Source organism: Quercus robur, chromosome 5, assembly GCF_932294415.1.
Source record: "Quercus robur chromosome 5, dhQueRobu3.1, whole genome shotgun sequence".
NCBI classification, from domain to species: domain Eukaryota; kingdom Viridiplantae; phylum Streptophyta; class Magnoliopsida; order Fagales; family Fagaceae; genus Quercus; species Quercus robur.
Genome location: NC_065538.1, coordinates 22,912,556 through 23,027,240, shown reverse-complemented (window position 1 = coordinate 23,027,240; position 114,685 = coordinate 22,912,556). Strand labels below are relative to the sequence as shown.

The 114,685-nt window shown below is 33.4% G+C and overlaps 3 protein-coding genes and 1 long non-coding RNA gene across 5 annotated transcripts; 2 read left to right on the top strand and 2 right to left on the bottom strand.

Annotated features, from left to right (window-relative positions):
* The first annotated feature begins 29,814 nt into the window (after positions 1-29,814).
* On the top strand, positions 29,815-30,627 carry LOC126727989 (uncharacterized). Its single transcript, XM_050433882.1, has one exon. It carries the CDS (start codon positions 29,815-29,817, stop codon positions 30,625-30,627), a length of 813 nt encoding a protein of 270 aa, XP_050289839.1.
* Positions 30,628-35,532: 4,905 nt separating this feature from the next.
* Positions 35,533-112,296, bottom strand: LOC126725536 (coatomer subunit beta'-1-like). 2 transcript variants are annotated; one of them, XM_050430309.1, is made up of 10 exons: positions 38,601-38,737; positions 38,226-38,255; positions 38,056-38,117; positions 37,844-37,898; positions 37,603-37,639; positions 37,145-37,468; positions 36,916-37,049; positions 36,606-36,754; positions 36,287-36,355; positions 35,533-35,969 (listed from the first exon to the last, which is right to left on the bottom strand). In XM_050430309.1, the coding sequence occupies exons 6-10, from the start codon at positions 37,284-37,286 to the stop codon at positions 35,915-35,917; spliced, it is 549 nt and encodes a 182-aa protein (XP_050286266.1). In that variant the 5' UTR covers positions 37,287-37,468; positions 37,603-37,639; positions 37,844-37,898; positions 38,056-38,117; positions 38,226-38,255; positions 38,601-38,737; the 3' UTR covers positions 35,533-35,914. The 2 variants fall into 2 exon arrangements, with proteins under 2 accessions (XP_050286266.1, XP_050286267.1); XM_050430310.1 differs by lacking the exons at positions 37,145-37,468; positions 37,603-37,639; positions 37,844-37,898; ... (1 more) ...; positions 38,226-38,255; positions 38,601-38,737 and adding an exon at positions 112,185-112,296 and having other exon boundaries at positions 36,916-37,047.
* Positions 63,297-63,716, top strand: LOC126725538 (putative lipid-binding protein AIR1). The gene is made up of 2 exons (XM_050430312.1): positions 63,297-63,375; positions 63,454-63,716. The coding sequence occupies exons 1-2, from the start codon at positions 63,297-63,299 to the stop codon at positions 63,714-63,716; spliced, it is 342 nt and encodes a 113-aa protein (XP_050286269.1).
* Positions 110,984-112,083, bottom strand: LOC126725539 (uncharacterized). Its single transcript, XR_007655489.1, has 4 exons — positions 111,959-112,083; positions 111,697-111,845; positions 111,369-111,437; positions 110,984-111,114 (listed from the first exon to the last, which is right to left on the bottom strand). It is a non-coding gene; the product is annotated as an uncharacterized LOC126725539 (long non-coding RNA).
* Positions 112,297-114,685: the final 2,389 nt, after the last annotated feature.

Here is a 114,685-nt window from a genome sequence, read left to right as displayed (position 1 = left end):
AACTTCAAAAAATCAAAGATTAGTGATGCATAAGAGTCCAAAATTAGTATCTTATTTCCAACCTTTCTAGAAAGAAAAGGGAGATAGAGAGCCACATTGGGTAGAATAAAATATGCTAATATTGATATATTTGTTTAAATAGCGTTTTTGGGGTATAAAATAGTTACAATTATAAACCTTATCACCATGGGGCAAGGCAGACTGGGTCTAAAAAGTCTAAACACATCCCCACCCTGCCCCATGGTATAGGGCTAAAATCTCACCAATTCCCACCCCACCACTTTTGCGAGGCAGGTTATGCGAGACGAGGCAAAATTGTCAACTCTAAGTTGCTCTCTCTTTCTCATTGTTTGAATTAGGATTCTTTGCTAGTCATGGACAAAACAAGACAAGCCCATATATGGGCTTTGCATCATGGGTTGGATTATGGTGAACGTGCACCTAACAATTATTAGGGTATGGATGCTCTTAGGGTATTTGTTAATGGACTATTTTTGGAAACTTTTAACACCACATTAATGGGAAACATTAAAGGCTATTAAAAAAGTCATTTTTTTTTTCTTATCCCATAAAGAATTTCTAAAAATATTTCACAAGCCAATACCCTTTATTCCCTCGTACTTTTATAAAACTTCCCTTTATTTAGTTGTTACAGTTTTAGAAGTTTTTATTTTGGCAGATTATATAATTCCCTTTGTTGATTTGTGAGTGGTTTCAAATTATTCTCTCCATCCCATTTTGTTAGGAATGTTTAGAAAATCTAACATTTTTCTCCAAAACAATATCCAACATTTTAAGCAAACATTATTTACAGCACTGATTTTTAACATAAAGGTGTACAAATTTTCAAAATGAATTAGAGACATAACAATATGGGACAAGGGTGTACATCACAAACTCTTAAAAAGTTTTAGATAAAACACTAACATTAGTTAAATTGTCTCTTCAGCAAGATAATGTTAACGAAGTACTTATTTGGGCATTAAAAAACTTGTCATATAAATATAAATATAAATTTGTATTTTATTTTAAAAAAAAAAATCACCAAAAGATTAAAGCTAAAAATTTATTTATCAATTAGATTTTTCCAATTATTTTGTGAACTTTTTTTGTTGTGCCAAATTGTTATTTGAAAGCATTTTGCTCAAGATAAGTTATAATTACAATTTCGATGGATTTCCACTACTTTTTGTTAATAATGACGCACTCATAACTTGTGAGTTTTAGTTAGCACTACTGGTAAAGTCTCTTGTAGTTGAACAAGAGATTTGAGGTTCAATCCCTATCTACACCAAAAATTAATTAGTGTTATTGTCCGATAATAAAAAGCTCTCATTAGAAGCGGACGTCATAAATTGAAAGCTCTCTAAAAAAAAAAAAAAACAATAAATAACACACTCATGACTAGATAAATTGAAACATTTTTAAAAGTTTATGGTTGAACTCAAACCTTTTAAAATCTTAGATTTAATCAACATCAAATTAAAGGAGAAATTGTTAAAATGTTGTGATATAACATTTTTTTTTTTTGCTCTCAAATAGAATACTATTCTAACCTAATCTAGGTGTATATGTATGTGAAACTCCTTCTTAGAGATTTAAACTTTGGTCTTTGCCCCCCACACCCACAAGTAAGAGTGATATTGGGTGGGGTTGAGTCGGGTTCATTGTGACCTGCAACCCAACCCAATAGAAATTGGGTTTTCCTAGCTGAAACTCGACCCAACCCGAAAATTTGGGTTGGTTTTAGGGGTTGGACAGCTTTTTTTTTTTTTTTTTTTTTGACAAGTTGGACAAATTTTTATAGTCAACCCGGAAAAATTACTTACTCTATTTCTCAGACTTACCATTTAAAAGTTGTCATGGTTTTATTATTATTTTTAAACGTCCATGTTGGAAGGATCTCCACTTTTTATGATGACAAATATTAATGTCTTTTTCTTTATCAAGTTAATGTATGTATGTGTTTAGGCAATGTTTTTTTTGAAATTATTTTTCTAATTTAGTGATTGACATTGATGTGAAAAATTATATTCAATAATTTATTTATTGTCATATAGGGTTAATGGTCATGATTTCTTGATTTGGCAGCAATCTTTTACAATTTTTTTTTCCTTGTGTACATCTTGACCCGATTCTCATTGAATGAGAAAATAAATTTTACCATTTTTGTTTACATCAGCACTAGGGCTTAGTTTGGAAATATATTTTCCAATAAGAAATAAGATCCTTGGTATAATTTGGATCGAAATAAAAACTTTTTTAAGCAATAATTTGACTTTCACTATGGAAAATATTATTATTAGAGTTATTCCTTTTTTGTAAAGTCCAATTATTTTATCATCATTTTAACCTTCATTTGGACGGAAAGTATTTTCACTATAAGTATCATTTAGGAAATTATGCTACAATAAACCAAATTATGCTAAAAATTATATTTGGAAATATAGCAAGAAAAGATCATTACTATTTAAATAAAAGCAATACATAAAAAACAATCTTTGGCATTAAAACATATAGATTTGAATACCACGATATTTTAGCAGAAATAAATACAGTTCCATAACTTTCAAACTTGATGATGGTAAATCAGGAGAAATTATTAGATCCACCAGGAGGACTGGGTTTGGGGTTGGACAGTTTTTTATTTTTTTTATTTTTTTTGACAAGTTGGACAAATTTTTATACTCATCCCGGAAAAATTACTTACTCTATTTCTCAGACTTACCATTTAAAAGTTGTCATGGTTTTATTATTATTTTTAATCGTCCATTTTGGAAGGATCTCCACTTTTTATGATGATAAATATTAATGTTTTTTTCTTTATCAAGTTAATGTATGTGTTTAGGCAATGTTTTTTTTTTGAAATTATTTTTCTAATCTAGTGATTGACATTGATGTGAAAAATTAAATTCAATAATTTATTTATTGTCATATAGGCTTAATGGTCATGATTTCTTGATTTGGCAGCAAACTTTTACAATTTTTTTTTTCCTTGTGTACATCTTGACCCGATTCTCATCGAATGAGAAAATAAATTTTACCATTTTTGTTTACATTAGCACTAGGGCTTAGTTTGGAAATATATTTTCCAATAATAAATAAGATCCTTGGTATAATTTGGATCGAAATAAAAATATTTTTAAGCAATAATTTGACTTTCACTATGGAAAATATTATTATTAGAGTTATTCCTTTTTTGTAAAGTCCAATTATTTTATCATCATTCTAACCTTCATTTGGATGGAAAATATTTTCACTATAAGTATCATTTAGGAATTTATGCTACAATAAACCCAATTATGCTAAAAATTATATTTGGAAATATAGCAAGAAAAGATCATTACTATTTAAATAAAAGTAATACATAAAAAACAATCTTTGGCATTAAAACATATAGATTTGAATACCACGATATTTTAGTAGAAATAAATACAGTTCCATAACTTTCAAACTTGGATGGAAAATATTTTCACTATAAGTATCATTTAGGAATTTATGCTACAATAAACCCAATTATGCTAAAAATTATATTTGGAAATATAGCAAGAAAAGATCATTACTATTTAAATAAAAGTAATACATAAAAAACAATCTTTGGCATTAAAACATATAGATTTGAATACCACGATATTTTAGTAGAAATAAATACAGTTCCATAACTTTCAAACTTGATGATGGTAAATCAGGAGAAATTATTAGATCCACCAGGAGGACTGCTAATGTGGTCCTCCCAATCAATGAGATAATGCCATTTATACATATGTGTAAGTGAACTTCCCAATCAGCACAATGAATTAAAAATTAAAATTACTAGGTCATGTCACATTTGCATAAATAAGAGCATTTTATTGGTTGAGAGGTTAGGGAGGACTTCGTCAACAATCCTTCTAGTAGACCTAATATTTTGTCGTAAATTAGACATTATATATGTCCATTTTTTTAGTTGAATACTCCAATACTTATTTGATAAAAATGTTTTATTCAATTCTAAGATTTTACAATACAATTCAAAGGGTACATGACATAATTCAAATAACTCACTCAAAGTACATTCATCACAAACAAATTTTACTGGAAATGGAGCGGAGTGTTATTAAGTAATTCAAGGTAGAAAAGATACAAATCTTTTCTGGGAAGGAAAAAAAAATGACGAACATATATAATTTGACTTTCTGTAGATCTTTGACCAAAAATCAGCAGTCTCCCACTTTTTCTGCATATGAAATAGAAACATATGTTAGATTAATATCACGAAAATAAACTAAAAAACATAACGAATGTTTCAATGCATTTGTGTAGGTTTTAATAATTAAGTATAAATATAAATATTAGAATTCAAATTAAAATCTTTATATTTGTCTGAATAGTCATTTTCATCCATAAAATTTATTCTTTTATCATTTTAGTCCTTAATATTCACGTTCATTCTTGAAATTTTCTTACTAAAAATGACAAATAAGGTAAATTTTAGAAACTAAAATAACAATTTATCCAAATTTAAAGAGTGTAAATTAAGTTTAACTTAAATATAAATAAATTGGGTGAATTGATGTTCTTTTAAGGGGGAAAATGAACGGGAGATTAGAGCATTTTGAATGCTAAATGTGGAATATGTATGTGTAGCAATTTAAAAGTATTAACGATTACATACCAGTGCTCAAGTTTTTGAATGCCACGAAGATGCACAGTCGAGTCATGTAAATCCTTTGTCCGTGGCGGTTTCTCACATTTTTTCAAACAATTATCAACACAAACTGACCTAAGTTTTCTAACTAAAAGACACTTTAACTCACATTTAAAATCGCAAGTGAAGTCTGCTTGCACTTCCGTCGCTGAAAGCAAAACCAGAACCATAAGCATTAGCCCAACCATTTTAAAAGCAGTTCCTTCCATGGTTAACACCCTTTCTTCCTTTCTTGAAATTTGATGTTACAAAAATTTAAAGCAAACTCAAGCCTTGACCTCGCTAGCACTGGACGTTTGAACTATATATAGTGCCTTGTTTTGTTCATAAAAAGAAATGTTATTTATAGGAAATGCCTTGTAGTAGGTGTGAGAAGATATTATTTGATTCATAAAAAGAAATGTTATTTATAGAAAATGCCTTGTAGTAGGTGTGAGGAGATATTATTTGATTCAATTCTAGATTCCTTTACAATATATGCAGTACAAGGTGTAAGAAGGATTTATTAGCTTCCCAATTCATGTATGATATATTTTTTTTTTTTTATAGAGATAACTATAATATGCTGCTAACCCCACAGCTCGAACCTTTTCCCTTCAAGACAACCAAGCACTTTGTGCATGGGGAGGTGTCAATTCAGCTACAAAACCTTTAGCTCATATACGATATGATTTTACATAAAAGTTGCTATTTTGAAGATGTAAAGTAATATATTTTGAGTCCTAATTTTTAGAAGGAAGATGATATTAAACATTTCTTTACTAAAATGTTTAGAGAACTAGTGCTATATTCAAAATAATTTCACAACATTTTTACAATAAATTCTAAATAGTAAATTATTATTGTTCTAATTTGAATCCACAAAGGGTGGCAGCGGTGTGGACTTTCCTCATGCATCAAATATGGAAACTACGGAAGTTAGGGAGGATTTACCGCAGCCTAGTGATATTTCTAATGCACCAAATCATGAGGTAAATGATTACGATCCAAATTTATTTCCTTACCATACTAGTCTTCAAGATTTTGAAACTCAAATCCAGGAAATAGACACTGAGCTTGGAAAATTTGACCACCAACACTCTGAGCTGATTACCAAGACAGCCAACATCCCACCTATCTCGGCCTTTCCAGAGAAAGAGTTGGAGATTTCCTTGAATGCACGTGAAGCCACTCCTCAAGATCTCATCCCTCACGTGACAAACTTTAATGACCCTCCCTCTTCAGAGCGCATGACTTTACGAAAGTGGAAAAGGTTGGCACCTGATATTCCCATGCAGAATGACCCATTATCTCTCAATACAGTTGCTAAGCGTGGTAGAGATGAAGAGGAAGAAACTCAGCCCGAGTTACCTACAAAAAAGCATCAGGTTTCAAGGGAGGATGCACACAATTAATCATTGGTGGAGGCTGTACAGCAGCCCCGCCGTCTACAATGAGTCTACTAGTGTGGAACTGTCGCGGGTTTGGAAACTTACGTATAGGAAAGGAGCTTGAAGTGTTGATTCGAGCCAAAGATCCCTCCGTCGTGTTCTTAGCCGAAACATGGGCAGATAAAGCTAGGCGAAAAGAAATTCAGCGGAATATTAATTTTGAGAACCTATTTTTTGTGGAGAGAAATACCAGAGGAGGTGGTTTAGCCCTTTATTGGAAGAATTCTCTTGATCTACATGTTGAGTCTTCTTCCAAGAATCATATAGACTCCATCATCAATAAGGGAAGGGATGAGGCTTGGAGGTTCACTAGTTTTTACAGTGAACCAGCCACGCATGGAAGGAGTGAAGCACGGAATCGTCTTTGACTATTAAATAGTAGTTTTCAGCTTCCTTGGCTTTGTGCTGGGGATTTCAATGAATTGACCTGTATGTTGGAAAAGATGGGAGGTAGCAATAGAAGCCAATCTCAAATGCAACTCTTCAGAGATGTCATCGATGGATGTGGGTTCACTAACCTCAGGTTTGTTGGCTCTCATTTCACTTGGAGTAAGCATTTTGCTGATGGACATTCCATATGGGAACGATTGGATCGTGGGCTTTCTAACCATGAGTGGTTCTTAAAGTTTTTGGGTACAAAGGTCCATCATCTCCACTCTGATTCATCTGATCATAGTCCATTATGGATCACACCCGAAGGCTTAGAAATCTCTTCATTTGCAAAGCCTTTTAGATTTGAAGAAATGTGGCTTTCAGATCGCGGTTGTTCTGATATTGTGGAGGCAGTATGGTGCTCAAGGGATGAGATGGCTGATCCGGCAATGAAGGTTACTCATAAAATTAAAAAAATGTGGAAAAGAGCTAACTCAGTGGAATCAGACCCACTTTGGGAATGTGAGACAAGAGCTGACCAGGAAAAGAAAAGAACTTGTTGAAGCTGAAAAGGTTGCCATGCGGATTGGGAGTAATGGGAGAGTCCATTGCCTTAAACAGAAGATTGCTACGTTGGTTGACAAAGAAAATAGATTATGGTTTCAAAGATCCAAGGTTTTATGGGCAAAGTTTGGAGATAGAAACTCCAAATTTTACCACTGCCACGCCTCACAAAGAAAAAGGAAGAATTTGATCCATAAAATCTGAGACAACCATGGTGATTGGATATCAGATAAGGACAAAATAGTTGATGCTTTAGTGCATTACTACAAAGACTTATTCACGTCAGCCAACACATTGCCTTGTGATTCAGCCACAAATACCATTCCGAAGGTTATTAATGCCGAAATGAATTCCAAACTTTCCACAGCTTTCTCAGAATGGGAAGTGAAGCAGGCTATGAAGCAGATGACTCCTCTTAAGGCACCAGGTCCTGATGGTATGTCTCGTCTATTTTTACAGCATTATTGGGATTTAATTGGTGATGATGTCTCCCATTCTTTTCTCCTTTTTTTAAACACTGCATCTTTTCCTGAAAATCTTAATCATACTTTTATCATCCTCATTCCAAAAAAGAAGAATTCGGAATTTGCATCTGATTTTAGACCCATTAGTTTGTGTAATGTATTTTACAAAATTTTCTCAAAAGTCCTAGCAAATAGACTTAAGAGAATTTTACCTAATATTATTTTTGAACATCAGAGTACTTTTAACAAAAGCCATCTTATTTATGATAATATTTTGGTAGCTTTTGAGTCTCTTCATAGCATGCAGAAACATAAGGGGAAAGAGGATTTTACGGCCATAAAACTCAACATAAGCAAGGCTTATAACAGAGTGAAGTGGCACTATCTTGAATCAATCATGGTGAAGATGGCGTTCTTAGATCATTGGGTCAAATTGCTCATGCTATGTGTCAAAATTGTTTCTTACTCGATCCTTGTTAATGACAAACCAAAAGGCATGATCACTCCTACTAGAATCATTCATCAGGGTGACCCTCTTTCTCCCTTTCTTTTTTTGCTTTGCACGGAAGGTCTTCATGGGCTTATTACTCAGGCCACAACATAGGGAGATATTAAGGGTTATTCTCTTTGCAGAAATGGCCTAAGACTCACTTATCTTTTATTTGCAGACAATAGCCTCTTATTTTGCAGGGCCACTATCCGGGAATGTCAAAAAATTCTGGATATCCTAGAGGTGTATGGGAGTTGCTTAGGCCAATAGATTAACCGGAACAAAACAACAGTCTTTTTCAGTAAAGCCACGAGTAAGGATACTTGGAATCGCATAAAGATAGCTTTGGTTGTTCCGGAAATTATTCAACATGAGAAATATTTGGGACTGTCCTCTCTTGTGGGAAGAAATAAGAAAGCCAGTTTTAGCTATATCAAGGAATGGGTTTGGAAGAAAATTCAAGGGTGGAAGGAAAAGTTTTTGTCACAGGCAAGAAGAGAAATTTTAATTAAGGCGGTGGTTCAAGCAATCCCAACATACACAATGAGTTGTTTCAAACTCCCATTGGGTCTTTGCTTAGAAATTGAAAGTCTTATCCAGAGATTTTGGTGGGGTCAGAATAGAGAGCGGAGGAAGATTCATTGGGTCAAATGGGATACTCTTTGCCAATCCAAGAATGAAGGCGATATGGGTTTCAAAGATCTAGCAAATTTTAATGATGCTTTATTGGCCAGCATGGCTTATTACTCAGGCCTAGAAGTTACTGCACAAGAAAAATTATCTGTTTTATAAAGTGTTCAAACCGAAGTTCTTTTCGGATTATTCTATACTGGAGGCCACAAATTCTATGTCTGGCTCATATGCATGGAGAAGCATACTTCAGGGAAGGGATGTTCTCTTGAGAGGAGCAAGATGGAGGCTTGGCTGTGGAGAGTCTATCAGCATTTGGGATGATGCCTGGCTGCCATCTCTAGATTATCCTAGAATCAAATCATAGGTTGTACCGGGTTTTGAAGAAGCCAAGGTCTTGGAGCTTATCAACCCGGTAACTAGAAGGTGGGATACAAACTTCTTATGTGGCTTATTTCATCCCACTGAGGTTGACCTTATTCTTAGTATCTCACTGAGTCCATTTCCCGTAGAGGATAAGGTTATGTGGCCTTTTAACTTCTCAGGTGTCTACTCAGTGAAATCTGGCTTAAGGTTCCTAGCTAATGAAGCCATCCTCTCAACTTCGCAGGCCAACCAGCACCAACATAAAGATATTTGGAAAAGAATTTGGAGTCAACCTGGTCCAAATAAAGTTCGGAACTTCCTTCGGTGTGCATATCGCAATGCGATACCAGTCAAATGGAACTTATGGAAGAGGAAAATCCTTACGGATGATGTATGTGAGCACTGCCTTTTAGCCCTTGAGACAACGTGCCATGCTTTATGGGAGTGGTCGAAAATATTTGAAGTATGGGAAACCATGCTGGGGTGTGAGTTTTGGTAAGTGCGTAGCTTCTCTTCGTTTCAGGAATTGATGGACTTTGGTTTTTCGGAGGATAAAAATGTGGAGGTGATGGTCATGGTGATGTGGACACTGTGGTACCGTAGGAATCAGATCAGAACGAGGCACTTGGATTTCCCCATTTCTCAAGTGCTACCTCAAGCTTCACAAGCTTTGTCTAACTTTAAACAGCACAATATTTCGCTCCCATCGCAGCAGGGTGTCTTTGGGCAGTCACGGGTTTGGTCTCACTGGTCTCCACCTCCCACAGATTATTTCAAAGTTAATTTTGATGGGGCCACATTTCCTGAGATGGGCAAGGTTGGGCTGGGTGTTGTAATCCGAAACTGCCAAGGGAATGTTATGGCTTCTCTCTCGGAACAAGCCCCAATTCCTTTCTCTCTCGATATTGTTGAAGCTATGGCTGCTGCTAGGGTGATTTCATTTGCTCAGGAGCTTGGTATTCGACCTTTCATCCTTGAGGGAGACTCGGAAGCAGTGATCAAAACCTTCATGGCTGCAGAAGACTCTCTTTCTTCATTCAACCACATCATCTCTTTGGCTAAATCCACCTTAGTTACCAACAAGTGTATTTCTTTTTCTCATACTTATAGAAGTGGTAATAAGGTTGCTCATAACCTAGCTAGATATGTTAGACATATTAGAGGTTTGATTGTTTGGATGCAGGAGGCTCCTCCCCACCTTTACTCTATTCTTTTCGCTGATTCTGGCTAATAATATTAAATTGTCTTCCTTCTAAAAAAAAAAAAATATTTGAATCCACAACACTTAAATTACATTTTTGTCCACCCATAACAATCAATAATAATCTACCACTTAGAGTTTGTTGTAAAAGTATAAAAATTTTGTAGACGTAATACTTCTCTTAATAATTTAGTTCAAAAAATATAATGCTCATATGTTCTTAGAGGTTAGACTTTCTTAAAGTTGTCTATTTTATCAGATTAGATAATATACCACATGATGCAATGTAACTTTGCAAATTTTTTAATAAATAATTTTTATGTCTTGCTAGACTTATTTATAATACTCATTTTGTTGTATAATATTTATGTTTTTTTCAAAATATTTCTGAAGTCTTTGAAAATCATTCTTCTTAATTCATATTTTATATTAAAAAAATTGTCATAGAATTGGTTTCTGAATATTATGTAGAATTGTTGTACTAATCAAGATTTCTAAGGTTATACTCTGTCAAGTTTTTTGACATTTCTAGGAGAATAAAATATTATACGGAGTAATATTTTTATGCTTTATTTTTAAAATTAATTAAATGATTTTGAAATCTATAAATTAAAATTCGAAGCATAAAATACTTTCATATTTAAAAAAATTACACTTCCTCAACTACTCCATTTTTTCTACCCGAGCCTCAAATCTCAAACACCCATTTCATTATCTTAACAAAAGAAAATCATTTTCAAGTACCGCCAAATAGACTAAATGTGATAAATAAATAATAATAAAAATTTGCTAAAAACAATTCCATTTATCAAGATTTAATTACCATTTAAAAGTTGTCATGGTTTTATTATTATTTTTAAACGTCCATGTTGGAAGGATCTCCACTTTTTATGATGATAAGTATTAATGTCTTTTTCTTTATCAAGTTAATGTATGTATGTGTTTAGGCAATGTTTTTTTGAAATTATTTTTCTAATTTAGTGATTGACATTAATGTGAAAAATTAAATTCAATAATTTATTTATTGTCATGTAGACTTAATGGTCATGATTTCATGATTAGGCAACAAACTTTTACAGTTTTTTTCCCTTGTGTACATCTTGACCCAATTCTTATTGAATGGGAAAATAAATTTTACCATTTTTGTTTACATCAGCACTAGGGCTTAGTTTGGAAATATATTTTCCAATAATAAATAAGATCCTTGGTATAATTTGGATCGAAATAAAAACTTTTTTAAACAACAATTTGGCTTTCACTATGGAAAATATTATTATTAGAGTTATTCATTTTTTGTAAAGTCCAATTATTTTATCGTCATTCTAGCCTTCATTTGGATAGAAAGTATTTTCACTATTAGTATCATTTAGGAAATTATGCTATAGTAAACCAAATTATGCTAAAAATTATATTTGGAAATATAGCAAGAAAAGATCATTACTATTTAAATAAAAGCAATACATAAAAAACAATCTTTGGCATTAAAACATATAGATTTGAATACCACGATATTTTAGCAGAAATAAATACAGTTCCCTAACTTTCAAACTTGATGATGGCAAATCAGGCATTATAGATGTCCATTTTTTTAGTTGAATACTCCGATACTTATTTGATACAAATGTTTTATTCAATTCTAAGATTTTACAATACAATTCAAATGGTACATGACATAATTCAAATAACTCACTCAAAGTACATTCATCACAAACAAATTTTACTGGAAAGGGAGCGGAGGGTTATTAAGTAATTCAAGGTAGAAAAGATACAATTCTTTTCTGGGAAGGGAAAAAAAAAAAAAAAAACACAATAATGATGAACATATATAATTTGACTTTCTGTAGATCTTTGACCAAAAATTAGTGAAGTCTCCCACTTTTTCTGCATATGAAATAGAAACATATGGTAGATTAATATCACGAAAATAAACTTAAAAACATAACGAATGTTTCAATGCATTTGAGTAGGTTTTAATAATTAAGTATAAATATAAATATTAGAATTCAAATTAAAATCTTTATATTTGTCTGAATAGTTATTTTCATCAATAAAATTTATTCTTTTATCATTTTAGTCCTTAATATTCACGTTCATTCTTGAAATTTTCTTACTAAAAATGACAAATAAGGTAAATTTTAGAAACTAAAATAACAATTTATCCAAATTTAAAGAGTGTAAATTAAGTTTAACTTAAATATAAATAAATTGGGTGAATTGATGTTCTTTTAAGGGGGAAAAGGAACGGGGGATTAGAGAATTTTGAATGCTAAATGTGGAATATGTATGTGTAGCAATTTAAAAGTATTAACGATTACATACCAGTGCTCAAGTTTGAATGCCACGAAGACGCACAGTCGAGTCATGTAGATCCTTTGTCTGTGGCGGTTTCTCACATTTTTTCAAACAATTATCAACACAAACTGACCTAAGTTTTCTAACTAAAAGACACTTTAATTTACATTTAAAATCGCAAGCGAAGTCGGCTTGCACTTCCGTCGCTAAAAGCAAAACCAGAACCATAAGCATTAGCCCAACCCTTTTAAAAGCAGTTCCTTCCATGGTTGACACCCTTTCTTCCTTTCTTGAAATTTGATGTTAATTACAAAAATTTGAAGCAAACTCAGGCCTTGACCTCTCTAGCACTGGACGTTTGAAGTATATATAGCGCTTTATTTTGTTCATAGAAGGAAATATAGGAAATGCATTGTAGTAGGTGTGAGGAGATATTATTTTGTTCAATTCAAGATTCCTTTACTAAAATGTAGGACAAGGTGTAAAAAGGAAGGGTAAACTGCGTATTTGGTCCCTATCCTATACACCATGTTTCAATTTGGTCCATAACATTTTAATTGTGTCAATTTGGTCCTTAACATTTTAGTACCGTGTCAATTTAGTCCTTACTGTTAATTTTTGGATGAAAATTGATGACACGTCTGATGGCTAAAATAAAAAATTAGCTTTTATTGATATGACAATACAATAAAATTTTATTTTAGTCATTTGACATGTCATCAATTTTCATCCAAGATATAACAACATGGACTAAATTGACACGACACTAAAAGGTTAGGGACCAAATTGACACAATTAAAAAATTAAGGATCAAATTGAAATATGTTGTAAAGGATAGAGACTAAATATGTAGTTTATCCAAAAAGGAATTATTAGCTTCCCAATTCTAAAAATTATTAGGTACTCCTGGAGTACCATAAATGCGTACTCCCCTCTCTCACATGAATGGTGGGTCCTATCATGAATTTAATTAGTGGGACCCACCATTCATGTGAGAGGAGAGAGTATGCATTTATGATACTCCGGGAGTACATAATAATTTTCCTCCCAATTCATGTACGATATGATGTATTGTAAAAGTTGTTATTTTGAAGATGTGAAGTTCTATGTTTTGAGTCCTAATTTTTAGAAGGAAGATGATATTAAACATTCCTTTCCTAAAATGTTTAGAGAACTATCCAATATGAGAGGTGCTATGTCCACAACATTTTTACAACAAATCATAAGTGGTTAATTGTTATTGATTCAAATTTGAACTTGACACTAAGATTATTTTTTTACTCCAACAATAACAACCAGTAACAACCTGCCATTTAGGATTTGTTGTAAAAGTGTTGTGAAAATGTTGTGGACATATTATTTCTCATTCAAAATATTTACACAACATTTTTACAATAAATCCTAAGTGATAAATTATTATTGTTTTAATTTGAATTCACAACACTTAAATTACAATTTTTTTTCCCATTCATAACACCTAATAATAATTTACTACTTAGAATTTGTTGTAAAAGTATAAAAATTTTGTGGACGTAATACTTCTTTTAATAATTTAGTTTAAAAAATAGAATACTCAGATATTGTTAGAGGTTAGACTTTCTCAAAGTTGTCTATTTTATCAAATTAAATAATATACTGCGCAATGCAATGTATACTTTGCAAATTTTTTTAAATAATTTTTTTCCTTTTTAGACTTATTTATAATACTCATTTTGTTGTATAATATTTATATTTTTTCAAAATATTTCTAAATGCTTTGCAAATCATTCTTCTTAAGTTTCATATTTTATTTAAAAAATTGTCATAGAATCGGTTTCTAAATATTATGTAGAATTGTTGTACTAATCTAGATTTCTAAGGTTATAATCTGTCAAGTTTTTTGACATTTCTAGGAGACTAAAATATTATAATATTTTTATACTTTGTTTTTTTAAACTAATAAAATGATTTTGAAATCTATAAATGAAAATTCAAAGCATAAAATATTTTCATATTCTAAAATTACACTTCCTCAACTACTCCATTTTCACTACCAAATACCGAGCCTCAGATTTCAAACATCCATTTCATTATCTTAACAAAAGAAAAAATATCATTTGCAAGTACCGGAAAATAGATCAAATGTGATAAAACAAAGAAAAATTGTCTAAAAACACTTCCATTTATCAAGATTTAATTGCCTTTAGTTAGACTTCCACATCCCAAAAAAAAAAAAAAAAAAATGAAAAACATTTTAAAATCATAATTTTCTTTTGGTCTTATCGTCATGGCTCGTATTGATACCAAACTAAATAGTAGTTAAAAAACAACTAATCTCATCTATATTCAATTTGAAGGTTTCTTTCTATCTCTTTAGTTCTAAAACAAAATACATTTATGGCTTTCTCACACCAAAATCCCAAAACCTAAAGTCAATCACAACTTTTACAAAACTCATAACGTCTAACCTCAATATCAAAACCAAAAATCATTGTCACTAAATAAAAAATGCAAGGGCCTTCTTCCTTGATTATAGCCAACTCATACGAGTAAAGATCAAGCGGGATGACAATGTTGGAGTTAGCTAGATGCCATAAAAGGTAAATGGAATCTTTTTTGGTTTGGTATATTCGAGATGAGATGACATGAAAGGCCATAAGCAGGTATATATAAAGGAGTAAGAGTACGTTTGGTACACTGAATAGAGATTATGACAGGAATTGTAATCTGTATTACTAGGAATAAAATGTGTTGTAATGTAATAACTAAACCTATTCATTAGTTTGGTTGTGAGTTATAACATTATAATGAAACTTAACATTTATTTTAGGAAATATCTTACTCATACAATTATATTTCCTTAAAAATTGTTATTTTTAAATTTAAGAGAGATATGTGTTATTTTTTATAGTTGTTAGATGTATATGGAAAGTTTGTTTATTTGGAAATATATTAAGTTTTGAAATTATTGCACTTATTAAGGAATAGCTAATACAACATTTTAAAGAAGAATCGTTATTCCTCATTTTGAAGTATAGCTATTTATAAGGGATGACTATTCCTTGTAATAAAAACATAATCAAATTAACGAAAACTAAACGATAGGAATAACTATTACATTACAGCGCTTATTATAGTCTATTGAACATGCCCTAAAAGTGCGAAATTTGAAAAGAGTGAATAAAATGACTTTTTTTTTTTGCATGTGTGTGTGTGTGAGAGGGAAAGTTTTGGAACATTGATCTAAATGAAACAAATAGTCCTTATTTTTTAATTGAAAAAGTTTAGAAATGTTGAATCAAGGAAACAAAGAGTTTTATGAAGAATCTTTAATCTTTAATTAGAAAAATCTTGAAATATTGAACTAAAGAACCAAAAGGTCCTTTTTTTTTTTTTTTTTTTTTTTTTAATTTGTTATCATCTTTGATGTGGCTTAAGAGTATTTTAATTTTCTTCTTAAAGAATGCATCACAAGGTAAAACCTCTTAGTCTTCTACATGATGTCTATACTTATTTATTTCTTTATATTTATATTTATATTTATTAACTGATTGATTGATTTGGAGGCATTGGTCCCGTTGTCTCCAAATATCCATAAAAAAAAATTTGTACATAATGTACAATGTCCAGCTTCACAACAAATATAATTTTTTGCTTAAAAGTTATACATGTACAAGTCAAAGTAGAATCTAACAAATAAATAATAAAAAGTTAATCAAAATGATTTTACCACCAAGTATGTTCTAGTGCAGACTGACACAAATATTTTGCTCAAGGCCAGATACATTGTCAACTCAATCTCTTTCCAAGTCTCTTTACATGTGAATAGAAAGGGCATGCACTTCTCATAGCAAACGTTAAGATCAAGTCGGACAATAATGTTGAAGTTAAGGTATTCGCCAAAGAAGCACATTTCTTTCTTTTTTATTTTTTATTTTTTATTTTTATAAAAAATTATATAATAACCGAAGATAGGAGATTTGAATCCTGAATGTCATGAGCATACTAGGAGGTGTTAATCAACCAATAGCAATTAGTGTATGCAGTTTACCTCTTTTAATGGAGGTTGGATACGCCACAAAAAATAAAATAAAATAAAAACTTAGATTTTTTTGTAGTGATTCTATACTTGCATTTTATTTTTTCTAAGAACAAGCTCGTTGATTGATTAAATGTTATACATTGATGACACTTTTTGTCGCGTTTGTTTGCATGTGTAGGTGGAAAATAAATTGAAAGATAATGCTTCTAAATTAAATTGAAGAGCAAATTCATGTAATTTGAGCAGTTTTTCCTGGAAAATTTCTAATAATAGCATTGCTCATAAGGTTCCTATCATGTTTCCACTAACAAATATTCCATCAGCTTATAATGTGATTATTTTTTTCACTTGCAGATGTTAGGACTTATTTAAGTAAAGGAAAATATTTATTTGAATGAATTTATTAATTTCAACATCTGTACTATTGACTATTCCTCTCTGAGGACATAGTTAGATACTTGCCATTGAAGTTTATTTTATTGGAGACTACATAGTGATGATAATCATACTAGAACATACATGACACTAGAAGTCTAGAAGTGATCCTTTGTGGCTGTCATTTCAGAACATATAATCATAATAGAATTAATGCCAATTGTAATTCTTCCTTCTAGTCTTCCTCTTCATCTCGAAGATGCATTGACTTATTCCTTCTAGTCATGAGCATACTAGGAGGTGTTAATCAACCAATAGCAATTAGTGTATGCAGTTTACCTCTTTTAATGGAGGTTTTGGATACGCCACAAAAAATAAAATAAAATAAAAACTTAGATTTTTTTGTAGTGATTCTATACTTGCATTTTATTTTTTCTAAGAACAAGCTCGTTAATTGATTAAATGTTATACATTGATGACACTTTTTGTCGCGTTTGTTTGCATGTGTAGGTGGAAAATAAATTGAAAGATAATGCTTCTAAATTAAATTGAAGAGCAAATTCATGTAATTTGAGCAGTTTTTCCTGGAAAATTTCTAATAATAGCATTGCTCATAAGGTTCCTATCATGTTTCCACTAACAAATCTTCCATCAGCTTATAATGTGATTATTTTTTTCACTTGCAGATGTTAGGACTTATTTAAGTAAAGGAAAATATTTATTTGAATGAATTTATTAATTTCAACATCTGTACTATTGACTATTCCTCTCTGAGGACATAGTTAGATACTTGCCATTGAAGTTTATTTTATTGGAGACTACATAGTGATGATAATCCTACTAGAACATACATGACACTAGAAGTCTAGAAGTGATCCTTTGTGGCTGTCATTTCAGAACATATAATCATAATAGAATTAATGCCAATTGTAATTCTTCCTTCTAGTCTTCCTCTTCATCTCGAAGATGCATTGACTTATTCCTTCTAGTTTTCTGACTTTTTTGCTCCCCTTATGTTAAAGACATTTTAGAAGCCTTGGCTTTAGGAACTCTTTTATTTTTATTTTTTTTTAAGTCAAATATTTTAGATCTCAAAGATGTGAAAATTTCTTTGATTTCTAAAGTATTCTTCCATTGCAGTGTACGCTCATGCAATTAGGTATTTAATTTTGTTCTTGTGTTTATTTTTCTTTTCTCTTAATTGATATGTTGTGTTGTTCATTCGATGGTTTTTGTTAATATATGTTTGATTTAATTATGATCTTGTTCACAATTCATATATGCCCTGTTTGTATGCTTAGTTGGAATTGTCTTTAACATGTGTGTGATTTAATTCTTCTTTAATTTCAAAATCTGCAATTACTTAGAAATTTTTTTATAAAAAAAACAAATCTGTATTTTCACTAAATATAGATCTGAAAATTTTTTCTGAAAATTTTTCTAGTAAAAAACAGATTTGTATTTTCACTAAATACAGTTGAAAATTTTTTTCTGAAACTTTTTCTGAACAAAAACAAATTTGTATTTTCATTAAATATAAATCCGAAAATTTTTCTGGTACAAAACAGATCTGTATTTTCATTAAATACAGATTTTAATTTTTCAAATGTACAAAACAGATCTATATTTTCATTAAATACAGATCTAAAATTTTTTCTAAAATAGTTTTCTTCTTAAATAAAAAACTGCAGATTTTGAATTTTCAAAGCGTGAATTAATAGTCAGGTTAAAGTTTTTATTTATTTTTTTATGTCATTCCATAAATATGTGATGCATGCATAATAGATTTGAATTATGAATATGAATCCTCCTTTAAAAATCCCATTTTTTATTCCTTACAAAACAAATTTGATTTTTATTAACCAAATCCCATTTTTTATTCCTTACAAAACATATCTAATTTTTATTAACCAAATCCCATTTTTTATCCCTTACCAAATAGATTTGACTTTCATTAACCAATTCCCATTTTTTTATCCTTTACAAAACAGATCTAATTTTCATTAACCGAATCTCATTTTTTTATTACTTACAAAACATATCTGATTTTCATTAACCAAGTCCATTTTTTTATCCATTACAAAACAGATCGGATTTTCATTAACCAAATCCCTTTTTTTTTCTTTTTTCTTTTTTTTTTTCTTTTTTTTTTAAATTCCTTACAAAATAGAGCTAATTTTTCTTAGAGAAGAGGGCATATTCATAAGACAAATTTGTTAAATTAATTTTGTCAAGTAAATGTTTGTTACATGTGTTATAACATATCATTCAATGTCATACAAAAGGCTATATAATGGTCATTAGAGTCTAGAAGACCAGACTCTATCTGGGTAGAATGGGTGCCTAATACATTCTCATTCCGTAACCTAGCCCCCAAACTTAGATTTTTGGATAAGTAGACTAGTGTTTTGTCTTTTGTTTTGGTAGATTGTGACTAGGATAAAAGCTTTGTAATGTTTACATAGATTGTATTAGGACCAAAGCCTTGTAGAGTTATTCTACCAAGATGTAATTGTATGATCATTTAATGAATGTGAGGTATTTTGGACATACAGCTGTATTTTATTTTTTTGTATAAAAAATAAGTGGCCACTCCACACAATTACCCAAAAGAAAGGTGTCGTAAGAGCCCAAATCTCTTTTTGAGAGCACCCTTGTGGTCTCTCACAATGATATTAGGCGTATTAGGATGTATTGATTTTACAATGAGTTTAAGTAAAAAATCTGATGTGGCATATCCTTATTGGCTAGTGTAAACCAACTTTGGTTTACACCTTGTCCTTATTAAATTTAATCTCTCTCTCTCTCTCTCTCTCTCTCTCTCTCTATATATATATATATATATATATATATCTTCAGATATTGATGAGTGCGCAGAACCAAATCTCAATTTGTGTTTGAAGAACAATACACTCTGCCATACTATTGGGAGTTACTATTGTTATGGTAGTAATACTTCAATTTTTTTTTTTTTGGGTTCACTATGCTCTTAACAGGTATGTCTTTCTCTTATCTAAATTATAATTTGGTAATTGTATCAATTTAAATAATTACTTATCATTAAAAAATAATATTATTTTGCAAAATTTACCCCCTAAATATCAGCTATAGATATTAAATTGATCCCAAAGGTTCCTTATCTACTATTTCTCTTAAATTGGTATATGTTTACCATTATATAACAAAATATGCTTAGCAATTTATAGAAAATATAAATAAAAATATATTTAATAATTTATTAATAAACGTATCCCACTACACCCACACCCTACTTTTTCAAAAATTGCTAAGTCATCACACCACACCCGCACCCGAACCCGAATCCGCACCCGTGCTTTCAAACTTGTAGTATTAATAATGAGACTGTCATGCAACAATTTCAAAAAAAGAAAACTCGTAGAATGAAATTGTAAGATTTTGTGTATTTGCGTGTTTTTTTTTTGTCAATACATGAAATTATCTTTTTATTAGATTTTGTATAATTTAAGTTTCATAATAACTGCGCTAGAAAAAATTCTTGGAGCCGCCACTAAGTTGATGACAACATTTTGAGCATATAAGATGCTCATGAGTTCTCTCTGTGTTGATTGTCCAGCAGATGATTGTAAAAAAAAAAAAAAAAAAAAAGAAATTAAAAAAATTTTAAAAAAGAATGTTTGATGCATGTTAGCAAGAACACTTACCCAATTTCATATTTAGTATCATAGGTTGATAATGTTTTGATGAGAATTGTCCATGTCATTGATAATGTTTAGATGATAACATGACGGAAATTTCGTAAAAATGTAGATCCAATATCATTGTCCTGGCGTTTTGTCTTCTTCAGTTTCTATTTTTTCTTCTTTCTTGTTATAAAAATGCTAGTCTAGGCTTGGACATACATACTACTTCACATTCACATTCATCATCGCAGAAGAGAGAGAGAGAGAGAGATGGTGGTGCAAATGGTCTTTCAGCTAATTTTGTTATTGGTGTCAATTACCACATTCGTAAATGCAGTGAGTTTAGCAAAGCCTTTATGTCAAGCATGCTATGGGAATATTAGGGCTTGTTTGGTTTAAAAAAATGGTCACTCATCACTCATCACTCAATTTTCGTCACTTATCACTCATCACTCATCACCCATCACTCATCACTTAAAATACCCCAATTTCTTACACCCGACCGTTTGGCACATATTTTCAATTTCCCCTCATTCAATTTTTTTTTTTACTTTTTGGGGACCCATGCCTGAGCACTTGTCATAAATTCGGTTAACCTACCCGCCTCACCCTCACTCTCTTCATTTCATTTTCTTCCCCTTCAGTACCAACAGATGTTCATTTCAAAACCCACAAATACCCAAACCTCCAAACCGGCTAGGACTCAGCCCAGCCGTCAGAGACGCCGCCCAAAAGCTCTGGAGATACCACCAAAATCCAACATAGAATCCGCTCATCCTCCTTCCTGAAGATCTCGCCGACCGTCGTGCTCGTCATGAGCCTCTGCTTCATCGGCTTCGTCACTGCGCTCCACGTCTTCAGTAAGCTCTACCGCCGATCTGCCGCCGCCGCCGCTTAATTTTCTGCCCTCGGTTTCGGATTCGGAGCTCTTTGATCGCTGTTCTAGATTGACACTGATCTTCGGTTCTTTGACTCGGTAACTGAACGCTTCGTTTTCCTTTTCCCTTTTTTTTGTTGGTTCTGTAAATTTTTGTCGGTGCTGTACTTTCTTCATTTTTGTTAATTTCGGATTCTTCGGGTTTTATTTTTTTCTTTTTCCCGAACCCACTGGCCTCTGTAAGTTACAGTTTTAATTTTCATAATTTTTTACATGTGGGTTAGAAAGATTTCCAATCTGGGTTGTGTGCATATGGGTTTTTGGAATCTGGGTTCTTGGCCTATTGTGGGGTTGGTTTTTTTGGTTTTTATTTTTTAAGGTTTTGTAAAATAAAATTTAGGGAGCGGTGGACTGGTGGTGGGTGAAGTCATCGGCGGCTTCTTCAGCTTCTTCACCTTCAAAAAATTTTGATCTTGCCAAGGAGATACAGAGAACTCTGCAAATCCGGTGGAGGGTAGTCTTTGGTCGCTGGGTTTCATTCTTCACAGTTGTTGGGTTTTTGAAGAAATGTTGGTTTGTTGCTGGGAGAAGGAGAAAGGGGAAAGAGAGAAAGAGAAAGTCGTTGGTGTTGAGGTCTTGATGTAGACATGTCCCTGACGCGGGTCCCACAAAGGGGCCATAATCTCAGCAATATTACAAACTTGCCACTGAGTAACGGAAAATGAGTTATGAAAACAGGTGAAATGTGTTTTCATTTTTGGTCTTCATCACTCAGTTTTTTGAGTGATAGAATCACCAAAACAGGATGACCAAACATGAGTAATGGTGTCCAAACAAAATGTTTTCCGTGGGTCCCACAATTTTTGGATGATGAGTGATGAAAACAGGATCATATCACTCAAAACTCACTCTTCCAAACAACCCCTTAGCATTCCGTACCCTTCAAGAATAGGAGCTGATTCAGGGCCGGCCCTTCCACTAGGCCAATTAGGCCATTGCCTAAGGCCCCTAAGTGGAAAGGGACCCCCAAATTTTGAAAACGATGGAGTAGTAGAAAAAAATAAAAAATAAAAAATATAGTTTTAGATGAAATTCTAAAAAATCTGATACATCTTTGTGACCAAAGAACACAAAATCTGGAACATCTTTATAAACATTGGTCCCCCAAAACATTCTTTAATCTAAACAAATCCAAAAATATAATCCTTAACCTCTAGACAAATCAAAAATCAACAAGATAAAATGCAAATCTGATCTAAAAAATTACCCACAAAACAATCTTAAATAAAAAATAAAAATAAAAAATCTCAAATTTTCTCTCTCTCACTCTTGCTCTCCGCCTCTCTCTTTCAACTAGATGATGATAGTTTGTAAAAATACTGTCTTAAACTTGAATCTTTTCTCAAACACGATGTTATTATAATATTGATGGTTTAGATTTATTTTTAGAGTTAAAAGTTTTAAAATAAATTTTACAAATAAAAGAATATTTTCCAATTGACATACTAAATTATATAAAAAGGTTAGATTCATTTCCAAATATATGTATTGCTTATAGAATTTTACTAACAATACCTATTACAGTTGCTTCTACAGAAATGAGTTTTTTAAAATTGAAATTAATAAAATGATATCTAAAATCAACAATGTCTCAAGAAAGATTAAGTAGATTATCTATACTATCGATTAAAAATGAGATGTTAGAAGAACTTAAGTATAAAAATTTAATTAGTCAATTTGCATCTCAAAAGGCAAGAAAAATATATTTTAAATGAAATATATTATAATATAAAAATATTAAATAAATATTAATTTAATTAATACATAAATATAAAAAAGACCCCATTTTAATTCTCGCCTAAGGCCCTAAAATGTCTGAGGTCGGCCTTGAGTTGATTACTACCATAATGATTGGTTTGTAGTATCTTGCAATGAAAATTTCTCCTCTCCCAAGCCTTTTTTGAGGTTCAACCTAGAGGTGCTGGAGATTTCATTACAAGGCATAGTTTGTGTCAAACATCCCATATTTTCAAACTGTGCTAATAGCATTACAAAGACCACAGAAATTGTGGGGACAAAATGGCCTTATGCCCTTTTCACCCAAACTAATTAGGAAAATGCCCCTCTTTTGTAACTCAATTTTCTCAAAATCGAGTTAAAAAAAAAAAAAATTCTGGAGCCCTATAATGACGTTTTTAAGGACCTATAGTGACGTTTTAAAGACTTATAGTGACGTTTTGTAACTGATCTAATTGCCTATAACTCGATTTCATGGAGTTCGAGTTACAAAACGCCATTATAGGTCCTTAAAAACGTCACTATAGGTCTTTAAAAAGGTCACTATAGAGCTTAACTTGATTTTGAGAAAGTCGAGTTTCATAGTGACGTTTTAAAAATTTATAGTGACGTTTTGTAACTCGATCTCTATGAAATCGAGTTATCGGAAATTTTATTGCCTATAACTCGATTTCATGGAGCTTGAGTTACAAAACGCCACTATAGGTCCTTAAAAACGTCATTATAGAGCTTAACTTGATTTTGAGAAAGTTGAGTTTCAAAAGAGGGGCATTTCCCTAATTAGTTTGGGAGAGGGGAATAAGGCTATATAATTTGAGTGAAAAGGGCATAAGGCAATTTTGTCCGAAATTGTGGACTTAGCAGGAACCCCTTTTATTTTCTCCCAACCCCACAACAGATTTATTGCCATAGGTTGCAATATCTTTGCCTCAATGAAGTCCCTAGATGGCTATTATATTGCTGCGTGCATATCTTTCTGTGAGGAACATGTACCTTTTACTAATTATGTACTCACATGGTTGCTATGGCATCAAATGCTGCCAAACTCCGATCCCTCGATATCTCGGGGTATTCAATGCAACTATAATGCCAACATATTTAACCAAGTATTCAATGCAACTATAGAGCCCATAATTAACCAAGAATGCAAGTATGCATTTTTAGCGGAACAAAATTGGTTTGAGGCTCACGTAACAAACCCAATTGAACTTGTAGTCCAAAATATATCCTACGTCCCTGTTGTATTGGAATGGGGGATTGATATAGCATTTTACGTACATATGATAATTAGAGCTTGGTCATATAACGACTCAACCGATATTTGTGCACCGCATTTACTTCTGAGGGTAGCTTAACTTTTACGTGTTCATGCAAAGACAGCTACGAAGGAAATCCCTTTCTTTTACAAGCATGTCAAGGTAAACCTCTTGCAGTGTATTTATTTATTTATTTATTTTGGGTGAAATAGTTCTATGAATTTTATTATTATCCCTTATTTCACAGGCTAGCTTCATATAGCGTGGTCAAATTAGTTTTGGGACTGAATTTCATCAACTTCGTTGAATTTCAATTGAAATGGCCAAAAAATTTCATATACAGGTTATTAATTATGTTTACCTAATTCTTCGTTCCATCTTGTTTAAAATCTTGGTCTTTGTGTTTTGGTGTGGTATGAATTTATTATACTATTACTTTTCTTTTTAATTTAAATAAGATACATAATTTATTAAATAGATCATGCGGCTAAATTTCACATTGATAGTTTTATACCATCAATCGCTATATAATGAGTTGGAAAATTTTCCCTCCAAAATGATTTGGAGATAAACTCTCCACAAAATTTAGTTTGACAATTCCTCAAGTGTTTGGGCCGCTTTTCTTTTCTTCCACATACTTTATAATTATCAATTATATTAAAGTGTCAAATAAAATATTTGGTAGAAAGTGGACCCGTAGAATTATAAGCACTTGAATCATCTCTCATAAACTTGATCAAGTTATTTTACCAAGACATTTTTTTTTTTTGGAGGGGATTTTTATGTCTATATTAGAACATTAGTATCGGTGGTGTAAAAGCCATATTGCTATTTTAGTATTTTTAGCACCACCAATACTAAAAAGCATGTTGCAATGGTGGAGGGAAAGCCAAAAATATTTGACTTTGAGTTATGGTGTACAATCAAAGATGGCTGTGCATTGTAGCTAAAAAGGTATAAAAAAATATTTTATTAAAATTTATAATATATATTGTGTTGGTGGTGGTGACTATTGCTTATTGTAGTAGATATGTAATTTTATTGTGTTGTTTACAAGGTTGTCAAAATTGGGATTCTACGTAGGATCGTGAGAGGTAGGTGGGATCATACATATTTTCATATTTAAAGCAAAAAATACATTAATAATAATTTTGTATGATGAATAATCACGTAAGTTATGAATTTATCCATAAAAAACAAAGATTTGCATTAAATGATGTAATTTGCATATCATACATCGATACGTCTATACCAACAAAACAAATATATTTACGTTTTGACCCAACGTATCTAAAAAGTTCAATAAATGTTTAATTAGCAACCAAATACTAAAATATTTATCAACAATATGGAATTCCAAGTTCCAAGTTCCAAGTTTAAAATCCAAAATAATTTATCAAATGTAAACTAGCTAACTAAAATATGAAATCCAAAAACAAGATTAATATTAAGGTGAAGTGAACATTTAATTATTCTTATTATAGGGTTCCTATGACCACTGTCCTAATCATCATCAATCATTTTATCATTTATGTAGACATTGTATATTTGTATACTAGAGTTGCAAAAGAGATCAAGATACAATTTCACACTCAGCTATTCAAGTTATATCACTCAACAACAATTACAGAGTATGCTCAAAAAAATCAATCAATCAATATGCAAATACAAGCATACTAATAAAATTATATATAAGAAAAACATTTTAGTAATATTATAACACAAATTAGTATATTGATCAAACAAATTTAACAACATTATAGCTTAAAATGTAGCAAAGCCAATAAAAATTATTCATTTGGAAATGATGAAGCATTCCTTCATTTTGATTACAAGTGAACTAAAAACTAGAAAACACTTGCTTAGGTTAACATAATTTTATAAAAAAAAAAAAAAAAAAAATCCATACCATCATAACATATAAAAATAAAAACTCTTAAAACTTCATCAAAACCAAAAATTTATCCCTTAAAAAAAAACCCAAAAACCAAAAACTGATGTTTTAGTATGATCGGTAGAGTCAGTAGGATCCCATACGATCCTACATACAATCTTACAACTTTTACGATTCTAGTGCGATTCTAAACGTTATGGTGAGGTGGGATCATAAAATCGTACAATTCTACAATCCAAATTGCGGTTTTGACAACTATGGTTGTTTAGATTATTTAATTGTGTTGAAAACTAAAATAAAACTACTGATATTAGGTGCTTTGGAAAGTGAGAAAGTAAAATAAATAAAGTAGTTTTTTGTGGTGCCAAATAACTAAATTTATGGCTCCACCAATACAAACCGGGCCGGGACAAGCCGAAAAAGAAAAAAAAAATTGCTCTAGGTATCATTTCTGCCCTAGCTAAGCTGGAGCATTCCCAAAAAAAATTTTAAAAATAGTAAAATAATTTTAATAAAAATAGTAAACAATATTTTATTAAATTTATATTATTTTGTTGTTTTAGAGGTGGTGGTTGTTGTTTATTGTAGTAGATATATAATTTTATTATATTGTTTATATAATTTTATAATTTTATTGTATTGTTTTGTGAAGTGAGGTTTAAAACATCCACACTAGTGGAGCCATAAATTTAGCTATTTGGCACCACAAAAACTACTTTATCTATTTTACATTCACATTTTACAAAACATCCAACATGAGTGGTTTTATTTTAACTTTCAACACAATAAAATAATAAAAACAACACAATAAAATAATATATCTATTACAATAAACAACAATCACAACTACCACTACTTGTCAACCATCACTTCAGACAGCCCACAACCACCTCCACCAGCACAACCAACCCAATCATAGCCACCCATTACCGTAACCACAACTTGCCTACCACAACTCAAATAAAAATTATAAAAATAAAATAAAAGTTAAAAAATTATCACCACCACGAACTTGAAAAACCAAGCTATTCTAGAGAGAAAAGTCTAGATTCAATGTATCTTGAAAACTGTATCATTGATTCACACTAATAAAATTACAAGTAATGAGATATTTAACTCTCAGCATCATGCAGCCACGAACGCTCTTAAGAGAGGAAGAAGCTGAGCTGGCCCGAAGCAACAAAAAGGTAAAAGACATCAACCATGCGGAGTTCAATGGTGGTTCTCGGGCTTCCTCACCCTCACTGGATAACCAAGCCACGGGTCCTAATGCCAAACCTTCATTTAAAGATAAGCTTGTAGGGGAAATACCAGGTGCCTTTGCATAAGCCTTCAACTTGATCGACCAGATGGAGGAAGACTCAGACTCTGACGATGAGAATAGAGAAGAATCCAACTCAGTCCGTGAGGGGCAGGTGAAAATGAAGCTATCTAAAGAAACTAAGAAACGCATTTGTGGTCCTTGGTCTAAGGCTATCATAGTGAAACTAGTTGGGAAAACAGTGGGTCTCAACTATATGCAGAGCAAGTTGGCGCAACTATGGAGACCTGAGGGGAGGATGGATTGCATCGACCTCAGTTATGTCTTTTTCTTAGTCAGATTCTTCTCCAAAGAAGACTTAGAAAGGGTGATTAAAAGGGGTCTGTGGTTCATTGGGGACCATTTCCTCTCATTGAGACTGTGGGAGCCTTTTTTCAAGCCTTCGACGGCAAATGTTTCTCTTATTGCTGTTTGGATCATGCTTAATGAACTCCCCATCGAACTTTATGAGACAGAGGTGCTTAGGGAAATCGGTGAATCCATTGGCAAGGTGTTAAGGATTGATTCACACAGCCATGGAGGCGCACGGCAGATACACCAGAATATGTATCTAGATTGATATCAACAAATCGCTTGTCAACAACATTCTTATTGGACATTTTGAGCAGGTGGTTACTTATGAGGGAATCCATAAGTTGTGTTTTTCATGTGGAAGAATTGAGCATAAGGTTGAAGCTTGTCCATACACTATTCGCAAGGATAAGGGTAAGGAACTGATAGTTTCGATGGAGGAAGTTTAGGTTAGCCAAACCAGTGACGGTGTTGACGGATGTGTTGATCGGCAGAACGTGCAAGGTGTTATCACGCATAATGCATGTGAGACGACAGATGCGAAGGGGTACTATGGTCCATGGATGATGGTGAGTAGGAAACGTTACGTACAGAAAGGGAATAGGACGGATTACAGTCCTAGGTTTGGTGCAGGAAGCGCTAGCAGCTCGGCATGGAATGCCACTAACCAACTTTCTCCCGTGTTTGCAGAAGGGATGAACATGCCTGTTGGTGGTCCTTCATCCAGCAAAAGTGAACCACGTAGGACTGCCAAACTTAAGTCTGGGGTCGGATTCAAGAAGGAGGTGAAACCGTGGGCTACTAAAACTCCTGGTGTGTTTACTATAAAGGAAAGGCCCATTTCAAGCCCAATAATGGCCAGATTACCTGTGGATAGTTTTAAGGAGGTGGTGACTAGTTTATCACACAATAGCAACCCAAGCCCAGCTAACCGTGTACCCATACCATAACCCTCCTTAGTGAAAAACAAAAAGCACTTGGCCAGAAGTTTAGCTCCTAGTACTTCACACAAGTGTGCCACACCTTTAGGTGTGGTCGGTTCAAACAAGAAGAGCAGCTCCCCTCCACTCCCCCACTCTCTTGTTCCTCGGTCTGAACCCATTCAGCCCAGCCACACTGCCTTTGAATTCTTGGCAACAGCCAATGCCGAGACCGATCTTCCAGTTGTTAGTGAGAATGATCAAAGATTGCATGCCCAATTTATCAGAGAGAATTGCCTTGCCGATGAGAATATGGTGCCAGATGAGGGAGTTCAGCTCCCAATTCAGAGTGTGGATAGCAAAGTTAGGAGTCTTGTCGGAGAGTAGATGGTGTCCGATGATGGTAGTCATGCCGTTGATCATATGGTGTCCGATGAGGGAAGTGGTGCCGCTCCTTTCCTCTAAAGTATGTTCCACGGCCTTACTCCTCTAGTCCATCATGAATTTTATTATTTGGAATAGTAGAGGTACCCTGAAGCCTAATTTTCAGGGACATATCCGTTATTTAGTCCAAGAGCATAATCCAGCCATCCTTGTGGTTATGGATACAAAATTGGGAGGTGATAGAGCTAAGGCAATTACTGACAAGATGCCTTTTGATGGTGCCATTCACACAAATACCATCGGATACTCTGGTGGTTTGTGGCTTCTTTGGAATTCTGATTTTGTGGAGGTGGAACTGCTTGCGAAGACAGAGTAGGAAATTCACATTGAAGTTCAGGTACGAAACTCTAGACTCAATTGGTTATTTTCTGCTATCTATGCCAGCCCTAGGAGTGAGGAAAGAAGTATTTTATGGGATAATTTAGCTAACATTGCAGAATTACATAAGTTGCCATGGGTTATGGCTGGAGATTTTAATGAGCCGTTAATTGATGAGGACAAATTTGGGGGTAGATGTGTTAACATCAATCGTTCTCTGGCTTTTAAAGATTGCCTTGATAGATGTAGTATGATGGATATGGGTTTTTCGGGTCCTAGATATACTTGGACCAATAAGAGAGACATCAATAATTTGATTCTTGAAAGGATTGAAAGATTTTTCATGAACCCAGAGTGGTGCATCATGTATCCTAATGCCAGAGTAACCCACCTCCCTAGGTGTCACTCTGATCATTGCCATGTTCTCATGGAAGCTCTACCAGTCAGTACAGTCAAGCTCAACAGGCCGTTTAGGTTTCAAGAATTTTGGCTTTTCGACATATCCTTTCCCACCATTGTGTCCAAAGCTTGGAATGGAAATAGGGAGTTAGAGGAGTCCATTGATTACTTCTCTAAGGATGCATTAGCATGGAATAGAAACCACTTTGGTAACATCCATCAGAAGAAGAGGAGGATTTTGGCTAGAATTCATGGTACCCAGAAGGCGTTGTCCATCAATCCTAGCTCCTCTCTTGTTTGTCTTGAGAACCAGCTCCTTGGTGAGTTGGAGACTATTCTGGATCAAGAGCGTGATCTCTGGTTGTTGAAGTCTAGGCTGAACTGGATGATCCATGGGGATAGGAACACCTCTTTTTACCATGTTTCTACCCTTTCTCGGAGGAAAAGAGATCACATTGCGGCAGTTAAAGATGAGAGGGAGTTGTGGATCACTGAGGAAAGGGAGGTTATGGAGCATTTTAGGGTTGGTTTCCAGACTTTGTACACTTCTTCCTAAGAGATGGTCTCTCGGAACCCCTCTAGTCTGAGTCAGTGGCATGTTCAGCTTCCAGAGGAGGAAAAGCAGCTAATTGATACCATGGTTTCCACTGAAGAAATTAAGGAGGCTCTCTAGTCCATGAAACCTTACAAGGCCCCGGGTCCGGATGGGTTACATGCTAGTTTCTTTCAAAGGTTTTGGCTCATAGTTGGGGACTCAGTGAGGAAAGAGGTCGAAAAAGTTTTCATAGAAAGGAAAGTTCCCGAGTATCTCAACAATACTCATATTGTTCTCATTCCTAAGATTCAAGGCCTGGAAACTATTGGGAATTACAGACCAATCAGCTTATGTAATTCAGTTTACAAGATCATCACCAAGATTTTAGTTACTAGGATCAGACCTCACTTGGACGAGCTTGTCTCCTCCTACCAAACTGCTTTCATCCCAGGCAGGAGAGGTGTTGATAATGCAATCATTGTCCAAGAATTAATTCACACCATTGGCAAAACCAAAGGAAGTAGAGGGACCATGACCATCAAGATTGATCTAGAAAAAGCCTATGACAGAATTGAATGGAGCTTTATTAGAGAGATGCTCACTTTATTTAATTTCCAAGAAAACCTCATTAAGCTTATCATGAGCTGCGTTACCTCAGTATCCACTTCCCTTCTCTTGAATGGTGGCAGTCTCGAACCTTTCCTGCCCTCAAGAGGTATTAGGCAAGGCGACCCCCTCTCGCCCTACCTTTTCATATTGTGCATGGAGTTCCTAGGTCACTTAATTGAGAAAAAATGTGCTGCTAAGTTATGGACCCCTGTTAAAGCTTCCCGAAGTGGTTCGGCTTTCTCTCATCTCTTCTTTGCAGATGATCTGTTTCTTTTTGCTAGTGCAACTCCAGAAAATTGTATTGTTATCAGTTTTGTGCTCCAAGAATTTTGTAATAAATCTGGGCAGAAAGTTAGTGAAGCAAAGTCCCATGTTTTCTTTTCTCCCAATGTTGACGTGGATCAAAGAGATGCTTTATCTAGCATTTTGGGTTTCAGTGCAACCACCAATCTCGGCAAATATTTGGGGTTTCCTTTAAATCATCCAGGGAGGCAAAGGCATGATTTTGGAGCCATTTTGGACAGGGTTAAAAAGAAGCTTGCTGGTTGGAAGGCCAACATGCTCTCTATGGCAGGTAGATTGGTTCTTATTCAAGCTTCGACTTTAGCTATCCCGAGCTATGTTATGCAAAGTAATTTGTTACCCAACAAAATCCTCAATGGCATAGACAGAGTCAATAGGAATTTCCTGTGGGGGTCATTAGAGCACAAAAAGAAAATGCATTGGGTTAACTGGAATACAGTAACCAAGCCCAAAGAGTTAGGTGGTTTAGGGCTTCAATCTGCAAAAGGTAGAAACACGGCTCTCCTAGCTAAGCTCAACTGGAGATTTCATAACAAGAAGGAAGCGCAATGGGCCAAAGTTCTCAGATTCAAGTATGGCTCTAGGCAGCGGATAAATTCTAGAAATGAGTCAAGGCTTCCTAGTTCCTCTACTTGGAAGGGTTTGAAAAAAGGAGAAGCTATTTTCAAAAAAGGGGTTAAATGGGTGCCAGGTTATGAGAGCAATATCAATTTTTGGGGGGATTGTTGGCTAAATAGCGGTCCCATCAGATCTAACATTCAAGGCCCCCTCCCCTAAGATTCGGCCAGTCTCACTTTGAAGGAACTTCGTGCTCCATATGGGTGGAATTAGGCTGCCATCCCTTTTGACATTCCCTCAAAAATTAAAGTTGACATTCAAGCGGTCCCTTTGCCGGTAGTTGCTAGAACTAGTGATAAATTGGCTTGGAAGTTTTCTGCTAAAGGAAGTTTTGATATGAAGAGTGCTTATCTTCTTGCCACAGATCAAATGGAAGTTGACTCCTTCTCGGGTTCTTGGATTTGGAAACTCTAGGCCTTGCCTAGAATCCAAATGTTCATTTGGAGGTCTATGCACAACAGCATTGGTGTTAAGGAGTGCTCAGCAAAAAGAGGTATTATTTTAAACATTTCTTGCCCCTTATGCTTAGAGCAACCTGAATCTATCTCCCATGCCCTTCGTGACTATCGCCTTGTGAAACCGGTGTGGCAGCAGCTGGGGTCTCATAGTTGCAATGCTAATTTCTTCTCTCTAGATTTAAATCTTTGGCTGACTTCTAACTGCAAGTCTTCTTACCTTGTCAAAGGAATTCCCTGGCACCCCCTTTTCTCTTTTGCTATTTGGTCTCTATGGAAGCAAAGGAATCAAGTTGTCTTCAATAACAAAAGAGTCAACCCAAACATCTTCATTTTGATATTTAGGCAAGCAACAGAATTTGTTCATTGTGTTACCCAGCCAAGATGCAGTAGCCGAATGATTATCAGACAAATCAAATGGGAAAAGCCAAACACGAGCCGGGTCAAGCTCAATACTGATGGGTCTGCGGATATTGCTGTAGGGACTGCTGGAGGAGGAGGGCTAATTAGAGATGATCGGGGCAGTTGGATCATGGGTTTCACTAGAAAAATCAGTAAAGCTGACAGCTTCTTAACTGAAACTTGGGCTTTGCATGATGGTCTCCTCCTTTGTAATCAGCTTAATCTTAATGCTGTCATGGTTGAGCTTGATGCCAAAGCTCTGGTTGATGCTCTCAAAAATCCTTCATATGCTAATACTATAGTCTCCTTGCTCTTTGATGATTGTAGCCACCTAGCTGCTCAGATTCCCCATCTAAATATCAAGCATATCTATCGTGAAGCTAATAGGTGTGCTGATCATTTAGCTAACTTAGGTAGCTGTCAAGCTGTAGATTTCATTTCTTATTCTTGTCCGCTTGTGGACTTGCTGCCTCTTGTTATGGCTGATTGCCAGAGGATGGTTGTAAACAGGCGTTGTCCTGATCCTTTGTTTTCTCGTTAGTCTTTCTTAATGAAATTCCTTTCAATCAAAAAAAGTAATGAGATATTTATACATGGAGATTTCCCTAACAAACTCTAACTAACTCAGCGGGAAACACTCTTGGAATAACAGGCTTTCTAACCACTCAATCATCACAGGACACGTGGCATCTCTACCCTACCAGAGTTGACACTCATCACTTCTCACTAAACTACATGTCGTGTGACTCAATGGCTGCACTACCAGAGTGCATTCTGCAGAACAATCATCCACTACTCTTATCTGCACTAAGCCTACTGTGGCTTAACCCACATCAACAATGGTCATCCATAACACACATCACAGCAGCCCACAGCCACAACCAGCCGTAATCGGCCACAAGCCACACGCTGATCTGACCCATGAAACCCAGCAAACCAATCCAAACCCACAACCCACACACCAACACACCGATCTGAAAAAAAAAAAAATGAAACGGAGAAGAGTACAAGCGAGGTCGGCAGCGAGTAGAGGAAGAAGTGGTTGGAGCCGGGCAGTTGGCGGTTGGGTAGGTGAGGTTGAGGAAGAGAGAAATCTGAGCTTGCAACGGGAAGAGGAGAGGATTGAGCTTTGCAACGGGAATAAAAAAGGAAAGGAAAAGAAATTATTTAAATAATCTATATCGGTGTGAAAGCAATTTTTTTTTTTTTTTTTTTCTTTTAACCTTCGAGTACAGTGCACAGCCATCCGATGAGAAGCTAGTAATCTAGCTTTTTAGCACTATTAATACTAATGCTCAGATAAAGTAACTTTTTGTGGTGACAAATTACTAAATTTATAACTTCCTCGATATAGATGATCAACACTTAAGTTGCCATTCAACGATAGACCCAGAAGAAAATTAGTAACAACTTGTCATCTTTATTTTGTTTGTGAAAGAATCAAATAGTCCTTATTTTTTAATTGAAAAAGTTTTGAGACATTGAACTAAGGAAATAAAGAGTTTTATAAAGAATCTTTATTCTTTAATTAGATAAATCTTGAAATATTAAACCAAAGAAGCAAAATGTCCCTATTTTTTAATTTGTTATTATCTTTGATGTGGCTTAAGAGTATTTTAATTTTCTTTTTAAAGAATGTGCTACACGATAGAACCTCGTATTCTTTTATATAATGTCTATACTTATTTATTTATTTATCTTTATATTTATTGACCGATTGATTGATTCGGAGGCATTGGTTCCGTTGTCTCCAAACATCCATAAAAAAAAAAAATTTGTACGTAATATACAATGTCCACCTTCACAACAAATATAAAATTTTGCTTAAAAGTCAAAGTAGAAACTAACAAATAATAATCAAAATGATTTTACCACCAAGTATGTTCCAGTGCAGACTGTCACAAATATTTTGCTCAAGGCCATGCACTTCTCATAGCCAACGTTAAGATCAAGTGGGACAACAATGTTGAAGTTAAGGTATTCGCCAAAGAAGCACATTTTTTTTTTTTTTTAATAAAAAAAATTATATAATAACCGAAGATAGGAGATTTGAATCTTGAATATCATGAACGTACCAGGAGGTGTTAATCAACCAATAGCAATTAGTGTATGCAGTTTACCTCTTTTAATGGAGGTTTTGGATAGGCCGCAAAAAATGAAATAAAATAAAAACTTAGTTTTTCTATAGTGATTCTACACTTATATTTTACTTTTTCTAAGAACAAGCTCGCTAATTGATTAAATGTTATACATTGATGCATCAATGTATAACATTTAATCAATTTTTGATTAAAAGTGTCATATGACACTTTTTGTCTTGTTTGTTTGCGTGTGTAGGTGGAAAATAAATGGAAAGATAATGCTTCTGAATTAAAGTGAAGAGAAAATTCATGTAATTTGAGCAGTTTTTCCTGGAAAATTTCTGATAATTAATAGCATTGCTCCTAAGGTTCCTATCATGTTTCCACTAACAAGTCTTCCATCAGCTTATAATGTGATTATTTTTTTCAATTTGCAGATTTTAGAACTTTAGAAGGACTTATTTATTAAGTAAAGGAAAATATTTATTTGAATGAAATTATTAATTTCACCATCTGTACTATTGACTATTCCTCTCTGAGGACATAGTTAGATACTTGCCAATGAAGTTTATTTTATTGGAGATTACATAGTGATGATAATCATACTAGAACATACATGACACTAGAAGTCTAGAAGTGATCCTTTGTGGCTGTAATTTCAGAACATATAATCATGATAGAAATAATGCTAATTGTAATTCTTCCTTCTAGTCTTCCTCTTCATCTCGAAGATACACAGACTTAGTCATACAGAACACCCCATAGAATACTTGTAGAAGCAGCAGTAAATGAATTTATTCCTCCCAACCCTTCCTCCTCAACTTGTAGGTGCAGAAAACCTCAAGTACCGTTCATATTGACCATAATTGTTCCGTTGTCACAACCAAAAACAACCCTGCAGGGAGTGGGGATATCAGTAAGGAACAAAAGGAATATGGTATTATTGAATATTAGAAATGGCTTGCAAAAAACAGTTTTTCTTACACTAACATACAAAAGTCAACGCCAAAAAGAAAATTTAGAAATCCTTTGTTCCTTCTCATGTTTTGAGAAAATAAATAAATTTCCATATGCTATAGGCACAAAATTGATTGATAATACAATGACACATTCCCATGTTTACGTTGTCTAAATTAATAGTGATACAAACATCTCCTGCAATGCAGAGCGTGCGTGCACACAAAATAAAGGAAGAAAAATCAAGAATCTTACTGGTTTGATCCTTTCTTGTATCCAACTGCCCAAACTCTTCCGAGACCATAGTTTAATGTGTTCTCAAGCCTGCAAATTAATGAGATTTATATCGAAACCTTGAAACCAAAACATAGCAGAATTAACCAAAGTCTTACTAAAGTTTTAAATAAAATTCAAAGAATGAGCCAAATATGCAACAACTACCATGGCTCTAGTATACATAAAAGGCCAGTACGTAAGTCTTATTTGGAAGCAATATAAGGAGCAAGAATTCGATGGACAAATCACTCAGTTACTGAACTTAGAATGTGGAAAATTTAAATCATACAAATGTTACCTATAGGTTGTTGCATGCCATATACGAATAGTCCCATCCTCAGAACCTGTAATAATTATGGGAAGCTCCGGATGAGCACATACTGAGGTAACATTGTGGCTGTGGCCCTCTAGTGTTTGCAGACAACTTTTGCTTTGAGAGTCCCACACCTTTTCATTTAGAATTTTTCAATGGATAGATTAAAATTATTTCCCACACAGGTACAAGCATATGAAATAAAACTTTCTGCAAAACTAAATAATAATAATAATAATAAAATTTAAATTTAAATTTAAAAAAAAAAAAAAAAAAAAAGCAATAGGATGCAAACCTTAGCAGAAAAATCATCAGAACCACTCAATAATTTTGGTTCATCGCCGCCTGTGAAGTACTCAACGCAGTTCACACCTTTCAAATGGCCATCTAATGTAAAATTTGGAGCAGGGGAGGAAATGTTCCATATCTACAATATGAGCCATTACCATATCAGACCGTCACACAAGTAATGAAACCACAAAATGCAGTTAACAAGGTAGTGATCAATGAACCTTATAATAGCTTTATGGTACCATCAAGTGATGCACTTGCAAAAGTAAGGCTATCTTTTGGGTTAAATGCAACCTGCATCACATAATGTGAATGTCCCTCAAATCTTTGAGCACATATCCAATCCTTCTCCCAATCCCAAAGCTTTGTAACCATGTCATCAGACGCTGTCAGCACATATGGAAGGGTAGGATGGACAGCCACACACCGAATGTAGTCTTTATGTGCCTCAAACTCTTTAATCTTTTCTAGTGTGTTATAATTGTAGACGCGAATAAATGTGTCATCTGCTGCAGCAACTATCCAGTTTTTGTGTGCTATGAACTTTGCTGACCTGACTGCAAGCACATAAATGGATGTTTAGAGCTCAAAAAGACTACTTCTGAAGAATAGAAGAATGCAAGAAAGATATAGTTTGTGGCATCATCAATTGGAGATGGCAAATATTTGTAGTGTTAAATATGTCCTTTACCTGGTAATTCAGTGACCTTGAAAGACTTCTTCACAGTCTGGAATTGTATAAACAAGTTAGAACCAAATGCTCGGAGAGAAAAACAGATTACAAATTCAAGTTTCAAAGAACTTATAAATTCAATAAATTTCTGAATACCCACTAGAATTCCTCATATTTATTTAATACTGATTTTTTTTTTTTTTGGCGGGGGGTGGGGTGAGGATCAATTTTCAAGGTCTCTAACATAATATTGCCTTACCTGTGACTGATAGTTCCAAATACATATAGTTCCTGAATGCAAACTTGCTAGAATCCTGCATCAGAAATCATTATGCAATATACATTAGTTGCATTATCCTTATAATGACTAGCTACCATATATTTTCATGTACATGAAAATGATATTATAAAGTTTTGAGATTTAGACCATATAATCATATTTTAATTTGCACTGAAAAGATATGTGACTACCATGGCTCAGCTGGATGTAGATCAACAGATTTTACTCGTTCTGAATTCTAAACATATTCTTTCTGATACAGAAATTAATCCACGGTTAGTTAAACAGTTTGAAATTACGAAATCAACAAGGAATTCATCCACTTGTAAACTTAAGTATGATAAGTAAATCATTACAATACCTCAATTTTCAGTGGAAGAGATTGATGTGCCTGTATACCATAATCACAAACTTGTTAGTCTAATACTAAAATTAGATTTTCAAATAAACTTAAAAAGTTAACAAATGTTAGAATTGTGCCCCATTTGTTATAGGCAGCTTTCCAAGAGATTTTTTTTTTATTTTTTATTTTGAAATAGTTACAATGTACTGCTAATCATGCTGCTCGAACTCTTCCTCCTTAGACCCTTAAATACTTTGTGCATTAAGAGATGTCAATTAAGTTACAAGACTCTTGACTCCAAGAGATTCATATATATCCCAAAGGAAGGATACGATAGAAAATATTTAGACCATATAATAAAATTTTGATTTGCACTAGAAAAAAGTTACTCACCATTATTTTTCAAGTTGATACCAGGGGAAGGCAATGATAGAAAATATTTGCTTGTAAAATACTGGATAGAATTTGAGTAAGAATATGGAGAAGCATATCTCTATATTTATAATTGACATGTTCATGCATTGTTCAAGTCTCAGTTTACCAAATTTCCATGTCCTATATTTATCTTATGTTGTCATCCTATGTGTTCCAAACCGTTGATTATTCTTACATTGTTAGAATGGACGGCAGAGATTTGAGTTTCACAATAGTCTTCCCTATGTTGTCATTCAATGCACTCTACCCGTTGATTATTCTAACGCGTCAGGATGAACGGCAGAGATTGATTTTGGACACCTTTCGTTCTTTGACCATTCTGCTTGGGACTATACTTACATATACTACAAATTAAGTCAGACAAACGTGTAAAATACTATCACTAAAATTCAATATAATCTGCTGTCGATGATTTCGAGTCTGTAGCAGGATTTTGTTTTTATTAACCGAGTTCCACCATTTTTTTTAATAGGAAGTTCCACGAAATTAATTGTAAAGAATTTTTTAATATTGTGAGTGTATTTTCTCATATTGTCATTATAAACTTGGAGGAAGCAATGCTGGATGTCAATTTTTAAATTTGTTTAGCCAAAAAAACATTAGTAGTTCCTAAAATTTGCATACTGTGCATATTTGGTCTCCCACGTTTTAAGTAAGTTCTATTAATTTCTGAAGTTAAAAAAAAATTACCCCAAACTTCGATTACAAATCTTCTGTACCACTTTTTGTGTTCAACTTTATATTCCATCAATCACAACTTGTCATGTATTTTTTTAATTTTCCATATAAAATAACCAAAGTTTAAAATGGAAAAAAAAAAAATAAACACATGACAAGTTGTAATTGGGGGAACATAAAGTTTTTTTTTTTTTTTTTTTTTTTTTTTTTGAGAAACAAAAAAAGGGTATTCGCATGTGGTAGTCATTATCGCACGCCCCACGGTACATTTGGATAAGCCCATGGATACCACTAACTCGAACTGAAGCTCGGAGACCCCGAACTCACACACACCCTCGGCTCTATTGGTTTTTGGGACTTATCAAAAATTGCAATTACAGTCCCCATAGGAACTCGAACCTGGGATGTGGTGAAACCTCAGCAGTCACCTACCAGTTGTACCACACCTATTAATGGTGGTGGAATATAAAGTTAAGGGCAAAACTTAGGTACAATAACTTAGGTGCAGTACCTTAGGTTCCTCCCTTAAATTTAAGCCATGTGAATAAAATCTACAGCTCAGCAAACAAGCGTTAAAACATATTGCTTCGTCACTTTGCTTTTTTTTTTTGACTGGCTTACTAAGAAGAACCATCAGTTTCAGATTTCAGATCTGCCCCACCAAACTTCTTCAGCTAAGTCTCCTCCTTCAAAGACATGATCAGGTTTTTAATATTTCTTTGGCTTTTTAAGATTCAGATCTGCCCCACCAACTGAAGATTAATATTTCTTTGGCCTTTTATTCAAATCCTCTCCTCTTTATTACTTACCTAGCAGTGGCAATCCACACTTCCTCTCTCAAAAAAAATTTCTTCTCATTATTGATCAACTAATCATAGGAAATAAGGGCAAGGCCATTAACCAAAAATTCAGGCCATGGATCGATAAAGTGAACCCAGATCAATGGAAACACGATGAGAGAGAGTGACTGAGAGTTGTTCCTTTCAACTGACCACCACGAACCCCTCTGCAGCCGCCATGCCCCGTCGTCTTCTTCATTCTCTTTGACTGGTTCTCTATAAAAGCATTGGGTTTCATGTGAGTGAAAAGTGAAACCACTCTGCCTCCACACATGGTGGCTGGAATCAATGTGAGGCATGGTTGTGAAGGGGTCTTGCCAGAAATTTGTTGAGTTTTAGCCAAAATTTTTGTTTGAAATCTATTTGTTTCTTAGGAAAATAAGGGTGAAAGTGTTTGAAGTTATCTAGTTTTCATGCATGTGAGGGAAAAGATGAGAAAAAATAGGGGAAAAGAAAAGAAAAGAAAAAAAGACTAGCATTTCCTTGTAACACCGTTTGCTGAGTTGTATATTTTATACACATTGCTTAAATTTAAGAGGGAACCTAAGGTAATGAACTTAAGGTAGTATACCTAAATTTTGCCCTAAAGTTAAACACAAAAAGTGATATAGATGATTTGTATTCCCAAACTTCAAACTTTATGATAACATATCAATATTATATGTCCATTTTTTAAGTTGAATACTACGGAACATATTTGATAAAGATTTTACAACACAATTCAAAGAGGGCAATATCTTTCAAAAGAAGAAAAAACAAAGACACAATAGATAGTTTTGGATAATTCTCATCATTTGTTTATTCGACAAGGGATAGAGGATCTAATCTATGGTGTACAAACGCTGATGACGAACACAATTAGACTTTTTGCAGATCTTTGAGCTAGAATCAACACAATCTTCAACATTTTCTGCATATGAAATAACAATATATGTTAGACTAATATTACCAAGATAAACTTAAAAAGATAAGGAATGTTTCTATGATCTTGGAATGCTATCCCAAAGATTTGAAATTTGATTTGGGACACATAATTAGCAAAAACTCAAAGAGCATTAGTATAATTCTTTAGTAGGTTCGATTTTAATTATTTAATATGTATAAATTCAAATTCAATTAAAACGTTTAAATTTGGATGAACTGTCATTTTTGTGCATAATTTATTTTTTTGATCATTTTACCCTTAAGTATTCAAGTTTATTGCTAAAATGTTCCTACTATAAATGACCAAAAAAGGCGAAGTAAATTTTAGGGACAAAAATACCAATTTACCCAAATTTAAATGGTCACTTGATGTGGGTTCCAGTTAGCTCAACTGGTAAAGTCTCTGATGGTTGAATAAGAGATCTGGGGTTCAATTCCCGCCTACACCAAAAACTGATTGGTGTCTTAGTCTGATGACAAAGAGCTATCATCAGGAGCGGACGCCATAGGTTGAAACTTTCTAAAAAAAAAAAAAATGGTCACTTTATTTTTAACCTAAATATAAATAAATTGGATGAATTGACATAAGAGGGAGAAATGAACGGGAAATTATAGCATTTTGAAAGCTAAATGTGTTATATGAATGTGTGGTTTTTTATTTTTATTTTTTTTCTTTAATATAGAAAAGATAAGATATGTGTAGCAATTTAAGGATTACATACCATAGCTCAAGTTTGTGCACCATGAAGATGCACAGTTGAGTCATGTGAAACCTTTGAGAGCGATGACTCACATTTTCTCAAACAATTGGCAACACAAACTGACCTAAGTTTTATGACCAAAGCACATTGGAGCTCACATTTCACTTGGCATTGGAAGGATTGGGTTTGCACTACCATCACTAAAAGCAAAATCATCACCTTAATCAGTAGCCCAACCCTTCTAAATCCATTTCCTTTTATGGCTAAATCTCTCTCCCTTTCGAAATTTGATGGCATATGGACTTTGAAGAAAGCTTAGGCCTTGATCTCGCTAGCACTAGATGTTTTAAGTATATATAGAGCCTTCATATTTATATAACCAAAGCTAAAAGGAAATCCAATTAGAACCTAAATTGGATTTCCGTTAAAATCTAATTTAGTGTCATTTGTCAAGTGAGTTAATTCAGTACAAAATATGAAGAGTCCACTATAAGAAACTCAATCATATATCTAATCTATATATATAATAATAGGTGAAGCAGAGAAACTCAAATTGCAATTCCAAATTAGAACTCTAATTTTGTGCCATGTGTCTAGATTCATATGGGGACCACCAATTTCTTTTTTTTCTTTTTTTTTTTGGTTGTCCAATATGAATAATCACTTCTGGATTTATCTTGGAAGAGTAGATAAGGATAGTGAATGATAACATTTATACATCTCTCTCAATCTCAATATAATTTTCATCAGTTTGATAACCTTGACGTTTAGGCTTCTACTTCTCCGCACTTGGTTGTCTGCTCAACTCCTTTTAAAGCCCCCATTGATTATTGGTTTCACTTTTTATAAACAAGCAAAGCAGGGGTAGTGGTAGATTCATCCCAAATTTACTCCACTATGGAAGGAAAACTCGAAGGTCTCTAGACGAATGTACTTTGGGGATCAACTAGCCATCCAAATTTGCCAAGGCCAATTTCTTTTCATTGAAGGTAGTTGTTCTTCAATCAAGATATATTATTGTAGAGTATTTTTATTGCATTCAACAGCCACGCAATCAAAGTCATGAACATTAAATTTTTCTGAGTTTGTTTGTTTGATTAACATCTTATGTCTTAGAGGTCGTCTGTTGATTAGTGGGATTATTTTATAGCCACACCATTTCTCTCTATCACTGTCATCTGGAATAAAACAAGAAGCCTCATTGATTGTGAAAATATTCACTGTAACAAGTTTTTTTTTTGGAGATTTTGATTGTTTGCACTATTGTGGGATGCATTTAGTTTTGGAGGAGATGTGAGGGTAATGGTGTGAATACTTCATTCAAGAGCACCAAACAACAACGGAAGCCACACCTATTTCCATATCCAATGCGATTATCAAGTTTCTTCAGGTAAAATCTATTTCAATTTCATGCTTTTTTCTTAATTATATTGAAATTATATTTTACATTGATTTTTCTGTTTTTTAGTTTTGGGGATTTTAATATTTTTGCTCCACAATTGCTACATTTGGTTTAAACTTGTGTCCACAGTCCACATACATGGAACCTAACAAGGGGTAGGATATCAATTTGCATCTAGATGTAGGACTTTTTACAAAAATATGTCTATGAGTTCACATCTGTCAAATGTTTATTATTAATCTTCCTCATACATGCCGCATTGCAGAACAGTTGGTTTTTCAAGGTTAGTAACATGTACAATAAAGACGTGGATGTGTTCTCTAGATATATATACTCCCACCACCTGCTACTCTCCCAAGTTGGTGATGCATTTAGACTTGATATGTGATATTTTCATTTAACTTTATCTTTTACTCCTCATGCTATGATAAATCAGAGTAGTTAAATAATGTGGTTCTTCAATTTATCACTAAAACGTAGTTTTTGTGTGAGAAGCCACCTACATGCACACATGGAATGAATCTCGTAGTGGTGGCTCCTCTTTTTTAACACGTGTTTAACCAAATCAAAATGACAATAACATGTTTCAACATGCAAGTTGGTATAGATATTTCTATTTTCAAATTAATTATTCAATATGCCCTTGCTGCAGTAGTAGCCCTTGGGAATTTGGTTGAAGTTATAACAGGGTATTGACAACACCAATTTTTTTTTTTTTTTTTTTTTTTTTTTTTGAGAAACAAGGACAACACCAATTTCAATATGAAATTAGAGTCTAATTTTCCTCCATCTGTCTAAATTTAAGTGGGATCAGTTGTAATTACGCTCACTTTCATTTAAAAAAACATTGTGCTCCTTTTTTTTTTTGTTTTTTTGGCTGAATAAAACATTCTGCTCTTCCACAATAATCACACCTGCGTATTTTCAAGTTCACCCTTCTACAATAATCAAAACCCAAAATCCTTCCTCTCCTTCAATATACAGCTCCCCTCTTCTTCAATGAATGCTATGAAATTTCAAAAGAATCTCTCGGTATCAATGGTTACTTTTATTTGAGTTTTCCTGTTGGATAGGTTTAGATTTGATTTGTTTTTGTTTCAGGTTTTTAAAACACAAAATGATTGAGATTTGAGAGGGATATAGAGATAGTGTTCGTGAATGTCGCTGCCACCATCAGATTATCAAAACTGGCGCAGATACATTCTTTCCCCCTCTTTAGATTTAGGTATGATTTTTTTTTTTTTAATAACATTTAGGTATGAAACTTGATTTTTTTTTTAAAAAAAAAAAAAAAAAAATTCTTTGATAGGATAGGTTTTTTTTTTTTAAAATTTTTTTTTTTATAACTTACAGAAATTACAAAAAAAAATAAAAATTGATTTTAGTTTTGGCTTTTCATCTTGGTTTTGATTCCTTTTTGTTCTGGGTTTTTGGGTTCTCCATGAAAATGTTTGGTTTCTCAATTTTTCGATATATTTTTTTTTCCTATTTTGGATTACAGAAATCACTAAGCCTTTCCCTGTTTTCTAATATCTGCGTTCATAGTTTTTTTTTTTCCTTTCTGGGGTCTCTGATTCTAGGAATTGAAGTTGCCCTCGAATTATGAAGTTCTTCTTTGGAAAGTATTCGTTGTACTAAGGTATTGCTCTCTCTCTATCTCTGTGTGTGTGTTTGTATTCTGTTTGGGTGCTAACAAAGTGTGTGAAAATTAAAAGTTTCGAGTTTTAAAATATGGTTTTTGATTGGTTGTGATGGGGTTTTCATTTATTAGGAAATAAATACGACCCTGTGATGGGGTTTTCGCTTATTAGGTTTTGAGAAAATGAGGGGTAGAAAATAAATTTTAATTTAGGAATCTTAGACTTTATTTTAATTAATTGAGAGGGGAATAAAATTATTTGGTTTTGTTGTTATAAAGTTTTGGTACCTCCTTGATATGGTTCTCTGGCTTATTTCCTGTTTGGATTATTCATATTATATGATTTTCTTGATATGGATCTGTTTCTGATGGATTTGTTGAAAAATTGGCTTTATGCATAGAGTTTGGCTGCATAAAAGAACGGCTGGTTTTTGTTTGTCCATTGCTTCAAAAGGGTTAGCAATCACCAGTATAGGTGATTGAAGATATTGGAATCATATCCCAACTGAAGAATCTAGGTGAGATTCGTTCAATTTTTTAACCCTTTTTTTTTAGTTTTTATGTATTGATTTTTCAATGGAAATGAGAGAAAAATTGTATTTTTCTTCCCATGTATGTTTTAGATGGACGATTGAAACTCCAGCCAATTATGGAATTCCCTTGCTAGAATTTGTCTGAGTGGGTTTTTTTTTTTTTTTTTTTTTTTTTTTTTTTCGTGATCTTTTCTATCAATTATGATCGAAATTTTAAAATTTATTGAGTGATGCTATCATAATTGCAAGTGGTTTCATAAATCATAATAACTTTATTAGCAAGTTTTCTTAAATAATAAATATGGGTCATTTGAAGGATGTGGTCATTTCGAAGGATGTCCAATACCATTGAGTTTGTTTGGAAGTTCTTAATGTTTAAGACAGTTCTTATTGGTAATAAAATGACCATCATATTATTGAACTTGAAGTTATGCTGTCTTTGAGTTGGACTAACACATTTGATCCTTTAAAAACTAATTGCTATGAGAAGAATCATGACAAGCTTGAAAATCCTCCCTTCAAACTTTCCATTTTCCCTTTTCTTACATTGTTGTTGTGCTGATCCAAAAGTAGGCATTTGTAGTCTCTCAATTGCTGTTAAAAGTGTGAGGAAAATTATTAAAATATAACAAGATGCTAACTTTTGTTTTTTGCTTGACTTTGTGATTCATTAGATTGATTAGAAAAGTTTTGAGAAATTAAAAAGCTTTTGTTGGTTTTTGAAGTGGTGCTTCAGTTTCTCAACAGTGGAGAACTGCAAAGCTTTTCATTTGTTCTGGTGCTCTTTTTGCAATTGTATTTGCTAGAATATGCTGCCTTATTTCTTGGACAACGTTTCTGCCAAATTTGTTTGAAGGAATCTCTGTCAATCAATTACATTACATAACGATTTAGATGACCACCTACATCTATTAAATTGTATTATTCATTAAATCATCTACACAAGGCACATGATTACTAAATATGTCATGATTAAATACATGTGAATAGCTGTTTTTTATCATTTCTTTTCCTACTTAGTGTAATGGAGAGAACCTTTTGGTTGAAGTCCAGTTTGTCTTCTTTTCTTGGTTTACATGGAATTGGACATTTATTAATATACCATAAACTGGTTGTATCTATCCTCTCTCTCTCTCTCTTCTTGGGAATTTCAGATTTTAGATAAAGGCATTTGATTTTCATAGGAATTGAAACTTTATGGAATATGTTAGTGTATTGGGTCAAATATTTTCAAATCTTAGCATCTATCTAGAGATGGTTTCTTTGAATAGAAGGGTACCCCATGCATAGCACAGGTCATAGGAGGAGGTGCTGCCAAGTTAGGAGAAAATCACGCTTAAAATTCTGACACATGTACATATTAAAAGAGAAAACCAAGAAAAGTCAGTTTTTTTTTTTTTTTTTTTTTTTTTTTTTTAATTCCTAGCCTGCATGTCACATTTTATTGTCATTTTGGAAGTGGTATTGCATTTTGTGGTGTAGAGTTTAGGAAATCCTTATTCATATTTGTGTTTGGCCTCTTTGTACTTTGTAGTCTAATGAATTTGAAGTAATTATACTTTAATTGTATAAATAAGATCTACTCAGGGAAATGGTATTTCTAAATTTAAGTTAAGCATATGGATATGGTATCTAATGTAGAAAATATTTGCATGTTAATTAATCCTTTGAATAATTTACAAAATCATTTATTAAGGCTTAGCAGTCATAATTGGATGAAAATTGAAGAAGATTTCATTATTTTAAATTGTGTTAGTTATGAGAGGATGAAAAATGAAAGACCATGTTACTTAATGCAGAAAAGACCATGTGGACACAAAAGCTTACTGTTTTGTATGTGTTAGCATATGGGACAGTGACAATGGTTTTGGATACCACAATATTGATTGTAAATTTGTGACTATCAAGACTTGATTTTACACAAATCTGTGAGATTTTCCTGTTGGGTGATTTCATAAATGTTAGAGTTGATTTATCATGTTCATTGTGTGTGCATTATATTTTGATTGCTTTAATATATTGTTTTAAGTTATCGTACAATCCAGGATATATTAGCACTTAGCACAATTAGGCAATATGAGGAGTTCCTGTATAATATTCCATTTTTTTAATCATCATTTGTGAAATTATGTTTAGTTTATGAGAATGTTGTGGGCTAAAAATTTCCAATACTTTTTGTAATACCCAAAAGAGAAAAGGGGAGGAATGGGGTTAAAAGTGGTCATATAAGTTTTAGTTTGGTGTGATTCATTGTGGTTCCTTGGAATAGCAGATATGATGTTTGAAATTGAAATGTAAGTTTTAGATTTGTGTGTTTTAAGCTTTTATGTGGTTTGTAAATTTTTTTTTACTTAGGTTTGTTTATGTGTATCATTTTTTGTAGGTTCTTGCTTGGAACAAATTAGTAAATGCTTTAAAGATAAAATGACCTTTGCAAATTGTTAGTGAGATTAGTAAAGGGCAGACTATTGAAAGCCAAAACCGTAGAGCACTCCACTGCAGAGTGTACTATGCAAGCCATAGTCCAAGTATAAATTTTATAAATGTGTGTGTGTGTGTTTTTTTTTTTTTTTTTTTTTCTTTTTGTATTTTATTGGGTTTGTTTATGTGAGGAATAATGGTTAATGGGTGTTTGATTAATTATATATTGAACTGAATTTACAATGATGGGCATTGATATATAATGTTATCTACACTTTTTTGTGTCAATTGTATTGGATTTAGTTGCCAAGGTTAGATCTTTTTGGGTCCTGTTTATTGTGATTGTTTTAGTGAGGAATAATGATTAATTATGCATTGAATTTAATTCACAACGATCTATACTACTAGACATTAAGTACATTTCTGTTGTGAATTGATGTGGAGTTGCCGACCAGTTATGCATGGCATCATAATTCAGCTTCCAAATCGGTTTTGTAACAAAATTGCAATAGAACTTATAATATCTAGAGCAATTTTCATGTGAATTGGAATTATAGGAGAGGACACATTATATGAGTTTGTAATAATACTATTAATACTGAATAGAGATGAGTTGAAAGGGACTATTCTTTATAAAGGTTGCCTTTTAATATATTTTCTTGATGGTTTATATATTATCTAAATTACAGACCTATTATCTTGCCATTATGTAATCATTGTGTTCATTTTTTGTGTTAGTTTTCATCAAACTCCTGACAAATTTGGTGCTATAACTATTTTTTACAGTGATATTTTGGATTCACTTAATTTTCAGGTGGCTTATTAGAAATAGGCCCTCAAAGATTAAGAACAAATGTCCCATCATAATATTGTTTACAACAAATCCTTGATAAATATCCTCCTCAATGTACAGACTCGACTTTGAAGATTAGTCCCAAATGTTTAGACAATGATGTTATACCAACTCATTTGGATATATTTGCACTATTTTCTAAATGATTTCCACTGTAATAAATTTTTATTATTTGTTTCATTTTATTTCTAAGTAAGTTATGATGTCAAAGTAAGTCAAGTTTTAATTGCTTTGAAGATATTGCATTTTTGCATGCAAAATAGAGAAGCATTCTAGAGAATTCCCTTCATTCAAACTCATTTGAACGCAATGGAAGTAATAAAAGTGGTGGTTGCTCATTTCATATCTTCCTCCAAATGGTCTATTGGAGAATGGAAGTACATACGTGATGTGAAAACTGAATTAAGGTACAAGCCAAATCATATAAGGTTTACTGGCCTGCTTGACTGAAATTGTGCTTAATTATCATCTCCTCTTCCTCTCCTCCTTTCATCTACTCTATTACCCCACCACTCATTCTCATCAACAACTTCCATCTGCACATAAATATCATTTTCAAACCACAAAAATGGAACAAATAATATATATATATATATATATACTGCTAAGTTTTGTTAATGAAATTTTCTGGTTAATAATATGAATTTAGACTTAACTGAGCATTTTAAACATGAATAAACTCATGATTAATAATATATCCATTCCCGTGCGGTAGCACGGGTTACATACTAGTTATATATAATTAGAAGAGGAGATAGATTGAAAGATTATGCTTTACAATGCCATTTGTTTGTCTAACTAAAAATAATTCAAATTTATCAACTTTTTACATAATACTATGAACAATCATTATTTATTTAGTAGAAACTTATATGGATAGTGTGTTTAGTGTTTACTATTTTTTTAAAAAAAATTGTACATGTGCATATGAACTGTTCTAAACTAGTCTCATCATATATCTATATTTAAAGTCAAAACCAAGACAAAATCCAATTAAATTCTAAATTGGATAGCTAATTTTCCACTATGTGTCCATCTAATTTTTTTTTTTTTTTTTTTTTTTAAATTTTTGCGCCAAAGGCCTTGTAGTTGAATTAGCACCTCCCCATGTACAACGTGCTTGGGGGTCTAGAAGGGAAAGGATTCGAGCTTCGAGGTTAGTAGCATGTTGTAATTATCTCTCAAATTTTTTTTTTTTTTTTAATTTTTGCGCCAAAAATGAATGATGCATTAATACCTAACACAAAAGTCAAGAAGACAACAATAATGACACTCGAATCTCTTAACACAAGAGGATTGCGAAAGTGGTTCTTCAAATAGTCCTAACCAATAATAAAAGGCCACCTCTTTAAAACAATGTGGACTTTAGCTTCCTAAATTGGCAAAGCAAAAACCAAACTACTGTTAAACCCAAACCACATGCTATTTGAACTTTAAACACCCAAATTCATTTTATTTTTTACCACTCAATATCTCTTCTATCTTTTAAACCCAAAATTTTTCAGAAACCCAGTAGCTCCTCTCTACCTTCTCACAATGCAAATCATTCTAAGTGGCATCTTCTAATTTTGATCGTCTTCAACTGAAGTTTCAAGAACACAAATCATCTCATTACTTTTGCTTTGTTGGGCTGGTTGAGGTGCACCACCAGTGCAACTAAGCATGACTTATTAAGGTATGCTACAAAGGCTTATTTCACTCTATTTCTATGTATTCTTTTCTTGCTGTATTTTATCTTTATCTAGTTATGTTCTTGTTATGTTTTTTCTCTATCTAGTTTATATGTAAGTGCCCTCTAACTATTTGATAAAATTCCTAAATGAAAAACTAGTACCAATGAGGATAGAGACCAAATACATAGTTTATCCTACATTTTATCATTCTATTTAATCAAAAAAAAAAAAAAAATTAAACGATTTTTTTTTTTGTTTTGACATTTTGTTGTAGGACCATGCACTTATTATCTACCCATACTTCCTTGCATTTCTGGTAATGAATTATGTAAGACTAGGGTGAGTCAGTCAACATGTGTACTCAAAAGTATGTATATACTTCCATATGCAAATTAGTATAGCTACTAGTATCACTCACAACATGTTCTAAAAATAATAATACTAGTTGAAAGTATATTTTCAAAACATGTTTTCAAAAATAAGCAAATAAATTAAGAGCTCTATCAAATTTACCATGAGTGTACTACTGTGTATATGTCCACTAGCTTGGCATGAAATCCAAGCCAATATCTCCGCCCTATGCTCTTATTCTTTGCAGCTCACTTCATCTTTTATATATATATATATATATATGTTAATTGTGGTAGACAATGTTCTAGGTTAAGGTTTGAAATCATAAACCTTTACTCTATAGAATTTTTCTCTCTCATCAACACATTATCTCACTTGCTCCTAGGAGAACCTCCAACCAACCCATTGGTTAAGTTTGGTCTCAAGTGAAGTATGTAGATCTTTCATTCTTGGAACAAGTCCCTTCCCCAATCTACGCCATGCAAACCACACTCCTTCCTCAACAAATTAGTCATCAGATTGACAAAATCAATTGCAACTTCCTATGGGGGGATATTGCTCAACACAGAGGCTGTCACACGGTTAAATGGGAGACTGTCACTTTACCCAAAGAGGTTGGTGGGCTGGGAATCCCATCCACCCATCATAGAAACCGTGTGATTCTCTTGAACTAGGCTTAGCGCCTCTATACCAATCTTACTACGCTCTGGGCCCAGGTGCCAAAAGCTAAATACTTTCCACACGCAACCCTATGCTCTTATTCTTTGCAACTCATTTCATCTTATATATATGTTAATTGGGGAAAACATTGAAAACTCGAAAATGTGTTAAAAACACAAGAGCTGTTTAGACCCTTAAATTAAAGTTACAGCTCGATAGATTTTACACTAACTTAATTCTAAGTGCGGAATAGTGTAAATGCGAGAGGATAAACAAACAAGCTACTCTAACACATATTCATATAAGCACAACAGTAAAATGGAATGTAAAAGAGTAGGAAAGAAGAATGCAAACATAGATAACACGCCGATGTGTTATCGAAGAGGAAACCGAAGAACTCGGCGAAAAACCTCTCCGCCACCCTCTAAGCAATAATCGATCCACTAGACAATCAGTTGGAATACATGGGTTAGCAAGAGACCTTCCAAGCCTAATCTACAGGAAATTTTGCAGTTTCTTTAGGAACTCCAGTAAAGGCGAAAAGAGCTTCGGTTTGGTTGCAGGAAAGAGAGCAGCAGATTCTGGGCATGAATGTGGAGCAGATTCTCGAACAAGATTCTTTCGTCCGAACACCAGATAAGAATTCGATTTGACCTATGTCAGTTGCTCACATTAGGACAAGAAGAAGAAGGTCCTTAACAAGCCCTTTCCCTGTCCCCGCAAGAGTAACTCTTTTGACGCTTTCTTGACCACGGTCGACAGTAGCTCTGACTCTGCTTTTCAAAGAACCTATGAGTGCAAAAACCAGTAATCCCGCATTTCTGCTCTGGGGTAATCTCGAAATACAAGATCAGCCTTCTCGTTCGGGGACATCATTGGCTTCATTCCTATCCCAACTGTCAAATCCAAAGCTAAGCCTAAACCGTCACTCCGCCTTTCACTCGTTTGCAAACAGTATTCAGGAGTGGAATCAGGAATGAAAAGGGATTGACTCTTTGAGGCAAGGGAACTAGTTGCGAGAGATCTGTCTCATGTCATGGCATGGAAAGAAAAGAGTCAATGCCGCAGATCGTTTGCGGATGCTAATGTGCTTCAATAGTAGGAGAAAGAGAAAAAGCTCATCATTGATCCTGGCAGCTGTACATCGCTATACTCGGAAGATCACGACAGTCACCCCCCTTTCCGCTGTACCTAAGCCCTCCAAGCTTCTACTCCAACAAGACTTTTCGAAACTGTGTCTTATCTAGCTCTCCAGATCCTGCAACAAGCTCCATGTTGCATCTACCATCCTTGGCTTCTTTCAATGTTTCCCAGCAACTTCAAAAACACTCACTACACTCTGAAAATGTATGGATTGTGTTTGGGAACAAATCTCTTCTCAAGGTATGATAATGGGAGAGGGAAGGAGAAGAGGCTACAATGAATTCTCACTAAGGATGAGTAGCTCTCTCTCTAAAAGATGGGTGTGTGTTGTAGAAAACCTATATAGGGTTTTTTCTCTCTAAACGGCCTCCTTTACATTTGTGGGTAATAAGGGTATATATAGTATGGGTGAAGGGTATGAAAGTCTCACTTAAAAATCCTCCTGGCAGAATGTTTTGCGACTGTCTTGCGGGAAGGCCTTACCCACGAGACACTCATGAAAATGACAGCCTGGCATGACTCTTCAGCTTCCAGTCATGTGCTCCTTACGTGCTCTTTCGTGGCTTAGCTTCTCATGAGCTTCTCGCGAAATCCACTGATTCTTCATTTAAGCTTGAGTCTTCACTAACTTAATACTAAACCCAATACAATAAAATCCCACAAAATACAAGGAACAAAATTAGAGCAACTACAACACTTTTTGTCATGGAATAAAGCCAACATAAAACATAGTTGTAAATCACAACTTTACAAACATTGTTCCAAGTTAAGGTTTGAAATCATAAACCTTTACTCTAAAGAATTTTTCTCACTCATCAATACATTATCTCACTTGCTCTTAGGAGAACCTCCAACCAACCCATTGGTTAAGTTTGGTCTCAAGTGAAGAATGTAGATCTTTCATTCTTGGAACAAGTCTCTTCCCCATGATTAACTATCCTTTAAAACCCATTCTCCAGTTAGGAACTCGACAATGATTTCCTCTCTCCACATTTATTCTTTAACTGTGAAACATTTTAAAATTTGATATATTAATTATCTCAATTCTTATTAGTAGTACCTATAATTGACTAGGCACATGTTTGTTATTTTTGCTGCTAGAAGGCATGTTAAGGAGAGACACAATGAGGACGTAACTATTTGATCCATTAATTTCAACGGCAACATTTTTGGTTTGCAGGTAACAATTGATTGTCATAGTTAAAAGCAAGCAGATAGAAGGATGAGAATTGGCATATTACTAGTATTATTTGAAATTCAAGTAGACCTACAGGTTTTTTTTTTTATCATGATGATATAAATCTATAGCTAATTAGGTGTGAGTGAATGATGATCACCATATTATACCAAAATATTTTTGAATTTCAATTTTGAGATCTATTGTTAAAATGTGGACAATTTACTATTACCATTTACAACTTGGAAATTATTCATATCCATATGCAGTTATAGTTGGAAACTTCTATGTTTGTAAAGGTAATATTTTAGGATTGGGAATTATATAGACCGAATATAACAGTCTTTTAAGATATTTTAGCTAAAACAAATAAGGTTTAGCTTATGTCGAATGCTCCACTGCAGTCTGCAGAATCTTAACCATCTTTTATTCTCCAAAGAAGCACTTAAGTGCAGGAGGTTAGGACTCCCTTCAAATTTGCCCATTTTATCAAACTTAGAGGCCTTGATTTCTTTGAAGCAACCAATAACATTTTATGAAACTTAGAGGCCTTGATTTCTTCGAAGCAATCAAAAATCAAATGATGGAGACCAAGAGGGTCTATAATGTGGCACTTTACTACATTGTTTTTTTTATTTAGCCTTGTTAGAGATATATATTAGACATATTAGCCCAATGTAATAGGCCCAAGCCCATTCCTGCTTGTACTAGTAGTCTAGGGTTTAGTCGCCTATATATACTCATATTAGGGTTCATTGTAACACAGGAGGTTATTGTACTACACTCTCATACAATAAAGATGTAGCCCTTAAGGGATTCCTCCGTGGATGTAAGCCGTCAAGGCTGAACCACGTAACCCTCGTGTTCTCAGTGTTCCTCTTCTATACTTCCTCTTCCGCATCCACTCTAGCATACACAACATGGTATAACACATCTCTATGCTAATATTTAACAAGCCTTTTACTTGGCATTTTTTGCGCTATTCTCCAATAACTTTCACAAAATATATATATATATATATAAACTTTAAAAAATTGATATTTTCTTTCAAATCAATATATATATATATATATCGATCAATCAATCAATCAGTATTAATATATATACAAAAGCAGAGATTTCATGGGAGAGAGCATAAGGTTCTGCCAAGTGGTACATTCTTCATTTACGCTTCCACCTCAACAAAATTACGTTTATGTCAATTTAATTATGTATAATATTTGTTCATTGTATGCGTTCCAAGATTAAATGCACATATTAATTATTGATCATTTTTTTATATAAGAAAGCAAAAATCTAGTGTGGGAAACCACGAGGTTTTATCATGTGGCACATTGTTACATTATATTTTTATTTAGCCTTCCATCTGGCATTTTTTGCACTATTCTCCAATTATTTTTACAAAAAATATATATAAACTTAAAAAAAAAAATTGATCTTTTCTTTCAAATCAATATATATATATATATATATATATAAGTAGACACCTCATGAGACAGAGCATGAGGTTCTGCCCAATGGCACATTCTTCATTTAGGCTTCCACCACAACAAAAATTGCTTTTCTGCCAATTTAATTATGTATGATATTAGTTCATTAAATGTGTTCCTAGATTAAATGTTGATATAAATTATTGATCATTTTTTTTATATAAGAAAGCAAAAATCAAATGTGGAAAACCATGAGGGTCTATAATGTCGCACTTTACTATATTATTTTTTTATTTAGCCTTCCATCTGGCATATTTTGCACTATTCTCCAAAAAAATTTACAAAATATATATATAAACTTAAAAAAATTGATCTTTACTTTCAAATCAATATATATATATATATATATATAAGTAGACACCTCATAGGATAGAGCATGAGGTTCTACCCTGTGGCACATTCTTCATTCAGGCTTCCACCAACCAAAAAAAAAAAAAAAATTACATTTCTGTCAATTTAATTATGTATGATATTAGTTCATTAAATGTGTTCCAAGTTTAAATGTAGATATAAATTATTGATCATTTTTTTTATATAAGAAAGCAAAAATCGAATGTGGGAGACCATGAGGGTCTATAATGTGGCACTTTACCATATTATTTTTTTATATAGCCTTCCATCTGGCATATTTTGCACTATTCTACAAAAAAATTCATAAAATATGTATATAAACTTTAAAAAATTGATCTTTACTTTCAAATCAATACATACATACACACACACACACACATATATATATATATATATATATAAGTAGACACCTCATAGGAGAGAGCATGAGATTCTACACAGTGGCACATTCTTCATTTAGGCTTAAATGTGTAGATATAAATTACATTTATGTCAATTTAATTATGTATCAAATCAGTTCATTAAATGTGTTCCGAGATTGAATGTAGATATAAATTATTTATTATTATTATTTTTTTTATATAAGAAAGCAAAAATCAAATGTAGGAGACCAAGAGGGTCTCTAATGTGGCACTTTACTACATAAATTTTTTTTTATTTAGCCTTTTGTCTGGCATTTTTTGCACTATTCTCCAATAACTGCCACAAAATATATATAAACTTAAAAAAATTGATATTTTCTTTCAAATCAATATATATACATATATATCAATCAATCAATCAATATTAATATATATACAAAAGCAGAGATCTCATGGGAGGGAGCATAAGGTTCTGCCTGGCGAAACATTCTTCATTTACACTTCCACCTCAACAACATTACATTTAAGTCAATTTAATTATGTATAATATTAGTTCATTGAATGTGTTCTAGGATTAAATGCACTTATTAATTATTGATCATTTTTTTGTATAAGAAAGCAAAAATGTAATGTGGGAAACCACGAGGTTTTATCATGTGGCACTTTGTTACATTATTTTTTTATTTAGCATTCCATCTGGCATTTTTTGCACTATTCACCAAAAACTTTTACAAACTTTATATATAAACTAAAAAAAAAAATTGATCTTTTCTTTCAAATCAATATATATATATATATATATATTTACCTCAAAAAAAAAAAATATATATATATATATATATATACACATATAAGTAGACACCTCTTGGGAGAGAGCATGAGGTTTTGTCCAGTGGCACATTCTTCATTTAGGCTTCCACCAAAACAAAAATTACGTTTATATCAGTTTAATTATATATGAGATTAGTTCATTAAATTTGTTCCTATATTAAATGTAGATATAAACTATTGATCATTTTTTTTATGGGAAATTATTGTATACTCCAGAGTATCAAAAATGCGTACTCCCTCCTCTCACATGAATGGTGGGTCCTACTAATTAAATTCATGGTGGGACCCGCCATTCATGTGAGAGGAGAGAGTATGGATTTATGGTATTCTGGGAGTACCTAATAATTTTCTTTTTCTTTTTTTATATAAGAAAGCAAAAAACAAATGTGGGAGACCACGATGGTCTATAATATGGCATTTACCATATTATTTTTTTATTTAGCCTTCCATCTGGCATATTTTGCACTATTCTACAAAAATTTTCATAAAATATATATATAAACTTAAAAAAATTGATCTTTACTTTCAAATCAATGTATATATATATATATATATATAAAAGTAGACACCTCATAGGAGAGAGCATGAGGTTCTACACAGTGGCACATTCTTCATTTAGGCTTAAATGTGTAGATATAAATTACATTTATGTCAATTTAATTATATATCAAATTAGTTCATTAAATGTGTTCCAAGATTGAATGTAGATATAAATTATTGACCATTTTTTTTTTTTTTATATATAAGAAAGCAAAAATCAAATGTAGGAGGCCAAGAGGGTCTATAATGTGGCACTTTACAACATTATTATTTTTATTTAGCCTTTCGTTGGCATTTTTTGCACTATTCTCCAATAACTTCCACAAAATATATATAAACTTAAAAAAATTGATATTTTCTTTCAAATCAATATATATATATATATCAATCAATCAATCAATCAATATTAATATATATACAAAATCAGAGATCTCATGGGAGAGAGGATAAGGTTCTGCCAGGTAGAACATTCTTCATTTACACTTCCACCTCAACAACATTACATTTAAGTCAATTTAATTATGTATAATATTAGTTCATTGAATGTGTTCTAGGATTAAATGCACATATTAATTACTGATCATTTTTTTGTATAAGAAAGCAAAAATGTAATGTGGGAAACCACAAGGTTTTATCATGTGGCACTTTGTTACATTATTTTTTTATATAGCATTCCATCTAGCATTTTTTGCACCATTCACCAAAAACTTTTACAAAATTTATATATAGACTTTTTTTAAAAAAATTGATCTTTTCTTTCATATCAATATATATATATATATATATATATATAAGCAGACAGCTCATGGGAGAGAGCATGAGATTTTGCCCAGTGACACATTCTTCATTTAGGCTTACACCAAAATGATAATTACATTTATGCCAATTGAATTATGTATGATATTAGTTCATTAAATTTCTTCCTAGATTAAATGTAGATATAAATTATTGATCATTTTATATATATATATATATATATAAAGCAAAAATCAAATGTTGGAGACCAAGAGGGTCTATAATGTTGCACTTTACAACATTATTTTTTTTATTTAGCCTTTTACCTGGCATTTTTTGCACTATTCTCCAATAACATTCAAAAAATATATATATAAACTTAAAAAAATTGATATTTTCATTCAAATCTATATATATATATATATATATATCAATCAATCAATCAATATTAATATATATATAAAAGCAGAGATCTCATGGGAGAGAGCATAAGGTTCTGCCAAGATGAACATTCTTCATTTACGCTTCCACCTCAACAAAATTACATTGAATATTAGTTCATTGAATGTGTTCCAGGATTAAATGCACATATTAATTATTAATCATTTTTTTATATAAGAAAGCAAAAATCTAGTGTGGGAAACCACAAGGTTTTATCAGGTGGCACTTTATTACATTATTTTTTTATTTAGCCTTCCATCTGGCCTTTTTTGCACTATTCTCCAAATATTTTTGCAAAAAATATATATAATGTTAAAAAAAAAAATTGATCTTTTCTTTCAAATCAATATAAATATATAAGTAGACACCTCATGGGAGAGAGCATGAGGTTCTGCTTAGTGGCACATTCTTCATTTAGGCTTCCACCACAACAAAAATTATTTTTATGCCAATTTAATTATGTATGATATTAGTTCATTAAATGTGTTCCTAGATTAAATGTAGATATAAATTATTGATCATTTATATATCTATATATATAAGAAAGCAAAAATCAAATGTGGGAAACCATGAGGGTCTATAATGTGGCACTTTACTTTATTATTTTTTTAATTATCCTTCCATCTGGCATATTTTTCCTATTCTCCAAAAAATTTCACAAAAAATATATGTAAACTTAAAAAATTGATCTTTACTTTCAAATCAATATATATATATATATATATATATATATATAATAGACACCTCATAGGAGAGAGCATGAGGTTCTACCCAGCGGCACATTCTTCATTCAAGCTTCCACCATAAAAATAAAAATAAAAATTTACATTTTTGTCAATTTAATTATGTGTGATATTAGTTCATTAAATGTGTTCCGAGTTTAAATGTATATATAAATTATTGATCATTTTTTTATATATATAAGAAAGCAAAAACCAAATGTGGGAGACCAAGAGGGTCTATAATGTGGCACTTTAGTACAATTTTTTTTTATTTAGCCTTTTATCTGGCATTTTTTGCACTATTCTTCAATAACTTTCACAATATATATATATATATATATATAAACTTAAAAAGTTGATATTTTCCTTCAAATCAATATATATATATATATATATATGTATCTATATCAATCAATCAATCAATCAATGTTAATATATATATATATATATATATATACAAAAGTAGAGATCTCATGGGAGAGAGCATGAGGTTCTGCCAAGTGGAACATTCTTCATTTACGCTTCCACCTCAACAAAATTACATTTATGTCAATTTAATTATGTATAATATTAGTTCATTGAATGTGTTCTTGGATTAAACGCACATATTAATTATTGATCATTTTTTTCTTATAAGAAAGCAAAAATCTAATGTGGGAAAGCATGAGGTTTTATCATGTGGCACTTTGTTACATTATTTTTTTATTTAGCCCTCCATCTAGCATTTTTGGCACTATTCTGCAAAATTTTTTACAATATATATATATATATATATATATAAACTTTTTTTAAAAAAATTGATCTTTTCTTTCAAATCAACATATATATATATATATATATATATACACACACACATAAGTAGACACCTCATGGGAGAGAGCATGAGGTACTGCCTAGTTGCACATTCTTCATTTAGGCTTCCACCACAACAAAAATACTTTTATGTCAATTTAATTATCTATGATATTAGTTAATTAAATGTGTTTCTAGATTAAATGTGGATATAAATTATTGATCATTTTTTTATATATATAAGAAAGCAAAAATCAAATATGGGAGACCATGAGGGTCTATAATGTGGCACTTTACTATATTATTTTTTATTTAGCCTTCCATCTGGAATTTTTTTGCACTATTCTCCAAACAATTTCACAAAATATATATAGAAACTTAAAAAATCTTTTCTTTCAAATCAATATATATATATATATATATGTATGTATATCAATCAATCAATATATATATATATATATATATATATAAACAGAGACCTATTGGGTGAGAGCATGAGGTTCTGCCGTGTGGAACATTCTTCATTTAGGCTTCCACCTCAACAAAATTACATTTATGTCAATTTAATTATGTATAATATTAGTTCAATGAATGTGTTCCTGGATTAAATGCACATATTAATTATTGATCTTTTTTTTTTCTTTTTTTCTTTTTTATATATGAGAAAGCAAAAATCTAATGTGGGAGACCATGAGGTTCTATCATGTGACACTATGTTACACTATTTTTTTTTTTTTTTTTTAGCCTTCCATCTGGCAATTTTTGCACTAATCTCCAAAAAATATTACAAAATATATATATTTAAACTTAAAAAAATTTGATCTTTTTTTTTCTTCAAATCAATATATATATATATATATCAATCAATCAATATATATGTAAATGCGGAGACCTCATGGAAGAGAGTATGAGGTTTTGCCAAGTGGAACATTATTCATTTAGGCTTCCACATCAACAAAATTACAATTATGTCAATTTAATTATGTATAATATTAGTTCATTTGATGTGTTCTTGGACTAAATGCACATATAAATTATTGATCATTTTTTTATATATATAAGAAAGCAAAAATCAAATGTGGGAGTCCACGAGGTTCTTTAATGTGGCACTTTGCTATAGTAATTTTTTTTCATTAAGCCTTCCATTTCGTATTTTTTGCACTCTTCTCCAAAATATTTAAAAAAGAAAAATATATTTATATATATATATATATATATAAACTTAAAAAAATTGATTTTTTCTTTCAAATCAATATATACATACATATATATATATATATATAAATCAATATCAATATATATAGAAGCTGAGAGTTCATGGGAGAGAGCACGAGATTCTGCCAAGTGGAACATTCTTCATTTAGTCTTCCACCTCAAGAAAATTACATTTATGTGAATTTAATTATGCATAATATTAGTTCATCGAATGTGTTCTTGGATTAAATGCACATATTAATTATTTATCTTTTATTTTATATTAGAAAGAAAAAATCTAATGTGGGAGACCATGAAATTTTGCCATGTGACACTTTGTTATATTATATTTTTATTTGGCCTTCCATCTGTTATTTTTTGCACTCTTCTCCAAAAAAATTTACAAAATATATATAAACTTTAAAATAAAATTGATCTTTTCTTTCAAATCAATATATATATATTTATATATATATATCAATCAATCATCAATATTCAATATTTAGAAATGATATGTCTACAACATTTTTACAACAAATCCTAAGTGGCAAGTTGTTATTGTTGGGGCAAAAAAGTAATCTTAGCATTAGTTTGAAATTTGAACCAATAACAACTAACCACTTGTAATTTGTTGTAAAAATGTTGTAGACGTAGCATCTCTCTATATTCAATGTTATATATAAAAGTAGAGACCTGATGGGAGAGAGCATGAGGTTCTGCCAAGTGGTACATTCTTCTTTTAGGCTTCCACCTCAACAAAATTACATTTATGTCAATTTAATTATGGAATCAACAATTAATATGTGCATTTAATCCAAGAACATTTATGTCAATTTAATTATGTATGATATTAATTCATTGAATTTGTTCTTGGATTAAATGCACATATTAATTGTTGATCATTTTTTTATATAAGAAAGCAAAAATCTGATGAGGGAGACCATAAGGTTCTATAATGTGGCACTTTGCTACATTAATTTTTTATTTAGCTTTCCCTCTTGCAGTTTTTGCACTCTTCTCCAAGAAAATTTACAATATATATATATAAGTGGAGACCTTATGAGAGAGAGTATGAGCCAAGTGGAACATTCTTCATTTAGGTTTCCACCTCAACAAAATTACATTTATGTCTATTTGATTATGTATAATATTAGTTCATTGAATGTGTCCCTAGATTAAATGCACATATTAATTATTGACCAATTTTTTATATATGAAAGCAAAAATCTAATGTGGGAGACCATGAGGTTCTCTCATGTGACACTTTGTTACATTATTGTTTTATTTAGCCTTCCATCTAGCATTTTTTGCACTCCTCTCCAAAATTTTTTTTAAAAATATATATATATATATATAAACTTAAAAAAATTAATCTTTTCTTTCAAATCAATATATATATATATATATATATAAGTGGAGACCTTATGAGAGAGAGTATGAGCCAAGTGGAACATTCTTCATTTAGGCTTCCACCTCAACAAAATTACATTTATGTCTATTTGATTATGTATAATATTAGTTCATTGAATGTGTCCCTAGATTAAATGCACATATTAATTATTGACCAATTTTTTATATATGAAAGCAAAAATCTAATGTGGGAGACCATGAGGTTCTGTCATGTGACACTTTGTTACATTATTGTTTTATTTAGCCTTCCATCTAGCATTTTTTGCACTCCTCTCCAAAAATTTTTAAAAAAAAAAAAAATATATATATATATATATATATATATAAACTTAAAAAAATTAATCTTTTCTTTCAAATCAATATATATATATATATATATATAAACAGAGACCTATTGGGCGAGAGCATGAGGTTCTGCCATGTGGAACATTCTTCATTTAGGCTTCCACCTCAATAAAATTACATTTATTTCAATTTAATTCTATAAAATATTAGTTCATTGAATGTGTTCCTAGATTAAATGCACATATTAATTATTTATCATTTTTTTTATATCAGAAAGCAAAAATCTAATGTGGGAGACCATGGGGTTCGATCATGTGGCACTTTGTTGCATTATTTTTTTGATCCAAGCCAATGTGCCCACGAGGGTCTCATCAATCATTTTATTCTATAAACTCTTAAAAAACCACAATCTCCATCTATATAAACCCTATCCCATTTCACCATACCTCCACCAACCCAAACCCATTCTTAATTACAAACTTATAGCCTTGGCAAGTGTGTCTAAAAATGGCTCCCAAGGCTAGTGCAACCATGGCTTTTCTACTCTCTCTCAACCTTCTCTTTTTCACAATGGTCACTTCAACTAATGTCGCTTGTCCACCACCATTGAAGACTCCAAAACACACTCCACAACACTCAAAACCCAACCTTCCTACTAATAACCCATCCACTTGCCCCAAGGACACCCTTAAGCTCGGGGTGTGTGCTAACTTGTTGAATGACTTGGTGCACCTTGTTGTGGGAACCCCACCAAAGTCCCCTTGTTGCAGCCTCATCCATGGTCTTGTTGATCTTGAGGCAGCTATTTGTCTTTGCACTGCTATCAAGGCCAATGTTCTAGGCATCAATCTTAATGTCCCCCTCTCATTAAGCCTGTTATTGAATTATTGTGGAAAGAATGTACCAAAAGGCTTCCAATGTGCCTAATAATGCTAAGCTAAATCTCTCATTTTTCTACCAAGTTTCATGTTATCTAATTATTTTCACTACATCCTTTGTTGGTGGGGTCTGGTTTGAGCTGATATGTGTGAGAGACCTTGAAAAAAGTGTCCCTCAAAAAAGAGATTCGGGTACCTTTTAGGGCACCTCTCTTTTTGGGTAAGTGGTGTCGAGTCACCACTTATTTTTTTATACAAAAAAATAAGAAAAAATAAATACATGATTGAATTGTTCTCTTCATTGATTGAATAAATATTACATATTTGAAAAATTGAAAATTACATAGCTTTGGGTCCTACTTGCAATCTACCCAAAATACATGGCTTACTGTCCTGATTACATTCTTCCCAAAATAAACAAAAACAAGGCTAGATCTACTTAACCAAAAAACCTAAATTTGGAGGCTAGGTTATGGAATGGGAAGGTGTTAGGCACCCATTCCGCCCAGACAGTGTCTGGTCTTCTAGACTCTTATGACCAACGTGCCATTTTTTGCATGTCATGAATGATATGTTGAACATGTGAATTAAAAATTAAATCACATAAATTTATTTATGAAAGAAGTCTCTCCTCTGTTTTTTTTTTTTTTTTTTAAATTCAGATTTGTTTTGATGATTAAAAAAATTGATTTTGATTTGTCAAAATGCCAGATCTATTTTGTAGTATGTAGAAAAAGTGGTTTTTGGAGATAAAAATTCAGATTTGTGATGTAATGATAAAAAAATGATCTTTAATGACAAAAAATCAGATCCGTTTTTATAGGTTTTAAAAGAATGAAAAAGATTTTTTAAGAAGAGAGTTTCAATCATAATTTAAATTTTTGCAACAAAAACAAAAAAAAAAAAAAATCATGTTTTATCTTTTTCTTTATTTCAAAATTTTGCATGTACTAAAAAATTTAGATCTGTATCTAAGGATGATACAAATCAGTTTTGATTAAAAAAATCAGATCTACATCTAAGGAAGATGAGATCCGTTTTATTTTGAAGAAAAATTCAGATATGCATCTAAGGAAGATGAGATCCGTTTTATTTTGAAGAAAATTTCAGATATGCATCTAAGGAAGATGAGATCCGTTTTATTTTGAAGAAAAATTCAGATCTACATCTAAGGAAGATGCAGATCTGTTTTTATTTTAAGAAAAAGAGTTGATTACATGCAGATCTTTAAAACTAAGAAACAGATTATATCAATGAACGTATTTTCATAAACTAAATTAACAAAGTAGAATATGAATATCTAAAACAATTAAACATACATCATCATGATAAGAGAAGCATTAAAACAAAAGGGTTAGGAAGCAACCTCTTGCATGAGCACTTCTTCTTAAGAGGATGTTTTAGGTTTCAAAGAAATTTATGCAATTCTCTTTGAAACCTAAAAACCCTAATTTAAGCAGCAACACTCAGAGAGGGGAACAGAAAATATGTGCAATTTGAGAGCTTAAAACGTATGCCTCCCAGAGTGTAAAAAAAAGTGCTCAATTATGAGGTTCAGTCTCTATTTATAGAGGTCAAAGCACTCTAAAAAATAGGCACGGATTATTAGAGTGTGAATCTGAACGCATCCTTTTGTAAAAAGATTGAAAAGGGTATGCATTATCATCACCCAAAGGCCGTTAGGACAAAGCCCAACAAAGGAAAATTCAGCCCTTTTAGAGTACCATTCGACACTCTAAAAGTGCCAAATTGGCCTTTGGACGCCAAACACTCTTTCGTGTTTAGGTGCCATTTGGACTCCTCCTCTAGGGTTTTTTGACCAATCCTTGTTACTAGACGTGTTTTCATCCTCCATCTATGATTTTTCACCTCTTTTATGAATAAGGCTATTTAAGAACAATTATCTTGTAGATAAATACCCTAAAATAAATCTTGATAAAGTTCATATTATCCACAATTTTATTGTTATCCAATCACCATTTTTATTCCTATGCATGCATCCTTATTTTAAACACTAATTATCAACCAATCACAGAATTATTTTATTAATTTTAATAGTTTAACCAATTAGAATTAATTTAAACCAATCATGTGTGGTCGACCTTACCTAGACGCAATGCATGTTGACTGTGGAAACTTGATCATGCGATATCTTTCAATCCAATGGTCCGATTTGGACACCATAAAAACCATTGCGACCGTTAGAATCTTAAGATCATTTTTATGGTATGCAATGAATGAATTAATGCACGTAATGCAAAGAAAAGTTGATGCATGTAATGCAAGAACAAGTTGATGCATGTAATGCAATCATGATTTTTGAGGTACATGGATGGTCATTCAAATCATTTTCCTTGATTAAATCATGGGTGCGAAATTGAGTGCCTAAAAAATGCCCCTCATTGACAGAACTTGAAAAGCGAATGTCAATATAAAACAAAGACACTGATTTTAGCGACCATGATTTAATTGAGGTTGAATTTTCAAAGTTTACCTATCCCTCGAACCTAAAATCTTGGAAACATAGAACAAACTTTATCTTTTGACAAAAAAATGAAAATACCGGACTTAGCTGGTAGTTGATGATTCCGGAAATGATTCTTGACAAGTGGGGTGATCAAGAAACTTTCAATTCTGATCTTTGAAAATGGAGTTGTCTAGGATGGCGATCAAAGGTCCACTTCGACTTTAATCTAGAGTTTGTTGGAATGATGATCAAAGGTCTTCTTCTACTTTGATCTGGAATGGAAATGTCAATCAAATGTCTTCTTCTACTTTGATCTAGAGTTGTTGGAATGAAGATCAAAGGTCTTCTTCTACTTTGATCTGGAATTGTTGGAATGACAATCAAAGATCTTCTTCTACTTTGATTTGAAAATGTTGAAATGACGATCAAAGGTCTTCTTCTACTTTGGTCTGGATTTGTTGAAATGATGATCAAAGCTCCTCTTCTACTCTGATTTGGAATTGCTGGAATGACGATCAAAGGTTTTCTTCTACTTTGATTTGGAATTGCTGAAAAGGCGATTAAAGGTCTTCTTCTACTTCAATCTGGAGTTGTAATGTCAATTAAAGGTCTTCTACTTCAATTTGGAATTGTTGAAATGGTGATCAAAGGTCTTCTTCTACTCTGATCTGGAATTGTTGGAATGACGATCAAAGGTCTTCTTCTCCTTTGATCTAGAATTGTTGGAATAGCGATCAAAGGTCTTCTTCTACTTTGATCTGGAATTGTTGGAATGACAATCAAAGGTCTTCTTGTACTTTGATTTGGAATTGTTGGAGTGACGATAAAAGGTCTTCTTCTACTTTGATCTGGAATTGTTGGAATGACGATTATAGGTCTTCTTCTACTTTGATTTGGAGTTATAATGTCAATTAAGGGTCTTCTTCTACTCAAATCTGGAGTTGTTGGAATGATAATCAAAGGTCTTCTTCTACTTCGATTTGGAACTGTTGAAATGGCGATCAAAGGTCGTCTTCTACTCTGATCTGGAATTGTTGGAATGATGATCAAAGGTCTTCTCCTACTTTGATCTAGAGTTATAATGTCGATCAAAGGTCTTCTTCTGATCTGGAATTGCTGAAATGATGATCAAAGGTCTTCTACTACTCTGATCTGAAATTGTTGGAATGAAGATCAAAGGTCTTCTACTTTGATCTAGAATTGTTGGAATAATGATCAAAAGTCTTCTTCTACTTTGATCTGGATTTGTTGAAATGGTGATCAAAGGTTTTCTTCTACTCTGATTTGGAATTGTTGGAATGATGATCAAAGGTCTTCTTATACTTTGATCTGGAATTGTTGGAATGACAATCAAAGGTCTTCTTCTACTTTGATATGGATTTATTGAAATGGCAATCAAAGGTCTTCTTCTACTCTAATCTGGAATTGTTGGAATGATGATCAAAGGTCTTCTTCTACTTTGATCTGGAGTTATAATGTCGATCAAAGGTCTTCTTGTGCTCTGATATGGAATTATTGAAATAGCGATCAAAGGTCTTCTTCTACTCTGATCTGTAATTGTTGGAATGACGATCAAAGGTCTTCTTCTGCTTTGATCTTTGATCAGGAATTGTTGGAATGACGATCAAAGGTCTTCTTCTACTTTGATTTGGATTTGTTGAAATGGCGATCAAAGGTTTTCTTCTACTCTGATCTGGAATTGTTGGAATGATGATCAAAGGTCTTCTTCTACTTTGATCTGGAATTGTTGGAATGACGATCAAAGGTCTTCTTCGACGTTGATTTGCATTTGTTGAAATGGCGATCAAAGGTCTTCTTCTACTTTGATCTGGAATTGTTGGAATGATGATCAAAGGTCTTCTTCTACTTCGATATGGATTTATTTAAATGGCGATCAAAGGTCTTCTTCTACTTCGATCTGGATTTATTTAGATGGCGATCAAAGGTCTTCTTCTACTCTGATCTGGAATTGTTGGAACGACGATCAAAGGTCTTCTTCAACTTTGATCTAGAGTTAGAATGCCGATCAATGGTCTTCTTCTACTCTGATCTAGAATTGATGAAATGGCGATCAAGGTCTTAAACTACTCTGATCTGAAATTGTTGGAATGATAATCAAAGGTCTTCTTCTACTTTGATCTAGATTTTTTGAAATGGCGATCAAAGGTCTTCTTCTACTCTGATTTGGAATTGTTGGAATGATGATCAATGGTCTTCTTCTAGTTCGATCTAAATTTGTTGAAATGACGATCAATGGTCTTCTTCTACTCTGATTTGGAATTGTTGGAATGACGATCAAAGATCTTCTTCTACTTTGATCTAGAGTTATAATGTCGATCAAAGGTCTTCTTCTACTTTGATCTGGAGTTGTTGAAATGGCGATCAAAGGTCTTCTTCTACTCTGATATGGAATTGTTGGAATGATGATCAAAGATCTTCTTCTACTTTGATCTGGAGTTATAATGTCGATTAAAGGTCTTCTTCTACTCTAATCTAAAATTTTTGTTGGAATAATGATCGAAGGTCTTCTTCTACTTTGATCTGAAATTGTTGGAATGATAATCCAAGGTCTTCTTCTACTTTGATCTGGATTTGGAATTGTTGCCTGCAAAAAGTCAAAATTTAGAATTAGACTTTAATTGATTGGTGCTTCATGGTCCCACTATTTCTGATATGTGTGATTTTCATTTGCTCATTCTTGATTTGAACTTTATCAAGAAAAGTTTAATTGACAAAAGATTTTTCTTTTGAGAAACATTTGATTTTTTAAACTTGGAAGTTTTGAAATTTTTATTTCAAATTTTGAGACTTTGATACCTAAATTTTTTTTCTTGAAATCAGGAACTTAAGATTCGAAATTTTGAGCCTTAAAATTTTGAAAATTAAGGTTTGGAATTTTGATCATGAAATCTGAGGTTTGAACTTTTTTTTTTTTTTTTGGAAAACTAAATATTATGTTTAAAACTTGGGCATTGAGAATGTGAGATTGAAAATTTGGGAATGAAAATTTGGATTTTGAAAGATACTTGAAAACTTTCAAAAAGATTTTTTTTTTTTTTTGGGTTGACTAAGTCAACTCAAATTGACTGAGCTAACTCAACTTTGTTGAGTTTAAGTGTGTAGGGGCTGAAATCCCCCCCCCCCCCCCCCCCCCACTTCCTTGTCTCTCTCTTTTATTTTTTACTTCATCTTCATCAACTTTTCTTCCTCCATTGGCACTATTCACCTCCTTCTTCCTCTTGATTTTTCTTCTTCATCTCACCATTTCTTCTCACAGAAAACACTTTTCTAAGCTTCTCCACCTTCCTTCATCCATCTCCATCAATTTTTCTTTAGATCTTTGTATTTTGAGCATTTTCATCACACACCCATTTTCTTTGCATCAAAATGGCTTCTTCCTCCAAGGGATCTTCTTTTCTTGCTTTTCATGGTAAGAAATATGATCCAACATTTGAGTGGCATGATGATGATGGACTTCTTCAAGACCCTAGGACCCATGATCCATATTGTCATTTAGACACTAGGGTGAGTTTTTCTTTGGTTTCTTTGCTTGGAAAAATGTTGTTGCATGTTTTATTGAAAGTCTCATGGTGAGATATTGTCATTGTTGAAATTTTGGGGCATTGTGTGATTGATCATGTTTGAAGATGTTGGCTTTAGAGCATTCTTGAAGTGTTGCTTTTTCTTTGATCATGGTGCAACTTGGACAATGTTGGTGGCTTTTGGAATTTTGACAATGTAGGTAAATTGTGATGTTGTTGGATGAATTTTGGTTTGGATTTTGGGAGTATTGGCATGGTGAAAATTTTGGGTTAGGCTTATATGACAAACTTTTGTGGGTATGTGTGTGGATATATTTGTGGAGATGGGCAAATTTTGTGGGTATGAAATTTTGACTTGTGGAAAAATTTTGTTGGGTATGTGATGTTGATTCTTGGAGAAATTGTGTGGTTATGATTTTGGCTATACGAGAATTTATTTGTGCATGTACTTGTGGGAATTTTTGTCTTGGTCATGTAGGAATTTTTCTTTTTGCATGGCTATGGAAAAATTTGGTAATTGTGTATAGATATGTGAAAAAATTTGATTGTGGTGAAATTTTGGTGGGGCATTGATTTTTTGTGGTGGTGGGGCATTGGTTGTGAGAATATTTTTTTTGTATGGATTTTCTAGTCACGTGGGTTTTAATTATGGAAATTGATAAGTTGAACTTTTATGTTGCAGAGTCTCAAGAGTTGAGGCAGTCTCCAAATGTTGAAAAGTGCATAGGCACCATTGTCTCCTTGCATCAAAAACATCATCAATGAAGCAAGCTTTGGTACTTTCTTCGAAGTTTTATTAAATCATGAGACACATGAGTAAAAAGATCTTTAGTTACTTCTCGCCTTGGTAGAGCGCTTTTGGGACACTCCTTGTACCTTCCATTTTCCAGGCATTGGGGAGGTAATGTTGACACCTTATGATTTCTCTGTTATCATCGGTCTGAGATTGGGTGGTAAAACAATTCTGACCAATGATTCATTTACTTCAACTGAGCTTAAGAAACTTCTAGGTATAGTGCCTTCTAGAATAAGGAGTAACAACATCCCTTTGTCTTGGCTATGCGAGAATATTCCCCAATGTGAGACTGTGGCAAAGGGTGCCCGCATGTTCATACTTCCATTTATTGGGACCTTTCTGTGTCCGGATTTAGGCAGTATTGTAAATATGCGCTACTTGGGGAGCTTGAGAAAAATTGAACAAATCCGGAATTATGACTAGGGCGGCATGGCCTATGCTACTCTGATTCATTTCATGACCCACCTCTCTAGGAGAAGCCTTTCAAGCTTGGGCAGGGCTCCATTTGTTTGGTAGGTGAGGTTTGGTATTTATTTTGGCTATGTGTTGGTGGAGAAAAATTATTTTGGCTATGTGGTAATGCTGTTGTGAATTTTTTAGGTCTTGATGTATGAGTATTTTGGAGTTGGTCTTGAAATTCGGGAGGAAGTTGCTGGCATTTTTCCTAGATTTCTCCGTTGGTTGCCCAAACATCGTTTGTCTATACCCTCCAAGCGTTCTTTGGAGATTTGGCACTTGGTGATTGATAACCTGACAATTGATGATGTGAGTTCTTTCTTCCTTCTCCTTTTTAAATCTTTGTCACTTAGTTATGGTTCAATCTCTTCTCTTTCTAAGTTCCTTTTTTGTGATTTTTCAGATGAACTTTGAAAGCTCAAAAAATGTGTTAAAAACACAAGAGCTATTTAGACCCCCAAATAAAAGTTACGGCTTGATAGATTTTACACTAACTTAATTCTAAGTATGGAATAGTGTAAATGCGAATGGATAAACAAACAAGCTAATCTAACACATATTCATATAATCACAGCAGTACAAAGAAATGTAAAAGAGTAGGGAAGAGGAATGCAAACACAAATAACATGTCGATGTGTTATCGAAGAGGAAACTGAAGAACTCGGCGAAAAACCTCTCTGCCGCCCTCCAAGCGATAATTGATCCACTAGACAATCAGTTAGGATACATGGGTTAGCAAGAGACCCTCCAAACCTAATCTACCCACTGTACCTAAGCCCTCCAAACTCCTACTCCAACAAGGCTTCTCGAAACCCTGTCTTATCTAGCTCTCCGGATCCCGCAACAAGCTCCATGTTGCATCTGCCATCCTTGGCTTCTTCTAATACTTCCCAGCAGCACCAAAAATACTCACTACACTGAAAAGGTGTGGATTGTGTTTGGGTACAAATCTCCTCTCAAGGTATGATAATGGGAGAGGGAAGGAGAAGAGGCTACAATGATTTCTCACTAAGGATGAGTAGCTCTCTCTCAAAAAGATGGGTGTGTATTGTAGAAAACCTATCTAGGGTTTTTCTCTCTGAATAGCCTCATTTACATTTGTGGGTAATGAAGGTATATATAGTATGGGTAAAGGGTAAGAAGTCACTCTTTAAAAAACCTCCAGGCAGAATGTTTCGCAACTATCTCGCGGGAAGGCCATACCCACGAGACACTTGCGAAAACGACAGCTTGGCATGACTCTTCAGCTTCCAGTCATGTGCTCCTCACATGGCTCTTTCGCGACTTAGCTTCTCACGAGCTTTTCGCGAAATCCACTGATTCTTCACCAACTTGATACTAAACCCAATACAATAAAATCCCACAAAATACAAGGAATAAAATTAAAACAATTACAACACTTTTTGTCATGGGATAAAACCAACATAAAACATAATTGTAAATCACAACTTTACAATCTCCCCCTTTGGCTATTCCATGACAAAACACCCTATAACAAACTCTAGACTTAAACGTGAGTTTGGGAACAATGGCAAAACTCACTCGCACCTAAATCTAGAAACTGTGAAGCACTTGCACGTTTATACCTGTAACCTGAAACACTAGCACACAAACAAAACTTTCATTAAGCTTATGACAAGTTGAATACAAGGTATGAACATGAGCAAGGATAGTGCGATCAAGTATGTAAACATTAGATATCATGTAAACAAAAACTTGATCAAACAAGTTCAGTCATTAAAGAATGACTACAATGAACATTTAGCAAGTAAGTGTTCATCCGGACGTGCAAACAAATAGCAATCACTTATGATCACTTATATGTCCAACACACGACCAATTCAAAATACGTGAAGTATATGCATCTAGGAACAAGATCCTACTAGGGCACAAGTGTGAAGTACTCAAGACATAATATCAATATCTAAAAGTACCCAAAAAAATGCTACAAAGCAATAAGGTATGTTAGGTTTTAAGTACTTAGGAACTAATGTATTAGAACTCTAATGTGTATTGTTGGCAAACCATGATCAAAACAGGTTATTTAGTTTTGTTTAGACTTGCTCAAAGTTGTGTCTTTTATGTAAAGTTGGAATCGAGCTGTTGTAGAATTAAGTGTGCATTTCAGCCTTGCTCGATCGATCGAAGCTTAGACTCGATCGATTGAATCTCAGGCAGAATGTTTTTTCTGCAGAATTTTTCTAACTCAGCCCTAACCTATTAAAATGTGTAAGGTTTTATGTTTTGCCCTGAGTATAAAAGGCAAACCCTAGCCACGTTTTTGAAGAAGCTCTATTTTACTGCGTGTGTGAATCTCTTGTGAGATCTAGAGGTGGTTGCCTTCACACATGCTTAGGATTATCAAGAAGGAGATTTGATTAAGAGCTTGATGATCATTCAATTGTTGCACTAAAGAGCTTAAAGAAACACAAGAAGGTGTGCTTGTACTTGCTGGAGAATCCAAGAAAGAAGGAGTCTGTGGTCTCAGAGCTTGCACGTGGTCGTGTTAGTAAGTTTGTACTGGTGGGTAGCAATAGGATGTTAGTGGTCTAAGTCACTATTGTAAAACTTCGATTCTTTCATAGTGGATTTATGTTTACCTTGAGGATTGCTAGGTTAAATCCTCTTTAGGTTTTTACCGGTGTGATTTCTTGGGTTATCATATCATTGTGTTCATTATATTTCCTCTGTTTTACATGATATGATTATATGATTGTGTTAACCTAGATCTGAAACTTGGACTAAGTAATCACTTGGCTAATTTACTAGGATAATTCAGTTGTGTTTTAAGGGGTCAAAAAACATTCAAGTGGTATCAAAGCAGGTTGCTCTTTTGTTTTAGATCTTTTGATCTAAGAGCTAATCCTTGACCCTTGTTGTCATGGATAATTTGAAGTGTCTTTTTTATCATGTTTCTGCTCATGCTTCTGTTGATTTTATTGATGCCTGTAAAACTTTTTGTAAGGAATTATTGAAATCTATGAAAATTGCTAAGAAATTCAAGGGAGAGTTAAAATTGGCTGATCTTGAAAAAGAGGAATTGGTTGTTAGATTAGATGAATCTAATAAAAAGAATGAATTTTTGAGAAAACAAATTTCCTCTCAAGATGAGAAGATGAAAAGCTTGGAACAAGAATTAGTTGAATCTAAAGCTAAAATTGAAAATTTGACTTGTACCAAGTCTGTTGTTGATAACAGAAGTGTTTTTGTCTCTTTTAAGCCTAAAACTGAGAAAGTTTATATCTCTCCTTTTAAGAGGAATAATAAAGAAAATGCTTACTTTGCTAGGTTAGACAAAGGTAAAAGTTCTGATGTAGACGCTAAAGTCTCTAAACCTAAGTCTAAACCTACTGTTAGAGAGCATAATAAATCTGTTTTTGTGTCTACCTGTCACCTTTGTGGTGTTATTGGTCATATTAGACCAAATTGTTCTTTGTTGAGGCAAAAACCGAAATCTAAGACTAGATTTGTTGTTAAGAATATTGATATTCCTAAACTTGTTCCTGTTTGTCACTTTTGTGGTGTCTCTGGTCACATTCGTCCTGATTGTCATAAACTGAAATTTAAGCATTCTGTTTTTCAGTCTAGGATTTGTGATGATATTTCTCCTGCCATAAGTTCATATAAACTGTTTCATGTTTTTTTTGAAAATTTTGAGCTTGTTGGCTTGTGAAAGGAATTTGCAGGATTTTAGTCTTTCTCAGAAGATTGGTGTAATCCCTCAAATACACTCTGCTTCTCATGGATTTTCACCTACAAAGTCGAAGACTCATGCTATATGGGTAAGAAAAGATTCTCCAAGGTGAGTGTTGCTGACTTGTCCCTGATTTAATTCTTTCAATTGTTTGTGGACATGTTTTGTTTTTTGTTTTTGGTTGTTTTGTTTTTTAGGTTTTTTTTTTTAAAAAAAAAATCCAAAAACATTGAAAATTTCAAAAAGACAAAAATATTTTTTTTGTGTCTTGCTTTATTTTTTTTTAGGATTACATAAGTTATAATATCTCTCTCTTGATTTAGAACGTGCTTGACATTGTGGAGAAACTTGAATAGTATGTGTTATAAGTGCTAAGCTATTTTTGATTTTGTATGAGTATGTACTAGTTTGTACATGTACTCAAGGGTTAATTAAGAAATTGATATTTCTTGTTTATGTACCCTCTATAGCTTAGTTAAGCATTGTCATGCATTGCATTTGCATTGTTCATTTAGCATAACGTGTGCTTTTAGTTTTTGGTCATAAATTTTTTTTACCAAAATGTTTTTTGTGTTTTGTATTTCACATCTTAGATTTATAATCAAGGATTGGCCATATTATCTTTACATAACATGTTTATGTACCTTGTTTAGTTTGGATGAACTTCTTTTATTGCACTTTACTAGTTTGAGCTTTGTAGTGCATGTTGTGTGGGAGATGTTTATAGTTTTTGATCACTTTGTCTTGATCTTAAAGTCAAATGTCTTTGACTGTCGAACTTGAACCTTTTGAGAAAGGCATAAATAACCATCTCACCACTGTTTACTAGCCAATCATGAACACCTTAGTGCATATCGTAAGATTTTGTGCTCGAAAAAGTGTAGCACATGCACAAAAAGAACATAAGGTGTAGCCTCGGTTTAAATGTTAAAATTGGTGTGTACAATATGAGGCAAATCAAGAAACTTACACGATTGCAAGCTTGTTTCTAGGAGATGTGGGAGTTATATGATGTAACTCTTTAAGTGATAGTCTCTTTCAAATTCTATGTGATGAATTTTGTAGAATTTGTGCTTAATTACTATTCACATATTATCTCACATGTATCTTAAGTTTTTGCTAGTTGCACACACTACACAAGTTACTCTTTGCAAAACTTAGTACATTATATTGTGTGTGATCTTGTTGTTGCCATCCAAGATTAAAGTTCCTTGATCTTAATGCAAAATGTGTTTAAAGTTTGAGACTTGGGGTCAAATTGATTGAAAAATTTGTTTTTGGAAGATCTAGGTTGAATTCAAGTGTTTTTGAAAAACTTTTAATCTCATGCTCATGCATTTCATTCATAAAACTATGTGCTTTGAGGAGTTTTTGCATTAAAATGCTTTGTTTTTCAAAAATCTGATTTTTCCAGATTTTCGATCAATCGAATTTATCTCTCGACTGATCAAAACTGAAAAATTTTCAGTTTTTAAGTTTTTGACCAAATTTTTTTTCATACATCATTTATGTATAGGATTCACATGCAGTGCACTATTTTCTATATCCATCTTGCAGTTTTGCAGTCATATCTCTCATTGTTTTCACACATAACATGCATACACTTTGCTAAATTGGGTACTCCACTTGATTTAAAAAATTGATTGATTAATTTTTGAGTTATGTACTTTTTAGTATATGCTATTTCTATGTGTGAACTGTAGAAAATATTTTTCTTAAGAGATATGATGGATAATCAATGTGCAAATATTTTCTCTACTCATGTAACTGTTTATGAGTCACATAGTATCAAGTTTGCATATATTAAAAGAGAGAATATTTTTCTTCAAGTGAATCCTCATTTTTTTAGTTTGGTTTGTGAGTCACTGTTTTTCTCTACTCATGTAACTGTTTATGAGTCACATATTATCCTCGCCTCCTAAATTTTCCTCTAAACTGTTTTTCCCAAAACTTGTTTTGTTTTTCCTATTTCTATAGGGAGAGAAGCTTGTCTTTAATCTTTGCTCTTCATAGGGGGAGTTGCCTCTATTTTTTATAGAGTTGAATTGTTTTTTTGTTCCCATGGTGTTTTTTTTTTCTTTTTTCCTCTCATGTTTGTTTACTATCACTCTACTCTTTGTTTGAGTTGTCTTTGTCAATACGTGACAAAAAAGGGGAGAAATAAATGAAATGTGAGAATCTTATTTGTTTTGTTTAGGAGGAGTTGAATTTGTTTTTGAAAGGGGGAGAATATAAAAACTTTTTGATGTATCTAACTTAGGGGGAGAGTTAGAATATATATATATTTTTTTAATTCTGTTTCATATTATTGTTTATATGTCTTTCTTTCCACACATGCGATGATGTGTTTGTTGAGTGTTTCAGGAAAGACAGGTACATTCTGATCAAGACCTTCTACCTCTTCTTGCAACTTCTAGGTTAAAAGTCTTAGATTGGGATTTGTGATGTATTTGGGCATTTTATTGTATATGGGCATTATGTTGTATGTGTGTTTTGTCATGGATTGCCAAAGGGGGAGATTGTTAGGTTTTGAGTTTGTAATGTTGGCAAACCATGACAAAACATGACAAAAACTAAGTCTCATTAGTTTAGAATGGTCTACATTGAAGCCCAAGACAAAAAACTCAAGTTTGGGATAAAAAAAAATGAGTTACAAGCTGTTTGGTTTGATTGATACTCAATTGATGCTAGTGATTTTCGATCGATCAAAAATCGCATATCAGCAAAATCAGCAAACGTAAAAAGGCCATAACTTATCCGTTTGAAGCCCAAATCGCGAGCCGTTTTTTCCAATATTTAAAGGACATTATAAGCTAACCCTAGGTGGGGTTTTGAGAGTTTTTTAGAGAGATTAGAGTGCATCTTGTGACTCTTTTGTAGATCTAGGTTTTTGTACCCAAAAGCTCTCTTATGTCTTCTATTGATGTTATTCCATGAAGAATCTCAAGATCCGGTATTGTAGAAGTTGCTGCCTTCTCTAGTCATCAAAGGTGCTGATGATCTAAACCTTCAAGGGTGGTCTTGGAGTCACAAACAGGAGAGTTTGTGTTGCTAAACCTTTGAGTGAGATCTCTCAAAGTCATAAACGTGGGTGTTTTTGTTTTACAAAGGCCAAAGAAAGAAGGAGTCCGTGGTCTCGGAGCTTGCACGTGGTCGTATCAGTAAGTTTCTACTGGTGGGTAGCAATAGGATGTTAGTGGTCTAAGTCACTATTGTAAAATTTCGATTCTTTCTAGTGGATTTGCTTTTTACCTTGAGGATAGCTAGGTTAAATCCTCCCTAGGTTTTTTACTGGTTTGGTTTTCCTAGGTTATCATATCGTTATGTTTTTTATTTTTCGTTGCTATACATTGATATGATATATTTGTGTTAACCTAGATTCGTTAATTTGACTAAGTAATCACTTGGCTAATTGCCTAGGTTAATCTGTTTCTGGTGCTACTATCAAGACACAACTTTAAGCAAGTCTAAACAAAACTAAACAACCTGTTTTGATCATGGTTTGCCAAGAATACACATTAGAATTCTAATACATTAGTTCCTAAGTACTTAGAAACTATCAAGGGGTCTAAAATCTGATTGTGTTTTCAAAAATGTGTTTTTTCCAGAATTTCGATTGATTGAGGCTGTTTTTCGATCAATCGAAATTGTGATTAAAAATTTAGGTGAGCCTCTGTCTATTTCGATCAATCGAACCTAAAATTTCAATCAATCAAAAATCGTGAATCAGGTTTTTTGAAAAACTGATTTTAACTTGTTCAAACTCACTTTTCAAAAGTTTTTCAAACTTTTCTCTCTCTCTCCGAATCGGACAAGGCTTACCATCAATTTTTTGTCATTTTCCTCTGTTCTTTTTGCAAGGTATTCCTCTCCCAAGGCCAGTAAGACTTTTATACCCTTCCTTTTACATTTTTTTCATGTTTCCTACATAAAATCATGCATTATTTGGGAAATTTCGAACCTATGAAAATTTTGGGGTTTTTGATGAATTAAGCCTTTTCTTTCACAATTGATCAATGGGTTTTTGTTATGGGACAATATAAAACTGTTCTTGGTGAATTAATTTGATCAATTTGATGATTTGTGAGAAATTGAAATTTCTAGGGCTCAAAACTACCCGAATTGGGGTTTTTGTTCAATTTGGTTTAAATTGATGAAATTGGCTTGTTGGATTTATTCAACTGATCATTAAAATGTGTTACTTATCTTGTGTAATGATCAATTGATCAATTTGTTGGTTTTTGAACAACTGGTTTTTCAAATTTTGGGGTTTTTGCTATAAACTCTATGCTCAAGCCAATTTTGTGTTTCTAAACTTGAATTGAACTTATTATCATTGCATTAGAGCATGCATCATACCATTTATCTGTTCATGTATCATATAGATTTTTTGATTTTTTTTTTTTTTGTGCTAACTTGCAGTCTGCCTTTGTGTTTTTTTTCTTTCTGTTCTCTTTGGTTCTGTTTTTTTGTGTCTTTGTCCTTAACTTAGCATCATACCTAGGAAGACTAGAGCCCATAGGACACCCTCCACTTCTTCTAAGTCTCCCTCTAGGAGTGAGTTGTTTCGAAGTGACAAAAGCAGAGAGTTTTATGATAAACTGAACTATAAGAGGAAGATTTGGGCTGAGCGGAACGTTGTGTTAGATGATTTAGACCCCGCCATTAGGGAAAATTTTGAGAGTAGGGGCTGGTTGCCTTTTTTGGAGATAGATCATCCACCCCCGACTGCCTTGATTAGAGAGTTCTACTCGAACCTCTCTTGCCACATCTATGATACCAACACCTTGGTTAGGAGTCGGATACGAGGTGTAGAGTTCACCATTACACCTAGGATAGTGGCTGAGGCTCTTGGTGTTCCAGTAGTTAGGCAGCCCGTCTATCCTTATGAGGAGTCTCCACCCCTTGATGACGTTATGACATACATTACTGGGTCTTCTATCCAGTGGAGTTCTGATCCTCGGATCACGTCCGCTAAGCTTACTGAGACTACCTATCTTTTCTTTAGGATAACATGTCATTCTTTGTGGCCTATTTCTCATCTCCACACCATCCCTATTGAGCGATGTGTGTTTTTGTACGCCTTTGTTTCTGGTGCTACTATTAGTTTTCCTCATCTGTTTCTTTGTTCTTTGAATGAAGTTCATAGGAGTTCAGCTGTCGCTTATGCTCTTATTCATCCTATTTTCATTCATAGGATTTTGTTGTTTCTCCGTTTAGATGACTTCCCTGCTGGTGAGCCCGAACATGTTGTAGCTCCCATAGGTGCCACCTTCCTTAAGCAGAGGGCTACTCATATGAGAGTTGGCTCTACGCGTCCTAGAGTTGAGCCTTCTGGTGCTGTACCCCCTCCTCCCTCTTTTACAGGTGATGCTACAGCTGAGGCGTCTAGTGCTGCTGCTGCTGATGCTGATGTTCCTCCACCGACTACTTCGTATGATTCAGACGTTCGACGTACATTAGATCATGTCTTGACCATTTAGGCGGCTCATGGATAGATTTTGGTGGACGTGCTCGATGAGATCCGTGCCATGTGAGTAGAGTTGGCTCAGTTTCGACAATCCTCACCGCCACCTCCTTTTGATGATGGATTTTGATTGTCCTTTGGCATTTTGTCACAAAAAGGGGGAGTACATTTAGGGCATTTGTAGAGGTTTTTGTTCTCAGGGGGAGAGATTTTTGTTTGTTGGAGCTTATGGAGATTAGATTGTATCTAGGTGCTTCACTTTGTATTTACCTTTTTTGGCTCTTAATGTATTTTTGTTGGGCTATTCATGTTAGGGGGAGATACATTTATTGTTTTATATGTTTCTTGTTTCACTGCTTATTGATTTATATTTATAAGTTATTCATTGATATATGTCTTTATTTTGTGTTGAGTGAAATCAAGAATTTATTTTGTTTACTTGTATTTTCCACACATGTGTTTATGCATGTTGTTTAGTGTTTCAGGAAATATACAGGTTGATTCAATTGAGCTGTTGTCTACACTTGCAACTGATGGATAGTAGTTAGGATTGGATTTGTTATAATGGGCATTTTTTTGTTAAGGGCTTTTCTTTGTAATCTTTGAGCTTTAAGTTGTGTTTTGTCACGGATTGCCAAAGGGGGAGTTTGTTAGGTTTTGAGTACTTAGGAACTAATGTATTAGAACTCTAATGTGTATTGTTGGCAAACCATGATCAAAACAAGTTATTTAGTTTTGTTTAACTTGCTTAAAGTTGTGTCTTTTAGGTAAAGTTGGAATCGAGCTATTGTAGAATTAAGTGTGCATTTTGGCTTGGCTCGATTGATCGAAGCTTAGACTCGATCGATCAAATCTTGGGCAGAATGTTTTTTCTGCAGAATTTTTCCAACTCAACCCTAGCCTATTAAAACGTGTAAGATTTTATGTTTTGCCCTAAGTATAAAAGGCAAACCCTAGCCATGTTTTTAAAGTGGCTCTATTTTGCTCTGTGTGTGAATTTCTTGTAAGATCTAGAGGTGGTTGCCTTCACACATGCTTAGGATTATCAAGAAGGAGATTTGATTGAGAGCTTGATGATCATTCAGTTGTTGCACTAAAGAGCTGAAAGAAACACAAGCGGGTGTGCTTGTACTTACTAGAGAATCCAAGAAAGAAGAAGTCCATGGTCTCAGAGCTTGCACGTGGTCGTGTCAGTAAGTTTGTACTGGTGGGTAGCAATAGGATGTTAGTGGTCTAAGTTGCTATTGTAAAACTTCGATTCTTTCATAGTGGATTCAGGTTTACCTTGAGGATTGCTAGGTTAAATCCTCCTCAGGTTTTTACCGATGTGGTTTCCTGGGTCATCATATCATTGTGTTATTTATATTTCCGCTGCTTTGCATGATATGATTATATGATTGTGTTAACCAAGATCTGAAAATTGGACTAAGTAATCACTTGGCTAATTTACTACATTAATTCAGTTGTGTTTTAAGGGGTCTAAAAACATACAAGGTAAATATAACATAATATTTTAAATAGCTAAGCATAATCATGAACTATGAGCAAAGCAAACATAGTTAATGTAGCACAAAGCTCTTTCTCTCTTTCTCCCCCTATCATATCACTCGCCCTATCATTAATCTTAGGAGCTGTGATGAATATGGAACATATATACCTGTAACTTGAAACACTTGCACAAAACACATTAGACCCTCAAGGTAAAGTAAGTAATAAAAAGACAAGTATAATGTAACAATTAAATTGTGATTAAGTAAACATGATGTGAAACATATAAGCAACTTGATCATACACCAAAATAGTCATATATGAATGACAACAATGACCACATAGCAAAGCAAATGATCATCCGAACAAGTATAAAAATGTATGCATGTTCAACACATAAACACGATGCGATGAGAGCAATAAAGCATAGAACACAAAGCACCATAAAACACTGAGAAAACAAGCATAAAGTAAAACAAGGTTTTCTCATAAAAAATGTCTTCGCCCCCTGGTATATGCATCTCCTCTATGGCTTTCTCCCCCTACGAGTGTAAACGAGGTAGAATTACTACCCCTAAGAGTGTGCACATAAGTCATATAGAAATGATGATACAAACTTGTATACCCTCCGGTATACTCTCCCCCTTTTTGTCACAAATAGACAAAACAATCAAGAGGAAGGAGGGAATGAAAAGAAGATATAAGCAGGGGTATGATGCATGAGGGGTGCAAAATGAATGAGAAAATGAAGCTCAAACAAAAAATAAAGACAACTTAAAACATGCTACAAAGCATAAAGTATAAATAACATGCTAAGGATGATGGAACATGATGTAAACCTAGGCATGACATAGACACAAGAACATGTTATAAGAGCTAAAAGGTCTAAAAAGACTTAACTAGCATGAGTGAAGTGCAAAATATATCAAGTGTTAGAGTGTGTTAGCAAAGGTGCATCTAGTGTGCATGTGAGATGCATGACCAATGCATGAATAAGCACTCACGGGACAAAGTGTATAAAACACACAACCAATGATTAAAACAAGATAAACATGAAAAATTATGGTTATCCCTAAAGTTTGGTACTCATCGGAGTCCAAAACAACAAAAAAATGCCATTTGGGCATGTTTATCAAACACATAGAGTGCACACACTACACATGTATGTTAAACAATGCATGAACATATGAAAATCTTGCCTAAATACATGTTATTTTTGCCATAAGGGGCCAACATCCAAAGCAAATTATCATTTTAAAACAAGGCCCAATCAAAAAGATTGACAAAAATTAAGTTTTCCAACTCCCATTTGAGAAAATCCCAACTATGAACATAAAACCCCCAAAAACATAATCTAAGGATCAAAATCAATGAAAAGAGTTGAAGATTACCTTAGAGATGTTAATGGAATGAAAAACACTTGAATTTAGTTGGGTTTTGATGTAGAAACATTAAAACAGGGGTTTGGGAGAAGATAGGAGAAGTTTAAAATGAATGTCCCACGAAATGCCCTTTAAAAAGCTGATCTGGAAATTTTCGCGAGACGCTGACTCGCGAAATTTTTCATGGGTAAGCCTTACTCGCGAGTTACTCATGAAACAGTCGCGAAACTCTCTGTCCAAAGTTGAAAAACTTGAGATTTTGACCATTTAACTCCCAGTTGAGCTTACACATGAAATGAGTCACGAAAACACCCAGAAAACATGTTTTTCACACAAACACAACTTGAAAAACTTTGAAAAACATGGGTGATACAAATCACTTCCAAAAGCAAACAAAAAGAACAAAAAATCTTTTTGGTTTGATCCACATATGGTTGAGCACACACACATCACATTTGAACATGTACAATCACACAAATGAAATAGATATTCATTGAACATTAACCTTGTGTGTTATGTGTGTAAATTAAGTGTGGAATAGTCCTTAGACTAGAGTAAAGCTTCAATGATCAATTCAATCAAGTCATACACAACTGATACGAAATCAAGTAGTCTATCTCAATTATAGAAATGAGCATATATGACCTCCCACAAGAGAATGATTACAAAATTTAGAAGTTTTTCATTTAGCTTCTGTATAATTCATGACATTTGATCTTTTTTGGATAATACATCTTTTTTTGAGATTGGTGCTTGAAATTTTTGATATTTCAACATTGTGATTTAGCCTTTGGCTTTTTGAGCACCATACATTTCAATTTAAAAAGGTCGCTTTCCCTTTTTCCTAGTCAAATACTAGTATGTGCGACAGGCTTTTACAACTTATAATCTCTTTTTCATTTTGAGGTTTACATTTGGTGAGCTCTATTTGTAAAAATATAAAACAAAAGTGGGAAGACATATAGGCACAAGTCTATGCAAGTATTAAGACAAACAGGACTATTAGCCAATCATTCACTACAAGCTTGAAGATCTATTTACAACAATCACACATATATTTCAAGATTTCTCCCACAAAAATATATGTACATACATAATAAGTTAAGCTCGTAAATGCACTATGCCATTAGTACGAAGGTACTAGGCCAAACTCACATGAGATATGTGCTCAAACATATACGATCAAACTTTTTGAATTTTTGAAATTTTTATGTGGTTTTGGATTTTTACTCACACAAAACTAAAACATAAAAGTAAGATCAAAACAAAAAGAAATGCATACAAATAAATGCAAAATGCACAAAATGCATGTGTAAGGTTGAATTTATTCAACCATCTAATTGGCTTTATTCCGTGCCAAATTTGCTTGTAATTCAGCATTTAGTAACCCTGTATTTAGGTGGGTTTGTTGTAAGGGTAGTGAGTGAGATAGAGTGAAGATTGCTCAAGAGTGTGCAAGAAAACAGAGTGTCGCGGCTGGGACTCGAGGGTGGACTCGCGGCTGCAAGCCGCCAGAAGCTGCACACGTGCCAAGCATGCTGGAAGATGAACAGTCATGCTAGCTGGAGCACTACAGGACAAAACAGGACAACTGGCCATACGGTTATCTCGCGACTGGATCTCGCGACTTGGTCAAGCCGCGAGGTCAAGCCGCGAGCCACCCCTGTTTTGCTAAAACCTGACGTTTCACATTCCTCTCCACTCCAGTATAAATACCCATTTAACCCACGATTGAAAGAGAGCTTCCAGAGAGAATTTTGAGAGAGAAACCCTAAAGAAAAACAAGATTGTTTCACACACAATCCCTACCTTAGAGTCTCATCAAAATCCCTCACTCTCTTCCTCTCCATTGTCAAAACCTTGAGAGGCATTATACCAAACCTGGTTCTCACCATTATCATCTCTGTGAGACAGTCGTTTGGAGTTTTGGGAAGCAGTTAGGAAGGAGCCAATCTTCATTGGTTGATGCTACGGTGTAGTAGCGGAATCCGGAAAGCTAGAAAAGAAAAAGGTTCGGCGCAACCTCGTTGGAGCAAGAAGCTTGGAGGGCTTAGGTGCACTGGGTAGATTAGGCTTGGAGGGTCTATTGCTGTCCTTGTATCCCAACTGTATTTTCTAGTGGATTGATTACCGCTTGGAGGGCGGCGGAGAGGTTTTTCACCGAAGTCTTCGGTTTCCTCTTCGATAACACATCGGGTGTTATCTTTGTGTTTGCATCTTCCTTCCTCTCTATCTTTGCCTTTATTTTATCTGCTGTGGTTTTATTTTTGTTATGGCTTAGATAGTTGTTTAACCAATTTCATATTATAGCATATGTTAAGTTTCCGCACACTAGTTGTTTGACATATTGCTTGTGTTGGTTAAGTTGGTTTTTGGGGGTAACGTTCAAAAGTGTTTTTGTACACGTTTTTTGAACTATCAATTGGTATCAGAGCGGGTACACTGCTGTTTGGTTTCATTACCATTGTGTGATCCTTGACTCCCTTTTGAGATGGATAGGTCTCAATCCCTTAATGCACCTCCATATTTTGATGGTAGTAATTATGCTTTTTGGAAGGTTCGTATGAGAGCTTTTCTATGCTCTATTGATGAATCCGTGTGGGATGCTGTTGAGATTGGTTGGACCAAACCTGAGGCAGCCAAATCCACATGGGATAAGGCAGCACTTGCTGCATCTAATGCTAAGAGTAAAGCACTAAATGCTATTTTCTGTGGTGTGTCTCCAGCTGAATTTCACAGGATTTCTCACATTACCATTGCCAAAGATGCATGGGAGATTCTGGAAACAACTTATGAAGGCACGAAGAAAGTGAAAGACACCAAGTTACAAATGCTGACCACTCGGTTTGAGGAGCTTAAAATGAGTGAGGATGAGTCTTTTGACTCTTTCTATGGGAAGCTAAATGAGGTGGTTGTCAGTAAGTTTAACTTAGGGGAGAAAACGGAGGACTCAAAGATTGGAAGGAAGATCCTTCGATCATTGCCGGAAAGTTTTCGTGCTAAAGTGACAGCCATTGAAGAGAGCAAGGATCTTGACGACATCAAGGTACAGGAGCTGGTTGGTTCTCTGCAGACTTATGAGATGTCGCTGCCCAATCAACGGAAGAGTAAATCCCTTGCTCTAAAGACCATTAATGAGAAGGTGGAAGATCAAGACTCATCGGGAGAAGATGTGGTTGAAAAAGATGTAGCCTATCTTGTTAAAAATTTCAGAAAGTTTTTGAAATTCAAAAATAATGGAAAATTTGATGATAAGAGAAAATTCCAAAATTCTGGAAGGGAGAAGAGGGATTTCAAAAAGAAAGATGGAAAAGAATCCCAATCCACACAAGGTGTCACTTGTTTTGAATGTAACGGGCATGGACACTTTAAGAAGGAATGTCCGAATTATTTGAAATCGAAAGGCAAAGTGTATGCCACGACCTTGAGTGACTTAGACTCGTCTGACTCAGAATCTGAAGAGAGCTGTGATGGAGAGGGGAACTATTCAGCTTTCATGACTATTGCTCATGTTGAGTCTTCGGATGAGTTGAATCTGCTTGTACGAGATCTTGGAGAACATAGTGAAGATGAGTCACTAGGAATTGTTGAAGAATCAGAAGCTGAAGAAGATGAAAGCACAGCAAATCTTCAAGAGAATTATAACTCACTCTTGGAGAAGTCGGGTGAATATACAAGGGTGGCCAAGGCTGCTGTGAGAAAAATGAAGAAGGCTGAGGAGGACTACAAAAGTCTCCTAATCCGGTATAGGGAGGCCAAATGCGAGATTGAAACACTGAATGGTGAGCTGTCCGAAGCTTACACTAAAGTGAGATTTCTTGAGAATGAGGTTGTGCAAGCAAATGCAAAAATAGAGAGGGTCACCACCAAGAAGCTAGATGATGTTATATCATCTCAAAAGAGCTTTTCAGACAAATCCGGACTGGGATATACCGGAGGAAGTAGTTCATCTGGAAATGTCACTAAAGAAGTGAAATTTGTAAAGGCCAAAGATCCAATTGTAGCTGACCTTACTGGTGTGAAGCTCGAGGTGGAGGAGAAGAAGAATGTAGTGGACCAACGGATGCTGAATCATCGTAATCAGTCTGTGGGCAGGTCTGAATCTCGTGCCAAGTCACGTCCACGACCACAAAGAGGTCCTAGAGGAACGTATGTGTGCCATTATTGCGGACTTCAAGGGCACACTCGACCAAATTGCCAAAAGCTGAGAGCAAAGAACAGTGCAACTCCTCAAAGGTCAGGAGGACCCAGAAATGATAGAAGAATTTGGGCAGGTGATCAATCTAGAGGTCAAAATGGAGATCCCGGAATGATGAACGTGATGAAGATGATTGGTGCATTCACCAACTGCTTGGAAAGCTTCTCACGAAGGTTTGAAAGCCCTAACTCCCGTACCCAATCCTATAAGGAAATCACCCCAAACGCAAGTGACGTGCGGGTGAATAAGGGTACTCATGCATAAGCATTACAACATGTCCATGCATTAATACTTCCTATACTTTGTGACTATGTTTGTTTGGGAAGCTTGCTGTTTTTGATGTTGGTTGTTTGCTTGTCTTCTTGTGAATATTTCTTAATTCTGTTTTATCAATCTTTTTGTTTCTTGTGTCAAAAATCCAAAAATCACATAAAAATTAGAAAATCAAAAAGCTTGATTGACTTTGTTGAGTTTTGTCTCAAAACTTGTTTTGCCTTGTACCTTTGTGCTAATGGCTTTGTGCATTTTCGAGCATTGCTTGTTTTCATGCACTCATATCACTGTGGGAAAAATCTTGAAATCTATGTGATTGTTGTAAATAGATCTTCAAACTTGTCATGAATGATTAGTGAATGGTTATGTTGATCTTGAGACATGCATAGACTTGTGTCTATATATCTTCCCACTTTTTATTTTTGTTTTGCTAAAAGAGCTCACCAAATGTAAATCTCCAAATGAAAAGAGATATTGAGCTGCAAAAGCCTGTCGCACATTCTAGTATTTGACTAGGAAAAAGGGTAAGCGACCTTATATTAAAAGTGAATGTTCATTCAAAAAGGCCAAAGGCCTGTTCTTCAAAGAGAAATGTTATATATCCCTCTCTCAATGAGAGATGATTGACTCAAAAGATCAAAAAGATCAGTTGTTATGATTGAAAGTGGAGTCAAATGAAAAGCTCCAAGTTATGTTATCAAAATGTGTGGGAGGTCATATATTCATATTTCTATAATTGAGATTGGTCACATGATCTAGTGCTAATTGTGTATGCCTTGGTTGAATTGATCATTGAAGCTTCACATTAGACAAAGGACTATCTCATTGTTGATATCCACACACAACACACAAGTTTATGTTCAATAAATGCCATATTCATTTGTGTGATTGTACTTGATGAAATATGTTTTCACATGCTCAATCTTTGTTAATTCAAGCACAAAAAGATTTTTGAGTGTTTTAGGTGTTTTTGGAAAGTATTTTGTTTGAAAAATCTGAAAATTTCAAAAATACAGTTTTGCCCTGTTTTGGCGGCTCAGTCGCGGGTATGTCAAGTCGCGAGCCTCAGTCGCATCTTCGCTGGTCATTTTTGGTGACTTGATCCAGTCGCGAAAATCGCGTGTTTTGCAGAAACAGGAGCAGTTTTTAAACTTTTTCAGTTTTTCCCTCGAATTTTTGTGACTGTTCATCTTCTCTCTAGACTCTCTCCCTCCCAAACACTCCGTGCTCCCTTTTCCAATCTCTAGTGTTGCATTCTTGTAGCTCAAAATCGTCAAGTTACAGGTATGGGTTTTCTGTTTTACACTCTTTTCTACTTGATTTTGTGCTTTTACCCTTTGATTTTTCGCATATGATTGTGTTTTTGAAATGGGTTTTTGTTTCGGTTTCTGCTCCTTGTTCTTGCTTAGCTTGTGGATGCTGTTGCTATAGTTTGTGTTAATGATAGTCATACTCTTATTGCTCTTCATCTTGTGCTTAGCTAAGTGTTTCCTTTATTTCAATCTGAACTTTGAGCTGGTGAGTTGTTTCTGTTGGTTCTTTTTAAGGCTGTGAGTTTTACTGTGCTAGATTTGCATGTTTTAGTGTGTTAATCTGTGGGAAGCTTCTGTTAGGCTCAATATACTGTTGGTGTGTCATATCAGTTTTCCATTATCTGTCTCAATGTCATTTATCTGCCTTTAGGACAGTTTCACCATGTTGTTCATGTGTTTCCTATCCTAGGCTTGGTTTATCCATATGCTTGAACTAAGTAGCTTGTTGTTTAAGTTTTTAAAGTTCATTTCTATGGTTGATATCTCTTTGTTAATTACATGGTACTGACTGGTTATGCACATATATTGCTCTATGTTGTTGTGGCCTTTTCTGATTGTTCACAGATGGCTCCCTCACCTCAGAAGAAGAAATCTACTGCAAAGAAGGCTGACAAAAGATTAAAGATGGATTCTAGACTGTTTAGATCAGTTCACCACTTTGAGAGATACAAGGATAACTTCTTGAATGCAGGAATCATTCAAGAGAGATTTGTAGATTTGGAGGACTTAAGGCAAACATTTATTCCCAGCTGTTTTGAAGGAAGAGGATGGGAAAAGCTTCTGGGTGGTTTCCCTGTTGTGTGTGAACCCTTAATTAGGGAATTTTACTCAAATGCTGTGATAAAGGATAATGAATTGAGTTGCTGGGTGAGGGGTAAAGAATTTGTCTTGGATGCTCATGTCATAGATGATGCATTAGGGCTTGAAGGATTAGATGATGAAGAATTTATCAATTACAAGGATAGGAGTGTGTCTATTGAAACAATTCAACAAAGGATAGGTGGGCAGAGAGAAGGGAAATGTTTGAATACCACTGCCTTTCTAGTGGACATGAGGTGCCTTACAATAATTATGATGTTTAACCTCTATCCCATTAAGAAATTGACTACAATCAATTGTGCTAGAGCAGTCTTTCTGATGGATCTCAAAGAAAAGAACTTCATAGACATAAGTTCCCACATTTATGACACCATTGTGGATGAGACTAGAACCACCTCTAGGCCTAAATTGATCTTTCCAAGTTTGCTAATGAGGATTTTTAGGAGTAAGGGTGTTCCAATCCCTCAAGACATCAGTCCCATGTCTACACCCTCTGCAATAAACAAGCTTACCTGCAAAAGGATAAGTGTTAGGCTTCCAGGAGAAGAAGATGAAGGTGATGAAGGAGAGGCTGCCCCAATGGAGACTGAAGCAGAGGCAGCAGGGCTTGCATCAACTTCAACACCTAGGAGAAGTGGCAAAAGACACAGAGCTTCAACTTCTGCAGACACACCTCCAAATGCTTTCCAGATCATTCTGGAAAGGCTTGATGGGATCAGGACAGTCCAAACTGAGCACTCTGACAGGATGAGAGCCATGCAAGACCAGATTGATGTCTTGGCTGCTACACTTGACAGCTTCACAACTCAGCATGACCAGTGACCCTTTGGCCATTCCTGTCAAAAAGGGGGAGAAGTTCATTGAGATGTTTGAGAAGCAGAAAAGCAGCTCTTAAGGGGGAGTAATTAGTTGAGGGGGAGTAATGTGTTTATATATGTTTATGTTGGGTATTTTTAGTGGTTTTATGGTTTTTGATACACTGTGTTTTGGTGTATAACTGTTTCTAACTCATTTCATATACTCTTGGTTTAAACTTTAATATATTTTGATGATGTTATTCAGGTTTTTTGTTGGTTTGTACCCATGTGCTTTTGTAAGCTTTTAGGGTTTTTGTTTTATGCATAGTTTGTAGGCTTTATGGTATGTACCTTGCTTAAGTGCAGCCTTTATGCTATGTTGAAATCAGTACCTTAATCTAAATGTTCTGCATTTTGGTTTATGTACTGTCACTCTTGTGCCCTTGTAGGATTGTTCCTAGATGCATATGCCTTGTGTGCTATGCATTGGTTGAGTGTTGAGCATACAAGTGTCTTGCCTTGTGCTTGTTAACTTGTATGTCCTTGTGTTCATTCCAAGTGTGAATAAGCACTGTGATCACTACCTTATGGTGTTCACTTGGTTGATCAAGCCATGATTTGTTTATTAACTCCATCTTTGCTTGATCTCATATTGCCTGTTTCATATGCATTTATAATTTTCTGCTTACAATGATCATGGTGTATTGTTGTGTTTCAGGAGTTTATGTTCATATGATTCAAGTGCTTCACAGCTTCTAGAGTTAGGTGTGAGTGAGTTTTGTTCAACTGTTCCCAACTCACATGTTAAGTCTAGAGTCTGTTTTAGGGTTTTGTCACGGAATAGCCAAAGGGGGAGATTGTAAGGTTGAATTTATTCAACCATCTAATTGGCTTTATTCCGTGCCAAATTTGCTTGTAATTCAGCATTTAGTAACCCTGTATTTAGGTGGGTTTGTTGTAAGGGTAGTGAGTGAGATAGAGTGAAGATTGCTCAAGAGTGTGCAAGAAAACAGAGTGTCGCGGCTGGGACTCGCGGCTGCAAGCCGCCAGAAGCTGCACACGTGCCAAGCATGCTGGAAGATGAACAGTCATGCTAGCTGGAGCACTACAGGACAAAACAGGACAACTGGCCATACGGTTATCTCGCGACTGGATCTCGCGACTTGGTCAAGCCGCGAGGTCAAGCCGCGAGCCATCCCTGTTTTGCTAAAACCTGACGTTTCACATTCCTCTCCACTCCAGTATAAATACCCCTTTAACCCACGATTGAAAGAGAGCTTCCAGAGAGAATTTTGAGAGAGAAACCCTAAAGAAAAACAAGATTGTTTCACACACAATCCCTACCTTAGAGTCTCATCAAAATCCCTCACTCTCTTCCTCTCCATTGTCAAAACCTTGAGAGGCATTATACCAAACCTGGTTCTCACCATTATCATCTCTGTGAGACAGTCGTTTGGAGTTCTGGGAAGCAGTTAGGAAGGAGCCAATCTTCATTGGTTGATGCTACGGTGTAGTAGCGGAATCCGGAAAGCTAGAAAAGAAAAAGGTTCGGCGCAACCTCGTTGGAGCAAGAAGCTTGGAGGGCTTAGGTGCACTTGGTAGATTAGGCTTGGAGGGTCTATTGCTGTCCTTGTATCCCAACTGTATTTTCTAGTGGATTGATTACCGCTTGGAGGGCGGCGGAGAGGTTTTTCGCCGAGGTCTTCGGTTTCCTCTTCGATAACACATCGGGTGTTATCTTTGTGTTTGCATCTTCCTTCCTCTCTATCTTTGCCTTTATTTTATCTGCTATGGTTTTATTTTTGTTATGGCTTAGATAGTTGTTTAACCAATTTCATATTATTGCAGATGTTAAGTTTCCGCACACTAGTTGTTTGACATATTGCTTGTGTTGGTTAAGTTGGTTTTTGGGGGTCTAAACGCTCAAAAGTGTTTTTGTACACGTTTTTTGAACTATCAGCATGAAGATATGACATTTAATGCATAAAGGGTCCTATAAAAATCGAAAAAATCAGATCAAGGACCAAAAGAGCAAAAGCTCAACCATAGGAACTCTTCCTCATAGGAACTCTTCCTCATCCAAACACAACGATTGTTCAAAATGAGTGTCTCAAGAGAAGTGAGACGATAGTTGGAAGAATGAGAACCAAAGATGCACATAGTCAAGGAGTTAAGAGCATTAAACATTTTCTTTAATAACATGTTATTTTCACTCAAAACCAGTTTACTCTTTTTGGCACAACTTCCAAAAAGCTCAAGTTTTTCTTTTCTTTTGATTCTTTTAAAAGCATGAAACTTAGAGCATTGAGGTCTTAGATAACCAAAGGCACCACAATGGTGACAAACAATGTGTTTAGGTCCACTAGGCCTTTTGAGAAGGGATCTAGCAACATGAGTTTTTTCTCTCTTTAACTTAGGGCATTGGGGTCTTATGTGACCAATCACACCACAATGGTGGCAAGTAAGAACAAACTTAGATCCATTCAATTCCCTAGGATGGGACCTAAAAAGAGGCTTAGGCTTAAGAGCCTTTCTCTCCACTTTTTGATTTCTTTTGTGTGGAAGAATGTACACCGATTTGTCCTTTGAGGTAGAACACACAATCGGGTACCACAACATGATTGCAACATATATTTTCTTCCGTTTTAGCAACAGGTTCAAGGATCAAACACTTGGCATGCATCTTAAGAGATTCATTTTTAGATTTAAGATCATCAACAAGTTTGTTAGACAAAACAAGTTTAGCATCCAAGTCCATATTTAAACATTCAAACTCTTTCAGCTTTTCAAGAGAATTTTCAGCAAGCTTTTTATACTTTTCAACCACTTTATTGGATTCATTGAGCTTAGCAATCAAATCATCCTTTTCACAACAAAACTTGCTCAAATTCTTATGAAACTTCTTAGCTTCTTTCTTCAAGAGTTTGTCAACAACATCCATAGATTCAAGTAACATGTCATCACAATTATGAGGATTAACACTCATAGAAGCATTTTCAGAAACACATGGCATGTTACAATCAACAATATCCCTAGAAGCATACAAAGCATTATTCATGGCAAAACACACAAGAGGTCAAGGATCACTCTTAGGTAATGAAACCAAAACAAGTGTATTAACTCTGATACCAATTGAAAGCTCGAAAATGTGTTAAAAACACAAGAGCCGTTTAAACCCCCAAATAAAAGTTACGGCTTGATAGATTTTACACTAACTCAATTCTAAGTGCAGAATAGTGTAAATGTGAGCGGATAAACAAACAAGCTACTCTAACACATATTCATATAATTATAGAAATAAAAAAAAATGTAAAAGAGTAGGGAAGAGGAATGCAAACACAGATAACACACCGATGTGTTATCAAAGAGAAAACCAAAGAACTCGATGAAAAACCTCTCCACCGCCCTCCAAGCGGTAATCGATCCACTAGACAATTAGTTGGGATACATGGGTTAGCAAGAGACCCTCCAAGCCTAATCTACTCACTGTACCTAAACCTTCCAAGCTCCTACTCTAACAAGGCTTCTCGAAACCCTGTCTTGTCTAGGTCTCCAGATCCCGCAACAAGCTCCATGTTGCATTTGCCATCCTTGGCTTCTTCCAATACTTCCCAGTAACACCAAAAACACTCACTACACTGAAAAGGTGTGGATTGTGTTTGGGTACAAATCTCCTCTCAAGGTATGATAATGGGAGAGGGAAGGAGAAGAGGCTACAATGATTTCTCACTAAGAATGAGTAGCTCTCTCTCAAAAAGATGGGTGTGTGTTGTAGAAACTCTATCTAGGATTTTTCTCTCTAAATAGCCTTATTTACATTTGTTGGTAATGAGGGTACATATAGTATGGGTGAAGGGTAAGAAGTCACTCTTTAAAAAACCTCTAGGCAGAATGTTTCATAACTATCTCGCGAGAAGGCCTTGCCCGCAAGACACTCGCAAAAACGACAACCTGGCATGACTCTTCAACTTCTAGTCATGTGCTCCTCACGTGGCTCTTTCGCGGCTTAGTTTCTCGCAAAATCCATTGATTCTTCACCAACTTGAAACTAAACCCAATACAATAAAATCCCACAAAAAACAAGGAATAAAATTAAAACAATTACAACACTTTTTGTCATGGAATAAAGCCAACATAAAACATTGTTGTAAATCACAACTTTACAAACTTAAATCCTTGGGCTGGATGTGAGGGGTGTGCTGAGTGTGAGCGGGCTCTAGAACTGAATGGCCGCCAAGTATTGTTTGAATATGGGCATGGAAAGTATTAGTATCTTGGTGATCGGGTGTTAACCCAATTTGAACATGTATATCCTTCTACCACAATTCCAACTCCTTGTTGCACTATTCAATTGGCTAACTTTCTAGCTGATTAAGAGATTGCTCAGGCCCATGATGGCTATATTGTTGCAGGAGTAGAAGGAAATTATTCTGAATTTGTCCAAGATCATCTGCAAGGTTGCTTAGTTGGCAGAACAGTATTTCACTTGCCTTTTCAAGTCAAATTTCTTGATCTTGTAAATTCCTTTTCATATTTTTGTTTGGTAATAACACTTGTATGTTGGATTTTTAGCCTCCATCTTCTAAAGGAGAGGAAAGGGGAGAGGAAGAGGAAGAGATTCCCTCTCCTTACCATGTTGGTAATTCTTCTAGTTCCTTCATGGAGACTTATCCTCATTTTTCAGCATGGCAGTGTGATGTGATGAATCCTAATGGAACATATAGTTCCGTGCCTTTAACTAGGACAGAGCATGTTCCAAATGTTCCTTGGCCCGATCCAATTTGTTCTTGAATGTTCAGTGCTTTATCCTTATGTCTCCTTAACTAGATGAATGGCTCTTAATATGGTAGAGTTGCACTTCAAGTTAATGTGGATCTTGTGGAATAAAGCATGCAGATGATTGGAGGCTTGCAATCATTGTCTCGCACCCAGTCCTCCCAATATGTGCTCAATGATTTGAATTGGGTGTGCCATGTTGCCTTCTGAGTGTCTTTGGCTTGAATTTTACTTGATAGTGGAATTAACACTTGATTTTGCTGACTTTTCAAGCACATAGAATGGAAACTACTGATGCTGCCAAAAGAACTTTAGAGGAAAGGGTCAGGAGCCTTGAACTTGAAAATCGTCAGTACGATCCTCACTTTTTCTCAAGTTAGGAAGGAAATACTGAATGTGGCTCCTCTAGAGGTGGATCAAGGAGATCCTCATGCAGGCGGACTCGGAGTCCTAATGATGTATGACTTGTATTCTTATTTTTCCTGCAAAATAAAAGTGTTCCTTAGACAATCTTGCATTAGTTTCCATGTTTTAGCTCTTTGCCCATTGGTTCATGTAAAGACTTTAACTAAGACAAGTTTAGAATTCGCCTGATGAGATCTTGTAGTACTAATTTAAACTTATCTTGCTTGGCTCTGTTGAAACCTACACTTACTTGAATGAGGTGGAGCCAAATGCCCCTAGTTTAAAATGAATGCATGATTTTTGGAAATCTTGACAATGATGATTTTTCTAGAAAAATGATTATGGTTTTTTTTTTTTTTTTAAATTCTTTAAAAAATGAAGGAGGCATGGGTGAATGCCCCTAGTTTGGAATATAAATCCATGAGTCTTGAAAAAAACTTGATTTGATCAATTTTGAAAACAATGACGCTAGTGATGATTTTTGAAAACAAGTGGGTTAGACATGTCAAAATGTCCCAGTTTGATTAAAAAAAATCTTTTTGAGTGTCAAATGGTCTTAAAAAATTACATGAGAATGTAAAATTCCATGGAATTGCATGAGTGTAGGACTGAGGGGTTGTGTGCCACTTGGCAAATGAGGAGTGCCATTCGGCACTTTTGGAGTGCCATTCAGCACTTCAAGAGTGCCAAATTGCACTTGGCCACACCACAACGCTCATGCCATGGTGGGCTGACTCCTCACGCTTTTCCAATACGCATTTCACGTTTTCACATTTTTTGAAAGATTTTTACTTCGTTTGTGATCATGAAATACTTTCCTAGTCAGCTACAAACTCTCTAAAACCTATTTCAAACCTAATTAGGAATTGATCCAGCTTATTTAAACGAATTCTCATGCGACAAGTCTCTTCATAAAGGTTAGTAAAACATAATAATCACAAGCAAAAGTCATCCATGGCTAGCAATCATAATTTTTCTCTTTCAACAATTCATGATATCAATAGATGGGTTCATAGCTTTGATTTTAGTACCAAAACCAATTTTTTAGCCTGCAAATTAGAGGGAATCAAGGCTCTGAGGAATGTGAAGATCAAGTGGGACTTCCTTCGTGTTGCTGTGAAATTCTAGGATACCGAAGATCATGTGTTTCGGTTTAACATCGCTGAACCCTGTCCAACAATTGAAGAATTTTTTGCTATCTTGGGCTATGATCCAAGCAAAAAATCTGTAGTGGTTTCTTGCGATCCTAGGCATAAGGAATCTTTGTCTGATGTTCTTGGCCTTCCCACTTCCATTACTGATAGTATGATTAAAGGTCATATGGTGAATCTTTGTGCCATTATCTCTCGGCTGATTGACAAACGCACCTATGGAGTAACCGACAATATGCAAAAAAAAAATTTGATTTGGCTTTATGCATGGTGGATAAACTTTTCTTTGTTCTGGAAGGCATGGTTTTGTGGATACTCAAGCTATAAGTGTTGTGAATCAAATTAAGGATGGTGATAACCCTATTCCTTTGGTCTTGGTAGAAACTCTTCTAGGACTGGATGTTGTATTTCATGCTGGAGAATCTCAAAACTTCTTAGGGAGTCCTTTGACTTTGCATATATGGTTGATGGAGCAACTAGTAATTATTGGCCTAGCAATTTTCTTAACAGGGCTATAATCAAAACTGAGTGCCAAATTGAGAGTGACTGGGTGAAATTCTTAGAGAAGAAATCCAATACCTCAATTCAATGGGACTGTTATTGGTGGAAGTGCCCACCCCCTCTACTGAGGTCTCCAGGATCAGATCATATCTTCCTTGTTGGATTACGGAGGACAACTTTCTACAAGGGAGATAGACTCTTGAGGCAATTCAAATATGAGCAAGGAATTCCTAGTGTCAAAAGAAGAAGACCTTTCTCTCCTGTGGATACAAATCCTACTTCTGTAAAGAACATGCTATTAGATTTATAGATGGTTGATCGAGTGGACCAATCATTTGTCAAGGTTCACTTTCACAAGATGACTACAAAATACTCTACTTGGTTGGTGAACAAGATTGTTGACAAAGAAGTTGAGATGGTTGCTATGAGAAAGCAATTCCTTAAAGACAACTGGGAAAAACCCGATGAAGACAACTTTGAATTCAAAAGAAGGGATAGTGATGACAAAGTACCTTTCACAGAAGGAATTGGTGATCAACAGAAAAAGAAAAGATTGAAGACAAAGTGACCTTCTTATTTTTTGGCTTTGAACATGTTTATTTTAGAAGTTGATATAAAAACTCTTATGTTTAGGAATTATTTAGGACTTGCAAGTTAGGGATTCTGTTTAAGGTATAGGCTTTTGGGGTTTGGAACTTTTTTATAGTTTGGTTTAGGGTTTGAGCTTTTGGATTTTACGTAATGTCATGGTTTAATGGGATGGTTGAATTTTTGGTATTTTGGTTAATGGGAAAATGGTGGATTTTGGGAAATTATGACCGAACCAATGCATGGTTGCCTACGTATCCCCTTCGCAGAAGGATCAAGTCATCATGTAGTTCATGGATTTTCAACCTAGCTCTTGGGTGTTCATGGGTTCCTCTGTGTTTGGGTGTTCTCCCTCTTCTACCATATTGCTAGGAGCTACAAACTTCTTATGGCTTGAATTGTCTTGGAGGTCAAAGATGGGGTTGTGATGTTGCAGCAATGGAGTTTCTTCTATGCTTGAAGACTTCAGAATTGTGATGGGAGTGACAAGCTTGGAATTGGAGCTACTAGCTTAAGTGTCGGGCTTAGGTTCTCTTTGCAGCCTTCCTTTAAATCTTGACTAGATTCTCCACTAATGATAGGCTTGGTCAGGTTAATCAAAGCTAAGACCCCATCCACATCCATCAATCATCCAAAACAAACACACACAACATGCAATGCAATTTTAACTGGGACCGACCTGAGGGTAGGTTCTAAGTCATAATGTTGTAAGGTGGGTTTGTTGTTTCATTGTTTCCCATAGCCAGGACATTACACTTCCCAACTTGTAATATAATGAACATTATGTTGGTCCGAACGGCATGGTTTGTCCATTATAGTCAGTAGGAAATGATCCGGTGATTTTGGGCTATGAGATGGTGAGTTCACCACTAGGTACCCAAATCTAATGAAGACCGATGATCCATCGTTACTACCACCACAAAATTGTTGAAAAGGGGTGCATACGTATTGTTTGGATGGCACACACAATGACAGTTAGGCAAAGATTTTAACAAACAATACAAACAACAAAATCCATACACTAAAATATCATACAACATCCCATCAAACATAAATAAACAAACAACAACTATATCATGTAAGACCATGCAAAACAAAGGTACATATTTGGTCACCTAAGTCTAATACGAAGCTTAGCCCTCAACATCCCCAGTGGAGTCACCACTCTAAGAGACCTCGAAAAAAGTGTCATTCAAAAAAGAGATTCAGGTACCTTTTAGGGCATCTCTCTTTTTGGGTAAGTGGTGTGGAGTCGCCACTTTTTTTTTTTTAATACAAAAAAATAAATAATAAATACATGATTGAATTGTTCTCTTCATTGATCGAATAAATATTACATATTTGAAAAATTGAAAACTACATAACTTTGGGTCCTACTTACAATCTACCAAAAATACATGGCTTATTGTCCTAGTTACATTCTACCCAAAATAAACAAAGACAAGGCTAGATCTACTTAACTAAAAAACCTAAATCCGGAGGCTAGGTTACGAAATGGGAAGGTGTTAGGCACCCATTCTGCCCAGACAAAGTCTGGTCTTCTAGAATCTTGTGACCAATGTACCATTTTATGCATGTCATGAATGATATGTTGAACATGTGAATTAAAAATTAAATCACATAAATTTATTTATGAATGAAGTCTCTCCTTTGTTTTTTAAAAAATTCAGATTTGTTTTGATGATTAAAAAAATTGATTTTGATTTGTCAAAATACTAGATCTATTTTGTAGTATGTAGAAAAAGTGGTTTTTGGAGATAAAAATTCAGATCGGTGTTGTAAAAATTAAAAAAAAAATGATCTTTAATGATAGAAAAATTAGATCTATTTTTATATGTTTTAAAAGAATGAAAAATATTTTTTAAGAAGAGAGTTTCACTCAAAATTTAAATTTATGCAACAAACACAAAAACAATCATGTTTTATCTTTTTCTTTATTTCAAAAATCTGCATGTACTAAAAAATTCAAATCTGTATCTAAGGAAGATGCAAATCAGTTTTGATTAAAAAATTCAGATCTATGTCTAAGGAAGATGAGATCCGTTTTATTTTGAAGAAAAAATCAAATCTGCATCTAAGGAAGATGCAGATCCATTTTATTTTGAAGAAAAATTCAGATTTACATCTAAGGAAGATGAGATCCGTTTTTATGGAAGAAAAATTCAGATTTGCATCTAAAGAAGATGCAGATCTGTTTCATTGTGAAGAAAAATTCAAATCTACATCTAAGGAAGATGCATATCTGATTTTATTTTAAGAAAAAAGTTGATTACATGCAGATCTTTAAAACTAAGAAGCATATTATATCAATGAATATATTTTCATAAACTAAATTAACAAGGTAGAATACAAATATCTAAAACAATTAAACATACATCATCATGATAAGAGAAGCATTAAAACAAAAGGGTTAGAAAGCAACCTCTTGCATATGCACTCTTCTTCTTGAGAGGATGTTTTAGGGTTCAAAGAAATTTATGCAATTCTCTTTGAAACCTAAAAACCCTTATTTAAGTAGCAACACTCAAAGAGGGGATCAGAAAATAGGAGCAATTTGGGAGCCTAAAATGTATGCCTCCTAGAGCGTAAAAAATAGGTGCTGAATTATGAGATTCAGTCTCTATTTATAGAGGTCAGAGGACTCTAAAAAAATAGGCACGGACAATTAGAGTGTGAATCCAAACGCATCCTTTTGCGAAAAGATCAAAAAGGGTATGCATTATCGTCACCCGAAGGCCGTTGGGCCAAAACCCAAAAAAAAAAGAAAATTTGGCCCTTTTAGAGTGTTGTTTAGCACTCCAAATGTGCCAAATTGGCCTTTGGACACCGAACACTCTTTCGTGTTCGGGTACCATTTGGACTCTTCTTCTAGGGTTTTTTGATCGATCCTTGTACCTAGACGTGTTTTCATCCTCCGTCTATGATTTTTCACCTCTTTTCTAGATAATTCAGGCTATTTAAGAACAATTATCCTGTAGATAAATACCCTAAAATAAATCTTGATAAAGTTCAAATTATCCACAATTTTATTGTTATCCAATCACCCTTTTTATTCCTATGCATACATCCTTATTGTAAACACTAATTATCAACCCAATTACAGAATTATTTAATTAATTTTAATGGTTTAACCAATCAGAATTAATTTAAACTAATCATGTGTGGTCAACCTTACCTAGAAGTAATGCATGTTGACCAGGAAAACTTGACCTGCGATATCTTTCGATCCAATGGTCCGATTTAGAAACCGGAAACACCGTTGTGACCATTAGAATCTCAAGATCATTTTTATGATATGCAATGAATGAATTAATGCATGTAATGTAAAGACAAGTTGATGCATGTAATGCAAGAACAAATTGATGCATGTAATGCAATCGTGATTTTTGAGGTAAATGGATGGTCATTCAAGTCATTCTTCTTGATTAAATCATGGGTGCAAAATTGAGTATCTACAATATGAATTTCATTTTGGTTGTCAATTGGTTTGTTGGAAGGTCTTCTCAATCGGCTATTCTTTGGGAAATCATAAAACGTGTATTTTTTTTTTCTAGCACCTTCCATCTGGCATTTTTTGCACTATTCTACAAAAATTTTTAATAAATACATACATACATACATACATATATATATATATATATATATATATAAACATTAAAAAAAATGATCTTTTCTTTCAAATCAATATATATATATATATATATATATATAAAGGTAGACATCTCATGGGAGGGAGTGTGAGATTCTGTCTAGTGACACATTCATCATTTTGGCTTCCATTTCAACAAAAATTACATTTATGTCAATTTAATTATGTATGATATTAGTTCATTATATGTGTTCCTAGATTAAATGCACATATAAATTATTGATCATTTTTTATATATATATAAGAAAGCGAAAATCAAATGTCAGAGACCATGGGGATCTATAATGTGGCATTTTGCTGCATTAATTATGAGGTTCTACCAAGTGGAACATTCTTCATTTAGGCTTCCACCTCAACAAAATTACATTTATGTTGATCTAATTATGTATAATATTAGTTCATTGAATGTGTTCTAGGATTAAATGCACATATTAATTATTGATCATTTTTTTATATAAGAAAGCAAAAAACTAATGTGGGAGACCATGAGATTCTATCAGGTGGCACTTTGTTACATTATTTTTTTATTTAGCCTTCCATCTGGCAGTTTTTGCACACTTCTCTAAAAAGTTTTAAAAAATATATTATAAACTTAAAAAAAAGTGATATTTCTTTCAAATCAATATATAAAGGTAGACACCTCATGGGAGAGAGCATAAGGTTTTGTCCAGTGGCACATTCTTCATTTAGGCATCCACCTCAACAAAAATTACGTTTATGTCAATTTAATTATGTATGATATTAGTTCATTGAACGTGTTCTTGAATTAAATGCACATATAAATTATTGATCATTTTTTTTTATATAAGAAAGAGAAAATCGATTGTGGGAAACAATGAGGATCTATAATGTGGCACTTTGCTATATTAATTTTTTATTTAGCCTTCTGTCCCACATTTTTTGCACTCTTCTCCAAAACATTTTACAATATATATAAATATATATATATATATAAACTTTTTAAAAAAAATTGATCTTTTCTTTCAAGTCAATATATATGTATATAAATATATATATATATATATATCAATCAATATATATATCATATCATATTATATATATATATATATATATATATAATAATAAAAGTTGGGCTTAGACGCTGTAGTTACACCACGTGACTACACCAAATTGCAGAAATTTTAATAAATTTTTAGATTTTAAGAATAGATATATACATATTTTTTGGATAAATATGACAAATCAAGTAGTGGAAAAAAGTAGTATTTCATTTACAACTATGACAGTTGTGTTTATTTAAAATGTTATCAACAAAGCCTAAAATCAATAAAATAGAATTTTAATAAAAAAGAGAGATAAAAAAACATAAAAGGAAAAAGAAAAAAAAAAAAAGATAGAACTTGCATTTTTTTTCCCTACGTTTCATTTTTTTTTTTTTTTTGGGTAGATAAATTTGCATCTTATGTCATCTTTTTCCTAATAATAAAGTAAAAAAAAAAAAAAAGTATTTGAGTTTCACCTAAACTACTTATTTTTGTTCATATCATCTTCTTCACAACCTAAAATTCCCACTATATATACACAAAGTTATTTTATGTTTTATTATTTCTATTACGTACTTTACAATTATTTGTTATATTCTTCCTTTGATTTTTCTGACTTTTGTGGTACATTAAATGAGAAGGCAGGGATGAAGGTAGAGGTTGAAGAAGCCATGGAGTTGGAGGACCAACTTCACAAGCGATTGAAGCACGACCCATCTCTACTGGCAGCAATGGAGTCTAGCACAAAACCTGTCACAGAGCCTATAATGGAGGCCGTCACAAAGCCTATTATAGAGCCTGCATTGGGGGCCGTCACAGAGCCTGTCACAGAGTTTGCAATGGAGGCCGTCATGAAACCACCAGAGACCATTTGGAAGTCCATGTAAAAATTGCCAATCCTTAAAATACTTTCACTTCCTTTTTTTGTTTTTGGTCTCATCTCATTGTAAAGTAAAATCACTTATTTTTGGTTTGTTTGTTTTTATTATTACAAGATGTGACCAGGTATTACGATCATCAGATTTACCACGTACTTCAGAGAAAGGTGTGAGCCATTGTTTAGATTTTAATTTCATTTTATTAGATTTTTTTTTTCTTTCATCAAATTGAATTGATTTTGTGTATTTGTTGCCTTTTTATTATATATAATATGATTTTTATCAACAAGTTTTATAAATAGGATGAAATTCTTATAATATGATTTTTTTTAGAAGTCAATATAGCAAGCAATATATTTAAATTTTTTAATTTCTTATTACATGATTATTTGTTGTTGACATCAATATTTTATAATGGATTTAATTTGTTATGGCTTTTGTTTGGTGCTTTGTTCCATGTAATCTATATTCTTTAATTAAAAGCAAAATTTGCTATCAAACATGAAATTGGATACGAGAGAATCCATCCATCCAAATTTCTATGTAAGTCTATCTTTACTTAACTTTGTTTTTTTTTTTTTTTTTTTTTTTTTTTTTTTTTTTTTTTTTAAGCAAAAAAATTTGGATATTTTTTCATTAATGAATTGAGGTTTTGGCTTAATTCTGTTTTCAACCGTTTCAATTATTAAATCCATTATTTTTTTCATGTGTAATATTAATATCTGTGATTTTTTTTTTTTTTTACGGAAAAAAAATAACATATGTGTTCATAAAGGCTAAAACACAATACAATTACAAACATTACTTTAAGTAGGGAGTTATATTTATTTATTAGTAAGTTAGAATGTTACATTAAGTTAGAGTATTATATTTTTATTTATTATTAATTTAGAATGTTACATATAGATACATTCTTCATTTGGGCCCCACCTCAACAAAATTACATTTATATCAATTGAATTATGTATAATATTAATACATTGAATGTCTTCCTAGGTTAAATGCACATATAATTATTGCTCATTTTTTTATATAAGACAGCAAGAATCTAGTGTGGGAGACTATGGGGTTCTATCATGTGGCACATTGTAACATTAATTTTTTATTTAGCTTTCATTCTTGCATTTTTTCCACTCTTCTCCAAAAAAATTTACAATATATATACACTTTAAAAAGAAAAGTGATCTTATATATATATATATATATATATTTAATTCTATTTTTTCTTATCGACCTATTTGGATAAAATAACAATAAGTATTGTAACAATTTTTTTATAGAGTAACAATTTTACTTTTAGCCTAATTTAAATGTTAATTGTTTTCTTTTTCTTTTTTTTTTTGTGGATAAGGTATCAAATGATGGCTAATATGTATTAACATTAATGTAAACTTTATTAAAAAAAATCTAATTTAGATAACATCAAAAAAAAATTAGGATAAAGTAACCCCAAAAAAAACTAATATATATATATATATATATATATTTAAATAGTGAAAAATTTTGCAAAAAAAAAATGACAAATTCAAATCCATGTAAGTTTGAAGAAAAGCATACAAATTCAACAAAAATTTTGTTTATGTCAATTTAATTATTTATGATATTAGTTCATTGAAGGTGTTCCTGGATTAAATGCACACATAAATTATTGATCATTTTTTTTTATATATATAAGAAAGCGAAAATCAAATGTGGGAGACAATGGGGATCTATGATGTGGCACTTTGCTACATTAATTTTTTATTTAGCCTTCCATCTCGCATTTTTTGCACTCTTCTCCAAAATATTTTACAATATATATATATATATATATATAAACTTTAAAAAAAAAGATCTTTTCTTTCAAACCAATATATATATATATATATATATCAATCAATATTGTATATAAAAAGCAGTGAGCTCATTGGAGAGAGCATGAGGTTTTGCCAAGTGGAATATTCTTCATTTAGGCTTTTACCTCAACAAAATTACATTTATGTCAATTTAATTACGTATAGTATTAGTTCCTTGAATATGTTCCTGGACTAAATGCACATATTAATTATTGATCATTTTTTTTATATATATAAGAAAGCAAAAATTTAGTGTGGAGACCACAAGGTTCTATCAAGTGGCACTTTGTGACATTATTATTATTATTTTTTTATTTAGCCTTCCATCTGGCATTTTTTGCACACTTCTCCAAAATATTTAAAGGTAGACACCTCGTGGGAGAGAGCATGAGCTTCTGCCCAGTGGCACATTCTTCATTTAGTTATCTACTTCAACAAAAATTATGTTATGTCAATTTAATTATGTATGATATTAGTTCATTGAACGTGTTCTTGGATTAAATGCACATATAAATTATTGACCATTTTTTTATTAAGGAAGCAAAAATCAAATGTGGGAGACCATGAGGTTCTATAGTGTGGCACTTTGCTACATTAATTTTTTATTTAGCCTTCCATCTCGCATTTTTTGCACTATTCTCCAAAATATTTTACAAAATATATATAAACTTAAAAAAAAAATTGATATTTTCTTTCAAATCATTATATATGTGTGTGTGTATATATATATATTAATCAATCAATCAATCAATATGTATATATATAAAAGCAGAGGGCTGATGGGAGAGAGTTTGAGGTTCTGCCAAGTGGAACATTCTTCATTTAGGCCCCCACCTCAACAAAATTACATTTATGTCAATTTAATTATGCATAATATTAGTTCATTGAATGTCTTCCTGGATTAAATGCACATATAAATTATTGATCATTTTTTTATATAACAAAGCAAGAATCTGGTGTGGCAGACTATGAGCCTCTATCATGTGCCACTTTGCTACATTAATTTTTTATTTAGCCTTCAATCTCGCATTTTTTGCACTTTTCTCCAAAAAAAAAAATTCAAAAAATATATATAAACTTAAAATAATTGATCTTTTCTTTCAAATCAATATATATATATAAATGAAGATCTCATGGGAGTAAGCGTGAGGTTCTGTGAAGTGGAACATTCTTCATTTATGCTTTCACCTCAACAAAATTACATTTATGTCAATTTAATTATGTATAGTATTAGTTCATTGAATGTGTTCCTAGATTAAATGCACGTATTAATTATTGATCTTTTTTTATATAAGAAAGCAAAAATCTAATGTGGGCGACCATGAGATTCTATCATGTGGCACTCTGCTGCATTATTTTTTTATTTAGTTTTCCATCTGGCATTTTTTGCACTCTTCCCCAAAAAATTTTTACAAAATGTATATATAAACTTTTTTTTTTAAAATGATCTTTTCTTTCAAATCAATATAAATAGATATATATATATATATATATATATATATTTATTTATTTATTTATTTATATAAGTAGACACCTCATGAGAGAGAGCATGAGGTTCTTCCTAGTGGCACATTCTTCATTTAGGCTTCCACCTCAACAAAAATTACATTTATGTCAATTTAAATATACCACCGCACACCCTTGGTGCGATGGTCACTCCACAAGTATAAGTGCTTGTGGGGTGTGGGGGGCAAGGGCCGGGGTTCAAGTTTCCAGGAGGGAGCTTCACACACATATACACTTAGATTAGGCTAGAGTAGAATTCTATCTTGTATCAAAAAAAAATATATATATATGTATGATATTAGTTCATTGAATGTCTTCCTGGATTAAATGCACATATAAATTATTGATATATATATATATATATATTTTATATAAGAAAGCAAAAATCTAATGTGGGAGACCATGAGGTTCTATAATGTGGCACTTTGCTACCTTAATTTTATATTTAGCCTTCCATCTCGCATTTTTTGCACTCTTCTCCAAAATAATTTACAAAATATATATAAACTTTTTTAAAAAATTGATATTTTCTTTCAAATTGTCTTTGAAAATGGATGTGTTCAACATACTTCACAATACAAACAAAAGTTGAGAACTAAATATTTTTATATTTCAAAATGTACATGGGCAATAAAATATGCATATTTCATGGAAATATACATAAATATCATATTAGAATTGTATTAGAATGATATTTCATTTAACCTACGACAATCATAATCTACTAACATAAACATGATGTCATAAAATTTTTATAATATTTCCTTAAGCCAATTATAAATAACTTTTGCTAACTCTAATGTATTAAAGAAAGAAAAGCTATAAGTACTTTTGGGGTGTGGGGGAGAAGGGTCAGGGTTCAAATCTCTAGGAGGGAGTTTCACACGCATATACGATTAAATTAGGCTAGAGTAGAATTTCTATCTTGTATCCAAAAAGAAACAAAAAAACAAAACAAAACCAAAGCTATGATTAAGTGAACAAATAACTTATTACACCACATAGTAAACATCAATATATGGAATAGATTAAAATACTTTTGTTACTATTTAAACTACAATATTCTTACGTTGTTCTTTTACACTTTAATGGCTCTTTACTTTAAGTGAAAAATGTAATAGACATGTGTGTGCAATTTTAAACTTTTGCTTTTCAATGATGAATTTGTTATTTTAACTAATTTCTATGACAATTATGCTATAGTCAAATTCTTTGTCCTCTTGAGATTAAAAAATAAAAAAATAAAAAAATTTATTTATCCCTTTAAATTTGTATTATTTTAATTTAATAAAAAATATTTTTATGTTATCGCGACATTACTTTATGTTATTATTTTATCATATTTTGAAAATTTTATATAATTTTTTCACAAGACATTTTAAAGCATTATTCACACATTGTGCGAGTGCTTTGCTAGTTAGATTCTAAATTAGATAGCTAATTTTCCACTACGTGTCCATCTAAATTTTTTAATTTTTGAGACAAAAATGAATGATGCATTAACACCTCACGCAGAAGTCAAGAAGACAACAATAATGACACTTAAATCTCTTAACATCAAAATTAAGAGAAAATCCAATTTAGTGTCCGTTTGATAAAGATTATTTTTGCCAACTTATTTTACTATTCAGCTTATTTTTGCTACTATTCATAAGTCCTACTGCACTTTTTGATACTATTCATGAGTTCCACTATACTATTTCAACTAATTTTTACCTTTATCTACAGTACTTTTAGAAAAAAAAGTTTTCAGTTTCAACAAAATAAGCGGATTCCAAACGGACCCTTAATTACAACTTAGCTTTCAAGTGAGAGAAATTATTAGGACATACAGGTGGATTGCGGAAGTGATCCTCCCAAATAGTCCCAACCAATAATAAAACATCATCTCTTTAGACAGAAACCAAACTATTGTTAAACCCAAACTACATACTGTTTGAACTTTGAACACCCAAATTCATTTTATTTTTACCGCTCAATACCTCATCCATCTTTTAAACCCTTTTTTTTTTTTTTTTTTCAGAAATCCAGTAACTCTTCTCTACCTTCTCTCAATACAAATCCTTCTAATTAGCATCATCTAATTTTGATTGTCTTCAACTAAAGTTTTAAAAATACAAATCATCTCATTACTTTTGCTTTGTTGGACTAGTTGAGGTGGTTGTCCTAGCACCACCAGTGCAACTTAGCATGACTTATCAAGGTATGCTACAAAGGCCTATTTCACTCTATTTCTATGTATCCTTTTCTTGCTGTATTTTATCTTTATCTAGTTATGTTCTTGTTATGTATCCTCTAACTATTTGATAAAATTACAAAATGAAAAATTAGGATCAACGAGGATAGAGACCAAATACGTAATTTACCCTACATTTTATCATTCTATTTAATCAAAAAAAAAAAAATTAAAACAATTTTTTTTTTTTTTTGACATTTTGTTGTAGGACCATGCACTAATTATCTTCCCATACTTCCTTGCATTTTCTGGTAATGAATTATGTAAGACTATGGGGAGTCAGTCAACACGTGTACTCAAAAGTATATATATTCTTCCATATGAAAATTAGTATAGCTACTAGTATCACTCACATGTGCTAAAAATAATAATACTAGTTGAAATTATATTTGCAAAACATGTTTTCAAAAATAAGCAAATAAATTAAGAGCTCTATCAAATTTATCGTGAGACATGAGTGTACTAGAGACTCCTAATAGGTTGTAACCATGAGTGTACTACTGTGTATATGTCCACTAGCCTGGCTTGAAATCCAAGCCAATATCTCCACCCGATGCTCTTATTCTTTGCAGCTCATTTCATCGTATATGTTAATTGTGGCAAACACTGTTCTAGGTTAAGGTTTGAAATCATAGACCTTTACTCTATAGAATTTGCTCTCTCATCAACACATTATCTCACTTGCTCTTAGGAGAACCTCCAACCAACCCATTGGTTTGGTCTCGTGTGAAGTATGTAGATCTTTCATTCTTGGAACAAGTCTCTTCCCCATGATTAACTATCCTCAAAAACCCTTTCTCCAGTTGGGAACTTGACAACGATTTCCTCTCTCCACATTTATTCTTTAATTGTGTAACATTTTTAAAAATTGATACATTAATTATCTCAATTCTAATTAGTAGTACCTATAATTGACTAGGTACATGTTTGTTATTTTTGCTGCTGGAAGGCATGTTAAGGAGAGAGGCAAATTTGATCCATTAATTTCAACAGCAACATTTTTGGTTTGCTGATAACACAATTGATTGTCATAGTTAAAAGCAAGCAGATAGAAGGATGAGAATTGGCATATTACTAGCATTATTTGAAATTCAAGTTGACCTATAGGATTTTGTATTCTTCATGATGAAATAAATCTATAGCTAATTAGGTGTATGAGTGAATGATGGTCTCCATATTATACCAAAATATTTTTTAATTTCAATTTTGAGAACTATTGTTAAAATGTGGATCGTTTACTATTACCATTTACTACTTGGAAATTATTCATATGCATATGCAGTTATAGTTGGATACTTTTATGTTTGTGAAGGTAATATTTTAGGATTGGGAATTATATAGACCTAATATAACACTCTTTTAAGATATTTTTGCTGAAACAAATAAGGTTTGGCTTATGCCGAATGCTCCACTGCAGTCTGCAGAATCTTAACCATCTTTTATTCTCCAAAGAAGCACTTAAGCGCAGGAGATTAGGACTCCCATTAAATTTACCCATTTTATCAAACTTAGAGGGCTTGATTTCTTTGAAGCAACCAATAACATTTAGTGTATGCAGCATTAATCAATTCTTCCATTTTATTTATTAAGAACAGGCTCGCTGATTAAATAATTGTTATACATTGACAACGTTTCTTTTTGTTGGTATTTGTCTGTGTGTGTAGGTGGAAAATAGTGCATCTGAGATTAAATGAAGAGCGAATTCATGTAATTTGAGCAGTTGTTCCAGAAAAATTTCTGATAATAGCAATGCTCATAAGGTGCCTACCACGTTTCCACTAAGAAGTCTTCCATCAGCTCTTAATGTTATTCTTTTTTCTTTTACTTGCAGATGTTAGTTAGAGGACTTATTTAATTAGATGAAAGTATATGTGACTGAATAATTTTCACGATCTGTACTATTCCACTCTGAAGACAAAGATTGATCCATGCCATTGAAGTTTATTCTAGTGACATTACATAGTTATAACCAAGCCAGAACATATAACCATAACAGTAAGTAGTAAAACAACAACACTAGTGATTATTCAAATTCTTCCTTTTCTAGTCTTCCTCTTCGACTCGAAAATAGAATTATTCATACAGAACACCAAATATACTATTTGTAGCAGCAGTAGTAGATGAATCAATTCCTCCAACTCTTCCTCCTCAACTTGTAGGTTCAGAGAACCTCAAGTACTTTTCATATTAACCATAATAGTTCCATTGTCACAACCAAATACAATCCTGTAGGGAGTAGGAATATCAGTAAGGAATAAACGGAATGTAGTAGTATTTAATTTTAAAACTGGCATGCAGAAAACAGTTTTTCTTACACTTCCACACTAGAAAATAAATAAATTTCAATATGCTATAGGCACAAAATTGATAATTCAATGACTCATTCACATGTTTACATTATCTAATAGTGATCTAAACATCTCATGCAACTCTGAACACACATCCCCAAAAAATAAATGAAGAAAAATCAAGAATCTTACTGGTTTGATCCTTTCTTGTATCCAATTGCCCAAACTCTTCCAAGATCATAGTTTAATGTATTCTCAAGCCTGCAAATTAATCAGATTTATATAGAAGCTTTGAAACCAAAACATAGACGGATTAACCAAAGTCTTACTAAAGTTTCAAATAATATTCAAAGAAATTTATAGGTGCATGTGCAACAACTACAAGGGCTCTAGTAGAGATAAAAGGCAAGTACATAACATAAGTCTTCTTCGAAAGCAATATATGGAAGAGAATTTGATGGAAAAATCTGTCAGCCTACTCAACATAGAATGTGGAAATTTTCAATCATACAGATCTTACCTATAGGTTGTTGCATGCCATATGTGAATAGTCCCATCCTCGGAACCAGTAATAATTATGGGAAGCTTGGGATGAACACATACTGAGGTAACATTGTGTGTGTGGCCCTCTAGTGTTTGCAAACAACTTTTGCTTTGAGAGTCCCACACCTGTTCATAGAGAATTTTTCAATGAATAGATTCAAATCTTTACCCACACTGACACAAGCATATGAAATTAAACTCTCTGCATAACTCAAAATGAAGAGCAATAGGTTGCAAACCTTAGCAGAAAAATCATCAGAACCACAGATTTTTGGTTCATCGCCACCTGTGAAGTACTCAACGCAGTTCACACCTTTCAAATGGCCATCCAATGTAAAATTTGGAGCAGGGGAGGAAATATCCCAAATCTACAGGATTAACCATTACCAAATCATGGGGTGTCACACAAGTATTGAAAACATAAAATGCAGTTAACAAGGTAGTGACCAATGAACCTTATAATACCTTTATGGTACCATCAAGTGATGCACTTGCAAAATTAAGGTTATCCTTTGGGTTAAATGCAACTCGCATCACATAATGTGAATGTCCCTCAAAGATTTGAGTACATAGCCAATTCTTCTCCCAATCCCAAAGCTTTATAACCATGTCATCGGAAGCTGTCAGAACATATGGAAGGGTAAGATGGACAGCCACACACCGAATGTAGTCTTTATGTGCCTCAAACTCTTTGACCTTTTCTAGTGTGTTATAATTGTAGACACGAATAAATGTGTCGTCTGCTGCAGCAACTATCCAGTTTTCACGTGCTATGAACTTTGCTGACCTGACTACAAGCACATAAAGGGATGTGTAGAACATAAATAAGACCACCTCTGAAGAAAATTGGAATGCAAGAAAGATATGGTTTGTGACATCATCAATTGGGGAACGCAAATATATGTCATTTACCTGGTAACTCAGTGTCCTTGAAAGACTTCTCCACAGTCTGGAATTGTATAACCAAGTTAGAACCAAATGCTTGGAGAAAAATCAATTACAAATGCAAAATGTGTCAAAGAACTTATAACTAAATTTCTGAATACCACTTGCATTCTCATATTTTCGTAATATTCATAAATGTTTTAGTTAGTCATATTGTACTATTTGAAAAAGATACAAGGCGTAGGTCTGTAACATAATATTGCTTTACCTGTGATTGCTAGTTCCAGATACTTATAGTTCCGGAATACAAACTAGCTAGAATCCTACATCAGAAAGTAGTATGCAACATAAATTAGTTGTATTATCCTTGTATTTTCAAGTACAGAAAAATTTAACTTATTTAAAGTTGAAAATCATGTAATTAAATTTTCACTGAAAAGATATGTTAGGTTCTAAGACTTTAGGAACTAAATATATTAGAATTTTAATTTGTAATGTGTTGGCAAACCATGATCAAAACTTAGAATCTAGATTTAGGTTGCTCAAAGTGTGTTTATTTGTAAAGTTGGAATCGAGTGATTATAGGATTTATTGGTCTAAATTTGCAAGACTCGATCGATCGAAAATTAAGCTTGATCAATCGAACCTCGTGCAGATTAATTTTCTCCAGATAGCCCAAGCCCAATTTGACATGTAGGGTTTTACATTTTACTCCAAGTATAAAAGGAAAACCCTAGCTACGTTTTAGAGGTCTTTGATGTGCTGTGTGTTGAATCTCTTGTGAGATTTAGAAGTGTTTACCTTCATACATACTTAGGGTTATTAAGATCAAGATTCATGTCAAGAACTTGGTGATCGCTTCAGTTGCTGCATAAAGAATTTAAAGAAGATCTGAAACCTTTGAGTGGAGTCTTAAAGTCACAAATGGGAGTACTTGTGGTTGCAATAGATCAAGGAAAGAAGTAGTCTGTGAACTCGGAGCTATCACGTGGTCGTGGTAGTAAGTTTTCTACTCAAGGTAGCAATAGGATGTTAGTGGTTTAAGTCTTATTGTATAAACTTCAATTCTTTCATAGTGGATCTGTTTTACCTTGAGAATAGTTATGTTAAATCCTCCCCAAATTTTTTACTGATTTGGTTTTTGTAGGTTATCATATCGTGTGTTCTTTATATTTCCGCATTACTTACATGATATGATTTGATTGTGTTAACCTAGATCTGAATAATTTATCTAAGTAATCACTTGGTTAAATAACTAGGTTAAACAACTTGTGTTTTAAAGGGTCTAAAAACGTGCAAGATACGTAACTACCATGGCTCAGTTGGATGTACATCCATAGATTTTACTCTTTCTGAATTTTGAACATATTCTTTCTGACGTAGAAATATTCAATCAGTAGGTTAGTTAAACAATTTGAAGAAATTAATATAACAAGGAATTTACCTGGATGTAAAAGCAAATGAGTTAATTAAAACACAATACCTCAATTTTGATCGAGAGAGATTGTTGTGCGTGTGCCTGTATACCAAAAGGACAACCTTGTCAGTCCAGCACTAAAATTTGATTCTCAATTACACTTAAAAAGTTAAAACTGTGTTCCATATGCCATAGGCATCTTGCCTAGAGATTCAAATATGCCTATTGGTCACCCACTAATGTGAAATTTAAGGAAATTCTATAATTAACTAAATTTAAAGAATCTTCAACGAACTAAATATGGTAATGCCTTTAAAATTAGCCTCGTACCTTTTCAAAAATTGGAAATGCATATTTCACAAAGTAACTAATTTTTTCTTTTCAAGAATGGAACATTGTGACTTTAAAAAATAGGTTTATTGAAAGACAGCTCATAAGTGGGTTCTGGTTTTTTCTTTTTTTTTTTCTTTTTTTTTTTTTGAGGGGGAAAAAACGGAAACTTTATTACTGTATAAGAGCCAAATCAGCTTGTACAATAAATTGAATGTGTGGTGGAACATCCTCCATCCACACTAAAAAATCTGGTATGCGTAAAGCATATTTTGCCAGACTATGAGCTACAGCATTGTCATCTCTTTTTGTATGAGAATATAGCAATAAATCA

What these genes read in the sequence shown, in the direction of transcription:
- LOC126725538 (XM_050430312.1), top strand. Translation starts at nt 63,297, where the DNA reads ATGGCTCCCAAGGCTAGTGCAACCATGGCTTTTCTACTCTCTCTCAAC. An exon ending in CACAATGGTCACTTCAACTA is followed by an intron (nt 63,376 to 63,453) that starts ATGTCGCTTGTC and finishes CTACTAATAACC; the next exon opens with CATCCACTTGCCCCAAGGAC.
- LOC126725536 (XM_050430309.1), bottom strand. Translation starts at nt 37,286, where the DNA reads ATGGTTACAAAGCTTTGGGATTGGGAGAAGGATTGGATATGTGCTCAA. An exon ending in ATCACTTGATGGTACCATAA is followed by an intron (nt 37,050 to 37,144) that starts AGCTATTATAAG and finishes GGCTCATATTGT; the next exon opens with AGATATGGAACATTTCCTCC. An exon ending in TACAAGAAAGGATCAAACCA is followed by an intron (nt 35,970 to 36,286) that starts GTAAGATTCTTG and finishes CACTCCCTGCAG; the next exon opens with GGTTGTTTTTGGTTGTGACA.
- LOC126727989 (XM_050433882.1), top strand. Translation starts at nt 29,815, where the DNA reads ATGGCTGGAGATTTTAATGAGCCGTTAATTGATGAGGACAAATTTGGG.